Source organism: Tamandua tetradactyla, chromosome 17, assembly GCF_023851605.1.
Source record: "Tamandua tetradactyla isolate mTamTet1 chromosome 17, mTamTet1.pri, whole genome shotgun sequence".
In the NCBI taxonomy this organism is placed as follows: Eukaryota; Metazoa; Chordata; class Mammalia; order Pilosa; family Myrmecophagidae; genus Tamandua; species Tamandua tetradactyla.
Genome location: NC_135343.1, coordinates 18,699,835 through 18,844,013, shown reverse-complemented (window position 1 = coordinate 18,844,013; position 144,179 = coordinate 18,699,835). Strand labels below are relative to the sequence as shown.

General features: G+C 37.6%; 1 protein-coding gene across 2 annotated transcripts; it reads right to left on the bottom strand.

Annotated features, from left to right (window-relative positions):
• Window positions 1-30,009: 30,009 nt before the first annotated feature.
• Window positions 30,010-141,707, bottom strand: SOCS5 (suppressor of cytokine signaling 5). 2 transcript variants are annotated; one of them, XM_077134148.1, is made up of 2 exons: window positions 141,497-141,707; window positions 30,010-49,633 (listed from the first exon to the last, which is right to left on the bottom strand). In XM_077134148.1, the coding sequence occupies exon 2, from the start codon at window positions 49,619-49,621 to the stop codon at window positions 48,014-48,016; it is 1,608 nt and encodes a 535-aa protein (XP_076990263.1). In that variant the 5' UTR covers window positions 49,622-49,633; window positions 141,497-141,707; the 3' UTR covers window positions 30,010-48,013. The 2 variants fall into 2 exon arrangements, with proteins under 2 accessions (XP_076990263.1, XP_076990264.1); XM_077134149.1 differs by lacking the exon at window positions 141,497-141,707 and adding an exon at window positions 58,422-59,314.
• Window positions 141,708-144,179: the final 2,472 nt, after the last annotated feature.

Below are 144,179 nucleotides of genomic sequence, written 5' to 3'. Positions count from 1 at the left end.
GCACCATGTGTTGAATTTTTGCTTGTTAGTTTGTTTTGGGGGAAGTGCATGGACTGGGAATTGAACCTGGGTCTCCTGCATGGTAGGCGAGAATTCTACCACTGAACTACCCTTGCACCTCCTAAAAATGTCTTTTATATTTACCCACATATTTGCCATTCCCTGATCTCTTTAGTTCCTTGTGTTGATCCAAGTTTCCATCTGGCCTCATTTTCTGGTCCTGTGTTGCCTGAAGAACTTATTGTAATGTTTTTTTAAGTCCTGGTCTGTTGGCAATAAATACTCTCATACTTTTTCTGTCTGAAAAAGTTATTTCAGCTTTATTTTTGAATTACATTTTTGCTAGATATAGAATTCTGGGTTGACAGTTTTGTTTTTTTTTTTTTCCTTTCAACACTTTGATGATACATTCCAGTGTCTTCTGGATTGCATTGCTCCTGACAAGATGTCTGTGATAATTTTAATCTTTGTTCCTTTGTATACAATGTGACTTTTTCCCTGGATGCTTTGAAGATTTTCTCTTTATTATTGTTTTTTAGCAGCTTTAACATATTGTGCTTTTAACAGCTTTAACATATATGGCATTTGGATCTTGTAGATTTACAATTCTTGTCAAATTTGTGATAACATTTTGTCCAATATTTCTTCAAACACTTTTTTCCAGTATTTTCTCCTCTCGCCTGTCTTTCTAGAACTCCAATTGCATGGATATCAGACTGCTGGATATTGTCACAAAGGTCACTGAGACTATGTTCCTGGACAAAAAGGCTGTGCATTCTTTTGCTCGATAACCAATTCCTGAGAGACCGGGGTTTCAAAGAGAGAAAGAGTTTATTACTAGGTGCTTAGTAGGAGAGCAGATGGCCTGGCAGCCCAAACTCTGTCTCTCTTTGAAGGAGTTCAAGGTTTCTAAGGATTTTAGCAAGGGGAGATAAGGTCATTTTGAATAGCAAGTTCAAAGCAGAAAAGGAGCCAGCGTTTCATTATCATTTCAATAGGAGAACAGAAGCTGAGAGGAGGGGAGACAGAGCTATCAGTTCAATACTAAAGGTATAAGCCCAAGGAAGGGAGACAAGTTCTCTCTCAGTAGCAGTGCCTAGTTGCTACGATTTACGACTGAAGCTAGCTACAGGCTGACCTCAAATCCTTTATTAGCCTTAGGGCCTTTGCCCTACAAGAAAATGACCAGATACAGGAGGGGCAGCTCTCACAGCCACAGAGGCACAAGACACTCATTTGACACTGTCAAAAATGAGGGCTTTGACACTCATTTCAGGTATCAGGGCAGCTGGATTCTAGTTTAGGGATTTCAGGTATTCCCCTCTGTCTGCTCCAACATCCCAGAAAGCAAAAAGGAATATGATTCACTAATCAAAATCACCCCTTAAATCTTGATTTCTCGGTTACAACTATGTGTTTTTTTCAGTCTTTTTCTTTCTGTCCTTCAATTTGATTTCTACTGCTGTGTCTTCAAGTTCACTCTCTTCTGCAGTGTCAACTCTGCAGTTAATCTCATCTAGTGAATTTTTCATTTGATGTATTTTATTTTTCACCTCTTGAAGTTCTATATCTTCCATTTCTTTCTTATGTTCATGTTTTTCTTCACCTTGAGCATAGTTTTAATCAGTGTTTTAATGTCTATCTTCTCTCATTGCTTGATATATTTTTATTTACTGATTTTCTCCTGGTTATGGGTCATTTTCCTGCTTCTTTGCATGTCTATTAACTTTTTATTGGATGCTTGACGCTGTAGATCTTATTTTGTTCAGAGCTGGATTTTGATATACTATTTTAAAGAACATCGAACTTTATTCTGGCAGGCAGTGACTAGTAGATCAGCTTGATCTTTTTTGAGTTTTTTTGTTTTTTGTTTTAAAGCTTTATAGCCCTTCTACTAAGCCCTTCTGCGGTCTTTACTGATGACTCAGGAGTCCAGTGTGGACTTTCCATCCTGGCTGGAACTCAACTATCTTATGGCCGTATGTGGTCTCTGGAACTGTTTAGTTTATAACTCCATGGTAATTCTTTGCTCATTCTCATGGCATTTCATGTTCAGCACCAGATTCAGGGGGATCCCTGTGGGGATTCTGGAGCTCTTTCTCTACACTCTTTGCAGCCCCTCCTCTCCAATACACCGTCCCACAAATCCCAACCACCTCGGCCTCCCTCAGCTCTGACTACTGCCTCTTCAACTCAATGTGACCATAATGCTCTCCGACGGATCCTTCTCCCTGCCACATCGTCCTAGAAGTTCCTTCCAGGCAGAAATATGGAGCAATCTCTGGTCTTACCTCACTTTTTTGTTTTTCCCTCTTAGGGATGATGGTCCTGTGCTATGCATTTCATCTGAAAAAGGTCATTATATATAGTTTGTCAGTTTTTCTAGTTAGTTATGGTGGAAGGCAAGTTTGGCCTCCATTTCTTCATCCTGGCCCTTTTCACTTTTTACAGAAATAAAACACTACAAATACATAGAAAAATATGGAGAAAAATTCAACTAATAACGATGTTAGAATTTGCCATATATGCTTCAGATTATCTGTTTTTTTGGAAATAAACTATTCCAGATACAGTTTAAGTATTCCAAGTTTCATTTGATCTTTCTAGCAACTCTGCCAGGTGGTAGGTATTACCTGAATTTATTAAAGGAAGAAGAAACTTCCCAAGGATAGCACAGCTGATCACTGGTGGAACTGGGCTTTGAGCCTGTCAGATCATCTTTAAGGTACAGAGAGACTCTAGAGTGTGCGGGAACAAGGAAGGGGTCTGGGATGACTGGGAGGCAGGGGAGGGATCCAGAGAGAACAATGCAAGCAATGACTTTCCAACAGCTGAGTGGGCTCACAGACAGACGATCTTTAAAAAGCATACACAGGAAATAGAATTTCTTTCTATAAGTCAGTGACAAGTAAACCTCTTTAGCATACGTATAAGCTGGGTTTTTCAAATGTACTCCAAAGACTCATGGCTTAGCTGGGAGGATGCGAATAGCCAGTAGGTGCTGATGAGCCCTCTGTCAGCAGAGAGGACTTTTCTAAAGGTCGCTGGTATAGATCAGGTTGGAACAGAGCTCCTGAAACATCCCAGCTGTGGCCTGAAATGCCACATTTGGGGGTTGATTGCTGGAGAAGCTCATGAAGCATAATAACTGAATGGGCAGTGATTGATTTCAATAGGTACGGTGGCTCCTGTATTATTGTTTGTGATTTGATGACTACTTTCTTTCAAATGGCTGTCCCGGGGCCCATGTCACCCACCAACAAACTGCATGGCTTGGGTCCACCTGTGTTTAAATGCACAGATTGTTTCATGATCAAATTTTAGTAGCTGGAAAGGAGATAACATTTTTCATGCAGGAGTACAAAGTTCTAAGGAGAGCACAGGAGTGGGAGGCATCCACTGGAGACCTCCAGGTATGACAGTACAGTTCCTTTTAACCGAGGATGGAGATTAAGCAAACAATAATAATCTTGGACCTTAATTGTTTTGTCTGATGATCCCCCCTCGCTATTTTCTGGGAACCGTCCCCTCTCCTCACTTCACAATTCTTGGGGTGGGGGGAGCGGGGAGAGGGGGGCAGCCACATTCTTACTGGGCTCCTGCCACAGTGGGTTGTCTCAAGCTGACCCTTTTCCCAGGACCTCTGAATATGAGAACCAGAGCAGCACTGATGTCTCTCAAGGAAAAACGTGCTATGGGCTGTAGACTCTGTGGCTGCAATTGCCACATTCGCCACCTTGGAGAAGCAGGGGTTGCTTGTCAGCAGAGAGAAAAAGGGAGCAGGTGCTTTGAGAGGTGCAGGGATAAAAGATGCAGAGACCCACATGCCGTGGTCGAGGGCCTGGTCTGGCTGCTCCAGGAGCCTAGCCAAATTCCTGTCCTCAGGTCCTATGAGACATCCCAGGATTAAAAAAACTAAACCCTCATTTTGTATAAGTTAGTTCAATGTGGGATTATTATTTAATAATAGTAAAATCTGCATAGTATTCCTTATGGTAAAGATTATGTACATAATCTCAGCTAAGCCTCATTGCAATTCTGGCCTCTCAACTAAAGCTATTAATAGAGTTACTGGGCTTGGTCATCCAGTTCCCCTTTGGCCCGGCTGGGGGGGTGAGGGGTGTTCTCTGGAAGAACATGACTTGTTTCAGCTTGAACCGGCCTGGAGGCAGGAGATAAGTGGGTTGATTCCTTGAAACACATCTCACTTTTCGTTTGGAACTAATCAATGTGATTATTAAAATATTTATGGCTGCTCAGTACAAAGGGCATTTTAGTACAAAGCAGGACTGTCCCATAGAAAAATAATGCAGGCCACAGAGGTAATTAAAAATTTTCTAGTAGATACGTTAAAAAAAGTAAAAAGAAGCAGGTGAAATTAATCTTAATAATATATCTCATTTTAAACTACCATAGCCAAAATAGTATCATTTCAACAGATGATCAATATACAAACATTTTTAATGAGGCATTTTACCACCTCTTTTTCATACCAAGTCTTCAGAATTGCGTGTGTCTTTTGCTCCTACACCACATCTCGGTTTGAATGAGCCACTTTTCCAGGGCTCAATGCCACGGTGGCCGGTGGCTGCCATTGTGGACAATGCAGTTTCTAGCACTGTGGCCCTAGACTGGTCAGCAGACCTATCTTAGGTGAGCAGATGGCTTTCGGAAACTCAGACGCCTTGAGCTGGTGTGGGGAAGGATCCAGGTGGAAGAGATGGTGACTCCGAGGGCGGGAGCCATGGCCCCGCTGGCCTTCACCGGAGCTGGGACTGAGGTGGGAGAGCCATCCCACGCGGAGTCCGCACTCCCATCGTTCCCGGCCTCTGTCACTGCTCTCCGAGCGTCTGCTCCATGCTGCTGTCTCTGGTCCTGGCTCCCACGTGCCCTCAGCTGCACACGGCCCTCACGATGACCACGTGCCCCTCTCTGGCCTCTTGTGGTGACACAACCCTTCTGCTTTGGCTCCTCCTTCCAAATATCAACAGTTTCTCGGTTTCCCAAACTGACGTCCTGGAAGAAAGACTCTTAGTGGCCCAGATCATCTTTTTTTTCACCAGGCCAGAGCTCGGTGGCATCAGAGGTACGTCATGATCTGATTAGTTATGCCTGCCTTGGGGGTGGGGACGGTGCTTGTGGGGGTGGCACGGGGGAGGGCAAAACAAGATCGTCCTGTCACTTGACAGCTTTTTCTTAATGGGAAGAGGGACAAAAGCCAGTCTTCCCTGTGGGTTCAAGGATGGCCTTCTCACAATATTCTGTCTACAGAGAAGAGGAATGTCATCCCCTATAAAGGCCAGGCTAATTCAGAGAGAAATTCAGTGAATAGCAGCTTGACTCAGAGCTGACGTTCTGAAAACAAGCTAAGAGAGCATAAGTTCCCATGCTGCCTTTGACCTTTTGGAGAACTAGGCACAAGAGTACGACATTCAGAGTCGGGGCTGTAATTGAAGCGCTGCCTTTTTGACTAATTCCTGCAGAGAAGCGTCTCGTAACTTGCCCTGTTAAATCCTCACTTCTTGTCTCCTGACCTCATAACTTGGGGAGAGGGTGAGAGGGGACTGGGAAGGTTGAGGAAAATGCTGGTTGAAAAGGCTGTAATCCCCTGAAAGCTGGACTTGAGGGAGAGGCAGGTGCTGGCTGGAGAGGGCACCGGTGGAGCCCTTCCTAGGGGGTACCTCAGGCCACCACTTGCCTCGCGTTTTTCCGACCCACCCATTCCAGGTGCGGCCGAGAGCGGAGCCAGGGCCGGAAAGATGTGGGGTCTGCCGAGGATGGGGCAGGGCCCCTGCTTCCAGCTCCACCGCCAGGATGGCCAGGAAGGCTTGGAGCTGTTCCCTGGCTTGTGACCACCCTGGAAGCAGCAGGCTGAAGGCTCCAGGCCAGCACATCTGAGCTGCTGGAAGGGCCACAGGATTCTGCCAGAGCTGGACTTGCCACAGCCACAGAGCAGCCCAAGGTCGGGAAAGCTGGAAGCCCAGCCCTGTTTGTGCAGCCTCAGAGAGGCCACACTTTATTATTATTGCTTTCATCATGTTAATAATGGGAATAACGAGTGTTCTCAACATCCTAAATCACGTATTTGGAAGCTGTAGTAGGTTATAAAAGCACAAGTCCTGCAATGAGTGGGCCACTTGTCTGGGCTTCCTGAGGTGTGGATGGACGGCAGACCCACCTGGTTCTGCCCTTAGCCCCACACCACCAGCCGCCCTGCCGCGGGTCAGACGCATGGTCACTACTGCCAAGGGACCAGCCAAGTTCCAGCGCTCTCTCCAAACGCTGCCATCCCTAGAACTGTTGGAAATAATTAGGACATGGAAATCTCCTCGGTAAAGAGAGCAGAAAATCCAGCCAGCTGCAGAGGGGACCTGGGGGGATCAGAAGGGAGGCCCAGGCCTCGGTCTCTGCAGCCAGGCTCTTGTTTTCTGCCCTTGAGGCCAGTGCAGTCTGCTGTTGTGATGGTGCTGACGTGCCCCAGCCAAAGGGCAGACACAGGGCCCTGCAGAGCTCCCCTGCCTTGCCCTGCCCTGCCCTGCAGACCTGCCCTGCCCTGCCCTGCCCTGCCCTGCCCTGCCCTGCCCTGCGCTGCGCTGCCCTGCGCTGCGCTGCCCTGCGCTGCCCTGCCCTGTCCTGCCCTGCCCTGCCCTGCCCTGCAGACCTGCCCTGCCCTGCCCTGCCCTGCCCTGCCCTGTCCTGCCCTGTCCTGCCCTGCCCTGCAGACCTGCCCTGCCCTGCCCTGCCCTGCAGACCTGCCCTGCCCTGCGCTGTCCTGCGCTGCCCTGCCCTGCTCTGCGCTGCCCTGCGCTGCGCTGCCCTGCGCCGCCCTGTCCTGCCCTGTCCTGCCCTGCCCTGCAGACCTGCCCTGCCCTGCCCTGCCCTGCAGACCTGCCCTGCCCTGCCCTGCAGACCTGCCCTGCCCTGCCCTGCAGACCTGCCCTGCCCTGCCCTGCAGACCTGCCCTGCCCTGCCCTGCAGACCTGCCCTGCCCTGCCCTGCCCTGTCCTGCCCTGCGCTGCGCTGCCTCAGGAGTGAAGCCACCCTGGCGGTGTCCGTGTGCCTCGTGCTCAGGGGGCTGCCCGCCCCCACCCTGTTCCAGCAGGGTGCTTCCCCTTATTAGCTGGGTCACCTCAGGCGTAAGACCCAGTGGGTGGGTTAAGCTGGTGGGTCTCTGAAATGTATGCCCCTGTCCTAACGGCTAGAACCTGTGAATGTGACCTTATTTGGAAAAAGGGTCTTCAGCAACTTTGTAAATGGACAGACACTGAAAAATGTAATAGTGGCACTTGCTGAAATGAAATTTCATCTGGGGAACATATTTTATTACCCACAAAAGTCTGCTCTCTGCTAAGGGGTAAGGACAATTGGAATTCCAGGGGGGAAACGCAAAAGAAACAGAAAACCAGTAAATGACACTTCCAATTCCTCCCCGGAAAGCCTGGACTGGGCTGAGGGCACAGCGGGGCCTCGCAGGACCTGTCCCCACCCAGGTGCCCTCCCCGCACCGCACCCGCACATTTCCACCATCCTCTGCCCTCCCACTTGCCCCCACACTCCCAGGCTCGTGCTGTCCCCCTGCCTGGCAGGCCATCGGCTGACCTCAAAGCCCCTCCTCATGCCCCCTCAAGCCACAGCCCCGGGAGCCCCGGGTGCCCCTCGATGCCTCTGCTGACACCCAGAGGGGCCACTGCAGACGGCGGAGATGTGGATGCCGATGCCTCATAGACTCCCCCCAAAGCGGCCGCTGAGACAAGGATTCGGACACAAGTAGTTTCTCTGGGAGGTGAACCTAGGAGCACAGAGAAGTGAGGAGCGGGGAGGAGGGATCCCCTAAAGGACCCGTGACAGGGCTCTGGGCAGTGAGCTGAGGACACCCGCGGAGACGCACTCCTGCAGGGACTTAAGGAGAGCCAGAGTGGGATGTACCGGGGAAGCTGGGGCGTCTTCCACCAATTCTGGTCCCTCCCTGTCGGAAGGTTGCGCCTGAGACCATTACTGACACTTTCAGCCAGTCCAGCTCAGGGACCGCACAGGAGCCGCAGCTGGCCGGGAAGGGCCCGCCTACGCCTGCAGGAACCATGCTCTCAACCTGCCGGGGGTGCCCCGCGGGCCAGGGCAGCGTGGGCGCGACACGAGGGCGCCCGTAGCATCGGCCGGGGTCGGGAGGAGTGCTGTGGCCGGCACGATGGCTCTCACCACAAGCCCGACACTTCGGGCTGATCGGGAAGTCAGAGGACTGGCGCTGGAATCCCGGCTCTGCCCCTGCCCCCGGTCAACCAGCAAACCCCAGGCAGCCACTTTACCTTTAAGCCTCAACTTCATCTTCTGTTGAAATGGGGGTCTTAATAATTCTCCTATAGGAGAATTGTTGTGAACTCTGAAAGAGAAACTGACTGTAAACAGTGGAGAAGGTTCTAGAAATGTATATGATCATTGAAAATAAGCAAGTCTCCAACACCTGAAGCAAACAGCAGGATGTCTGCAGACTCCAGCTCTGGGCTTCGCTGCCCAAACCAGGAAAATATTCTGAAATGGCATTGCTTTACAGTTTTTTGAGGTGAACTACATTGACCAAAATTGATATTATTTAATTCACTCACCACATATCCCAGTATATTCCTGACTAACCATTAGGCAAGTTTCAATATTAATAAAAACTGGTGCCGGGCCACGGTGGCTCAGCAGGCAAGAATGGTTGCCTGCCATGCCAGAGGACCCGGGTTCGATCCCCGGTGCCTGCCCATGTAAAAAAAAAAAAAGAAAATTAAAAAAAAAACAAAACAAAAAACTGGTACGACTCTACTGGTGCATTCCTGGTGATTAACCATCCTGCCCACCCCTCACATGCCTCGTTCCAAATGTTCTCCCTGCCTCTGGCCCCTTTTAGCCCTTCTCCTTTCCCACCAGCACATCCTGTGCCCTCCTGGCAAGGAGACTTTCCTAACACCTGGCTTTGCTGTATCATTTTCCTGTTGAAAAGTCAAGTTTTCTTCTTTCTCCTCTGACTATATTAGATACCGATTGAGTTGCCTTCCCAGCCCCCACTTTATGGAAACTGCCTCCTCTCTGACTCTCTCCGTAAAAGCAATTAGTCCTGGGAGCTGTTTTTGTGCATTTTAGTGCCTTGCTCCTGGTCACGGTTGATTGTTTCAAGATTGGGCCAATTAGCTAGGAATTTTAAATGTGGATTTAGCAAGAGAGAAGTCAGTTTCTGAGTGACGGGTGGTACAACAAACTCAAGAGCTGAAGAAGCGGCCCCTGGGTAAATCCCCATTCTAAAGTGGGGCATCAGACCACCAAGGAAGGACTTGCAACAGGGCTGGACCAGACTTGCTCCATTAGCATTAACCGACTAGGAGTGAAAGGAGTCACTAGGGTACATCAAGAACCTGCTTCTTAACATGGGACAAGACTCCCGGGATGAGCTGGGACCCGGCATCAGGGGACTGACAAAGCCTTCCTGACCAAAAGGGGAAGAGAGAAACGAGACAAAATAATGTCTCAGTGGTTGAGCGATGTCCAACAGAGTAGAGAGGTTATCCGGGAGGTTATTTTTATGCATTATACAGATATCCCTTTTTAGTTGTGGTATATTGGAGTGGTTGGAGGGAAGTACCTGTGTTAGGATGGCAGTTCATATTGAATCATCTAAAGACTCAGTGAGGATGGGCCATGGTGGCTCAGCAGGCAAGAATGCTTGCCTGCCATGCCAGAGGACCCGGGTTCGATTCCGGATGCCTGCCCATGTTAAAAAAAAAAAATACTCAGTGAACTCTCAGTCAAAATCCTAGTAGTTTTTTTTTTTTAACTGGCAGACAGATTCTAAAATTTATGGGGGAAAACAAAGAATCTAGAACAGGCAAAACTATTTTGAAAAGGAACAAAGTTGGGGCACTGATTTGAAGACTTGCTATAAGGCAATAAAAATCAAGGCACTGTGATATTGCCATAAGGATACATCAGTGGAACAGAACAGAGAGGGCAGAAATTGGCTCGCATTGATAAGTTTGTTTGGTTTTTGATAAAGATGACATCCATGTCAAACTCTCAGAAAACCAGTAATAGAAGGATGCTGAATTTTCTCAAATATTTTTTCTCCTTTATCCTATTAATATGGTGAATTACACTGATTATTTTTTGATGCCGAACCACCCTTGCATTTCTGGGATAATATATTATTATTATTGGATCTGATTTCATAAAATACTGTTAAGGATATTTGCATCTATGTTCATAAGGGGTATTGGCTTGCAGTTTTCTTTTCTTGCACTATCTTAGTCTAGCTTTGGGAATGAGATAATGCTGACCTCATAAAATTAGTTGGGAAGTGTCCCTTTGCTAATTTCTGAAAGAGTTTATGTAGAATTCATATTACTTCTTCCTTAAATATTTGATAGAATTCACCAGTGTAGCCATCTGGGCCTTGAGTTTTCTTTGTTGGGAGGTTTTAAATTACAAATTTAATTTACTTAATTGATAGAGGGTTATTCAATTTTTCTACTGCTTTTTAAGTTAGTTTTGGTATTTTAGAGTTTACAAAAAATTTTTGCACTTAAGTTGCCAATTTTATTGACATAGTTCTTAACAATATTCCCTTGTGGGATGCAAATGAAGCAATGCTTAGATGGAAATTTGTAGCATTAAATATTTTTATTAGCAAAGAAGACAGGCTTAAAATCAATTATTTAAGTTTCCACCTTAAGAAAATTGAAAAAGAAGAGAAAATTAAATGCAAAGTAAATAGAAGGAAAGATAATAAAGAGCAGAAATCAAGGAAATAGAAAATGGACAAACAAAAGATGAAATCAATGAAACTAAAATTATCTTTAGAAAGATGAATAAAATTGCAAACTAATAGCTCAACTGATGGCGAAAAAACAGAGAAGACAAATTACTGATAACATTAATGTAAGTGAGGACATAGCTATAGATCCTGTGACATTTTCTAGTTGTTCTATCAATTACTGAGAGAAGTGTTAAAATCTCTAATAATGACTGTGGCATTGCCTATTTCTTTCTTTAATTTTGTACATACTTACTTCATTATGATTATCATGTCTTTCAGATGCATTGACCCTTTTATCGTTATGGAAAGTTCCTTTTTATTTCTGGTAAATTTACTTTCCTAATATTAATATAGCCTCTCCAGCTGCCTTATGCTTACCATTTGCATGGTATGTATTTTTCCATTCCATTTACTTTCCACCTATATTTGCCGTTATATTTAAAGTGTATCTCTTGCATACACCTTATAGTTGGGTTGTGCTTTTTAAAAAAATCCATTCTGACAATCTGAGCAGTATTTAGTCTATTAACATTTAATGTAATTATGTTTGGATTTAGATCTGTATTTTTGTATTTGTTTTCTATGTATTCTCCCTTGGTTCCTTCTTTCCTACTTTTCTTTCATCTGATTTTTTAAAATGCCATTTTAATTTTCTAATTTGCCTAAACTTCATTGTATTAATTATTGGTTGCTCAAGAGATTACAATATATATCTAACTTGTCATGGTCTACATTCAGATGATATATTTTTTTCTTTCTTTCTTTCTTTTTTTTTTTTAACAATGAGGTCCTCTGGTATGGCAGGCAAGCGTTCTTGCCGCTGAGCCACTGTGGCCCGCCCTATTCAGATGATATCGTACTAATTCACATTAAATGTAAAAACCTTGCAGCTATGTAGGTCCATAATCCCCTATTCCTTTAGGGTATAGTTGTTAAATGCTTTATATCTATATATATTATAAACCCCTACAACAATCTTATTATTTTTATTTTATAGAGTCAAATGAATTATAAAGAAATTAAGAGAAAGAAGAAAGCAATATTTTTTTTATTTACCAAGATATTTACCATTTCCCATGCTCTTCCTTTCTGAGAATTAGAGTGTCTATCTGGAATTATTTTTCTTCTGCCAAAAGAACTTTCTTTAGCATTTCTTTAGTGCAGGTCTGCTGACAACAAATTCTCTTAGTATTGTTTTATTTGAAAATATCTGTATTTTGCCTTTATTCTTAAATGTCTTTTTTTTTCCAGGTAAAGAATTCTGGGTTGATAGATTTTCCTTTTAGCAGTTTAAGAATATTGTTCTCCTCACTATGTGGGCCCTGACTCCCAGGGGTGTAAATCTCCCTCGCTATGTGGAGTATGACTCCTGGGGATGAGCCTGGCCCTGGCAACATAGGAGTGAGAAAGTCTTCTTGATTAAGTAGGGGAAGAGAGATGAAAGAAAATTAAGTTTCAGTGGCTGAGAGATTTCAAAGAGTTGAGAAGTCATTCTGGAGGTTATTCTTATGCATTTTATATAGATATCCCTTTTCAGTCTTGGAGTATTGGAGTAGTTAGAGGGAAGTACTTAAAACTGTTGAACTGTAATCCAATACCCTTGATTCTTGAAGATAGTTGAATAACTATAGTGCTTTTAAGGTATGTCCATGTGATTATGAAAACCTTGTGACTGACATTCCCTTTATCCAATGTGTGGACAGATGAGTAAGAAAAAAAAGATAAAAAATAATGAGAGGTATGGAATGTTTTGGGTATTCTTTTTTTTTTTTTTTTATTAATTAACGGAAAAAAAAGAAATTAACCCAACATTTAGAAATCATACCATTCTACATATGCAATCAGTAATTCTTAACATCATCACATAGAGGCATGATCATTGTTTCTTAGTACATTTGCATCGGTTTAGAGGAACTAGCAACACAACAGAAAAAGATATAAAATGTTAATATAGAGAAAAGAAATAAAAGTAATAATAATAGTAAAACAAAACAAAACAAAACAAAAAAAACCTATAGCTCAGATGCAGCTTCATTCAGTGTTTTAACATGATTACTTTACACTTAGGTATTATTGTGCTGTCCATTTTTGAGTTTTTGTATCTAGTCCTGTTGCACAGTCTGTATCCCTTCATCTCCAATTACCCATTATCTTACCCTGTTTCTAACTCCTACTGGACTCTGTTACCAATGACATATTCCAAGTTTGTTCTTGAATGTCCGTTCACATCAGTGGGACCATACAGTATTTGTCCTTTAGTTTTTGGCTAGTCTCACTCAGCATAATGTTCTCTAGGTCCATCCATGTTATTACATGCTTCATAAGTTTATCTTGTCTTAAAGCTGCATAATATTCCATTGTATGTATATACCACAGTTTGTTTAGCCATTCTTCTGTTGATGGACATTTTGGCTGTTTCCATCTCTTTGCAGTTGTAAATAACGCTGCTATAAACATTGGTGTGCAAATGTCCGTTTGTGTCTTTGCCCTTAAGTCCTTTGAGTAGATACCTAGCAATGGTATTGCTGGGTCGTATGGCAATTCTATATTCAGCTTTTTGAGGAACCGCCAAACTGCCTTCCACAGTGGTTGCACCATTTGACATTCCCACCAACAGTGGATAAGTGTGCCTCTTTCTCCACATCCTCTCCAGCACTTGTCATTTTCTGTTTTGTTGATAATGGCCATTCTGGTGGGTGTGAGATGATATCTCATTGTGGTTTTGATTTGCATTTCTCTAATGGCCAGGGACATTGAGCATCTCTTCATGTGCCTCTTGGCCATTTGTATTTCCTCTCTGGTAGGTGTCTGTTCAAGTCTTTTTCCCATTTTGTAATTGGGTTGGCTGTCTTTTTGTTGAGTTGAACAATCTCTTTATAAATTATGGATACTAGACTTTTATCTGATATGTCATTTCCAAATATTATCTCCCATTGTGTAGGCTGTCTTTCTACTTTCTTGATGAAGTTCTTTGATGCACAAAAGTGTTTAATTTTGAGGAGCTCCCATTTATTTATTTCCTTCTTCAGTGCTCTTGCTTTAGGTTTAAGGTCCATAAAACCGCCTCCAATTGTAAGTTTCATAAGATATCTCCCTACATTTTCCTCTAACTGTTTTATGGTCTTAGACCTAATGTTTAGATCTTTGATCCATTTTGAGTTAACTTTTGTATAAGGTGTGAGATATGGGTCTTCTTTCATTCTTTTGCATATGGATATCCAGTTCTCTAGGCACCATTTATTGAAGAGACTGTTCTGTCCCAGGTGAGTTGGCTTGACTGCCTTATCAAAGATCAAATGTCCATAGATGAGAGGGTCTATATCTGAACACTCTATTCGATTCCATTGGTCGATATATCTATCTTTATGCCAATACCATGCTGTTTTGACCACTGTGGCTTCATAATATGCCTTAAAGTCCAGCAGCGCGAGACCTCCAGCTTCGTTTTTTTCCCTCAAGATGTTTTTAGCAATTCGGGGCACCCTGCCCTTCCAGATAAATTTGCTTATTGGTTTTTCTATTTCTGAAAAATAAGTTGTTGGGATTTTGATTGGTATTGCATTGAATCTGTAAATCAATTTAGGTAGGATTGACATCTTAATTATATTTAGTCTTCCAATCCATGAACACGGTATGCCCTTCCATCTATTTAGGTCTTCTGTGATTTCTTTTAGCAGTTTTTTGTAGTTTTCTTTATATAGGTTTTTTGTCTCTTTAGTTAAATTTATTCCTAGGTATTTTATTCTTTTAGTTGCAATTGTAAATGGGATTCATTTCTTGATTTCCCCCTCAGCTTGTTCATTACTAGTGTATAGAAATGCTACAAATTTTTGAATGTTGATCTTGTAACCTGCTACTTTGCTGTACTCATTTATTAGCTCTAGTAGTTTTGTTGTGGATTTTTCCAGGTTTTCGACGTATAGTATCATATCGTCTGCAAACAGTGATAGTTTTACTTCTTCCTTTCCAGTTTTGATGCCTTGTATTTCTTTTTCTTGTCTAATTGCTTTGGCTAGTACTTTCCTCTACCATTTTGCCTTTTGTATTATATATATCATATCTGGCTTTCCTTCTTTCTATACTCTTCTCCATACCTCTCTCTTCTGTCTTTTCGTATCTGACTCTAGTGCTCCCTTGAGTATTTCTTGCAGAGCTGGTCTCTTGGTCACAAATTCTCTCAGTGACTTTTTGTCTGAGAATGTTTTAATTTCTCCCTCATTTTTGAAGGACAATTTTGCTGGATATAGGAGTCTTGGTTGGCAGTTTTTCTCTTTTAGTAACTTAAATATATCATCCCACTGTCTTCTAGCTTCCATGGTTTCTGCTGAGAAATCTACACATAGTCTTATTGGGTTTCCCTTGTATGTGATGGATTGTTTTTCTCTTGCTGCTTTCAAGATCCTCTCTTTCTCTTTGACCTCTGACATTCTAACTAGTAAGTGTCTTGGAGAATGCCTATTTGGGCCTAATCTCTTTGGGGTGTGCTGCACTACTTGGATCTGTAATTTTAGGTCTTTCATAAGAGTTGGGAAATTTTCAGTGATAATTTCTTCCATTAGTTTTTCTCCTCCTTTTCCCTTCTCTTCTCCTTCTGGGACACCCACAGCACGTATATTTGTGCGGTTCATATTGTCCTTGAGTTCCCTGATACCCTGTTCAAATTTTTCATTCTTTTCCCTATAGTTTCTGTTTCTTTTTGGAATTCAGATGTTCCATCCTCCAAATCACTAATTCTATCTTCTGTCTCTTTAAATCTATCATTGTAGGTATCCATTGTTTTTTCCATCTTTTCTACTTTATCCTTCACTTCCATAAGCTCTGTGATTTGTTTTTTCAGTTTTTCTATTTCTTCTTTTTGTTCAGCCCATGTCTTCTTCATGTCCTCCCTCAATTTATCGATTTCGTTTTTGAAGAGGTTTTCCATTTCTGTTCGTTTATTCAGCAGTAGTTGTTTCAGCTCCTGTATCTCATTTGAACTATTGGTTTGTTCCTTTGACTGGGCCATATTTTCAATTTTCTGAGCGTGATCCGTTATCTTCTGCTGGCATCTGGGCATTTAGTCAGATTTCCCTGGGTGTTGGACCCAGCAGGTTGAAAGATTTTTCTGTGAAATCTCTGGGTTCTGTTTTTCTTATCTTGCCCAGTAGGTGGCGCTCGTGGCACACATTTGTCTGTGGGTTCCACCAGTAAAAGGTGCTGTGGGTCCTTTAACTTTGGAAAACTCTCGCCGTGGGGGAGGTTCGCCAGCCGAAGCGGCTTGGAAGAGTGCCAGCCGGCCCGGGGGTCCGAACGCGGGGCGGGTCACCGGCCGCCGCAGCCCGGGAGAGCGCCCGACCGAATTTCCTAGTCGGCCTGGGGCGCCAAGCATGGCGGGAGGGCGCCAGCTGCCACAGCCCGGGAGAGTGCACCGTTCCCAGCCGGACCGGGGAGTCACGTGTTTGGAAGGGACCCCCCCCGGTCACCGTTCTCTGCAGTCTGGGGATTTCCGACCCAACTCTCTCAGTTGGTCCGGGGGGCCTCGCGTGGTGGGGGCACCAGCCGCCGTGGCCCAAGGTGACCGCCTGCCCAATTCTGCCAGCTGACCTGGGAAGGAGGAAGGGAGGGACTCCGGCCACTTGCTGTCCCGCCCAGGAAAGCCCGCGTCCCTCGGTGTTCTCACCAGAGCTGGTTCTCCCAGACAGTCAGCAATTCCAGGACGGGGTACGCCGTCCCTTTGATCTCCATCGTGGCTCCGGGAGCTGCTCTGTATTGTCTCCACTCCCCCAGTAGCTGTTCTGGAGGAGGAAAGGTGAGGGTGGCAAGGCTGTCGAGGCCGGTGGCGGAGGACCCCGTGAAGGCGGAAGAGGGCACGGTGGTGGTTGGAGAGCCACCGGAGCAAGAAGAGAAAGGGAAGGATAAGATGGTGGATGGAGTGCCGCCGGAGCAGAAGGGGAAAGAGAAGGGCAGAGAAAGAGGAAGAAGAGGGCTAGATGGTGGCGGGAGCGCAGCCGGCGGAGAATGAGGAAGAGGAGGGCTAGATGGCAGCGGGAGCGCTGGCGGAGAAAGAGGAAGAGGAGGGCTAGATGGCAGTGGGAGCGCCGCCGGAGCAGAAGGGGAAAGAGAAGGGCAAGATGGCGGCGGGAGTGCCGCCGGCAGAGAAGGGGGAAGAGGAGGGCTGGCTGGCTGGCGGCGGGAGCGCCGCCGGCGGAGAAAGAGGGAGAGGAGGGCTGGCTGGCTGGCGGCCGGGTATTCTTTTTTACTTCTATTTTTATTTTGGGGGGAAGTAATGAAAATATTAAAAAATCGACTGTGATGATGAATGCACAGCTATGTGAAAATGACACTGTGAACCACTGACTGTACACTGTGGATGATTACATGGTATGTGAATATATAATAAGTCTCAATTTAAAAAGATAAGAATAGTGTTCTACTCTCTTTTGGCCATCTTAATTTCTGATAAGAAGTTAGCCAAGGTGTTCCCTATATGTAATGTAATATGTTGTTTTCCTTGCTGCTTTCAAAGTTTGCCTTTTATTTTTAGCTTTCAATAGTTTGCATTTAATGTGCTTTACCATGGTTTGCTTGGTGTTCTTTGAATACTCTGAATCTATAAATCTATATCTCTCATTAAATTTGGGAAAATTTAAGTTATTATTTCTTCAAGGGTTTTCTTTTTTTTCCTTCCTATTCTCTGTGTCCTCTCTTCTGGAATTCCAATTACCCATATTTTAGACTGTCTGATATCATCTAGCAGATCCCCGAGACTCTGTTTATTTTTTCCAATCCTTTTCATACCTTTTATCATATTGGACAGTTTCTATTAAGCCGTCTCCAAGTTGATTTGAACTTGTCTTCTCTCATTTCCACAGTTTAAAAAATTTTCCAGATGTTTTTCCATTTTAGAATATCTTTTATTGTTGCTGTTTCTATTTATCTGCTGAGATTTCCTATCTTGATTCATAGTATGTATATTTTCTTTTACTTCATTGAGGACAGTTACGGTAATAGCTGCCTTAACATTCCTGTCTGCTAATTATGCATTAGGGTCATCTCAGGTTTGGTCTCAGTTGATATTCTTTCTCTGGAGAATGTGTTCCATTTTCATGGTTCTTTGTATGTCGAGTATTTTTGGATTGTATCCTGGACATTATGAATATAAGTTATGGAGACTTTGGGATTATGTTATTTCCACTTAATAGGTGCTATTTCTTCTTTTTTTTTTAAAGCTGGCAATTATCTTTGTTGGACTCAAACTGCAATCTGTTTTTTGGCCTACATCAAGACTCTCAATTCAAATATTTTTGTCTTTAGCTGATCTGCTTTGAGTCTGTTACACACAAATGTGATTCAGAGGTCAAAAGACAGACAATATTTGGAGATCCCCCCCTCCAGCTCTTTGTTTTCTGAGATTCTCCTTGCTGTGGCTGCAGTTTCCTTGTACTTAGTCTTCTGGTTCTCCAGAAAGATTTTGGTTGTTCCATTGGCACTTTTACTGCCCCAGGTGCCACACTTACTGTGCTTGGCTCCAGTCTAAAAACTGAAAATGGGAACTCAGTCCATATAAGTTTCCTCCAAACATGAACTCCCCACCAGACTCTGCCTGCTGCTGCTCAATCTCCAGGTCTTTCAGAAAGCTGTTTTTTGTTAGTTTAGTTTGATTGTGTTGGTTTTGTTTGTTTTTGTATTCTGTTCAGAGTTTACAGTTATTATCTACAGGAGGGTTGGGCTGGTAGATTCAGGAGCAGTCCTTGAGTTTAAATTTTAGCTTCACCAATTTCTAGCTCTGTGACCCCAGTCTAGCTGGTTAACTTCTCCAAGCCTTATCTGAACACTGGGATAGTAAGAGCACTTATACCATACAGGGTGGTTATGAGTCTTAAAGAGATAATGTGTATCTCTGGTGCAGAGCAACCCATAAAGGGCAGCTCTACTTGGACACTCCATGCTACCACAGGATCCCAATTCAGCTTCATTATTGTTAACATCTTGCAAAGTAATTAGGATATTAATTGAGCACCTACTGTATGCCAGCTGAGTATGACAGTAAAGACCTTGCTCTCATGGAGTCAATGTCCTAGTTGAAACCCACATGCACAGAGCAGCTTGGGGTCTTAGGGGACACAGATAATAAGCGCCAAAGAGTAGACAGGGAACTCACTCAGGAGTTCATACCTTCCCTTCAGAATGACATAAAGTTTCTTCTTCTCAGACACATCTTCCCACACCTCTTTGTTTTCCTAGTCCACGTGAATGGCCTCCACTTGAACCCTCCCTGAAGCTCCTCTTGACAATAGTCAAATATCAGACATACCTGGTGTTTTAGTTTGTTAATACTGCCAGAAATACAATATACTAGAAATGGATTGCTTTTATAAAGAGAATTTATTAAGTTACAAGTTTACAGTTCTAAAGCTATAAAAATGTCCAAACTAAGGCATCCAGATAAAGATACCTTGACTCAAGAACGGCCCATCTGGGAAGGCACATGGCTTGTGTCTGCTGGTCCTTTGGCTCCTGGTTTCAAACAGCTTCCCCAAGGGTGTTTTCTTTCTGCATCTCCAGATGTTTCTGTCTGTGCCAGCTCTCAAGCTTTTTCCAGAATGATTCCCTCTTAAAGGACTCCAGTAAGGGATGTATCTTGAATGGGTGGAGACATAGCTCTATGGAAACCACCTAATCAAAAGGTCCCACCCACAATTGGGTGGGTCACATCTCCATGGGAACAACTTGATAAAAAAGATCCCACTCAACAGTATTAAATCAGGATTAAAGAACATGGCTTTTCTGGGGTACACAACAGTTTCAAACAGGCAGACCTGGGAAACCTGTAGATGAGGGAAATTCTACCAACTTCAGCTTCCTGCTCCCAGGATTTACTAATACCCTTCCTCCCCTCAAACCCAGAACATACTCTGTCCCTGGAAAAGAGCTCTGGTAACGCTTTCTTTACCATCTGGAGTCATACCTGACCAGGACAGGTGCTAAGCCAGTGGACCCCCTTCTACCATGTTCCATGATTTAAGGACCTCAAGGGGCCTACTTCCCCCTCTCCTTCTTATCTCTTCCACTAACCTGAAACTGAATTACCAAAGGGTTAGAAAACAAAGGCCTACCATTGCCTATTAAAAGGCAGTTAGTTCAACATGGTTTTAATACCTGCATATTAGGTATTGGACATTGTGGTGGCATATGGTTTGCCTGGAAATCACTCTTTAGACCTCTTCCATTTGTCAAGAGATGCTTTGGCTGGAAGGAAAGATGTGAAAATAAGTAAAACACACAAAAAAAGACAGAAGGGTTCTTTCCGAAGGGCTTGAGGAAGAGCCAGTCATTCAACTTTTACATTCATATTGAGGTCTATTTTAGCCAGGCTGTGACAACTGCTGGGATGAATAAGAGCTTGTTCTTCTCTTAAGACACCCACAATCCAGGGAAGGGTCCGTAACATAAATATCACATAAATGCCCATAATGCAAAAAAGAAAAAAAGTTAAAATGGAGGGATGTACAGGATACCGAGGGAGACTAGAGGGGTCAGGAGGTGACAGAGGAGGTGACAGGGTCCAGGGCAGTGGTTTCCCAGGCACAAGGTGGTGGGCGAACAGGGGAAAGGGAACAGTCAGTACAAAGGCGGAGAGCTGAGTAAGTGCAGGGCTGGGCGTTCTGGAGCGGCCAGGGCTCAGGGAGGCTGGGGGGAAGACAGCCAGCGGGGAGCTGGAAAGGTGGCCAGTGGTCAGATCCCAGAGGCCCCGAGGGTCAGCCCTGGGAATCTGGATTGCATTTTGTGGGCAGTGAGGTGTCAGGGAAGCAGTGGCCTCTGATCGTCTGGAGCTGTGGTGAGAGGGGCAGCCTGAGTGAAGGGCAGGCCTGAGAGCCGGCCAGGGAAAGGAAGGGAGAAGTGGAGGAAGACTGAAGACGGCCTCTACCTGCTTTACAATTGGATCCAGGGCTGGCCCTGCACCTGGGCCACACGAAAGGGACTTTTATTGCTTGTGGGTAAATGCTAGGGTCTCACACCTGCTACTTCTTGTTGTCTTATTTATATATATAAACCTTGCTTACATTTTTAAAAAATAATTATTTAATCTACTTCTCAGGAAACAAAATAGCCTATGTGCCCAGCACAGCATAGAACCTGAGGATGTTTGTCTCAGGTACAACTAGTCCAACTCTTTATTTGATGGAGGGTCTTTCAAGAAAAGCTTGATCCAGCTTAGGTTCCCAGGGTCCTCTGCAATGCCCTTGAGTAGGGTTGTGTGCTGCTGCACAGACGGCCTCAAACCCCAGTACGTTATCCCAGTTACTGCGCAGAAAGTGACTTTCAAACTTTCAGATAGAGGATTTTTGAAGTTACAAAGAGAATGTCTTCCATTCTTATCAAGAATCACTCAGATTTCTGATTAACATTATTGAGGTCAAAATAGTGATGCTGAGAGCTGAAGTTGGGCATCAGTACTGGAGGTCGAGCCTCAAATAAGCCTTATCTCCACCTCCCGGCTGAGACCCTCAGAAGGCTTTCAGAGCGTGGCCTGTGGCTCACAGCTGCGTGGTATGTAAGTTGCAGTGAATGCCCACAGCTATCAGTAAATGAGTTGACTGCATCTGTTTAAGTCTCACCCTACTTTTCTTTTAACATCATGATATGTGTTTAGCGTCTTAGTTTCTCACAAATTGGCAAAAGTGACAGTGGGATTAGTGGCAAAAATAAATAATTTTGCCATTATAAAATAATTTTGGCACCGAAGATTTTCATTAGAGAAAGATGCTATTGTTTTTAAAACAAATAGGGAATAGGTTGAAAATACAATTTGCTGATAATTGATGGATAGTGTCCTATTGAGTGGAGAATGTAATTTATATATATATAAAAATGTAGAAATATATATATTTTTTATTATATGTATATATATATATATATATGGGGTTTATGTGTGTGTACGTAATCTGGGTGAGAGAATGTAACTGAAGCAGACATTGAGCCAGAATTTGGGGTGCAAGATGTTATTAGGGATCAATATCTGTGAAGGAAAGAGGAAGCAGGATGGGGCAGAATAAGAAATTGAACTATGATGTGGCCTGGCAAAGCCTCAGCCAGTCCAGCAGGGAGCTCTGGAGCAAATGTTGCCTTTCAGAGCTATGTGGAATGGCTGAGCTTTACACCACTCTCTCTGTTCCCAATGCTAGCTGCCGCAGAAAGAGCATGGCTTTGAACCAGGTAATTCATTTCAGGAAGGCGGCTCTTTGCTGCTGAGGCCAAGCCTGCGGGAGCCCACTCGGGAGCCAGACTTCTGACTGGGCAACAGCGCTTGCTTGAAGGGGGTGTAGGTGGCACATTTCACGTCTACCACGACAGTGGTGCTCTAACACTCAAGGTCATTTTATTTCCACACCCTCTTTTGGATGAATACAATTCACCCAGGCATTCCCCACCTACAGCAGGGATTTACTGGCTTACGGTTTTAGAGGCTAGAAGGCTTGTTTCCTCCCAGAGGTGGTATCTTCTGGCTGGCTGACAATCTTTGGGGTTCCTTGGCTTTTCCATCACCTGACAATGTACGTGGTCGTGTCTTCTTTCTCTCTGAGTTCCAGCTCCTGGCCGCTCCCTCTGGCTTCTCTCTGTGTCCTTCTCTATAAGGTCTGCAGCCCAAGGATTAAGGCCCACCCTGCACTAGTGGGGCCTTACCTTAACCGAGGTGACCTCATCAAAACGTCCTGTTTACCACAGGTTCACACTCACAAGAATGGATTAATGTTAATAACCTGCTTTTCTGGGTTACATACGCCAAGCCACCACAGAGTAAAACACCCATTATTAGCTCCTTAACCAAGACTGAATGGGCTTTCAGAGTCACGCTTCAAAGGTGGAAGGAGTGAATGGGTCCAGGTTAAAATCCAGACCACCTGTACCATTAACTTCAGGAGCCACCGAGTCTCTTTTTTCATTCAAAGAATCCTCAACTCTTTCTGAAACCTCATTTAGGTTCCATAATGTACATCAAATAAAGAAAAAGATAGAAAACTCCTTCTTGGCATATGTAAGAGAATTTAAACTCATCCAAAACTGGACTGGTGGTCATCAGGTGGGCCGGGGAGTCCTGGGGGCCCTGGGAACTTTTCAGGAGGTCTGTGAGGACAGAAAGATTTTTGTAATAATGTTAAGACTTAATTTGCTTTTGCCACTCTCATTCTCACTCAGGTAGGCAGTGGAGTTTTCTAGAAACTACATGGCAAGTGATGGGATCTTTACTCTGGCACTTAAGATACAATGGTATTTGAAATGGTCTAAAAATTTTTTCTAAATTTTAAAGTTTTATCTGAAACTGTTATTACTTTAGAATTTGATGTTTTTATTCTAAAATTAAAAGAAATATTTTATAGGTTATTTTCCTAATCATTAAGGATGGATGATTGACTTAAAAAGCAAAAGGTGAGAAGACTCACTTTCTCAACCCAAATCTATAGCATCTGTGTATAAAGAAGCTAAAAAGTGAAACTGAAATATTAGAGACCTCTGATTCATAGAAGGATTAACTTTAAAGAACCTGGATGAAACTGTTAATAAGAAATGAAAATAAAGTGAAAGTTATCTTCCTCTCATCTTTATGAATATTAACAATTTACCTTATTGTGTTTTATGCAATGGAACAATTTTAAATAGTCATTTTTAGACTGGAATTTAAAGAAAGGGGAATAAAATATTTTTAGTGCAGACTGATGAGCTATTTAAAAGCTCAAACTTGTTTGTTTCATGTTTTAAACTAGAAATAAGAAAGACACTGGAGCATTTTGCAAGGTAAATTAGCACACTGCACTGGCTGGAAAGGTGAGGATAATAGCTGAGAGAAATATATAACCTTGTATAGTTGATATTGCTGAATGCCTGATGGATTCAGTAAAAGAACTTCTCAAAGATACAATAAATAACTTGTCAAATGAAATATTTCACAGAAAACATTAAGACTTAAGTTAATATCTCAACTACAGAATTGTACTTGTGACTTACAAATAAACGAAACTACAAATGTGGCTGGATTTGCTGTTTTGCTTATATTCAGTGAAACCTAATCATTGAAGATTTTCTATCATATGGGTGCCTGGGGACAAATACATGTGCTGGAGCTGTCAAAATATTGAATAACTTTTCTGAATTTCATGGTTTATCCTATCACAACTGTCTTGAATTTTGCATTGATGGTACAAAAACAATGGAGGACAAAACTGCTGGTGCCTTAGCATGAATCAAGGCAATAGGATCAAACTGCATTAGTAGTTATTATATTTTTCATCTCCATACACTGTCAGAAACAAAAAAGCAGCTTCACTTAACAATGTTCTTAATGATTGTGCTGGTTTGAAACTTTTATGTACCCCGGAAAAGCCATGTTATTTTTCTTTACATATATTTTTTTAAAAATATGACAAGAAACGCAAACATTATTAACATATGATTATTCCATTCTACATATATAAGCAGTATTTCACAATGTCATCACATAATTGCATATTCATCATCATGATCATTTCTTAGAACATTAGCATCAAATCAGAAAAAGAAATAAAAAGACAACAGAAAAAAATTCATACATACCATACCCTTTACCTGTCCCTTTCGCTGATCACTAGCATTTCAATCTAAGTTTATTTTAACATTTATTCCCCCTATTATTTATTTTTATTCCATATGTTTTATTCATCTGTTGATAAGGTAGATAAAAGAAGCATCAGACACAGGTTTTCACAATCACACAGTTACATTGTGAAAGCTTTATCATTATACAATCATTTTCAAGAAACATGGCTACTAGAACACAGCTCTACATTTTCAGGCAGTTCCCTCCAGCCTCTTCATTACATCTTGACTAACAAGGTGATATCTATTTAATGCGCAAGAACAATCTCCAGGATAACCTCTCAACTCTGTTTGGAACCTCTCAGCCATTGACACTTTATTTTGTCTCATTTCACTCTTCCCTGTTTTGGTCAAGAAGGTTTTCTCAATCCCTTGATGCTGAGTCTCAGCTCATTCTAGGATTTCTATCCCACGTTGCCAGGAAGGTCCACACCCCTGGAAGTCATGTCCCACACAGACAGGGGAGGGGGGTGAGTTTTCCTGTTGCGTTGGCTGGAGAGAGAGGCCACATCTGAGCAACAAGAGAGGTTCACCTAGGGGTGACGCTTAGGCCTAATTTTAAGTAGGCTTGACCTATCCTTTGTGGGGTAAAGTTTCCTATGAACAAACCCCAAGATTGGGGGCTCAGCCTATTGCTTTGGTTGTCCACACTGCTTGTGAGAATATCAAGAATTCAACTTGGGGAAGTTGGATTTTCCCCCTTTTTCACCATTCCCCGAAGGGGACTTTGCAAAACTTTTTTATTCACTGTTCAAATCACTCTGGGATTTATTGGGGCATCACTCTGGACAAACCAACAAAATCTCATGCCCTACTCAAAGTTCCATGTACTTATGGTGTTCAATTAAGCTGTCTACATAAGTTATATTAGAAAACGCACTAGTCAAAATATAAATTTTGTACCAAATAAACATTTTTTGCTTTATCTCACACATAAGTTAAAATCTTAAAATATTAATTACTATCAATTTTAAACACCCTGCAGTAATGACATTCCTATGTTCTTCCTCATGCAAAAACAATTTTTTAAATTTGTACATTTAGTCACCATCATTATACACTCTAGGCATTCCTAGATTACACCATCTCAGTCTTTATCGTCTATCTTTCTTTCTGATTTCATTTGTGCCCCCAGCCCTCCTCCCTCTATCATTCTCACATGCAGCTTCATTCAGTGTTTTAACATAATTCTATTACAGTTAGGTGGCATTGTGCTATCCATTTCTGAGTTTTTACAATCAGTCCTGTTGCACAATCTGTATCCCTTCAGCTCCAATTAATTACCCAATATCTTACCCTATTTCTATCGCCTGATGGTCTCTGTTACCAAGGAAAATTCTCCAAGTTTATTCACTAATGTCAGTTCATATCAGTGAGACCATATAGTATTTGTCCTTTTGTTTCTGGCAAGTGTCACTCAGCATAATGTCCTTAAGGTCCATCCATGATGTTACATACTTCAGAACTTTATTCTGTCTTACGGCTGCATAATATTCCATTGTATGTATATGCCACAGTTTGTTTGGCCACTCGTCTGTTGATGGATGTTTTGGCTGTTTCTAACTCTTCGCAATTGTAAATAATGCTGCTGTAAACACTGGTGTGCAAATGTCCGCTTGTGTCCTTGCCCTCATGTCCTCCAAGTAGATAACTAACAATGGTATTGCTGGGTCATATGGCAATTCTATATTTAGCTTCCTGAGGAACCACCAAATTGCCTTCCACAGCGGTTGTACCATTTGACATTCCCACCAACAATGGATAAGTGTGCCTCTTTCTCCACATCCTCTCCAGCACTTGTCATTTTCTGTTTTATTGATAATGGCCATTCTGGTGGGTGTGATGATATCTCATTGTGGTTTTGATTTGCATTTCCCTAATAGCCAGGGAAGGTGAGCATCTTTTCATGTGCCTTTGGGCCATTTGTATTTCCTCTTCTGAGAAGTGCCTGTTCAAGTCTTTTGCCCATTTTGTAACTGGGTTGTCTGTCTTTTTGTTGTTGAGTTGAACAATTTCTTTATACATTCTGGATTCTAGGCCTTTATCTGATATAATGTTTCCAAATATTGTCTCCCATTGTGTAGGCTGTCTTTTTTACTTTCTTGACGAAGTTCTTTGATGCACAAAAGTGTTTCATTTTGAGGAGTTCCCATTTATTTATTTATTTCTTCAATGCTCTTGCTTTGGGTGTAAGGTCTAGGAAACCGCCTCCTATTATAAGATTTATAAGATATCTCCCTACATAAAACTGTTATCTTCTTCTAACAGTTTTATGGTCTGAGATCTAATGTTTAGGTATTTGATCCATTTTGATTTAATTTTTGTATAGGGTGTGAGATATGGATCCTCTCTCATTCTTTTGCGTATGGATATCCAGTTCTCTAGGCACCATTTATTGAAGAGACTGTTCTGTCCCAGGTGAGTTGGTTTGACTGCCTTATCAAAGATCAATTGTCCATAGATGAGAGGGTCAATATCTGAACACTCTATTTGATTTCATTGGTCAGTATATCTGTCTTTATGTCAGTACCATGCTGTTTTGACCACTGTAGCTTCATAATATGCTTTAAAGTCAGGTAGCATGAGGCCTCCATCTTCATTTCTTTCCCAGGATATTTTTAGCTATTTGGGGCACCCTGCTCCTCCAGATAAATTTGGTTATTGGTTTTTCTATTTCTGGAAATTAAGTTTTTTGGATTTTAATTGGTATTGCATTGAATCTGTAAATCAGTATAGGTAGAATTGACATCTTAATTATATTTAGTCTTCCAATCCATGAACACGGTATGACCTTCCATTTATTTAGATCTTTTGTGATTTCTTTTGACAATTTCTTGTAGTTTTCTTTGTTTAGGTCTTTTGCATCTTTAGTTAAGTTTATTCCTAAATATTTTATTCTTTTGGTTGCAATTGTAAATGGAATTTTCTTCTTGATTTCCCCCTCAGATTGTTCATTACTAGTGTATAGAAACACTACAGATTTTTGAGTGTTGATCTTGTAAACTGCCACTTTGCTGCACTCATTTATTAGCTCTAGTAGTTTTGCTGTGGATTTTTCAGGGTTTTCAACATATAGTATCATATCATCTGCAAACAGTGAGAGTTTTATTTCTTCCTTTCCAATTTTGATGCCCTGTATTTCTTTTTCTTGTCTAATTGCTCTGGCTAGAACTTCCAACACAATGTTGAATAACAATGGAGATAGTGGACATCCTTGTCTTCTTTCTGATCTTAGGTGGAAAGTTTTCAGTTTTTCCCCATTGAGGACGATGTTAGTTGTGGGTTTTTCATATATTCTCTTTATCATTTTGAGGAAGTTCCCTTCTATTCCTATCCTTTGAAGTGTTTTCAACAGGAAAGGATGTTGAATTCTGTCAAATGCCTTTTCTGCATCAATCAAGATGATCATGTGGTTTTTCTGCTTTGATTTGTTGATATGGTGCATTACATTAATTGATTTTCTTATGTTGCACCATCCTTGCATACTAGGATGAATCCTACTTGGTCATGGTGTATAATTATTTTAATGTGCTGCTGGATTCGATTTGCAAGAATTTTGTTGAGGATTTTTGCATCTATATTCAGTAGAGAGATTGGTCTGTAGTTTTATTTTCTTGTAATATCTTTGTCTGGCTTTGGTATGAGGGTGATGTTGGTTTCGTAGAATGAGTTAGGTAGCCTTCCTGCTCTTCAATTTTTTGAAGAGTTTGAGCAGGATTGTTACTAATTTTTTCTTGAATGTTTGGTAGAATTCACATGTGAAGCCATCTGGTCTTGGACTTTTCTTTTTGGGGAGCTTCTTAATGACTAATTCAATTTCTTTACTCGTGATTGGTTTGTTGAGGTCGTCTATTTCTTTCTCAAGTCAATGTTGGCTTTTCATGCCTTTCTAGGAAATTGTCCATTTTATCTACATTGTTGGATTTATTAGCATAAAGTTGTTCATAGTATCCTCTCATTACTTCCTTTATTTCTGTGGGGTTAGTGGTTATGTCTCCTCTTCCATTTCTGACCTTATTTATTTGCATCCTCTCTCTTCTTCTTTTTTGTCAACCTTGCTAAGGGTCCATCAATCTTATTGATTTTCTCATAGAACCAACTTCTGGTTTTGTTTATTTTCTCAATTGTTTTCATGTTCTCAATTTCATTTATTTCTGCTCTAATCTTCATTATTTTTTTCCTTTTGCTTGATTTGGGGTTAATTTGCTGTTCTTTCTCTAGTTCTTTCAAGTGGACAGTTAATTCCTCGACTTTTTCCCTTTCTTCTTTTTTGATACAGGCATTTAAGGCAATAAATTTCCGTCTTAGCACTGCCTTTGCTGCATCCCATAAATTTTGATAGGTTGTGTTTTCAATTTCATTTGCCTCAAGATATTTACTGATTTCTCTTGTAATTTCTTCCTTGACCCACTGGTTGTTTAAGAGTGTCTTGTTGAGCCTCCATATATTTGTGAATTTTCTGGCCCTCTGCCTATTATTGATTTCCAACTTCATTCCTTTATGATCTGAGAAAGTGTTTTGTATGATTTCAATCTTTTTAAATTTATTGAGACTTGATTTGTGACCCAGGATATGGTCTATCCTTGAGAATGATCCCTGAGCACTTGAGAAAAAGGTGTATCCTGCTGTTGTGGGGTGTAATGTTCTATATATGTCTGTTAAGTCTAGCTCATTTATTGTATTATTCAAATTCTCTGTTTCTTTATTGATCCTTTGTCTAGATGTTCTGTCCATTGATGAGAGTGGGGGATTGAAGTCGCCAACTATTATGGTAGATTTGTCTATTTCTCTTTTCAGTGTTTGCCTTATGTATTTTGGAGCATTCTGGCTTGGGGCATAAATATTTATGATTGTTATGTCTTCTTGTTGAATTTTTCCTTTTATTAATACATAGTGTTATCCCTTGTCTCTTTTTACTGTTTTACATTTGAAGTTTAATTTGTTGGATATTAGTATAGCTACTCCTGCTCTTTTCTGATTGTCATTAGCATGGAATAACTTTTCCCAACCTTTCACTTTCACCCTATGTTTATCCTTGGTTCTAAGATGTGTTTCCTGTAGACAGCATATAGATGGGTCCTGTTTTTCAATCCATTCTGCCACTCTATGTCTTTTGATTGGGGAATTTAATCCATTAACATTTAGTGTTATTACCATATGGGCAGTACTTTCTTCTACCATTTTGCCTGTTGGATTTTATATGTCAGATCTCATTTTTTTCTTTTTACCTTTACTGATAGTCTTCATATCAATACTCTTCTCCACACTTCTCTCTTCTGTCTTTTCTTATCTGTCTCTAGTGCTCCCTTTAGTATTTCTTACAGAGCCAGTCTCTTAGTCACAAATTCTCTCCCTGAATTTTTGTCTGCAAATGTTTTAATTTCCCCCTCATTTTTGAAGGACAGTTTAGCTGGATACAGAATTCTTGGTTGGCAGTTTTTCTTGTTTAGTATCTTAAATATATCATCCCACTATCTTCTCATCTCCATGGTTTCTGCTGAGAAATCTATGCATAGTCTTATTGGGCTTCCCTTGTATGAGATGAATTGTTTTTCTCTTGGGGCTTTCAAGATTCTCTCTTTCTCTTTGACATCTGACATTCTGATTAGTAAGTGTCTTGGAGTACATCTATTTGGATCTATTCTGTTTTGGGTATGCTGCACTTCTTGGATCTGTAATTTTAAGTCTTTCATAAGAGTTGGGAAATTTTCAGTGATAATTTCCTCCATTAGTTTTTCTCCTCCTTTCCCCTTCTCTTCACCTTCTGGGACACCCACAACATGTATATTCATGCCCTTCATGTTGTCATTCAATTCCCTGAGTCCCTGCTCATATTTCTCCATTCTTTTCTCTATATTTGGTTTTGCTTGTTGGATTTCAGATGTCCCATCCTCCAGTTCACTAGTCCTATCTTCTGCCTCTTGAAATCTGACATTGTAGATTTCCATTGTTTTCTTCATCTCTTCTACTGTGCCTTTGATTCCCATAAGTTCTGTGATTTGTTTTTTCAGACTTTTGATTTCTTCTATTTGTTCATTCCTTACCTTCTTTATGTCCTCCCTCAATTCATTGATTTATTTTTTTATGAGGTTTTCCATTTCTGTTCCAACAGTCTGAATTAATTGTTTCAACTCCTGTATCTCATTTGAATTGCTGTGTTCCTTTGACTGGGCCATTTCTTCAATTTTCCTAGTGTGATTCGTTATTTTTTGCTGGCACCTGGGCATTTAATTACCTTAATTAGTTTATTCTGGAGATTGTTTTCACTTGTTTTTTTTTCCTAGGATTTTCTTGCTGGGCGACTTTGTTGTCTATCTGTTCTTTGACATTCAGTTCTGCTTATTTTAGTCCTTTAGCTTAGGTTTTGTTTAATGATCAGAATTTTTCAATTCTTGTTTTTTTTGTTTCTTGCCCTGCCTGTATGGTGCCTTTCCCCCACCCCTTAGGAGTGTCTTAGGTATTACAGACCCCAGCCAGATTTTCCCAGACCAAACTGTTCTTCTCTCAGGAGGAAAGAGTCACTTGTGTCAGTTTTCCCAAAGGTGAGACCCAGTAGATTAAAAGGCTTTCCTATGTAGTCTCTGGACTCTGCATTTTTCCTACCCTGCTTGGTATGTGGCGCTTTTCTGCCTGCAGGTCTCACCAGCATAAGATGATGCAGTACCTTTAACTTCAGCAGACTCTCCTGCTGGGGGCGTGGTGGAGACAGAGGAGAGGTTGTAGGCTGGCTTTAATCGCTTCCCCTTTCCAGACCCTGGGGTCTGAATTCCTTGAGGATGGAGTCCACCTGAACTGGGCCCCACCTAGCTCCTGGGGAAGGTACAGGCTTCAGACAAGCTCTCAAACAAGCCTGTTTCTGCCTATGCCTGGGGCAGTGGAGCCTGAGAAGCCTTGCAGTTGTATCCAAAGAGTAATCAGTCCATAGAAACACAGCCACAAAAGAGAAAAAGAAAAAGAAAAATCCTTTTCAGAGCAGGACCTGTTCCTTGGGTTTGCCAATCAAGAGCTTAAGTTGGTACGTTGCTCTGTGTATCACCAGGTCCTGTGTGCCCCCTCCTTTCCTGCAGGGCCCAGACATTTTCAGATCCAAAAAAGCCTGTTTCTTTTACTTTTTTCTTTTTCTATCAGCCCTGCCCCCTCTGTGCTAGGGGGCACAGTGACCTCCACTTTTACCCAAGGTTCAGCTGAGCTGGAGGCCTATTTTTAGTAGTCAGAATTTGTTAATTCCACATTTGGAGCTCGGTTGTGTTCAGCCCCTGCTGCTGGTAAAGTCCCTTTCCTGTCCCCTCTGGGGAGCAGCCTGTCAGGGAGGGGCGCCAGCCACCGTGGCTTAGGGAATTCACCATTCTGGATGGGTTCGCAGCTGGTCCAGCTGGTCCAGACTGGGGTATTCTGTGTATCCGGTCACTGACGTGGCTCCAACAGTTGTTCTGTACTATTTCTGGCTATTTATTAGCTTCTCTGGAGGACGAACTAAATCCCACACCTCACTAAGCTGCCATCTTGGCTCCTCCTCGCCATGTTCTTTTAACCCTAATTCAATTTTTGTGGGGGAAGCCATGTTCTTTTAATCCTGAACCAATATTGTAAAGTGGGACCTCTTGATTAGATTGTTTCCATGGAGACCCAATTGTGGGTGTGACCTTTTGAATAGATGGAGATGTGACTCCACCCATTCCAGGTGGGTCTTGATTAGTTTACTGGTGTTAGCTCAGACACAGACACTTGAAGATGCTTGGAGAACTGACATAGAACACAGACATTTGCAGATGCAGAGAAAAATGCCAAAAAGGCCGACAGTATCTGTAAGAGCCATGTGAAACCAGAAGCTGGTAGAGGAGCCCAGTAGAAGTGCCCATGTGCCTCCCCATGAGATGCTAAGCAGGTCAGAACCCAGAGTTTTTTGCTGGAAAAGCTAAATAAGGACCCATAGACACTTAGAGAGGGAGTCACTGGAATCAGTAGCACAAAGCAAAGAACTGGGAGCAAGGACCTCAGACCCAGCCACATGCCTTCCCAGTTGACAAAGAAATCCCAGACACCATTTGGCCTTTCTTCGGAGTCAAGGTATCTTTTTCCAGATGCCTTAGTTTGGACATTCTAAAGGTCTTAGAACTGTAAAGTTGTAACTTAATAAATCTCCTTTGTAAAAGCCATTCCATTTCTGGTATATTGCATTCTGGTAGCATTAGCAAACTAAAACAATGATGTAGTAAAATTTATTAATTTTATTAAATGTCACGGCTTGAGTATGTGTTTTAAATATTTTATATGACAAAATGAGAAGTATCTCGCAAAGCGCTTGAGTGACTGAACTGCATGCTCAACTAGCTACTTTTTTAAAAGCAGTTTTATTGAGATAAATTCACATACCATACAATCCATCTGAAGTGTACAATCAGTGTCTTCTAATATATTCAGAGTTGTGCATTCATCACCATAATCAACTGTAGAATAATTTTCACCCTGACGAAGGTTCCTTATGTTATACAGTCCCAGGTTTCATCCTCTGGCTTTCCTTTTAGTGACCTCTAGCTTTCCTTTTAGGGATATAAATAACCTTAAACATTCCCTTTCAACCACAATTGCACCCACATATCGCTGTTAATTATACTCACTATAATGTGCCACCATCACCTCCATCCATTTCCAAACATTTACAATCAACTTTATTACATATTCTGCACATATTAAGCATCAACTCCCCATTCTCTGTCCTCATTCTATCTTCTGGTGACTTACTCAACTAGCTACTTTTTAATGGAACACCACATTTCTGTGAAAGAATGACTGACAAACTATGTTTATTCAGCCTTGAGTATCTGGTAGACATCTTGAAAATGCACCAAGTGAGTCTGTCACTTCAAAGAAAACAACCGACAGTATGTGCTGCTAATGATAAAATTTAAGCTTTCAAGAAAAATTAGAATTTTTTTCTTGTGTCCACCATATGAGTTTCCCAATATTTAAAGATGAGTGCTGTTTTCAAATAATGTTTTGATAGTGTGTATTGAAATGTGTCCACACTTGGAAAAGCTGCATAGCTCAATGAACCACAGTTTTTCGAATGACCAATGCATGATGTTAAAAAAATCCATTCAGAGTGCAAGACAGATTGATGGATTTTAATGTAATAGTTTACCGAAGTTCATTAATAGGGTTTCAGGTTCAACTGTGCAATCAACATTTAAGAAACTGTCACTTGCCAAATTTTGCTTTAGTGTCACTGAAGAATAGCCACAATTATTTGAAAAGGCTGTTCAAATACTCTTCTCCTTTTCCAGTTACATATCTGTGTGAGGCTATATCTTCTTCATATTCTTCAACCAAAGTGATAAATAGAATGCTGAAGCAATAAGAAAAGCCAACTGACTTCTAGTAAGCCAGATGGTAAAGAGATTTTCAAAATTTAAAACAACATAAAACCATAAAAATCTTAGAAGAAAACACAGGGGAATATCCTCATGGCCTTGGATTTGGCAATAGATTCTTAGCTGGGACATCAACAGTATGAAAGACAAAAGAAAAAATACATAAATGGGACATCAGCAAAATTAAAAACCATTTTGCATCAAAGGACATTATCAAGACAGTGAAAAGACAACCTAAAGAATGGGAGAAAATATTTGGAAATCATATATCTGAAAGGGTTTAATATAAAGAATATAAAAACAACACTTATAATTCTACCACAAAGAGACAAACAACACAATTTTAAAATGGGCAAACGACTTGAATATATATTTCTCCAAAGAAGATATATGAATGGCCAATAAGTCAGTATCATTAGCAATTAGGGAAATGAAAATTAAATCCACAATGAGATGCCTCTTTTACACACTCACTAGGATGGCTTTTTTTTTTTTTTTTTATGAGGATGGCTTTTATTTAAAAAAGGGAGAGAAAATAAGTGTTAGCAAGGATGTGGAGAAACTGGAACCCTCAAGTATTGCTGGTGGGAATGGAAAATCATGCATGTGAAAAACAGTTTGGAATTTCTCAACAAGTTAAGCATAAAATTACCACGTGACTTGGCAATTTCACTCCTAGGTATATACTCCAAAGAACTGAAAACAGGGATTCAAACAGATCCTTGTACACTAATGTTCTTAGCAGCATTATTCACTGTAGCCAACAGGTGGAAACCACCTGAGTGTCCATCAACATTTGGATAAACAAAATGAGGTATATTGATACAATGGAATATCATTCAGCCATGAAAAGGAATGAAGTTCTGATACTGCAACACAGATGAACCCTGAAAACACTAAGTGAGATAAGCCAGACACAAAAGGACAAACATTGTATGAAATATCTAGAATAAGTAAATTCATAGAAACAGAAAGTAGATAATAAAAGCTTTTGGGGGTCATCAATAATCATATAGCATGTATGGGGTCTTTGAGACAAAAAAAAATATTGAGAACTACTGTTCTAGACTGATGGGAAATGAGCTCAGGTGACTGACGCTTGCATCAGTTAGAGAAGGGAACCGATTCTAACTCATTACGGGAAGAGTCGACGGTACACACAGGTTAAAGGTCATGTAATTGTCACACCTGAGTGTGTCTTTCCTGTTACAACTGGTGGGTACTAGAGCAGAGCTTTTGTAACGGCTGGACCACGTCCTTTCTTGGAGGAGTCATTTATTGGACTCAAAGATTGCTTGGTAAGCAGGGAGATACTCCTTTTCTAAAATGTGGGATTGAGACATCCCAAAGGGTTATTATTATTATTATTTTCAATCATTTAATAGATTTAACAAAAAAAAAATACAAGTTAAGTTTATTTTGGATCTTTAGACTTTATCTTTTCATTCACTAAAAGAATGAAATAATCATGGAATCAAAAATCATGTTTTCAACCCCCCAAAAATTCACCCAACGAGCACACCAAAAGTAAAGGGATTGTGACTACTTATTTCTCTCCTCAAAAATTTTTTTTTGGTTTGATTGTATAAAACAACATGGTTTCAGCTTTTTTGAACTTAAGGAAGAATCAGATAATGTAAGGTAAAATTCAGTCTCAACTCCAAGTATAGGATTAAAGTAGTTTGCTTTGGAATTCCCTTCATTCACCTTGACCTTCCTTCCTAAGATGAAAGATCAGAGAGAAATGTCTGTGCATTGAATAGCATGCGCTTTGTTACACAAACTGGGACCTAAGGTACAACATATGCACTTGAAATCACAAGCTAATCAGAATGCCATTTTCTTTGATTTGGCCTATATAATGGTGTTCAGAAACATTCCTTAAAAATGTAATAAAGTTTTCTGAGCATGGCTTCAGAAACTGCTCCAGTGTGGGTACCAAGGACCAAACTCCAAATGCTTTGCCTTAGAGAAATGTGATGCCATGCTGGCACCCATTGGAAGTTAAGAGAAACATGCAGACATGACAGCTGTGTGGCCTTTTACCTGTTGTCTCACTGTTTGGCTTATTTTGGGAAGAAAAACTTTGTTAGTTACAACACTTCCCTCTTTTTACTAATGCACTACAGATTCCTGAGTGTCACTTCTCATCACATGATGGGCACTTCAGCTTCTAAGCAAAACACACATCTTTTAAACCTCTAGCAGGTCTAGAATCAGATGTGAATCCAGTCTCTTCATGGTTTAAACAAGGTATGTAATCACCAGAACAAGGTAATAAGACCTAAAAGGTTGAGTACCAATTTCAGAATTAACCAGGTCAGAAAATTTTAATTATAATTCAGCTAATTAAGAAAAAGGTTAGAAGAAAAAAGGTTAGAAGAAAGCATAATAACTTTTCATTAAAGTTTTTGAAATAAGGCAATGTTAAAATAGTTAAACAATGCTCTCTTATTCATTAACTCCTTCAAATTGAAGAGACCGTAAATTTTGAGCAAAAGATCATATTTTCTTGACAGTGGATACTCAAATATTTTACTCTGAAAAACTAATTCATTCTTTCAGCAAATATTTTACTGAGTGTTTTCATGAGCCTCGCTCCGGCTGGGTGTGAGGGTCAGAGCAAGGAACAGAAGAGTAAGGACCTGTCCTCTCAAAGCTCTAAATAACAACCAGCAACGACTACATGTAGAGAATGGGGAGGTGACAAACAGAAGCTAGATGAAAAGGGAAACTTGCAAAGGAGCCATCTTGGTTGTCAGCCTTGGGCAGCGGCTGACATGGAGGATTCACGCAGGCTGATGGTTCAGGATGACCATGCCATGGTCTTGCTTCTTTCCTGTCCTACTGTCATAGCCAAAGCTGTAAAATAGAATGGTGCATTTGGAGAAAATTACTGTAAACCTTTCTTTCTTCATATATTGCCTTGTTTCTACCAGGACATAAAAATTAGAACTAAATTTATAGTAACTACATGTCTATTGATTACAAAGACAAATTCTTTTGCTTGATGGAAAACTAAAACAATTTATGAACAATAAAATGAAGATTCAAACAGAATTATGGTTTACTTTATCCTATCTTCTTCCTAGTAAATTTTTTGTGCAGAAAGTTTATAGACCTTTTCCCCATGAAGATTTAGAGATAATGTCTTAATATTTTTACTATGTCCTTCAATAAAACTCCACATTAAACCAGAAGTATACAGGAGGAATATAGGCTGAACTTACATTTTAGTCAAGTTTCTGGCAGAAAAGAAAAATACCTCAATTTTGATCAGGAGATCTAAATTATGGCTCTTCATTTCTACGGATGGAATACACAGAGATGGATGTAAGGACAAAGAACACAGTAACATTTGTTAGATGCTATGTGCTGGGCACTGCACTACGCACGCCACACGGATTGTTCATTTTAATATTTACACACCACAATGAGGCAGGCAGATGAGGCAGACGAAGAGCCCAAGCCTGAGAAGACTTAAGAAACTTACCAGTTAATAGTAAGCTGAGCAGAGGCATGACCCAGGCAATCTGACAATAGTTACCCAGCTTTGAAATAAATTTGACTTCTCCAGAAGTTTTTTCTTTAGCTTAAAAATTAGTTGAAGTAAATTTACTCTGCCTTCTACTAACTCATACACTTACAAAATGCTCATTTTCCCAAGTGCCACACAATTCTGAAAATTAATACTGTAATAGTGCTTTATCTGTCATTTCTTATCTGAGATAATTTTCAAAATACAACTCTGGGAGACAGGCAGGATATTATTTTCTTTATGGCTGAGGAAGAAACAAAGTCCAAGAGAAATTGTGATTGGATCAAGGTGACACTGGTCAATAGTGGTGGCCCCAGAACCTGAACCCAAGTCTCCTAATTCCCCCAGACCCCAATCGCTAAAATCCCCAACAATGATTACTCAAGGCCATTGTTTTTTATTTAAATAATGTAAACAACCTTTGAGTACAAGATAACTTAGGGTATGTAGTTTCATAAATATGGTTACCTTCAACTACATGAGACTATTGTCTCAGCGTTTTCCTGCATTCCTACATTTTATGTACAGTCCATGGGCTTCTCTGTTCAAGGAAGACAATCATCTTAGCAGTCTGCATGTCTCTTTTTTGTGGCTACCTGGATGGACAGCATTGGGACTGCACTGCAAGAGAAAGCAGCCTCCAAAGCACGCCTCACCTATTTGCATATGACCATGTGGGGCCCTTGGATGTCTTCACTCATTTGAAGGACTGGAGCGTGATCCTACAATTGCCCATTAGAGGTTCAAGTCGAAACTGTAATCAGTTGTATCCATATGAAAACTATATATCTGAGTATTTCTCCATTTCCAAAACAACATTTTTTCTTGGCTACGCTGTAGTTTCTAAATAGCTTTAGAGTGCTGGGAAAAAAACAATTGCTTTTTTTTTTGTATTTACAATATATATACCTTCTTTGTGTTGGAACACGCAAGAAGCTACCCAGACTACCTTGGGAAAAAACATGGATGCTTAAAAAAAGCCATAACATATAGAACAGGAAAATGATTTGGACACTAAGTGTGAAAACAAGACTGAAGAAATAGATGCAAGGAAAAAAAAAAAACCCAAAGATGCGATCCTTTGATTTTACCACTCACAGGACCATTGCATTGGGACATTCAGGTAGAAAACACGATTTATATTTTTCAGACGAAATCTACTCTGACAGTTTTAACAGTTTCAGATATGGCCTATCTCTAATTTTCTGATATTAGCAAAGGACTTTACTCTGTATCCTTTTAAATATTTAGTTGTACTTTCAGCATCTACAACAGTGTATTTAATCTTAAAGTACAAGCTCTTTAGGAGGAATCATTTTAGATTCATCTGTTTTTATTAGACTGTTCAGCGTATTTCAAAAGGATAATCCAAATGCATTGCTAAAGATACCAGATTTTACTACCAGGAAAGTATTTCAATTTAAAACACACAAGCTCACACATAACACAGTTTTAGTTGTGTTTGAAATAAGTATGCAATGACTAAAGAAATAACCAATGGCATAATATTAATGACTGATGGGAAAGTTCAGCTATCCAATGACTATTATACTTCTGTTTTCTCTGAAAAAGGAAGAACAAATGCTGGCAAGAAGGAATCACAGGTTAGGATGGGTGAGAAGATTCTAGAAAAGTATGTCCACATACCCTGGCTTAGATACTCTTTTTTCCAAGAAACTTAAGAAGTGTCCAAAAAGGATCTCCGAAGATTGAGTGGCCACCAAGGAATTGAGAGAATAGAAGACATGCAGGACCAGAGAGAGGCGATTCCTGTCTTTAAAAGGGCGAAGCAGGTCGTTCCACAAATTTCGGACCAACCAATTTAAAGCAATCCTGGGCAATATTCTAGGATGGATTATTAAAGTTATGGCTTGGGAGAATTTAGAAAAGAAAGCGTTAATCTCCAGGAACCAATGCAACTCATGTCAGATTAACTACTTTCTTCATAGAGCAAGACAATTAAGTGGGAGTTTGTGGGGATATATAGAGCAATCTAGATTTCAAAGACATGCAGTGAAGCTTTTCAGGATATTTTTCTGGGTAAAATGGAGAAATACATATAATTAAGTGGATTAGTAATTCATTCACTCATTTAACAAATATTAAGTACCTACTCTGTGTTTAACAATGTGCTAGATGCTGAGGACAAAATGGCAAGAGAGTTTCTCATGAGGGAGAGTAAAACCCCAAGACAAAAGTTTTTGTAATCAAGAATATGAAGAAAATGAAGGGCAGAGATAGGGAAATATTCTTTAAATCACACAACGAGGTTTCTCTGAGGAAGGGGAACATAACTTCACGCCTAAAGAATGGGAAGAACTACCTTGCTATACGGAATAGTGGGTAGAAAAGAAATTGAGGGACAGAGAGCAGCATGTGCAAAGGTCCTAAGTGGGAAAGATTTTGGAGTGTTGGGAGAAATTTAAAGAGTGCTGGTGTTCCAGGAGAGTAATAAGCCAGGAGGAGAGAAGTGCTAGATAAGGCTGGAGAAATGGGCAGGGGCACTTGCCAGATAAACTGGATAATATTATTTAGGAAGAGGAATTCTAGCAGGCTATTGTTTCAACATTTTAAATCAATGATTTAGAGTATAAAGTACCAGAAGAAATAATTTGGCCAATAAAATTAGGATCAAAAAAGTACAGTGGCTAAGAGCTAACTTAGGCTCTGTACTCAGACCTGTGTTTGAAATCTAGCTCTGATGTTTGTTCCCTGTTACCTTGTACCAATTACTTACCTCTTCTAAGCTGGCTATCAAAGACAAGCAGAAGAATAGATGTAGGCAGCGCAGGTAAATCTTATGTCTTTCAAAATAATCCACCTGCTGCATTGGGTTGTCTATGGTTTGTTTGCATGGCCAGGAAACTATTCAGCTGTCTTTTTTCCTATGGTTACTTTAGGTACATTACCCAGCCTCTGACACATTGTTTATAGACCAAATATAGTCCCTTAATTTTTTTTTGTTCACATCACAAACTGCCTGCCTAATTAGCTGATTGTTCTAAGGATGAGAAATTTAGCATAGCTACATTTTAGAAATTATTTTTAGCCTTCTAGTTCTACTGTCATCATTAGGAAAAAAATTGCTCAAAGTTAAGACAACATTTTAAAATTAAAAGCTACAGATTTTTATCATTTACAGTGTTGGAACTAATAAACCAAAATATTTCTCTATGCCTGTAACATCACTACAATTCAATACTGTAAGTGTGCCTACAAAATACTTATAAAATTAGGTGATGAAACTTTAAATCATTCTGGCTTAATTTTTAAAAATCTCTTACAGGCTAAAAAAAAACACTATATATTTAAAATAATTGTTCTAGAAATAGAAGCAAATGAAAAGTTGAATAGGATTAAGCACATAACTGTCTATTTTAAGACAGATGAGAAAAGATTAAGCCATTCAGCGTCATGATAGAATTACAGTAAGTTTTACACGAAAATCTTGGGTTTCTAGTTAGAAATGGATCTTCAGCAAATACTAGAGAAAGAAATGTCAGGTAGCAATGCTATTAATTTCTAGATTTAAAACTGACTTCTAAATAATAAAAATTCAATGCAATTTTTACACTAAAATTCAGAGATGAGGAAAACAGTCACGATAGCATTCCTCTCAGCTTTTTTTTTTTTTTTTTGGCATTTCAAGTAAAATTTTTTGATCTTGCAGTAGATTTTATCTAATTTCCCCATTTTCTCTATGAAAGTATGGATGGGAGTGGTGAAGTTTTTAGTTATTTGATCAATTACTAAATTTTTGTGTTAGAAATATGCCTTTGAAAAAAACATAATACTTATGTTTAGTTTTCTTTAAAATGGGTAGGATACATATTGATATTAAATGGGAGATACTAGCTCTGCTTATGATTTGCTTACATTCAGAAAAATTATGACATATTTAGCTAGAAATTTCAAGCAAGAAAACCCTGCTTGCTTTTCCACACACAAAATTGTGCTCATTTTTTCTTTTGCAACTTTTCTTAGCTTCTCTCCTGAATTTAGTTCCAGAGCTATCAATGTGATTCAGGAACTCATGCCTCAGTAAAAGCAACCTTCTCAGGTCTTTTTGAATCAACCTCTCCAATTCTGGCTGCTGGAATAATTTCTAATTCTCTTTTGCTTAAGAGCTTTACTAACTTCACTCTCCAGCCTCGTCTACACGAGAGCTCCGACCCAGGGATTCCTCCACCTCAGCCCCCCCTTCTTCAGTTGCTATTTGCCACTCCACTTCTGCTCTGGGCCTTTCTGCCATCTTCTACAAAATTAAATTCTTAGACATTTCTGTAGAGAAACAAATCTAAGACCCCTCCCCAGATCACCCTGACTCCATTTGGGTCACTTTTCTGTTTTCCCTTATCATTCATGCAACCAGTTTTTACTAAGATGACTTTTTACCTGATCTATTTCCATGTATTTATTCTCATTATTATATATTCACATATTTGTGTTCTCATATCAGTTTGTAAACTTCATGACAGAGGGTCCTCATCTTCTGTAATTGTATTTCAAGAAACCATCGGTGATTGGACCTCCACAATCTCAGTTACTTTTGATTGGCTTCAAAAGACTTAAGTGACATAAACTTTGTCCATGTTTAACTTGGAGCACAACTAAGTATAAACCCTCTAAAAGTGACTTGAGACTTACCATCTACCTACCTACCTATCTATCTATGCTAATTATTTCTTAAGCTCTGATCTTTTAACTGTTAGAAATACATGGAAAACAGCAGAAGTATAAGAAATGTTAGTAGCAGTTACCTCTGGAAGATTACAAAATGGGATTTGCTAGAGGGAGGGTGGGGCTGGTGGTGGTGGTGGAGAAATTGGTACCAATTTTTAAATAACCTTGAGTACTTTCTAAATATTCCATGTGAACTTATTACTTTTATATAAAAATCTATACTAAAAATACACAAGCAAATCTGACTGGAAACTTCAAGATACTTTTTAAATTCAGCATTTTAAAACTTTTTGAAGGCAAGTCCACTCTACTGAATGACTTTTTAAAAATCTGATAGATAATAAGGTATCAGTGGCTGAGAGAGTTCAAATAGAGTCGGGAAGCTACTCTGGAGGCCACTGTTATGCAAGCTTCAATTAGACATTGCTACCTACCATAACTTGCCAAACCCCAACCCAATCCATTCCAGCCAGTCCTAAAGAACACCTAGGGCAATATATAAGATTCTACAAAAGTTCCATCCACTAGGATAACTTTCCAGAAACCTATAACCTCTAGATGTGTCCCTGGACCAGATAAGTCCTAAAAGCTAGAGGGCCAAGTTTCATCTCCTTACCCCATATTACTGACAGCCCCTCCCAACATGAAGAAGTTAGAATGGACATAGCCCAAATACCCCTGAAGAGTGGGATGACAGAAAGATTAAAGATGATGGTAGAGTTATACAGAGAAGGTAGTATTTAACAAACGAATATGATTGCTGAATCATTAAATTGATATTTCTTTTAGTCTCCAGTATATTAGAAAACATAGAAGTAAAAACCTATAATTGTGGAATTATAACCCATACCAAACTCTGAAATCTGTTCTCCAACTAATTGTTGTGCTGTGCTTTGAAATTTATTGCTTTTTTTGTATATGTTATTTTTCACTAAAAAAAAAGCCGATTGTGATTATTAAAAAATATTTCTATTTATTTATTTTTATTTCTATATTCTAGGCTCCTATATTCTGGAGCAGTTAGAAGGAAAAATGTAAGATAATGGTATTGTAGCCCATGACAAACACTGGGATCTGGGTGAAGAGTGCTTTGAAAACAATTACTTTTTTCTTTCTTTGCATATGTTATATTACACACAAAAAAAGTTAAAACAAACCTCGTGGAAAATCATGAATTGATGATAAACTAAGATATTTCTTGCCATAATTATGTCCCCTAAAGAAATACTTAATCCTGTGCAAAATCTCTAGGTGTTGCCATCTTGTCCTATGGTTTTAAATACTATCCATATAGTGACTGCCCACATTTTATCTTTTCCCTTCTACACTCACACATCCAAATGCCTACTCAACATTTCCATTTGGATAACAGGAATCTCAAAACTCAACATGTCTATGGCAAGTTTGATTTGCACCCTCCAATTTACTCCTCCACGCGGCTAGCTGAACTCTCAGCCAGTGGCATCACCATCCTTGCTCGGGCCAAAAATCAAAATCATTTGTTTTCTTCTCTCCTTTCTTCTTCAATTATAATTCACCACTAAATCCTGTTCAACTTTACTGTTAAAATACCTTCTAAGTCTGATTTTTCCCCACAACTACCCTCCCCATCCAGGCCTCCGTATTTCACCTGCACAACTGCAATAGTCTCCCTTATTTTAGCCCACTAGCCTGCCCCACCAGAAAAATATACAGCAGATCAAGTTACTCTTACTTAAACCCCTCTAATGGCTTTCTACCACACTCAGAATAACACCTAAATCCCTTACTTTGAGCAGATAGCCCTAAATGGTCAGGCCTTTGCTGACCTCTCCAACCTCCTTGTCCCCCATTCCCCTTAACACTCACTGGACTCGTCGGACCGGCATTTCCTCTTCCTCAGCACAGGAGCTCATCCCTGACTTGGGACCTCTCCTTTTGTGTTCCCTTCATTTAGAATGCTCTTTTCTTTCATCTTGATGTGATTCTTCCTTCTCACCGTTCCCCAATGACCCTATAAAATAACGTCCTTATTACTCTGTCACTATATCCTGTCTTATTTCAGTTTCTGAAATTTTTTTCCCCATTGCTGCCCCATCTACTAGAATGTAATAAGCTCCAGAAGGCAGTGACCTGACCTTCCATCCCAATGGATCTCCCTCACCTAAAATGGTGATTCACACATGGGTTATACAGTATTTCTTGAATGGTTAAAGAGAATCTAAATATTCAGTCAAGTTTCCCTGATGTTACAGTTCTTCCAACTCATTCATTCTTTAAAATGGCAATCCCCACCGCGCAAAAAAGACACACATATATAAACCCTAACCAACCATCTCCTGCAAAAAATCCACTCCAAACTATATTAGAAAAGTCTGTTCTGTATCAGCTATTGTAAATGAGTATGAAACAATACCTAAGCCTCATATATATGTAGTTTTTATACTTACATACCAAGCAGTATTGTCCCTTTTGGAGACTTCTCACCTTTTAAATCAGCGCTTTGTGTTCATTTTCCTCTAATTTCACCTTGGTAAAATTGTATATGTTGGGGTACAGGATAAGTGAATGAATTGCTGTGATTTGCCCTCTACTAACAGGTTCCCAGAGATGGATATAGGCTCTGTTCTTTCTTAGGAGGCTCTTGACTCCTCTTAGCCTCTTTCCTCTGCCCCAAAAAATAACTTTATAGCTTTTATATAAATAAAAGAGATCTAAGACCAGTCCCAACAAAAGTTTCCAAACTAGAATTTAGTGCCAAGGAGCAAAGGAAGCTTTGGGATGAAAATGAACAGCAACCGGAACAAAATGTCAAATAAGATGCTGCTCACAGACTTTGAATTTTGCTAAAATGAAGTTTAGAATTCAAATATCAATTTTTGGTTTTTTTTTTATGGCTCAAGCCATCATAAACCTTTTATATGACCCATTAAAGACTGCAAAAACAAGAGATCAGTTTGTGGAAAAATCATTATTTGGGTTCAATTTTTATCTATGAAGTATAAATTTAATTTCAACTCTTAATAATTGTTTTTAAAACAAGTTGTTTCTTCTTCAAAAGTTTTTACTGTTTTTAGCCAGGAAAACAAACAAACAAACAGATTAATGATTTATCTTTGTAAGGTGACTGTATTACAAACAAGACCATAGTAGGAAGACTTTAGTGCGAATAATCAGCTGTGAATGGTACAAGAATACTCATCAGGTAAATCTACAGAATAAGGCCTCTAAATGATTTTTTATAGACAGTAATATTCTCTAAAGTAATACTAACAATATGTTGAGAGACAGAGAGAGAGACATACACATACACACAAAAAGAGAGACAGAAGAAGGGAGGGACCGGGTGAGTATATGAATGAAAGAATGAGAATGGATATGAATCAGAGCAACTTCCCTTGGGTTACTTACTTCACTCTGAAGATAAACTTCTAAAGAACTTCCTGGTGTTATTAAAATGTAGTTAGAGAGGGACTACAAAAACACAAATTTAGTTGACAGACTACAATGGGATTCAGGAAAAGACAGTGAATATAGATTTAAGTACAATTTCATGCTGGTGACTTTCTTTTTTAAAATGTAAGCCACTAATATTTTAGGAAAAATTTTTTAACCAAAAGTTGCATATTAATATTACACATAAACATGATTTTTTTGCACAGTGTATACATGCTTACATAACCTCAAATATATATACATTTAAAACAATTTCCATTTAACATACAAAAGTTCTGAAATACATAAAAGCATTAATATTTTCTATAAAACTACATTTAGAACATCAACAATTGCTACAAGCATACAAAATATCAAGTGCTTTCTTGGAGTTTCAAGTTACCTCTTTAAGTGATCTTGCATATTATATAGTCCTTCTTGAATATTCATTAACGGACTTTTATTTTCAAGAGGTTTGTTTTCTAGGTACTTTATAAGCTCAAGAAAACAGACTCAACAATTATGCAATATAATTATGTCATAACAACTTAATTGCACATAATGCTTTAAAGTAGGTTTGGATGAAGTTCTCAAATACTTTGGTATATGTCCCTCAGGACTTTTATTAGATTTAACAGGAATTTTAAGTCCCTTCAATCCGCATTTTGTTTTAAAATGGACATGTCTTTGGTTAAAGTTCTACATTTTGGGCATTCATTATCAATTAAAATGGTCCCCAACCCAACAAATGGTGCTGATCTGTCATTAGTTCACAAGACTTCATTTAATCTGTTTCTGATGCAGTGGGAGCTATAGATATTCATTTACTATAACAAGTTATTGATAGTTTCAATCTTTTACATAAGCAGAGAAATAAGTAGATTTAGTTGATATTTCTCTGTTAATTTTCTGTTAAAATCTAAACTGTACAGTAATTTGCAGTAGCTATACTGTCCCCAGTATATGCAATTATGATTGGAAAGATATAGAGCATTAAATTTAGTTAGATTACTGTGAAAAGTTAATTAGAACTGCATAACAATTCTGCATTAACTATAGCAAGTTTTCAGGTAATACTTACTTAAAAACCCCAAACCATTCCACTTATAAGAAAAATTGTTGCAAATGCATAAAACAGCAGATATACAAGGAGAACACCAAACATACTTTATTAGCACAGAAAAGCAGCCATAACAAGGCACAGCAAGCAGAAACATACATCAGCAGTCAAGGGTTAGTGTTGCATACAAATATAGCTTTTCTTTTTGTAGCGTTGGTAAGAGCCATAGGAGATATAAAATAACATTCTGTAGCAGCAGGTAAGGAAATTAAGGAGCACTCACCAGTGCTACAGAGCACATTAACAAAAGACACAAAAATGGAGTCAACTACTTTAGTGCAAAATGTCTAGGACAGAACTGTAAATTCAGTTCAATACTAAGAAGCAAACACTAGAACTCGGTATTTCTTCCAAAAAGAGCTCACTCAAGTAGTATTGCATACTATTCTAAGTGACAAAAAGGTGCTAAGTAAAATTATTTACAGATACAATGGTTGTACAGTACCTTTAAATCTGTAATTTTGATTCAGATTTTCCATTAAAATTAACTGCACTGAAATTCTACAAATTATACTTCAGTAATTCAGCTACTAGAGTTTACAACAGTGATAAATACCATCATCCAAATTATTAATTACACTTTAACAATCTCGACATCAGCAACCACTGTAGTTATTATTGTCTGGCTCGTTTGGGCATTATCTATTCTCATTTTTTTCATGGTTCACAAACTCATCATGGGCATAGGAAAAGACCCAACTTTAATCAATCAATAATTAGACTGCACATGTCAAATTAAAAAAAAAAATTACACACTGGACTATGTTGCAGGAGCTATTCCAAATGCTTGTTTTAAATTAAAGCATTCATTAAAAAAAATAATACTTATGGCCTTTAAATAAATTTCTACTACTAACTTTAAAATTTTAAGTACTACTATTTAGAAAACCTGGTTTACTTAACAGTACCTTTTGCAGAAGAGAAAGGATATTGACTATAAACTATATCAACATTTAAGTGAACTGCACTATGCCCTTGTGGCCAGAAAACTGCATTTCTTTTAAAAGGAAGGCAGCCTTTTATTTTTTGGACTTCCAAAGCTTGAGTTATAATGACTACAAATATCACTACTTTTGGAAGATTATAGAAAAATTCTTAGAAAAAATAATAATTTCAAACACTAGTCACACTGCTGAAATACTCATCCAATATTAATAATTTGTTCTTCGGTAAGAAATAGAATTCTTCATAGCAAATGCCCCAGAATTGCTTCACTCAGTTACCACAGCCGTTAAAAACCACACCTTTAGCTTAACTGGCAAAATGTTTTTGTAGGCCTTACTGGACACCTGTGGCTCTAGCCTCTGCTGTTTCAATAGGCACCAGGTTTATCTGAGTAAGTTAACAGCCGATCACACCTGACAGATACTAACACTAAGCTCACATACTGTACTGAAAAAACTTAACACTGATATGTGTGCTTGCTATAGGTGTACTGTCTGATGCACATAAAAGCAGATCTAGTTAATGCCATTTGGGGACAGGAGAGTTTACTTTGCCTTGACTGGTTCTCTTTCTAACCAGCGAACCCTAACTTTCTGTTTATAGTGATACTCTTTTAAAAAATCCTGTAACATTGACGGTAAAGGGAGCCCATCAATTCCATCATATGTAGTGCATCTGCAGATTACTGCACGGCAAATATATTGCAGGCTAAAAGGAAAAGTCCTATTCAGTGATATAGTAAGCAATGGTTCAAAAAACATGCAAGAACTGGGATCTTTGTAATGTTCCAAAAGTCCTGTTACAGTGGAGGAGTGAAATACACACGGGTCATGGGCATCGAAACTAAAGTTGTGATTCCACTGTTCAATTCGGGCATGCAGGGATCTGTTGTAGCGACGGAAGCTCACAGAGAAGAGGTAGTCCTCTTGCGCAGAGTCCCTGAGCAAAAACGTGCCTTCAGGTTTCCCTTCAAGAAGGGCTTCTGCTTCGTAACGGTCCATCACTCCCCAGTAACAGGGATTACCTGTAATCTGAAGCAAATCGGGCACGAGGCAGTGTATGTAATCAATCTGTGTATGGACTTTCCAAGCTCCCTGTCTGCTAACGTGGGCATGGCTGTCTCCAGATACCTGGCGTTGCTTCTGCCTACGGGACTGCAAACATAGGGTGGTTGTGTCCTCTTCTGAGTCACAGTTAGTTTGTGGAATTGCAGAACTGTCTCCACTTATTTCAGTCATTCCAGGAGCTAACTTTGGTCCAAGTTTATATAACGGATTAACCTGTGCAGTAGCCTCAAATGTATGTATTTGTGCATTGGGAGGGGGATCAACCCCTTCTTCGATACTAAGCCGTCTTCGCTCTCTAAGTCTATCTTCTTCATCTTCGGTAGAAACCAAGGATGGATCAAATGTGTCAAAAAATGTTGAATGTGGGCTCACAGGAGCTGTATGCTGTTTAATCAAATGCCACTTTTGGGCTAAATCTGAGCCAGCAGGAAAAGGGCATTTTTCAAGCATTAATTCAGAAAGATGTATTTTTCTTTTATTAGAAAAGAGGGGTTTTGACTGCTTGTTGTAAGTTCTCATGGGAAAACACAACCCAACAGTATCCTGCAACCTTTGTCTCAGAGAGCGACTGCCTACGGTTCTGCTGGAAACGCTATCCATATCGTGTACCGAGCTCACACCGTATCGCCTTTCTCTCCTTTGAAGTCCACTTCGAGTTCTACCAAACTTTTTATCAGTATCCAATGAACTTTGAGTCTTTGTAGAATAGGAATGTTTTTTCTTCCCACCCCACGGAGCATGTCGAGAATAAGAGTCTCTTCGTGCAAGTCTTGTTCCTGGGGTGACACATGAATCATTATCCTTTTCAATGCTTATTTCAACAATCTGAGGGATTTCAGCAGCACAGTTTTGGTTTCTCCTTGAATTCTTTGAAGGGCTTAATCCCAGTTGTAAGGCAACATTTTCTCTTAAGGGACTGCTCTGCTGCTGAGGAGCTGAGTCTCCTATGCAGACGTTCTTCTCTTGGACAGCCAAACACCTGTTTGAGTTCATGTCCACATTTTCACTCCGGCTTCCTCCTTCGTGACTGAAGAGATTCTGACACCTATATTTGAAGGTATTCCACATTTTCCCCACTTTATCCATTGATTATAATATCTAAAGACAAAATAGAAAAAAGGACAAAAATAAATTAAAGTGATATGTGAAAACAGAACAGGCAGTATCCTACCACCACCCTTCTCAGTGGGAACGTCAATGATTTTGGACAGGCTTCACTGTATATTGTCCTGCTTTAAGGATGAGGCAAATATTCTGGTTGGTAATAGTGAGGTCACCGGGCCCTTTAGTGACACTACTCCATTTCTTCAGTTAGTCCTCACTTCCCCTTTCCTTTCAGATAGAATACTCAAAACTCAGGCAAAAGGGAACAAACCCTCTTGATTAAACTCTGGTTTCTTTTCCCATTTATCAACCTAATTTGCATGATCACATTGATTTCTGTCTCCCTACTTTGAGTAATTGCACTACTGCCTTAAGCATTATAAAAGTAAAAGATGTCTATAAGAAAAATCTGTATTTGACTTTTCAAAAGTTACACATCAAGGGTGGTACAATGGTGGCTCAGTGGCAGAATTCTCGCCTGCCATGCTGGAGACCCAGGTTCCATTTTTGGAGCCTGCCCATGACCCCTTCCTTCCCCCCCAAAAAATTATACATCAAGACCACATTTGAGCAGTGGGGACAACCAAATCCATAGCCTGAGCCCTCAATCTTGGGGTTCACCCCTATGGAACTTATTTCTGCTAAGGAAAACTAAGCCTACTGATAATTATGCCTTAGTCGCCCCCAGTGAACCTCTTCTGTTGCTCAAACGTGGCTTCTCTGTTTCTAAGCCAACTTGGTAGGTGAACTCACTGCCCTCCCTTCTATAGGGGACATGACTCCCAGAGGTGTAAATCTCCCTGGCAATGTGGAACAATAGGACTCCTGGGATGTGCCAGGACCCAGCATCATAGGATTGAGAAAGCCTTCTTGACCAAAAGGGGGAAGAGAGAAATGAGATGCAAAAAAGTCTCAGTGGTTGAGAGATTTCAGAGTCGAGAGGTTATCCTGGAGGTTATTTTTATGTGTTATATAACTATTCCTTTTTTTATTTTTTTTAATTAAAAATTTATTTTAAACATAATATACAAACACGAACATTCTTACCATACAATTATTCCATTCTTGGTATATAATCATAACTCACAATATCATCACATAGTTGTATATTCATCACCATGATAATTTCTTAGAACATTTGTATCAATTCAGAAAAAGAAATTAAAAGAAAAAAGAAAAAAAAACTCATACATATCATACCCCTTACCCCTCCCTCTCATTGATTGCTAATATTTCCATCTACCCAATATATTTTAGCCTTTGTTTCCCCTATTTTTTTTCTGTATCACTTATTACTCCCTTTCATTGACCACTAGCATTTCAATCTAAATTTATTTTAACATTTGCTCCCCCTATTATTTATTTATTTTAAATTCATATGTTTTACTCATCTGTCTACACCATAGACAAAAAGAGCATCAGACACCAGGTTTTCACAATCACACAGTCACATTACAAAAACTACATCATTATACAGTCAATGTATAATGTTTCATTTTCAAGAAACATGGCTACTGGAGGCACAGCTCTACATTTTCCAGGCACTTCCCTCCAGCCTGTCCAATATACCTTAACTAAAAAGGTGATATCTATATAATGTGTAAGAATAATCTCTAAGATAATCTCTCAACTGTGTTTGAAATCTCTCAGCCACTGACACTTTATTTTGTCTCATTTCTCTCTTCTCCCTTTTGGTCTAGAAGGTTTCCTCAATCCCTTGATGCTGAGTGCCAGCTCATTCTAGGATTTCTGTCCCACATTGCCAGGAAGATTTACACCCCTGAGAATCATGTACCATGTAGAGAGGGGGAGGGTAGTGGGTTTGCTTGTCATGTTGGCTGAGAGAGAGGCTACATCTGAGCAACAAAAGAGGTACTCTGGGATGACTCTTAGGTCTAATTTTAAGTAGGCTTAAGCCTATCCTTCGCGAAGATAAGTTTTATATGAACAACCCCCAAGATTGAGGGCTCAGCCTATTTATTGCTTTGGTTGCCCCCACTGCTTGAGAGAATATCAGGAATTTTCAACATGGGAAGTTCATTTTCCCCTTTCTTGTCATTCTCCCAAGGGGGCTTTGAAAATACTTTTTTATTCACTTTGGGATTTAATGGGGCATCACTCTGGACAAACCTACAAAATGTGATGCCTTACTCAAGACTCCATGTATTTATAGTGTTCAATTAAACTGTTCACGTAAGTTATGTTAGGAAATGCACTAGTCAAATTTTAAATCTTGTACCAAATAAACATTTTTTACTTTAGTCTTACACATAAGTTAAAGTTTTAAAGTATGAATTACCATCTATTTTCAACACCCTGCAATACTGACATTCCTTTGTTCTTCCTCATGTAAAATTTGTACATTTAGTCACTATCCTTGTACACTCCAGGCATTCCTAGATTATACCATCTCAGTCTTTATCGTCTGTTTTTCTTTCTGATTTCATTTGTGCCTCCAGCCCTCCTCCCTCTATCATTCTCACATTCCGCTTCATTCAGGGTACTAACATCATTGTATTACAGTTAGGTAGCATTGTGCTATCCATTTCTGAACTTTTACAATCAGTCCTGTTGCACAATCTGTATCCCTTCAGCCTCAATTACCCAATCTCTACCCTATTTCTATCTCCTGATGGTCTCTGTTCTTAGCTGAAATTCTCCAAGTTCATTCACTAATGTAGTTCATATCAGTGAGACCATACAGTATTTGTCCTTTTGTTTCTGGCTACTTTCACTCAGCATAATGTCCTTAAGGTCCATCCATGTTGTTACATACTTCATAACTTTATTCTGTCTTACAGCTGCATAAGATTCCATCGTATGTATACACCACAGCTTGTTTAGCCACTCTTCTGTTGATGGACATCTGGAATGTTTCCATCTCTTAGCAACTGTAAATAATGCTGCTATAAACATTGGTGTGCAAATGTCCGCTTGTGTCCTTGCCCGTATGTCCTCTGAGTAGATACCTACCTATGGTATTGCCAGGTCATATGGCAATTCTATACTTAGCTTCCTGAGGAACTGCCAAACTGCCTTCCACAGTGGTTGTACCATTTGACATGCCCACCAACAGCGGATAAGTGTGCCTCTTTCTCCATATCCTCTCCAGCACATGCCCTTTTCTGTTTTATTGATAATGGCCATTCTGGTGGGTATGGGATGATATCTCATTGTGGTTTTGATTTGTATTTCCCTAATAGTCAGGGAAGTTGAGCATCTTTTCATGTGCCTATTGGCCATTTGTATTTCCTCTTCTGAGAAGTGTCTTTTCAAATCTTTCGCCCATTTTGTAAGTGGGTTGTCTTTTTTGTTGTTGAGTTCAACAATCTCTTTATATATTCTGAATACTAGATTTTTATCTGACATATCATTGCCAAATATTGTCTCCCATTGTGTAGGCTGTCTTTTTACTTTCTTGACGAAGTTCTTTGATGCACAAAAGTGTTTCATTTTGAGGAATTCCCATTTATTGTTTCTTCAATGCTTGTGCTTTGGGTATAAGATCTAGGAAACCGCCTCCTATTATAAGATTTATAAGATATTTCCCTACATTTTCTTCTAAAAGTTTTATGGTCTTAGATCTAATGTTTAGGTATTTGATCCATTTTGATTTAATTTTTGTATAGGGTGTGAGATATGGATCTTCTTTCATTCTTTTGCATGTGGATATCCAGTTCTCTAGACACCATTTATTGAAGAGACTGTCCCATCCCAAATGAGTTGGTTTGACTGCCTTATCAAAGATCAACTGTCCATAGATGAGAGGGCCTACATCTGAACAATCTATTCTATTCCATTGGTCAGTATATCGTGTCTTTATGGCAGTACCATGCTGTTTTGACCACTGTAGCTTTGTAATATGCTTAAAACTCAGGTAGTGTGAGGCCTCCAACTTCTTTTTTCTTTCTCAGGATATTTTGAGCTATTCGGGGCATTCTGCCCTTCAGATAAATTTGGTTATTGGTTTTTCTTTTTCTGGAAAGTAAGTTTTTGGGATTTTTATTGGTATTGCATTGAATCTGTAAATCAATTTAGGTAGAATTGACATCTTAACTATATTTAGTGTTCCAATCCATGAACATGGTATGCCCTTCCATTTATTTAGGTCTTCTGTGATTTCTTTTAGCAATTTCTTGTAGTTTTCTTTGTATAGGCATTTTGTATTCATAGTTAAATGTATTCCTAAATATTTTATTCTTTTGGTAACCTGCCACTTTGCTGTACTCATTTACTAGCTATAGTAGATTTGCTGTGAATTTTTCGGGGTTTTCAACATATAGTATCATATCATCTGCAAACAGTGAGAGTTTTACTTCTTCCTTTCCAATTTTGATGCCTTGTATTTCTTTTTCTTGTCTAATTGCTCTGGCTAGAACTTCCAACACAATGTTGAATAACAATGGTGGCAGTGAACATCTTTGTCTTGTTCCTGATCTTAGGGGGAAAGTTTACAGTTTTTCACCATTGAGGATGATGTTAGCTGTGGGCTTTTCATATATTCCCTTTATTATGTTGAGAAAGTTCCCTTCTATTCCTATCCTTTGAAGTGTTTTCAACAAGAAAGGATGTTGAATTTTGTCAAATGCCTTTTCTACATCAATCGAGATGCTCATGTGGTTTTTCTACTTTGATTGGTTGATATGGTGTATTATATTAATTGATTTTCTTATGCGGAACCATCCCTGCATACCTGGGATGAATCCTATTTGGTCATGATATATAATTCTTATAATATGCTGCTGGATTCAGTTTGCAAGAATTTTGTTGAGGATTTCTGTACCTATATTCAGTAGAGAGATTGGTCTGTAGTTTTCTTTTCTTGTAATATCTTTCTCTGGCTTTAGTATGAGGGTGATGTCAGCTTCAGAGAAGGAGTTAGGTAGCCTTCCTGCTCTTCAATTTTTCTGAAGAGTTTGAGCAGGATAGTTACTAATTCTTTATGGAATGTTTGGTAGAATTCACATGTGAAGCCATCTGGTCTTGGACTTTTCTTTTTGGGGAACTTCTTAATGACTAATTCAATTTTTTTACTCGCAATTGGTTTGTTGAGGTCATCTATTTCTTTCCTGAGTCAATGTTGGCTTTTCATGCCTTTCTAGGAAGTTGTCCATTTCATCTACATTGTCGAATTTATTAGCATAAAGTTGTTCATAGTATCCTCTCATTACTTCCTTTATTTCTGTGGGGTTAGTGGTTATGTCTCCTCTTCCATTTCTGACCTTATTTATTTGCATCCTCTCTCTTCCTCTTTTTGTCAACCTTGCTAAGGGTCCATCAATCTTATTGATTTTCTCATAGAACCAACTTGTCGTTTTTTTATTTTCTTGATTGTTTCCGTTTTCTCAATTTCATTTATTTCTGCTCTAATTTTCATTATTTCTTTCCTTATGCTTGCTTTGGGGTTAGTTTGCTGTTCTTTCTCTAGTTCTTCCAAGGTGACAGTTATTTCCTCAATTTTTGCCCCTTCTTTTTGATATAGGCATTTAGGGCAATAAATTTTCCTCTTATTACTGCCTTTGCTGCATCCCATAAATTTTGATATGCTGTGCTTTCATTTTCCTTGAGATATTTACTGATTTCTCTTGTAATTTTTTCCTTGACCCACTGGTTGTTTAAGAGTGTCTTGTTGAGCCTCTATATATTTGTGAATTTCCTGGTCCTCTGCCTGTTGATTTCCAACTACATTCCTTTATGATCTGAGAAAGTGTTTTGTAACACTTTTAAGTAAAGTGTTTAAAATTTATTGAGACTTGATTTGTGACCCAGGATATGGTCTATCCTTGAGAATGATACATAAGCACTTGAGAAAAAGGTGTATTCTGCTGTTGTGGGGTATAATGTTCTGTAAATGTTTGTTAAGTCTAGCTCATTTATTGTATTATTCAAATTCTCTATTTATTGATCCTCTGCCTAGATGTTCTGTCCATTGATGAGAATGGGGAATTGAAGTCATCAACTATTATGGTAGATGTGTCTATTTCTCTTTTCAGTGTTTGCCTCATGTATTTTGGAGCACTCTGGACTGATGCATAAATATTTATGATTGTTATGTCCTCTTGTTGAATTGTTCCTTTTATTAATACCTAGTGTCCTTCTTTGTCTCTTTTAATTGCTTTACATTTGAAGTCTAATTTGTTGGATATTAGTATAGCTACTCCTGCTCTTTTCTGATTGTTGTTTGCATGAAATATCTTTTTCCAACCTTTTGCTTTCAAGCCATGTTTATTCCTGGGTCTAAGATGTGTCTCCTGTACACAGCATATAGATGGGTCCTGTTTTTTAATCCATTCCGCGAGTCTATGTCTTTTGATTGGGGAGTTTAATTCGTTAACATTTAGTGTTATTACTGTATGGTCAGTACTTTCTTCTACCATTTTCCTTTTGGATTTAATATGTCATATCTAATTTTTCTTCTTTTTACTTTTTCTACACTCTCCTCCACACCTCTCTCTCCTGTCTTTCCCTATCTGTCTCTAGTGCTCCCTTTAGTATTTCTTGCAGAGCCAGCCTATTGGTCACAAATTCTGATTTTTTTGTCCAAAAATGTTTTAATTTCTCCTCATTTTTGAAGGACAATTTTACCGGATACAGAATTCTTGGTTGGCAGTTTTTCTCTTTAGTATCTTAAATATATATCATCCCACTGTCTTCTCGCCTCCATGGTTTCTGCTGAGAAATCTACACACAGTCTTATTGGGTTTCCCTTGCATGTGATGGATTTTCTTGGTGTTTTCAAGATTCTCTCTTTCTCTTTGACATCTGACATTCTGATTAGTAAGTGTCTTGGAGTACCGTCTATTTGGATCTATTCTGTTTGGGGTATGCTGCACTTCTTGGATCTGTAATTTTAAGTCTTTCATAAGAGTTGGGAAATTTTCAGTGATAATTTCCTTCATTAGTTTTTCCCCTCCTTTTCCCATTTCTTCTCCTTCTGGGACACCCACAACACATATATTTGTGAGCTTCACATTGTCATTCAATTCCCTGAGTCCCTGGCTCATATTTTTCCATTCTTTTCCCTGTATTTTCTTTTGCTTGTTGGATTTCAGATGTCCCATCCTCCAGTTCACTAATCCTATCTTCTGCCTCTTGAATAAATCTACCATTTTAGGTTTCCATTATTTTTTAATCTCTTCTACTGTGCCTTTCATTCCCATAAGTTCTGCGATTTGTTTTTTCAGACATTTGATTTCTTCTTTTTGTTCATTCCTTGCCTTCCTTATATCCTGTCTCAATTCATTGATTTGATTTTTCACAAAGTTTTCCATGTCTGTTCATATATTCTGAATTAATTGTTTCAGCTCCTGTATCTCATTTGAATTGTTGGTTTGTTTCTTTGACTGGGCCATATCTTCAATTTTTTCTAGTATGATTCATTATTTTTTGCTGGTGTCTAGGCATCTAATTACCTTAATTAGTTTATTCTGGAGATTGTTTTCACTTTTTTTACCTAGGATTTTCTTGCTGGATGACTTTGTTGTCTATCTGTTCTTTGACATTCAGTTCAGCTTATTCTGGACCTCTAGCTTAGGTTTTGTTTAACAGATCAGAATTTTTCAGTTCTTGTTTTCTTGTTCTTTGCCCTGCCTGTATGGTCCCTATTATTATTTTTTTCCTCTTAGGTGGGTGTACTTAGGTATTATAGACTCCAGTCAGAATTTCCCAGATCAAACTGGCCTCCTCTCAGGAGGAAAAGTGTCACCTGCATCAGTTTTCCCTGAGGGTGAGACCCAGCAGGTTGAAAGACTTTCCTATGAAGCCTCTGGAATTTGTGTTTTTCCTATCTTGCCCAGTACGTGGCACTTGTCTGCCTGCGGGTCCCAGCAGCATAAGATGTTGTGGTACCTTTAACTTCAGCAGACTCTCCCTGCTGGAGGTGTGGTGGAGACAGAGGAGAGGTTGTAGGCTGGCTTTAATCACTTCAGTTTTCCAGACCCTGGGTTCTAAATTCCTTGAGAGAGTGATTACAGCTTGTCCAGACTGGTGTACACTGTGTGTCCGGTCACTGATGTGGCCCCAGTAGTTGTTCTGTACTGTTCCTCGCTATTTCCTAGCTGCTTTGGAGGATAAGCTAAATCCTACACCTCACTAAGCTGCCACCTTGGCTCCAGAAGGACTCTAGATATTCCTTTTTACCTTATGGTGTATTGGAGTGACCGGAGGGAAGTAACTGAAACTGCTGATCTGTGTTCCAGTAGACTTGATTCTAGAAGACAACTGTACAACAATACAGCTTTTACAGTGGGCTGTGTGATTATGAAAACCTTGTATCTGATGCAGATGAGTAAAAAAAATACGGATAAAAAATAAGTAATGGGGGAAGGGTAAAAAATTGGTAGATTGAAATACTAGTGGCCAATAAGAGGGAGGGATTGGGGGTTATGGGATGTATGAGTTTTTTTTTTTTCTGGAGTGATGCAATGCTCTAAAAATGGGCATGGTGATGAATACACAACTGTGTGATGATATTGTGGGCCACTGATTGTGTGCTGTGGATGAAGTGTATGTGTGCGAAGGCTTCTTAATTAAAATATTTTTTTAAAAAGACCACATTTGTGTAGCACATTAAAATTAATTCAAAAACCTCATCTCCACTGCATGTATACCCTGCCCCCCAAATCTAGTAATCTAAACCTTATAAGTCAATCATTTGTAAAAATCCAATATTCCCACCCCTCCCCACCCTGCATCAGATTGTTTTACGGATTTTTTAAATTTTTATTGAAAAAACCAAGTAACATACAAACATGAACATTATTAACATATGAACATTCCATACCTGGTGTGCAATCAATGGCTCACAATATCATCACATAGTTGTATATTCATCACCATGATCATTCCTCAGAGCATTTGCATCCCTCCAGGAAAAGAAACAAAAAGAAAAAAGAAGAAACTCATACATATCATACCTCTCACCCCTTCCTCAAACTGACAAGCAGTATTTCCCTCTACCCAGTTTATTTTAACATTTGTTTCTCCTATTATTTATTTATTTTTAATCTACATTTTTTACTCACTTGTCCATACCATAGATAAAAGAAATATCAGAACAAGGTTTTCACAATCACAGTCATACTGTAAAAGGTGTATCAATTTGCAATTATCTTAAAGAAACATGGCTACTGGAACACAGCTCTACGACACTTCCCTCTAGCCTTTCCAACACACCTTAAACTAAAAAGGGGATATCTACATCATGCCTAAGAATAACCTCCAGGATAACCTCTCACCTCTGTTCGAAATCTCTCAGCCACTGACACTTCATATTGTCTCACCTCTCTTCCCGCTTTCGGATGAGAAGGTTTTCTCCATTCCTTGATGCTGAGTCCCAGCTCATTCTAGGATTTCTGTCCCACATTGCCAGGGAGGTTTACACCCCTGGGGGTCATGTCCCACACAGAGAGGGGAGGGTGGTAAGTTTGCTTGCTGTGTTGGGTGAGAGAGAGAGAGACAGGCCACATTTGAGCAATCAATAGGGCTCAGCCTATTGATCTGGTTGTCTTCACTGCTTGTGAGAATATCAGGAATTCTCCACATGGGGAAGTTGAATGCATCAGATTTTATCCATAACTTTGAAATGGTTTAAGTAGAAAGGAAAAAGATGAAAGAAAAGAGAATAAACTAAGTTTAAATGGAAAGGTTTCTTTAAGCTTTCCAATTCTTAATCTTGGGAGAGTTTAACAAATAATAAAGTAATTAGAAAAAGCTATGATATAGAAATTAACAAAACAAAAAACAAAAAAATTTCCAACTTTATTCTTGCTCCTTTTTCTTTCTTTTAAATCTAAAGCAGTTTATGGCATTTCAAAAATAAAATCTTTTTTTTTTTTGCATGGGCAGACACCGGGAATCAAACCCAGGTCTCTGGCATGGCAGGTGAGAACTCTGCCTGTTGAGCCATCATGGCCCACCCAATTACAAATAAAATCTTTTAAGACTACACGTTCAATAACCTGAAAGTCAATACTAGAAGAAATGGAAAAATCTAAAGACAAAATTCAATTGTTTTTTTTTTTTAACTTTTTTTATTAATTAAAAAAATTAACAAACAAAACATTCAGATATCTATCCATTTTACATATACAATCAGTAATTCTTAATATCATCACATAGTTGCATATTCATCATTTCTTAGAACATTTGCATCGATTTAGAAAAAGAAATAAAAAGACAACAGAAAAAGAAATAAAACGATAACAGAGAAAAAAAAGATTATACATACCATACCCCTTACCCCTCGCTATCATTTACCACTAGCATTTCAAACTAAATTTATTTTAACATTTGTTCCCCCTATTATTTATTTTTATTCCATATGTTCTACTCTTCTGTTGATATAGTAGCTAAAAGGAGCATCAGACACAAGGTTTTCACATTCACAGAGTCTCATTGTGAAAGCTGTATCATTGTTCAATCATCATCAAGAAACATGGCTACTGGAACACAGCGCCACATTTTCAGGCAGTTCCCTCCAGCCTCTCTGCTACATCTTGAACAACAAGGTGATATCTACTTAATGCATAAGAATAACCTCCAGGATAACCTCTCAACTCTGTTTGGAATCTCTCAGCCATTGACACTTAGTCTGCTTTCACTCTTCCCCCTTTGGTCGAGAAGGTTCTCTCAATCCCTTGATGTTAATTCTCAGCTCATTCTAGGGTTTTTCTCAGTCCCTTGATGCTGAGTCTCAGCTCATTCCAGGATCTCTGTCCCACGTTGCCAGGAAGGTCCACACCCCTGGGAGTCATGTCCCACGCAGAAAAGGGAAGGGTGGTGAGACTGCTCGTCATGTTGGCTGGAGAGAGAGGCCACATCTGAGCAACAAAAGAGGCTCTCTTGGGGGTGACTCTTAGGCCTAAATTTTAAGTAGACTTCACATATCCTTTGTGGGGTTAAGTTTCATATGAACAACCCCCAAGACTGGGGGCTCAGCCTATAGCTTTGGTTGTCCACACTGCTTGTGAGAATATCAGGAATTCAACTTAGGGAAGTTGAATTTCTCCCCACTCTCACCATTCCCCGAAGGGGGCTTGCAAACACTTTTCTAGTCACTGATCAAATCACTCTGGGATTCATCGGGGCATAACTTTGGACAAACTAACAAAATCTCATGTCCTAACTGAGATTCCAAGTACTTATGACATTCAATCAAACTATCTACATGAGTTATATTAGGAAATGCTCTAGTCAAAATATAAATTTTGTAACAAACATTTTTTGCTTTAGTCTCACACATTAGTTGAAATTTTAAACTACTAAGTACCATCTATTTTCAGCACACTGCAGTAATGACATTCCTTTGTTCTTCCTCATGCAAAAACATTTTTAAAATTTGTACATTGTACATTTCACTATTATTATACATGCTAGGCATTCCTAGATTATACCATCTTGATCTTTACCTTCTATCTTTCTTTCTGATTTCATTTATGTCCCCAGCCCTCCTCCCTCTATCATTCTCACATTCAGCTTCATTCAGTGTTTTAACATAATTACATTACAGTTAGGTAGTATTGTGCTGTCCATTTCTGAGTTTTTATATTCAGTCCTGTTGCACAATCTGTATCCCTTCAGCTCCAATTACCCAATATCTCACCCTATTTCTATCTCTTGATGGTCTCTGTTACCAAGGAAATATTCCAAGTTTATTCACTAATGTCAGTTCATATCAGTGAGACCATACAGTATTTGTCCTTTTGTTCCTGGCTAATCACACTCAGCATAATGTCCTTAAGGTCCATTCATGTTGTTACATACTTCATAACTTTATTCTGTCTTACAGCTGCAAAATATTCCATCTTATGTAAATGTCATAGATTGTTTAGTCAGCTGTCTGTTGATGGACATTTTGGCTGTTTCCATCTCTTGGTAATTGTTAATAATGCTGCCTTAAACATTGATGTGTAAAATGTCCATTTGTGTCCTTGGCCTCATGTCCTTTCAGTAGAGACAGCATATAGATGGGTCCTGTTTTTTAATCCATTCTGCCAAACTATGTCTTTTGATTGGAGAGTTTAATCCATTAACATTCAGTGTTGTTACTGCATGGGTAGTACTTTTTTCTGCTATTTTGCCTTCTGGATTTTATAAGTCATATCTAATTTTCCTTCTTTTTACCTTTACTCATAGTCTTCCTTTCTACACGCTTCTCCACATCTCTCTCTTCTGTCTTCTTATCTGTCTCTAGTGTTCCCTTTAGTATTTCTTGCAGAGCTGGTCTCTGGGTCACAAATTCTCTCAGTGATTTTTTGTCTGAAAATGTTTTAATTTCTCCCTCATTTTTGAAGGACAGTTTTGCTGGATATAGAATTCTTGGTTGGCAGTTTTTCTCTTTTAATAATTTAAATATATTATCCCACTGTCTTCTCGCCTCCATGGTTTCTGCTGAGAGATCTGCGCATAGTCTTATTGGGCTTCCCTTGTATGTGATGGATTGCTTTTCTCTTGCCGCTTTCAAGATCCTCTCTTTCTCTTTGACCTCTGACATTCTGATTATTAAATGTCTTGGAGTATGTCTATTTGGATCTATTCTCTTTGGGGTACGCTGCACTTCTTGGATCTGTAATTTTAAGTCTTTCATAAGAGTTGGGAAATTTTCAGTGATAATTTCCTTCATTAGTTTTCCGCCTCCTTTTCCCTTCTCTTCTCCTTCTGGGACACCCACAACACGTATATTCATGCGCTTCATATTGTCTTTCAATTCCCTGAGTCCCTGCTCATATTTTTCCATTGTTTTTCCTATAGTTTCTGTTTCTTGTCGGATTTCAGATGTTCCATCCTCCAGTTTTGAAATCCTATTTTCTGTCTCTCGAAATCTACCATTGTAGGTTTCCATTGTTTTTTTCATCTCTTCTACTGTGTCTTTCATTCCCATAAGTTCTGTGATTTGTTTTTTCAGACTTTCAGTTTCTTCTTTTTGTTCTTTCCTTGCCTTCTTTATATCTTCCCTCAATTCACTGATTTGGTTTTTGATGAGGTTTTCCATGTCTATTCGTACATTCTGAATTAATTGTTTCAGCTCCTGTATGTCATTTGAATTGTTAGTTTGTTCCTTTGACTGGGCCATATCTTCAATTTTCCTAGTGTGATTTATTTTTTGCTTGCGTCTAGGCATTTAATTACCTTAATTAGTTTATTCTGGAGGTTGCTTTCACTTCTTTTATCTAGGGTTTTCTTGCTGGATGAATTTGTTGTCTATCTGTTCTTTGACATTCCGTTCAGCTTTATCTGGACCTTTAGCTTAAGTTTTGTTTAACAGAGGAGAATTTTCCAGTTCTTGTTTTCTTGTTTCTTGCCCTGCTTGTGTGGTGCCTTTCACCCACACACATTTAGGAGGGTCTACTTAGATATTATAGACCCCAGCCAGATTTTCCCAGACCAAACTGGCCTCCTATCAGGAGGAAAGAGTCACCTGTGTCGGTTTTCCCTGAGGGTGAGACCCAGCAGGTTGAAAGACTTCCCTGTGAAGTCTCTGGACTCTGTTTTTCTTATCCTGCCCAGTATGTGGTGCTTGTCTGACTGCAGGTCCCACCAGCATAAGATGATGCGGTACCTTTAACTTTGGCAGACTCACCCTGTGGGGGCATGGTGGAGACAGAGGAGAGGTTGTAGGCTGGTTTTAATGGCTTCAAATTACCAAGCCCTGGTTTCTGAATTCCTTGATGGAGGGATTTCACCTGAGTTGGGCTTCACCCCTCCTCTGGGGAAGGCACAGGCTCCAGACAAGCCCCCAAAAGAGCTCACTTCTGCCTATGTCTGGGGCAGTTGCAGCCTGAAAAGTCCTGCCACTGTATCCAGAGGCAGTCAAGCCTTTATAGATACACAGCCACAAAAACCTCTGTTTCCTTCTTTTTTTTCCCCCCTTTTTCTGTCAGTCCTGCCCCCTTGCCGCCGGGGCAAAAATGAGCAACCTCCGCTTTGATCAGGTTCACCTAAGCTGGGGGCCTATTTTTAGTAGTCAGAATTAGTTAATTAGTTCCACAATTGGTGTTTGATTGTGCCCAGTCTCTGCTGCTGGTAAAGTCCTTTCCTTTCCCCTCTGGAAAGCAGCCTGTGGGGGAGGGGCACTGGCTGCCACAGCTTTGGGAACTCACGGTTGGGGGGGGGGGGTGCTCGCAGCCGGTCCAGCTGGTCCAGACTGGGGTACGCTGTGTGTCTGGTCACTGATGTGGCCCCAGGAGCTGTTCTGTACTGTTTCTGGTTATTTAGTAGTTGTTCTGGAGGACGAACTAAAACACGCACGTTGTTAAGCTGCCATCTTCTCAATTGTTTTTTATCCCAACATGATAACAGAAAACTTTTTTTTTAAGAGTCTCATTTTCTGGGAAAATTCAACTTCTCCAAGTTGAATTCTTGATATTTTCACAAGCAGTGTGGACAACCAAAGCTGTAGGCTGAGCCCCCAGTCTTGGGATTTGTTCATATGAAACTTAGCCCCACAAAGGATAGGTCAAGCCTACTTAAAATTAGGCCTAAGAGTCACCCCCAAGAGGAGCTCTTTTGTTGCTCAGATGTGGCCTCTCTCTCCAGCCAACTCAGCAAGCAGACTCACTACCCTCCCCCTGTCTACGTGGGACATGACTCCCAGGGGTTTGGATCTTCCTGGTAACGTGGGACAGAAATCCCAGAATGAGCTGAGACTCAGCATCAAGGGATTGAGAAAGACCCTAGAATGAGCTGAGACTCAGCATCAAGGGATTGAGAAAACCTTTTTGACCAAAAGGGGGAAGAGTGAAATGAGACGAAGTGCCAATGGCTGAGAGATTCCAAACAGAGTCGAGAGGTTATCCTGGAGGTTATTCTTATGCTTTAAGTAGATATCACCTTGTTATTCAAGATGTAATGGAGAGGCTGAGGGAACTGCCTGAAAATATAGAGCTGTGTTCCAGTAGCCATGTTTCTTGAAGATGATTGAATAATGATACAGCTTTCACAATGTGACTGTGTGATTGTGAAAACCTTGTGTCTGAGGCTCATTTTATCTACCTTGTCAACAGACGAGTAGAACATACGGAATAAAGATAAAAATAGGGGGAACAAATGTTCAAATAAATTTAGTTTGAAATGCTAGTGATCAATGAAAGGGAGGGGTAAGGGGTATGGTATGTATAATTTTTTTTTCTGTTTTCATTTTATTTCTTTTTCTGAATAGATGCAAGCGTTTCAAGAAATGATCATGATGATGAATACACAACTATGTGATGAAATTGTGAATTACTGATTATATATGTGGAACGGAATGATCAAAATAGGAATGTCTGTGTTTATTTGGTATTTAATAAAATAAAAAAATTATTTTAAAATGGGTCCCCTTTTGGTATTTTACCATTTAATAAATATGGCATTTAAATTTTTTTTCATTTTTTTCATGTTGAATAGCTCATTATGCCTCATTCCTCACATTTTAACAGCAGCCTTGAAAAACTATTTGTGCATTGCTGAGCATTATTACAGCTGATTCTTCCATAACTGTGCCAATCGTCTTTGTCATAGATACATTTTTTAAGAAATTGACTAGGGTTGAGAGGACAATAGAGAATAAGTTTCTTAAAAATGAACTGCTATATATATATATATATATTCCCAAAGAGCTCTTGACTAATGACAATATCAATATAGAGAATTTATATCATAAAATGACCTTTCATATTACCTAATCTTTATTAAAAATATAGTGTTAGGTATATAGGAGTTCTCATTGTAGCTGGAGTATGTTCTAATAAAATCTATTAGATGGAACCGTGTTAAATCTCTCATTATACTCTATCTCAGAACATTTCACTTCCTTCCTTTTGCAAAAATCTTTTTTTTGGTAAGCCTTTCATGAAGCTTATGCCATTTGAATTTAACATGTCTTATTGTTATTGCATATTGTTCTTTTCAAATTACAATTTCACTTCCTGGCTCATTGTACTGCTATATATAGCCTAATTCCTGCTACTAATCTTGGTGACTCCAGTAGGCATGTAAATATATTCCTCTAATATCCTCACCCCTTCTATCCTAGTTTCCCTTTTCTTGTTTACTTTAAAAAAGCTTTTTATTTTTACTTAATTCGTATATTTAGAGTTTCAAAGACTTAAAAAATAGCACTATCTGCCACACCCTTCCCATCTGTGTTTCTCACACCCAGGCAGTCAAGGAAATTACTTTAAATCTTTTAGCTCTTTCTACTGGTATTTTTATTGTCATGTCTAACAAATTTGCTCATATTGCTATTACTGGATTTTTCTGTTTTAGACATTATCTACTAACTTCATACTGAGGAAGATGAGGGCTTTAGCTTTTTCTTAATCATAACTTCAGAATACACTTTCTCTTACATCTTCTCCCCAGTTAAAGCATAGCTTTTGGTTAAATTCAGTTTTCATTATGACCATGTGAATATTATAAGCAGTGAGCCATTTTTCTTCTTGTACAACCATCTTTCCCCTGGAATTAATAATTGCATCTTTTTGGTTTGCTTGGTTTTTCCATGAATCAATTGCATTCTTTCTCAAATTCTTTAAGAGAATTGTAAAGCTACTCTCAATAGGGTCAAGTATGGCCTAAATAGTGTTGTCCTATGACTTCCCTTTACCGTTATTCTGGCAATTTCCTTTGCCTCTCTCCTGAAAATGCTGTATATTTTATCCTCACATTTTTTATTCTTTGTCTGATAATAAGATTATATACTAGACATTTTTCTTACTATCAAAATTTTGAGAGTATTGTTCCATGGTCTCCAGCTTCCAGTGTAGCTGTTGAGAAGTCCCAAACTAAACGAACTTCCTGTCTTCTGTATGTGACTTGTTATTTTGTGAAAAATTTTAATGTCAGGCTTTTTTTCTTCATTGTACTGAGTCCCTTCAACATCTTTCCTCTCCCTCTGACAGCTGTTTTCATTAGACACTGAATCTCTGATTGATCTGATTATATTTTCTTGCCTATTTCGCATTTCTTTTCCTTTACTGCTTTCTGATAGGTTTCCTGACTTTTGCTTTCCGCCTCTTCTATTGCAGTTACAATTTTTCCTATTACAATTTTAATTTCCAAGAGCATTTTCTTATTCTCTGAATGTTCCTATTAATAGCATCCTATTCTAGTTTCTTGGATGTAATATCACATTTCTCAATACCTATTTAAAAAATTTTTCTTTTAAATATTTTAATATTTTATCTGTATCTTCTCAGTGTAGCTGTTGAGAATTACAACCTCACACAATTCCTAGTCTTCTGTATGTGCCCGCAAATCCTGGAATCTTCAGGTCTCTGTTTTTCATTTTACAGGCTTTCTATAAGTGCCTGATGGTCCCTGGCTGTCCATCAGCACTAATGGGCTAGACTTGTCAACGGGCTCATTTTACTACAGGGTGATAAAGCAATGAGTTCGTTTTTATATGCGGGATCCCACAAAGTCGGTTTCTATAGATTTTGTTTCCTGCTGGTGAATTATTCAAGAAAGAAATACCCAAATCTCTTGTCCTGCCTGTCCCTGAGAACAGAGGAAGGGGAATGGGGAAGTGTTAATTAACTTCAACATTCAGAACATCCCTGTTTGCAGTCTCTGTTTTTCTAAAGATATCCCAATTTTTGAGATATCCCAACCTCAGCTAAGACTGAACTTCTTATTAAATTTCCCCAAAGTAAAGGAATGATGGTCTCCTGGCTGCTCAGGGTGGCAGAATATGGGAGTCTGGCTCTTACATGGACACTGAACCAATCCTGTTTTCAGCTCCATACTTCACACCCTTACCAACTGAGGTAGCTGGTTCCTCCGATTTCTGAGCCAGGAGCATAAATTAGTTTGTTTCCTTTTAATATCTCACTTTGTAGGTACACAGATCAATTTTTTCAGTTTTGTTAATTTCTCCATCTGCCTCTACTGAAACTTTATTGACCAAGCTCATATGCTTATATCAATTTGCTTTCTACTTGTAGGTTAATACCTGACACCTTTTTATTTCTTCACTTTAGTTTTAATGAGGTTTCAGGATAGAAATAAAATCCCAATGTTTAATCTGACATATTTAACTGGAAAGTCTCCTTGTATTGTTAAAAGAGTATATAATGTTACCACATAGAAACCCCCCCCACCCAGACTCGATTCTTCCCAAATGGAGAAATATCAAATTTTCCTGGGATGAGGGATCCATAGTATAACTCTGGCTGCATTTTACAATCACAAGGAGAGCTTTTAAATATAAAAGATGCATAGGCTCCCTCCCAAGAGGTTCTGATTTAGTCAATCCGGAGTGAGGCCTGGACACAGTTATTTTCATTCTAGGGCACAGTCACAGAGCCACTGACCGAGGGGGCTACCCTAGTCAAGGTTCCAGGGGCAGCTCTGAAAGAGACAAGGAAAAGGACTCTGCTCAGTAGTGGTGGATGAATATGAGTAATACCTACCATGATCTCATTACCGTTTCTCTATTTTTTTTTTTTGCCTGACCATGTAACAAAGAGGCCTACAGAATCTTAGGAGAGCAGTCTCTTAAACTGCCAGCAGTGAAGAGTCAGTTTTTTAAATTTTCACAGAACAATTATTTTATAAGAGATAATAAGAATGAATTACTAGAAAAATGAAATGTAAAAAGAGAAATAGAAGCATCATTTTTTATTAGAGTCAATAGATACAAAATAACTGTCAAATTGCTGTAAAATATTTTAAATGCTTCCTCTCAATGTCTATAACATAAATCGTTGTAGACTGATAACAAACCATGGACCACACTTTGAGTAGCTCTGGTTTAGAGCTGTGGTGTCCAATCATGCAGCTTTTGAACCCTGGAAATGTGGGTAGTGCCACACATTGAAATAATAATAGTGTAGATATATTAAACATATTACTAAAATTAATTTCACCTGCTTCTTTTTACTTTTAAATCTGGCTATTAGAAAATTTTAAGTTATATATACGGCTCAGATTACTTTCTATTGGTCTGTACTGGTCTAAAGCAGGGGGTCCATATAGGGAACTGTTTAAAAAGTTGGAAAAGTGATCAGGCTAGAGATATGAATGACACTGATCTAGACAGGACAAAGGTAAATCAGAATACAGGGTAAAGGATGATATGGTCCATATTTAAAACTTCAACTAATGTGTGAGACCAAAGAAACAGATGTTTATTTGGTGTAAAAATTATATTTTGGATAGTGCCTTACATAATTTAACTAGTATGGTCAGTTTAGTTGAACACAATAAGTACATGGAATCTTGAAAAGGGCATGAGATCTTGCTGCTTTGTCCAGGTTAGTGTGATGCCCCGATACATCCCAGAGTAATTTAGGCACTGAACAAAGAAGTATTTGCAAAGTCCCCTTGGGGGACTGGGGAGGAAGAAGGAAATATTCCACTTCCCAATTTACAGAATTCCCGATATACTCACAAGCAGCAGCTAATCCCTCAATCTTGGAATTCACCCCTATGAAACTTATTTCTGCTAAGGAAAAGCTAAGCCTACATATAATTTTGCCTAAGAGTCACCTAAGAGAACCTCTTTTGTTGTTCAGATGTGGCTTCTCTGTCTCTAAGCCAACTTGGTAGGTGAACTCACTGCCCTCCCCGCTATGCAGGACATGACTTCCAGGGGTGTAAATCTCCCTGGCAACATGGGACAGGACTCCTGGGATGAGCTGGGATCTGGCATCATGGGATTGAGAAAGCATTCTTGGCCAAAAGGGGGAAGAGAGAAATTAGACACAAAAAAGTCTTAGTGGCTGAGAGATTTCAGAGTCGAGAGGTTACCCTGGAGATTATTCTTACACATTATATAGATATTCCGTTTTAGTTTACGATATATTGGAGTGGCTCAACACCTGAAACTGTTGAGCTGTGTTTCAGTAGCCTTGATTTTTGAAAATGACTGTATAATGATATAACTTTTACAATGTTACAGTAATGATTGTGAAAATCGTGTGTCTGATGCTCCTTTCATCCAGGGTATGGACAATGTGTAATAAATAAAGATTTAAAAACATAAATAATAGAAGGGGGGATAAAGCATAAAAAATTGGATAGATTGAAATATTAGGGGTCAATGAGATGGAGGGGGAGGGGCTGTGGGATGTATGAGTTTTTTTTTAATTTCTTTTTCTGGAGTGATGCAAATGTTCTAAAAATGATCATGGTGATTAATACACAACTATGTGATATAGTGAGTCACTGATTGTACACCATATATGGACTGTATGTGTGTAAAGATTTCTCAATAAAAATAAAACATAAAATTAAGCAGGGAATCAGCAAACTATAGTCTAAGGCCAAATCTGACCTGAGGCCTGATTTTTTGTAGGGGGGAGAGGGACAGCTAAGAACGTTTTTACATTTTTAAAGGGATTGAAAAAAAAAAACAAAAACAAAGAACAACATTAACCAGAGAGACTGCATGTGGCTCACAGCCTAAAATATCTTTTAACTGGTCCTTTAAAGAAAAAATTTTCTGACCCCAGCCCAGAGTATGTAAGATTATAAACCATACCATTTCTAAGCATCACAAGAACAGTATACAAGAAGTCCAGAAATCTAACTCTCCTCTGGTTTATAAGATAAAATTTTTAACTATTTAAAGACATTTCTTTGACAAGCAATTTACACCTGGAAAACAACTGTTGGGCTAGCAGCCTGCATTGGGTATCTGGGAGAAGACCTTTTTCTGAGAATGGCTTGTCCAGAAGAAAAAACAACTAATCTGCAGGGGTTTGCCAAGAAAATGGAATACACTCTATAGGGCTCCTAATAAGCAACACCTGGTGATAAAAACAATTTAGGTCCAATAAAGAAAGCTTACCAGAAAAAATGAGCATACCATACTTACATCTGTTCCCCGACTTGTAAGATTCCCCTATGTAAAATGGAAACTTAACGTCAGCCAATCAGAATATTCTCTCACTGGCTTCTGCGCTTACCCTATGTGAGCTTACCCTCTCATTCCCGTGCTGGAGTTCTCTTCTACTTTCTGAATGGAGTGGTGCCTGATTCATGAATCACTCAATAAGGCCATGAGATCCTAAATTCCATGAAAAGTTTTTCATTTATCAAAGAAACTATTTGTACTTGCCAGGTTACACAAGGCACTTTCTAATATTCTTTGGTTCAGTTTCACAGATAAGAGCATGAAATTTAATAATTTCTCTATTCCTAATCTGGAGACTGTTACATGATTACACTGTGAAAAAATATTCTAATTTACAGAAAGACTGTTATGCTTCCACACTCAAGGATAAAAAGTGTAATTTTCCTGATGCGGGTAGCTACAACATTGAGAAGGAAAAAGTATGGATGGTGATTCATAGAACAGTCCAAGTAACAACCAGGAAGGCATTTCAACTATCTTAGTATTTATGATGTTAGGGTTTAAGGTTCTTTTGTTTTGTTGTGAAATTCACTGGAAATTTGTTTAGATGGAGCTGAAGTCCTTTGAGATTTAAATTATAATTCTATTACTTGGGGGTTTTATATAAAGCTACACAGGGCTTTAAGGAGTGTCAAATTTTGAATTGTATGATTCTAGGTTGAAAGTTCTTCATCCATTATTATCTTTCACATTTCTATACATGCATATAGCTTCTAAAAAGTCTTTCCTACCCCCAAGGACAGTCATAATTTAAAGCTGGTTTTATAATGCTGTTTAAGTTAAATGGCTTCTGTTGAAAAATGATATTTAACAGGATAAGCTATAAATCTGAATTATGGAAAATTAGAGGTCAAATTCCATTACTACAAAAATTTACATAATAAAAAATTAGAGACTATAGTCAGTGGCTCACTTAATGCCAAGTTGTATCTATTACAAAAGTTCCCACAAAACAACTGGAATTGTTCCCAGGAGTTCATTATAATGGTATTTAACCTATACTTTATTGGAAATAAATTAAGTTCAACAAGTTTTAAGACTATATTGCATGCCATAGTGGACAAGAGAGGAAGAGTATGACCCAAATTCAAATCTCTCCTCTACTGTTCAAACAATCTAGACTACTCAGCTATGATTATCTTTTTAACATAAAGTCCTTCAGTTACAATAACAAAAATTGGGACACATGGACTGATAAAAGTATTTCTGTGCCAACTTCAGATATAATAGGCAGTTCAGAAGCAAGTTTTGATTGATATTTTGGTGGCACTTCAATGCTTTTTAGAAAACATAATAATTCTATTATTTTATTTTTAAAATAATACTTTACTATGTTTAATATTATGTTTAATATTAAGAGTGATCCAGAAACCCAGGGATGCATGGTTATCATAACAAGAACTCTTAAAAGAACAAGAACCATTTATATTTTTTAGAACTATTTATTTTTAATAATTATTTATACACTTTATTGTGACATGGTCTATATTATCCAGTTGGATGGCTATTTATCCTTCATGCTGCTATTTAATATTTGATTGATGCATATAAAATTGCTGATTGTGGGTAAAAGCAATGGTCAGATATTGGCAACTTCATATAATTTAGCCTCAGAGGTACACTATTATAATATACATAATATATTAATACAGTAGATATAATGTGCACTCAAAAAAATGTGGAGCCAACTTATCTAGTATGCCCAGATATTTCTGTTTTCACCAGGGTTGAGTTATATTTTTACTGAGTCTGTTACATTAGTTTCCAAACCTGTTTATGTCATTCATATTTTCCTATAATGATGTGGTTTAACTAAATGTGCTCAAACTAATGAAATGTAGAGGAATGGGGAGGATTAAACTGAATAACTGAAATACTCAATAAAGGTGAGATAAATTTAAGTTGTCAAATTAGGTATAGGCAAGAAATCAGTTCAAAAATTGAAAAAAATATTGCAAAGATATGTAATGATCCTGAGCTTGGAATGCATCAGAAGAGCTTAAATTCTTATTTTCTCAAAACAACAACAAAAACCCAAACTGAATATCTCAGAGGAGACATTATGGGTATGGTTTCTGCAAGCAGACAAAATTAACAGCAACCAGCAGCCTCATTCTCAAAAGAGGTCTTGGTCCTTTCATTCAAAGATGAACAAATGAACATAACAGTTTTATGTTTCAAGTTAGAGAGTTCAATATTTAAGGTATGTATCCCTTTTCATAATTTCTTCCTTTATTTGATGTTATAGATTACCGGCCCTGATTGAATCAGATAAGATGACTTCCTCAATAATCATTTAATTACAATTTATAGTAGTGACAGGAGGGAGTAGCGCAAAGTCCTAATGATAACAGGAGACATGACTTTGGAGATTGGCATTCAAGGAAGACTTCTCTGAGGAAGTAATAGTTGACGAATTTGTCCTGACTGGAGGGAAGTACCTGAAACTGTAGAGCTGTGTTCCAGTAGCCATGTTTCTTGAAGATGATTATATAATGATATAGCTTTTGTAATGGGACTGTGTGAATGTGAAAACCTTGTGTCTGATGCTACTTTTAGCTATGGTATGGACAGATGAGTAAAACATATGGATTAAAAATAAATAATAGGGGGAGCAAATGTTAAAATAAATTTAGATTGAAATGCTAGTGATCAATGAAAGGGAGTGGTAACGGGTATAGAAAAAAATAGGGAAAATAAAGGCTAAAATACATTGGGTAGATGGAAATATGAGCAATCAATGAGAGGGAGGGGTAAGGAAGGGGTATGATATGCATGAGTTTTTTTCTTTCTTTTTTCTTTCTATTTCTTTTTCTGAATTGATGCAAATGTTCCAAGAAATGATCATGGTGATGATATTGTGAGTTTTTGATTATATATCAAGAATGGAATGATCATATGGTAAGAATGTTTGTGTTTGTATGTTGTTATGTTTAAAAAAAAGAATTGTCCTGAAAGAGGAGTAAGCATGGCATTAACAGTGGCTTATTTTCACTTAGCATGGTGGGTGAAGCAAAGAGTGGCCTTGATGAAATTGGAGAGGTAAGCCTTGTAAACAACAAGAGAACAAGAATAGATGTTGGTACTACACTCAAGTCTACTGGAAAAGTCCAACCAGTGTGGTGATGGTGGAAGTAAATTTGAGATGTTTAGAAGTACAGGACTGATGATTGATTGGAAAGGGGGAAGGAGAGAGGGAGGTACCAAAAATGACTGCCAAAAAGTACCGTGGAAAATGCAAATCAAAACCACAATGAGATATCATCTAACACCCACTAGAATGGCCATTATCAAAAAAACAGAAAACAAGTGCTGGAGAAGATGTGGAGAAAGAGGCACACTTATCCATTGTTGGTGGGGATGTAAAATGGTACAACTGCTCTGCAAAGCAGTTTGGTGATTCCTCAGGAAGCTAAGTATAGAACTGCCATATGATCCAGCAATCCCATTGCTAGGTATCCATACAGAGAACATGAGAGCAAGGACACAAATGGACATTTGCACACCAATTTTTATAGCAGCATTATTTACAATGCCAAGAGACGGAAAAAGGCCAAATGTCTATCAACAGATGAGTGGCTAAACAATCATTCCATATGATGGAATATTACACAGATGTAAAACAGAATAAAGTCATGAAGCATGTAAGAACATAGATGAACTTTGAGGACATTATACTGAGTGAAATTAGCCAGAAACAAAAAACAAATACTGTATGGTCTCACTGATATGAACTAACATTAATGAGTGAACTTGGAGAATTGAGATTGGGCAACTGGTGCTGAAGGAATATAGAATGTGCAACAGGACTGATTGTAAAAATTCAGAAACGGATAGCACAATACTACCTGACTGTAGCACATTAATGTAAGTACACTGAATGAAGCTGAATATGAGTATGGCAGAGGGAGGAGGGCTGGGGAAAGTATGAAACCAGAAGGAAAGACAGAAGATAAAGACTGACATGGTATAACTCAGGAATGCATAGAGTATACAATGATGGCGATTAAATATACAAATTAAAAAAGGTTTTTGCATGAGGGAGAAAAATGAATGTCAGTATTATGGGTGTTGAAAACAGATGGTTTATGGGAAAAAGTATAATCAATGTAAGCTAGGGTCTATAAGAGTCAACAGTAACATTGTAATATGCTTCCACTGACTGTAACAAAGGCATTATGCCAAAGCTAAATATCAACAGGTGGGGGGATTGGGAGAGGGGTATGGATTCTGCATGGAAGAAAAGGAAATGATTTAAGATAGAGTATGATGGTGAAGGCATCTATATAATAAGGCTGGATTGTATGAAGTGTGAATAAAACCGTTTAAAAATGAACAGAGAAAAACAAGCGCTAGAGAAAATGCAGAGAGAGATGTACCTATTCACTGTTGGTAGGGAAATGAGAGGTCTAGTCCCTTGGAGATCAGGGTGGTGATTCCACAGGAGGCTAGAGGTAGGTTTGCCATATGATCCTGAAACCCCTTGCTCAGTATATACCTAGAGGAACTGAGTGTGGTGACACTAATGGACATTTATACACTGGTGTTTCTGGTGGCAGTGTTCGTGATCTACAATGAATGGAGGTGGCCTAAGGGTACAATGACTGAGGAATGGAAGGGGGAACTACGGTGTGTACATACAATGGACCTCTGAGTGGCTACAAGAAGGAATGAAGTTGTGAGGCACACAACTAGATGAATGAACCTTAAAAGCTGTATGTTGAATGAAATGTCAGGAACAAAAAGACAAATATCATCATGTCTCAATCATGTGGACTAACTATAATATAAAAATTTGGTGAACTAAAGTTGAGCATGGGATATCAGGTTGGAGCTTACTGTAAAGGGTCCTAGATTATAAGTCACAGCAGTCACATATATTCAGGAGGTGTACTATTAATTCTAAATTCTCAGATACTGAGCTGTCTGTATATAACACAGTCTTTACCAGAAACTTCGGGTAATTATGTGACACCTGAGACCCAGCGTTAGAGCTCTGAAGCCATGATCAGACATCGAGTAGAGATATGAATGAAGCTAATCTGGACAGGACTAAGGTATATCAGAAGACTGGGTAAAAGATGATACTGTCCATATTTTAAAACTTCAACTTCTGTGTAAGACTAAAGGGAGAGATGTTTATTTGGTGCAAAATAAATATTTTGGGTAGTACATTTACTAATTTAACTTGTATGGTCAGTTTAGCTAAACACCATAAGTACATGGAATCTTGAATAGGGCATGAGATTTTGTTGGTTTGTCCAGATTAGTGTGATGCCCAATAAATCCCAGAATGATTTGGACAGTGAATAAAGAAGTATTTGCAAAGTCCCCTTGAGGGAATGGGGAGAAAGGGGGAAATATTCAACTTCCCATCTGGAGAATATCTGATATTCTCTAAGCAGTGGAACAACCAAATCAATAGGCCAAGCCCATGACCTTGGGGTTTGCCCCTATGAAACTTATTCCTGCAAAGGGCAGGCTAAACCTACTTAAAATTAGGCCAAGAGTAACTCCCCAAAAACCTCTTTTGTTGTTCAGATGTGGCCTCTCTCTTTAAGCCAACATGGCAAGTGAACTTACTGTCCTCCCCCCTCTAGGTGGAACATGATTCCCAGGGTGTATAACTCTCCCTGGCAATATGAGACAAGAAATCCTGGGATGAGATGGGATCTAGCATCAAAGGATTGAGAAAACCTATTTGCCCAAAAGGGGGGAAGAGAAAAATGAGAAAAAATTAAGTGTCAGTGGCTAAGAGGTTTCAAACACAGTCAAGAAGTTATCCTGGAGGTTATTACGCATCAGATAGATATTTTTAGTTCATGATGTATTGGAGTGGCTAGAGGGAAGTACCCAAGCTGTAGAGCTGTGTTCCAGTAGCCTTGTTTCTTGAAGATGATCATATAGTGATATAATTTTTACAATGTGACTGTGTAATTGTGAAAACCTTGTGTCTGATGCTCCTTCTATCTAGGGTATGGACAGATGAGAAAAAAATATGGATAAAAAACAAACAATTAATAGAGGGAACAAAGGTTAAAATAAATTGGATAGGGTGGGCAATGGTGGCTCAGTGGCAGAATTCTTGCCTATCACGCTGGAGACCCGGGTTCGATCCCCAGAGCCTGCCCATGTAAATAAATAAATAAATAAATTGGGTAGATGGAAATACTAGTGTCAATGAGAGGGAGGGGTAAGTGGTATGGTACATATGAGTTTTTTCTTTTTTTTTCTTTCTTTTTCTGGAGTGATGCAAATGTTAAAAAAAAATAATCCTGATGATGAATACAAATGAACTATGTGATGATATTGTGAGCCATTAATAGAATGTTTGTTTGTATGTTAAATTTTATCAATAAAAATATTTTTTTAAAAAAGTTCCCTTGGGGGACTGGGAAAAAAGGAGGAAATATTTGACTTCCCCATCTGGGAAATTCTTGACATTCTTGCAAGCGGTTGGGAAAACCAATTCAGTAGGCCCTTGATCTTGGGGTTTACCCCTATAAAAGGAGTATTCCTGCAAAGGAGAAGCTAAGCCTACTTATAATATGCCTAAGAGTCACCCCCAGAGAATGTCTTTTGTTGCTCAAATGTGGCCTCTCTAAGCCAACTTGGCAGGTAAACTCACTGCCCTCCCGTCTACAGGGGGCATGACTCCCAGGGGTGTAAATCTCCCTGGCATCGTGGGACAGGACTCTCGGGATGAACTGGGACCTGGCATCATGGGATTGAGAAAGACTTCTTGATCAAAAAGGGGAAAAGAGAAATGAAAAAAAGTTCCAGTGGCTGAGAGATTTCAAACAGAGCTGAGAGGTTTTTCTGGAGGTTTTTCTTATGCATTACACAGATATTCCTTTTTAGTTTATGGTGTATTGGAGTGGTTGGAGGGTAGTACCTGAAACAGGTGAACTGTATTCCAGTAGCCTTGATTCTTGAAGATGACTGTATAATTACATAGCTTTTATAATGTGACTGTATGATTGTGAAAACCTTGTGTCTTACACTCCTTTTATCCAGGGTATGGACAGATGAATAAAAAATAAATAATGGGGAGGGGGCATAAAGGGTAAAAAATTGGATAGATGGAAATACTAGTGAGAAGGAGGGGTAAGAATTATGGGAGGTATGTTTTTTCTTTTTCCTTTTTCATTTCTTTTTCTGGAGTGATGCAAATGTTCTAAAAATGATCACAGTGATGAATACATAACTGTGATTATACTGTAAGCCAATGATTGTATACTATGGATGGACTGTATGTGTATAACAAATTCTCAATAAAAATATTTTTTAAGAAAACTCAAATAACATCTATTCTAAAAGAATAAAATAAAAAGGAGGGGGTGGATGGGTAGAATTGTTGTTGAAATGATACTCATGATCTTGAATCCCCAAAACTTGTAAACATGTTTTGACCACAAAATAGAACATAAATTGAGAAAAAAAAAAATGACAGCCAAGTTTCTGGCAATGTTAAATGGGTTGATAGAGATGCCACTTCAGAGATAAGAAATACAAGAGAGAGCAGTTTTGGCAAGCGGTAGGGGGTTGGAGAGAGTTAATATATAGAACATGTTGCAGTTGCAGATGTCATTGAGACATCTAAGTGAAAGTTCACTAGTCCACTAGTGTATAATCATATAATAGAGTACTCACTATACAGCAGAGATAACAAATGAACTATAGCTACTTGTATCAATATGTATGAATCTCAAAAACAAAATTCTTAGAGAAAGAAACAACACGGATTAATACATACATTATGAATAAATTTACCTTTCAAACTGACAACCTCCCCCAAATTACTGCCTAGATTTACATATGTATATAATAAAACTAACAACCAAGGGAATGTAAGCAAAGTCTGGATAAGACATCCAGAGAAAGGATATAGAGTCAGGAAGGCACTTAGGAGGCTTCTAAAACATGGGGAATTTTCTATTTCTTAGTCTGGGTAATGGGTGCATAGGTATTCTTTAGACTATACTTAAAAATCTTATACACTCTTTCCTGTACATGATACACTGCCTAATGGAATTTTAAAAACTGTTCAGGCCACATTTCGACCACAGTGGGAATTAATAACCAATGATTAAACAAACAAACAAAAAGCACTAGGAAAACAAAAATCTTCTTGACTCTAAGGTAAAAAAGTAATTTAAAAACAACAAATTACCAAAAATAAACATTTGGAAAACAACAATTTTGGGGGATTTTTTTTGCATGACAAGTAGGCAATATTCATCAAAGTGTTCTTACTCTTTAAGTTGGCAATTACATCTTCTAGACTAGATATTTATCTTAAAGCAGGCAATATTAAAAAAATTAAAAAACAAAACAATGGACCGTATCAAAAGCAAAAACCCAAAGTTTTATGTGTACATGAACTTATGAAATATTAATCAGGTTTCTTTAATATAGTACAGGGTCAGCAAATACTTCCTGTAAAAGATTATTTAGTAAATATATATGTTAGGCTTTGTGGGCCATAATAGTCTCACCTCTCTGCCACTGCAGACTGAAAGCAGCTATAGGAAATACAGAAATGAATGAGAACAGCTGTGTGTCAATAAAATTTTATTTATAGTCAGGGAAATTTGAATTTCATATTATTTTCATGTGTCGCAAAACATTTATGAGTTCACAGTCTGTTAAAAAACAAAACAAAACAAAAAAACTCGTGGGCCAGATTTGGTCGATAGGTTATAATTTACCAACGCCTAATGCAGTATACTATAAAACCTTTAATATTAACTCTACCAAATCTAATGTTCATTCTATGGAACAGTTTTGGGAAAACTTATTCTAAGATGATAATCTTAAGTGTGTAAAGATAAAGGTTTATGGGTGGTTCCTAGACTGTTATAATAGTGAAAAAAACAAACTATTTTTTTAAATGAAACATACATATTACAGAAAAATTAAAACACTGCGTGCACACACACACACAAACAAAACACTGCACAGGGCAGGCCACGGTGGCTCAGCAGGCAAGGATGCTTGCCTGCCATGCCAGAGGACCCGGGTTCGATTCATGGTGCCTGCCCATGTAAAAAAAAAAAAAAAAACACTGCACAAACATACAAAAAATATCTAAGCCTCACCTGAAATTCCACCACCCAGAGATAACCATATTTTGGTGAACATCTTTCCATATTTTTTCTTTTATGCAAAATAGGATATATATATAATCTTTCCTTATAATTACACAAGTCTCCTTCATGTCTATGGCCAGATTGCATCTCATTTCTCAAAAAGTATAGTTTTCTGATATTACTTAGCTGTCTCAGAGATGGGATAAGACTAGTAAAAGGAAAAAACCTCTGACAACTGTATTTTTTAAATTGATAAATATGCCTAAAAGTCTTTGAAGGAACCAGTAAAACAAAACCCTGGAAAGCATAATTGTGAAAAAAAGAGATAATGATGATGATGGTAGCTGTGATGATAATTTATGTTAGTGAGAGCTAACAATGTGCCAGGCATTGAATATAAGCATTTTACTTTTCCCAACAACCCTGTGAGTAAAACTGATACAAAACTGATACAAATGAAAGATTAACACCCTAGACTTAAATTTCTTTCCATTAGTATTAATCAACTCAGGTTTTAATTACCTCTTCTTAAATCAAATTTGGAAATATGTATTAACAACTCTAAGTCTAGATAGTTTCATTAAGTTATTTAATACCTCAAGGAATACATTATTTCTGTAATTTTTCAACTACTACAGAGCATAAAAAGAACACTCCTCAAATTGGTGCAAAAATTCAGCCTAAGTATAATATTAAAATTTGACAAAGGTAGTATACACACACTCCAAAGAAAACTACTGGCCTGTTCCAATTTAACTGGAATAAAAGAATATTTTAATCAAAAGAATCTAGAGTAGAAGATATATTCAGAGAGTCTACTAAGAAAGTTTTGGTGTCTGTACTCTACCATCAAAGTCATAATTCTATGTAGGCCACTCAGAAATGTTCTAGAATTACTATAACTAATGAGTCTATAAGGCTAAGTTCTACTGCTTACTAGAATACTAGTTGTAATCACACATTCGGTTAAGAATATGTTTGGAAACATGCATAACTTTAAGGGATGAAATTTAATAAGGTCTTTTATTTCTCTCTGCATATTAAGGAAAATATAGTAGTCCTTTAGAAAAAAATCAAATTAAGAATCACAGCATTTTATAGGCATTGCAATAATACATGTCACCCAAAAAAAGATCATTAAAGGGCTATTTTTTTTCCTAATAAAGAGCAATATTTAAATTTTGCATATCCCTTTCTCAAATTCTAACTTCTGGTGGTACTACATAGAGGGATCCAGGCCCAGTCAAAATCCTACTCTTAGGCCCCAATCCTGTGTAGAGTCACCCACGTGTGCTTTACTTAGGGCAGCATAATGAAAAGGGCAGAGTGAAACACTCGGGGCAGTTTAATCCCAGCTCTGTCACCGAAGAATACTGTAAACTTAACGCTCTGAACCTACATTTAGTACCAGGTAAAATGAGGATAACAATATGTAAGGATTAGAAATAACATATGTAAAGCCTCTGGTTCATAGGAAATACTCAAAAGATAGGGGCTTTAGAAATGTTAACTACCATCCAGCTTCTTTAGCTTTGCTTGCCTTTTTAAACATAATTCTTTCTTGCTGTTCTTCTTGGTCAAGACAAAAAAGGTCAATTACTGCTATTATGTATAATATCTACCAGACTAAAAGTCCTATTAATATTTAAACCTCGGTATTATCTCCTAGGGAACAACTATGGAAATTTCAATGTTCCCTGGCATTTGAAGTTACACCTCATCTACAACATAAACTAAGCATAACTAATCTGTATAGTATTGGCCTAGGTCCACGAATATAGACCTTATTATTATTATTTTTGCTTCAAAATTCCTTCTTAGTCTGTAAAACACTGTTACAATTAAAATTTTATCCTACAGATATTGTACACTAGAGAAGCATAAAATCCTAATAAGTTATGCTTCATTTTCCATGAAGAAAGTATCTTATGTAACATACAAACCATAAACCATTCATTGAAACGTTTCTTTATCTGGCCAGCATTATTGGCAGACTGTGGTGTAACACAAAAAGCATTTCCTTTAGATTCAGAGGGTTCTAAAATCAAATTCAAACACTGCCACTCTCTAGCTATATGTGAAACCTAAGTCTCTGTCTTTCAATTTAAAAAGAGGAACGATGATCCCTCTCTCCTACAAGGGCTTTTAAGCATATTACAAGACATAAGTACAGCTGAGCCAATCGGTAGGGGTTCAAAAATAGTAGCTTCTGTTATGGAACCAATCCAAGACAGGAGAAGATATATGTTGGTGACAGTAGCAAAAAGCACTGCTATTTTATGGGTAAGGAGAGATTTTTGGTGAGTTAGTCTTGCCTTATCTACTACCCCCAGGGAACTACCTTCATTTAGGCAAATTATTCAACTTCACTGAGCATTGTAACTGTGATTAGTGCTGTTCGGCCAGTGCCTTTTAGGCTAAATCAGCACTGCCCCTAAAGATCAAGCTTCTTAGAGCACAAGATAACAAAACTTTTCACAAATCTCTCAATTCCCAAAGACAGCTGAAACTAAACAAACAAAACAACCTTAAACTGAGGAACCTGGCTAGTCTTAATCCAAAAAGAGATGGATTTGGGGAATAGTTTAAAAGTAAGTTTATTGTGATCCTGTTATAATTTACAAAGAATACTTCAGTTACCAATGGTAAGTAGGCAATAATAATCTGAACCACGTACTTCTCTGGGAAGGATAACCGTTTTATAACCTTAGTAGCTTAAATAAGTGAAATATCACAAAAAAACACAAAGACTTGGGACTAAAATAGAATGAATTCTTTGATAACTTTTACTTTTCATCTAAGTTGCTTAAAATAAATTTATCATCCTTTTATGAACTTACAATACTACTCCTCGATGCCAAATTTTAGATCTGAAGAAAATTAATGGACTTCAAAAAATCTGACAGCTCGTAATGAATCCAAGAAAGGGGAAAAAATATATTCAAGACAACTAATTGCCCTTTTTTTTGCTTCTATACCACCATAAGAAAATTTAAATATCTTGAAATTAGTCTATTCTTCTGAAAGATTTGGGGAAGGGTACTGGGAGAGGTATAGAGCAAAGAAGGCTATACTTTAACCATTTAGGATAACTACTGTCAAGAGAAGCATATTGCTCCAAATTACAGAATAGGAATTCCAAGTAATACAGCCTAGTTTTGTATTATGCATTATCACAAAATACACAATTTTATTTTTAAAAAAGGACAATCATGTAAATAAACATCTTTAGCCTGTGACAGACCTGAAATAAAACCTTACTTTTCAAAAGCTAAGAAACAAGTAAGTTGAAAAGATAAAGATATATTCATTTTAACATTTTCTGAGTATCCACACATAGAAGACAAGCTCTCAAAAGAGACTACTTAAAGTTCTTCATCTATGCCTATTGGCCTACAATTTGAGCAGACTTTATTCTCTGGACACCAAGTGCAGAGACCAAGTGCAGAGAGCTTAGAAACTGCAAATGAGAAGAGGGGCGGTGAGGTTAAGAAAAGAAGAGCAGTGTTATGTGCAAGGTCCACTGAGCAGAGCAAGAGAAGACCTCAAAACAAAAAACAAACTAAAAATCACAACATCTTGGGGTCACAAACTTCATGGATACATAAGACATAAAAGGGAAGAAATAGAGATATAAAGCAGAAATTGAAAAGGTAAGAGACCATCATAAGCAATTTTAAGCTAATAAATTAAAAACACAGACTAGCTATTTTTTTAGAAAAACGTTTATTTCCAAAACTGACAAAAGAAATTAAAAAATCAAAAGAACCTTTAAAGACTAAAATAAAACTGTCTGTTTGTATATGAGAAGATTGCCCACATAGAAAACCCTAAGCAATCTAAAAGAAATAATAAGTCAGTTCAGCAAGCTCACACAGTACAAGATCCACACACAAAAATCGATAACTCCTGTACATAGTAAAAACACATTATTTAAAAACTGAAATTTAAAAAAGATGCAACAAAGAACATGATCTTTAAGGGCAAGAAGACAGGCAAACAGGATATTTCTTCCAAATTATTCCTTTAGCAAGTTTCAACTTCTATCTCCTCCAGAGGGATGAGATTTAGAGGACAGGAAAAGATATGCTAGATGTCCTTGAGTCACCACAGCCTTCCTACTTACCCTTTGGACTGGTGAGCTCTAGAATGCGGGTAACAGTCAGCTCCTGAGGCTATCAGACCCATCCCCTCCTAGCCATCTCCACTGTCCCACCCCCAAGTTCAGTTTTTCATTGTTTCTTGCCTGGATTAATTTTAACAGCCACCTAAATAGACTTTCTTCTTCTACTCTCTCCCCTCTAAACACCTTCCACATTAATTCAAAGTCTCATGCTTCAAAGGAGAAGTCAAGAAGCTCTGTGTGCCTGAGTACTATACCTGGCTACTTAATGCATACTGTAAGAATTGGGTGCAAAGCAACAAAACCAAGAATGAACAGTAATGTATTTTAGGAATATAAAAATAATATGGCTGAAATTATATCATCTACAGGACAAAAATGACCAAATGGTTACTTTAATGCATTTAAGAGTCTTCTTAAAAAAGGAGAATTCTAACTGGTCGCTTTTCAACATTTCTGAAGACTAAAACAAACTCTCAGACAAAAAAGAATTCAAATGTTTAAAATGTAAATAAACAACCAAAAGATTTGTAAGGAGTCTTTCACGGGAAATGTTAAAGAGGATAAACAACCCTCTGTCTCTAGTCAGCGCAGGCAGTCCTTCCTCTTAAGAGCAACTGAATCAGCTAACCTCAAAGATCTGTGATTTCTTTATATTAGAATTTTTTAAATAAGCATAACATTCTACAAATAGAATCAACTTATTTAGCATCTAGCAGTTAACACAGCAGTTACAACTCTGATTTCCAATCACCAGCCTCCACTTAAACTAAATTCCTAATGTATAACATGCTGTTATCTTCTATAGTTAGTCATGCTTTTTATCAGATGCTAATTTAACGCTGAATTTAAACACTACAAGTTTGGCATCAGCTGCAAACGAAATACCTAATGAAAGCAATACTGTTTGTCAATGCAAACTTTCTTTTGGCTGTCTCCCCAACTCCTGCAAAAAAACTTCCTATACAGCTCACAGTTTAAACTACAGTTACTTCCCATAAACACAGTTAAATAATGGAGGGTTCCTTTAGTAATAAAGACAAACAAGTTCAAATAGTTTCAAAGATGAATCTAGCTATTTAAAGTATAGTTCATTCTCAATATTCTTTGGTAATAAAGGAAGGGATGCTTCATGAAAACTCATAAAAAATTCTTGGACATTTTGTCAGATCTGAAATTAGATAAAATTTATTATCAACTTAAACGGTTCATAGTACAATTGTTTGAAGCAGCAAGTAAAAATAGTTTGTCACTGCTTGCAGGTAGGCCTGCAAACCTACTTATATGGAATAATTCTCCTGTCAAAAAACAAGTAAGACTCTGATTTTCAAACAAAATGTCAAACTTTAAATCTAATGAGGATCAATGACTACATAATTATTATTTTCCAAGTACTAACTAGAAATCATAAAAATACTGTGGTAGTTAGATTCATTTGTCAATTTGGCTAGGTGAAGGTGCCTAGTTCTGTTGCTGGGGGCATGAGCCAATGGCATGTGAACATCATCTGTTGCTCATTACATCTGCAGTAGGCTAGGAGGCGTGCCTGCTGCAATGAACGATGTTTGATTGAATTGGCTAGTGCTTAAATGAGAACGCAATGCAGCACAGCCCAAGCAACTCAGCATACTTCATCTCAGCACTCTGCAGCTCAGCCCAGGCCTTTGGAGATGCAGAAAGAAATCACTGCTGTTGGAACCCAGAGGCCTGGAGGGAAGGCCAGCAGAGATCACCCTGTACCTTCCCACGTAAGAAAGAGCCTCAGTTGAAAGTTAGCTGCCTTTCCTCTGAAGAGCTAACGAAATAAATTCCCTTTTATTAAAAGCCATTCCATCTCTGGTGTGTTGCATTCCAGCAGCTAACAAACTAGAACAAATACATGCATCAAAATCTAGTTAAAAATCCCAATTATTATTTTGAAAGACAGAAAATTTAAATAGTTTAAGAAAGAGCTAACCAACCACAAAAATTTTCTCTGCTCTATCGCTTATCAAGTTACTTCACCAGAAAGATATATATATGGTATATATTATTGTGACTCCCTACAAAAATACATTATCATAATTTCAAATTAATATTATACCCCTAACTACTTTTTGTGTGTGTGTGTGGGGGGGCAGGGCATACATGGTCCGGGAATTGAACCCGGGTCTCCCGCATGGAAGGCAAGCATTCTACCACAGAACCACCTTTACCCTCAACTTTTACTGAGTTGATAGAATAAACGGTATTGTATTATTCCATGTTCTATCAAAATGCTGTCAAAAATATTAACCCTCATATGGACACCCACAGAAAAAATTCCTATTTGACTTGACTGCCAAGCCTTCTTTCTCTCTTAAAAAAACAGAAACCAATATGCCTCTTTTAAGCAGATAATGAAATCCATATTACTCATTGAGTTTCTCCTGTTTCTGCTACTGCAACTGGAAACTCAAATGGAAGGCCTTAGTTGAAATTTCTGATATACATGGGGCCCCCACTTTCTGCCTCCTACAGCTCTTGATCAATCTAAATATCCTACAGTAGGTTTACCATTAATCGTCATTTTTTTTCTTTCTGAAAGTAGCTGGGAATAAAAATAAAGTTATTAGTCAAGTTTTTTGAAACTAGAAAACTCTGTACTTCTGGGTCTAAAATTTAGTGATCTCAAACGGAGAGTGAGCATAAGGAGAAATGGTGGGAAAGGGTGAGAATTTCAATGGAATGTAAAAACAGATAAATCCACTATAAAAAAGTAGTAATTTTAAGAAGTCTTATGATTTCTCAAAGAAGAGATGGAAGACCTACTTAAAAAAATGTTAAAGAACGAAACCAAACAAGTGATCAAAAGACCTGACTTTAAAAGACCATAAAATTTTAAATTTTGCATGTTGAAAAATATGCCATAAACAAAATTAAAGGGCAAATGACAAGCTAAGTAAAACACTTCAATATGTGACAGTATTAATATATAAGGAAAAAAGGTAAACTACGATACCTCAATAGCAAATGGGCCAAGGACATGTCTAGTAAAATTACAAAAGTAGATGTATACTTGGTCAATAAATATATAAAAATACGGTTATTTTTGGAATTTATCAAAAACATACAAATTTAACTGTCAACAAGGCAAAGTTTGCTTTTCTTTCTTTTGCATTTTAATGGTACCATTTAGTATGGATATTAGGAAACTAGCATTTTTACATAATGATGTGAGAACATAAATTGACATGACATTTCACGAGGAAATTTTACTGTATGTTTCAAAGTTCTAAAAATATGCATACCTTATTACCCAGGGTTTCACAATTAGATATTCATCATAACATTAGTTATATTAGTAAAAAAAAATTCATATTTACTGGATTTTTCAGTTCATAGAGACTGGCTTTAAATGAACTGTGACATTTTCATATGGCTGAATACTAGAAAGACTAACAACCATGTTTTCAGAGATGTTCATGATATTAGATGAAAATGACTATAAAACAGTATGTATACTTGCTCAAAGAAAAAACATTATGTATAAATTGATGTCAATATTATACACATATCCACAGGAACATTTCTTTAAAGATTATGGACAGGTATATATCAAAAATACCACTGTTGTTCTTTCTGGATGGTTTTCTGATTAATGTAATTTCATCCTTTATTTTGCACTTGTATGTATTTTTCAAAATGTTACATTATGTATTAATTTCTTAGTTGGAAAAAATGCTATTTACAGAGGAAGCACATCTTGAGAAAGACCAATCTAATTTCTTATTACAAACCCAAAGTTTGTAATTTCAATTAAAAACCCAAAGTTATGTGTAAAATAAAGAAGTAAATAATGACATACTAAAAAAATACTTAAGGAAAAGGTGGGGGGATGGTGAGGAAGGAAAGAAGCACACAAGAAAATGGAGAGTTAGAGGGGCACACCAACATGATCATGGAGAAAATAATAACAAGTAAATAATGAACACATAAAGGTTTCTGCTAAAGCCAGCTTTACTTTCTCAAACAGTATCGGAGATCAGTGGTAAGTAATACTGGATTTAAGAAGTAGGAAATACCCATTCCAAAAGAGTACCAATAATAAGTAATATGCATCCTTTGTATATGGAAATACTATTTATAGGGTAACCAACAAGTATCTGATGCCATATAATATCAACAACTCTAGTAGAGGTCAGCTTGGAAGATAACAGTTTTCAATATAATAAAGAAGGGAAGGAAGAAAACAAAGCAGTGGTAAGAATGGTGGGTATTCTATAGTTATAAAAATGTTTTCAACTTGTTAGCCAAAAAAGCATCACACTGATATGAATGCTTAGTTTTACTTATATATCAGTATCTTCTGGTTGCAGGGGTTTGATACTAACTCACATTAGGCAAATGTATGTAGATATGAGGGGGAGAGGAGTACAAATTTTAAGTATGGATTTGACCTTTCAAATTCTGCTTTCACTGCTTGAACTACCAAATCTCTTTCTTTTTTGTGAGTTTCAACCTCATCATTACATATATCCTTACAATAACCACCATACCACCGTACTTGTCAACCCTAAGAATATTCAGACAAAAAATTAAAAGCAAGAGCTTTATTTCTTTAATTAGCTAATTTTAAGTCCTGTGAGAACCCGGTTGGTTCATCTTGTTCCCATATGGACAGAGCCTTCTGTGCTAGCCTACCTATGTGGCCAGTGGCTGGGTTGATTGCTTTCCTTGATTTGGGTGTACACCCCAGGCCAAACATGTAAGGTCATTCATAATACAGAGTATAGGTGCCTTGCTTTACTCCTTCAGCAACTGTACCCTTAAACATGACTGGAAATAACAGGTGCTCAAGTTACTTCTGTGTGAGACAACATATTATAATATAAAGAGATGTTTAACACGTTTGTTCTATTGTAGCATCCCATAAATCATGTTCCCTAGAATTCTAGCATGCTACAAGATAGATATTAAGAGGTATTCAACAAACAAAGTTTGCATGTTTAAATAAGTTAATGCCTTCTTTTTAAAAAAACTGTTTTAAAATGTTTTTATGCTGGAAATTTCAAACATATACAAATAGAAAAAATAGAACTATAATGACTCTCCATGTGCCCATTATGGAGCTTTAGTAATTAAGAATTCATGACCTTCCCAGTGCCTGCCCATGCAAAAAAAAAAAAAAAAAAAAGAAGAAGAAGAAGAAGAATTCATGACCTATCTTGTTTCTTTTGAGAATTTGAAGCAAATTCTCCAAATCAACTAATTTCATCCTAAGAGACTTCAAACACATCAGTATATTTACATCTAAAAACTAAAGGCTTTTTAAAAAACATAAGCATGATACCATTTGTTCTAGTTTGTTAGCTGCTGGAATGCAACACACCAGAGACAGACTGACTTTCAATAAAAGGGGATTTAATTAGTTAACGTATAGTTCTTCAGAGGAAAGGCAGCTAACTTTCAACTGAGGGTCTTTCTTACGTGGGAAGGCACAGGGTGATCTCTGCTGGCCTTCTCTCCAGGCCTCTGGGTTCCAACAACTTTCTGGGGGGTGGTTCCTTTCTGCATCTCCAAAGGCCTGGACTGAGCTGCAAGTGCTGAGATGAGATATGCTGAGCTGCTTGGACTGTGCTCTCTCATTTAAGCACCAGCCAATTAAATCAAACATCATTCACTGCAGCAGGCACGCCTCCTAGCCAATTGCAGATGTAATCAGCAACAGATGAGTTCACATGCCATTGGCTCATGTCCACAGCAATAGAACTAGGTACCTTCACCTAGCCAAGGTGACACCTGAATCTAACTATCACACCATTACAGCACTTCAAAAACGTAAAATTCCTCAATATTATATCAAGTAGCCACACAATGTTAAAAATTTCCTGATCCATAATTTTAAAAATTTTATATCTCTTTATTGAAATATAATTTACATATAAATTTCACCTATTGTGTGTGTATAGTTAAAACTATACACAAAACTATACACATAACTATACACAAAAACATAACTGGTTTTGTATGACTATCCATTTATTCTAGTACCATTTTGTTTGAAAAGACCATCTGTGCTGGTTTGAAAGGAAGTATGCCCCCTAAGAAAAGCCATGTTTTAATATAAATCCCATTTCATAAAGGTAGAATAATCTCTATTCAATACTGCATGTTTGAAACTGTAATGAGATTATCATCTCCCTATGTGATGTGATTTAGTCAAGAATGATTGTTAAACTGGATTAAGGGATGACATGTCTCCACCCATTTGGGTGGGTCTTGATTAGTTTCTGAAGTCCTATAAAAGAGGAAATACTTTGGAGAATGAGGGATTCAGAGAGATTCAGAGAGAGCAGAATGACATAGCCATGAGAAGCAGAGTCCACCAGCCAGCGACCTTTGGAGATGAAGAAGGAAAATGCCTCCCGGGGAGCTTCACGAAACAGGAAGCCAGGAGAAGACGCTGGCAGATGATGCCGTATTTGCCATGTGCCCTTCCAGATGAGAGAGAAACCCTGAACTTCATCGGCCTTCTTGAACCAAGGTATCTTTCCCTGGATGCCTTAGATTGGACATTTCTGTAGACTTGTTTTAACTGGGACATTTTCTCAGACTTAGAACTGTAATCTAGCAACTCATTAAATTCCCCTTTTAAGGGCCATTCCGTTTCTGGTATATTGCATTCCGGCAGCTAGCAAACTAGAACACTATCCTTTCCCCATTGATTGCCCTGGCACATTTATGAAAAAACAATTTACCATAAACATGAAGGACTATATCTGGACTTTCTTGTCTATTCCACTGGCTTATATGTCAATATTACGCCAATAACATAGTCTTGAATTCTGTAGTTTTATAATAAATTTTCACATCGGGTAGTCTAAGTTTTCCTGCTTTGGCTTTCTTTTATAAAATCGTTTAGAACTTTGCATAAGATTTTAGGATCACTTTGTCTATTTCTACAAATACCTAGGATTTAGTTAGATTGCTTTTTATTTGTAGGTAAATTTAGATCTTCCTTTCTCTCAGCAATGTTTTATAGTTTTCAGCGTACAGAACTTGCACTTTTGTTAAATCTACTCCTAAGTATTTTATTCTTTTTGATGCTATTATAATGGAATTGCTTAGTTTATTTCATTTTAGGATCATGTGTAACTAGTAAACAGAAACACAATAGATTTTTGTATATTGATCTTGTATCTGGAAATATTGCTAAACTCACCTATTAGTTGTAGTAATTTTTTCGGTAGATTACCTAGTATTTTCTACAAACAAGATCATGACAGCTATGAGTAAAGATAGTTTTACTTCTTCCTTTCCAAACTACATGCCTTTAATTTCTTTCTATTGCCTAACTGTGCTGGCAATCTTGAATGGAAAAGGTGAAAATGGACATCATTGACTTGTTCCCTATCTCAGGGGAAAAACATTCAGTCTTTCAACATTAGTAGGATGTTAGCTGTAGATACATGGTAGATGCTTTTATTGGTAATGTTTTTAATCAAACATTTCAATAATTAAAAAATCATGAATGGGTATTGAATTTTATAAAATATTTTTTCTGTATCTACTGGTCATATGTCTTTGTACTTTATTTTATAAATATACTACATTGTACTAGTTTTTGCATGGTAAACCAATCTTGTATTCAAGGATGAATCCCACTTGGTCATATATCTTCTTTACATATTGTTAGATTTGGTTTACCAGTATTTTCTTAAGGGTTCTCTCCTTCTATTCTTAGTTTTCTGAGGGTTTTTATCAGGAAGGGTTGCTGTTTTCTGTCAAATGCCTTTTCTGTGTCATTTAGATGACCATATGTGTTTTTTTCCCAAGATACTTAAAGGTAATACTTTATGAAATTGGCTGGTGTTCTGTTAGCACAGGAACCTAGATGCCCAAATAATTAGCAAACTTTATAAATTAAAATATTCAATATCTGTTTTCATTAATGTTAAAAGACTTCTTGAATTTATATGAAAAATTAAAATTATCATAAAAATATGCCAAGCACTAGGTTAAGTACTTCAGTTAACTAAAATAACATTGGGTAAAGTATTTAGTTTAGTTTGGTTATATAGCTCATGTAAATCTTGCAATATCCCAGACAGAGACATTATACACGTATTTAAAATGAAGAAAATAAAAGATCAGTTTGCCTAAGGTACATTAAGTGGCAGAACTTGAATTTGAATCCAAAACCAAACTCTCAGTATGCCAAACTGCTGCATATGTGTTATCCTCATTTAATTCTCACTACAGAACTACTTCTGAAGCTTTAGAGAGTTAAGCAACAACTTGACAAAGGCTGTTAAGCAAGTGAGTGGCTGTGCAGGGACTCAAATGCAGATCCATCTCTAAATCCAAGGTGTCTTGCAATGGGTTGATGTAAAGGGCTTGAAATTTATTTCTAGTTTTTCATCTTTTTGGAGTGAGCTTGAAAGCTGCACTCTCCGCAATGATTTAGTACTGGTGGCTCCCTGAGAAATGTCACCAAGGTTTTGCACCTCGATGGGGGTTGGGGGTGGTTGGGGGTGAAGGCGAAGGTTTTTCTGGCTTAAGGAACTAAGCGTGGAAATCCTCCCCGGCGGGCCGCCTCATTTCTTCCTGGTGTCCCTCCATGTGCTTCTTCCTGCACGGTCCGTTCGCTTTCTCCGGCGTGATGGTCACCCGTGGGGGTGGGGTGGGGGTGGTCTCACACTCGGAGATTCAAAGGGCAGGGCCACGCTCAGGACCACCTCGGGAGGCATCTGTTAGCCAGGGGTGAGCGGGTATTGGCACTGTCTGCAGGGTCCCCTCCTATGGTCAGCGCCTTAGTCCTCACCCTCACCCTCAGCAGGAATAGCCGACATGTCTTGTTTCCTGCTTAGGAGCCAGGAACTGCATCAGCTAACGCCTCCTTAAAGATTTCCTTACGTGCTCAGGATATTACTGAGCATTGTTACTCTTCTGAAAGAGAATATTCTCCTGGTCAGTATTTTCCAAACTTTTTTGAAATTGACAACCTAATTAAGATTTCATAGGATACTAATACTCTGTGGACAAGTTGCAGTTTTTTCCATAATCCAGAATCCATTACGATGTTAGTTTCTAGAAAGCAGGAACTATGTTTAGTGCCATGCTTGGAGCATATTAGATGCTCAATATATGAATATTTGTGATCCTTCAGATATTATCATGGAGGCTGGAGGAAAATGGGGAAAACACGACTAAGTGGGAAAAATAAAATCAAGACGACAACTGTTTCTGGTAATGAAAGACTGGTATTTTCAGACCTGCTGAAAACAACTAAAAATCTTGGGTAAATTTTTTAAAATGCCTTAAATAAAAAGCTGACAAAAGGGTGGGAAACTCCCAAACCAAATTCTAGGGACAAGTGGGAACCCAGAGCAGTAATGGGAACGCCCCAAAGCCACTGGCCCCGAGTCACTTGTAGACAGACCTCAGCAAATTAGGTCTTTGGTTTCAGTGGCCTCAGAGGATGAGAGCGACAAATGCCAAGGCACAAATGCCAAAGGTAGAAGGAACTCTGACCCCAAAAGGCTACGCCTCAAAGTAACTAAATCTAAACTCCAATTCAACCCCTGGAGACTCCAGGAAAGGTTGTTTTAGCCTCTAAGAAAGGCAAAAGAAAGAAAGCACCCAAGAAATTTGTCCCTAAGACGTTTGTGCAGGGTGTTGACATCTGTGTTTGCATGGACTTGATAATCAGGGAATTTCAAACTTAAAAATTCTCTTAAATTATTTCTGGGTTGGCAGTACCATCAGACAAACTTAAATCCTCCCTGAAGCAAGACACCTTCCCAACACCCACAAGTAATTTTAAGGATATGCAGTCAAATAGAACAAACCATCAAAATAAAAACAAGTCATCATGAACAAAAACAAGAGTCTGTGGGAACAAATCCACAAAGATTCCACATATTAGAATTATTATAGATTATAACACAAGTACGCTAACTATGGATATTTGAAGAAATAAAACACCAACTTGAAAATATCTTCAAGGAACAAGGTACGATAAAAAGTGGTGTTGAGGGGGAAGAGTGAAATGAGACTAAGTGTCAATGGCTGAGAGATTCCAAACAGAGTCGAGAGGTTATCCTGGAGGTTATTCTCATGCATTAAGTAGATATCTCCTTGTTGTTCAAGATGAAGTGGCGAGGCTGGAGGGAACTGCCTGAAAATGTAGCACTGTGTTCCAGTAGCCATGTTTCTGGAAGATGATTGTATAATGATATAGCTTTTGCAATGTGACAGTGTGATTGTGAAAACCTTGTGTCTGATGCTCCTTTTAGCTACCATATCAACAGAAGAGTAGAACATATGGAATAAAAATAAATAATAGGGGGAACAAATGTTAAAATAAATTTAGTTTGAAATGCTAGTGATAAATGAAAGCGAGGGGTAAGGGATATGGTATGTATAATCTTTTTTTCTCAGTTATCGTTTTATTTCTTTTTCTAAACCGATGCAAATGTTCTAAGAAATGATGAATATGCAACTATGTGATGATATTGAGAATTACTGATTATATATGTAGAACAGAGTGATACGTTAATGTTTTTGTTTGTTTGTTGTTAATTTTTTAAAATTAATAAATAAAAAAAAGAAAGTGAAAAAAAGTGGTGTTGAAGATTTGGAAAAGAATCAAATAGAAGTATCAGAAGTCAAATTCTTTTTGAAAAGAAAACCCTAGGTCTAGATGGCTTCATTAGTGAATTCTGTCATTATTCAAGGGGAAAAAAAAAATCCAATCTTACGCAAACTCTTTCAGAGATCAGAAGAAGAAGCATTTTCCAAATTATTTTATTAGGCTAACAAAACCTTGATAACAAATCTTAACAAGGACACTATGAAAAAGAAGAGTACAGACCAATGTCAGTCATGAATATACAAGTTTTTTAAACAAAATGTTAACAACCTGAACCCAAAAGTGTACAAAAGCATAATATATCACAATCAAGTTAGATATAGCTTAGGAATGCAAAGGTGGATTAACATTAAAAGATCAAGTAATGTAATTTATCATATGATAGTAAAAACAAAAAATATATGACCTTGTTAGATTTTTAATAAAATTCACCTTCCATTCATGATGAAAAATGTTAGCCAACTAGGACTGAAAAGTAAACCTTGTTTAACCTGGTGAAGAGTATTTGTTAAGAAAAAAAGCAACAATAGCAAACATCATCCTTGATGAAATGCTGAGACTGGGAATAAGACAAGGACGCCCATTATCATGACTTCTATTCTGTGTTGCAATAGAGGTCCTAGCCACAGTATAATAAGGCAAGTTAAGAAATAAAAGGCACTGATTAACTTGATCCCTATGGTTAGGTAGAAACTAAACTACCATTATTCCCAAATGATATACTTGTGTATTTTAAAAATCCAAAACAATCTATGAATAAATTATTAGAATTAATAAAAATTTGGAAAGATTGGTAGATACAAATCAACATATAAAATATCTTGTGCATTACTATATGCCAGCAACAAACAGAAAATGAAATGTAAAAAAGATACACCATGAAATAGGATTGTATTGTTTATACAATTTAATATCCTGCTTTTTCACTGAATAAAATGGTCTTGAATTGCTTTGCTTTAAAAAAACAAAAAGCAAAAAATAAAACAAACAAACAAAAAAAGATATACCATTTAAGTATTAACCACCTAGGAAAAATCTAAGAAAAAACCTGAAATTTCTACAGGCAAAGAGGGGGGAAAATATTGATCTATATTACATAAAAGTTAAGAACTTCTGTACATTAAAAACAGAATAGGAAACATTTTCAGTACACAGAATTGATAAGACCAAGACTAATATCCAGAAAAATATAAAAAACTCCTAAAGATTAGTAAGAAAAGAACCAGATGGAAAAATGGGTAAAAGACTTTAATAGGCACTTCACAAAAGGAGATCCAAATATAAAAAGGGGCTATGTTCCTTAATAAAACCATTCCTCTGCCCTAAATACTTAAGTTTGCCAATATCAAGTGTTGATGAGTAGGTAGAACTAGAGGAATCCTGCTGGGTGAGTATAATTCACTTTGTAAAAGTTTGGTATTATTCAGTGAATTAAAAAAGATGAATTTCCTATCCGCCAGCAATTCCATTACTGAGTATAAACTCTAGAGATACTACTTCCTACTCTTGTGTATGAGGAAAAATATGGAAGAATGTTCATAGCAGATTGTTTCATTATTATGAAATAGGGCAGAATAAATATATCATGGCATATTCATTCAATGGAAAATACATACAATGGATTAGAGCAATGAAACTGTATATTCACAACATAGATGAATTACACAAAAATAAGTCATACAGAAAAAAATACACATTAACATGTACATACATGCATCTATACATGTACCAAAAAAAGCCAAAATGAAACTACATTATTTAGGGCTGCATACATGGGTGGTAAAATTTTAACGAGAAGGGAGAAAGTGACTATCACTTAAAGCAAGAATATCATTACATCTGGAGGATGAGACAGGTGGGAAAGGCGGGATTTGACTGAGAAAGGGCACAGGGCATGTTTCTGGCATACTGGCAAGGTTCTACTGCTTAATCTAGGTGGTGAATTATGCTTTATAATACTTGTTAACTTGTGCATTTATATTTTAGTGACTGCCCATATATATGTGATATTTCACCATAAAAAAAGAAAAGAAAAAGAAGCATATACGAGAGAGAAGAAAGAAGCCAGTAAGCAGTATTTGTTGCAGGAACTGGCCAAATGCTACTAATAACCACTTCAGGTACCATTCAGTGGAAACCAAATAATAGTCCATTCCTTGGACTCTCATTTTTCTAATCATATTATTACGTTTTTCATTGCTGTAAGATATTATAACGTAAGACAATTTACTAATTCAACTGAAATGAAAATCAATTCTTGGTTTTTTACTCCATATGGTTTTATAAGTTTTGCTATCTACTGAAACAGCCATTCCAATAAAGAAAACCACAAATATCTGGCATGGCAGATTCAACTAAAAGTTCCACTAAAGAAAAACATGAAGCACTTGATTGTGTACTGGTAGGTTACTTGAAGTGTTCTGAAACTAAACTGTATGTTAACTCAATAACTCAACTTTCATGATATAAGAATAGAATTCTCCTTGATATGACATCCCGCCACAATTACCTGTCTATTCTAAGATGCTATTCTTTAATAACGAATCTGTTCGTGCCCCTTTTGTATTTCACGGATCATGTAAAGCAATTTGAATTTCTGCCTTCTTCTTTAACTGTGTATGAGAAGAACTGAAGTTCCTGAATATGATTTATGAATTCCATCTATTTAATCAACTCAGTTCCTTCAGCTGAAATGAAGCTAGTGAGAGAAATTTTTCAATTGATTTTAAGAGTTTTTACACATACATATAGACGCTATGAAACATTTGCTCTCGTCTTTATTTTCCAAGAATCCTTATCTCCTTGAGAACAGCTGGATGTGCACGGGAAACATGCTTCCAGTCAACATATTCCACCTACCCAAGTCCAGCAACAGCCTGGAAGTCTGTCTCAATTTGGCTATTCTCCATCATACCTCAAATTTACTGTATCTAAACTCAATCTACCATTTCTCCCCAAGCTGTGATGTCAACACCAATTTTCTACTGAACTTCCTATATTAAAATTCTTCTACCACTTATCATCCATCACCATATTTAATGTTAAGTTTCTTCTTGGAAAAAATAAAAGTTTCTTTTTTCAAAGTGCCTCTCAAATTTACCTTTCCCCGTCACTTCACTGCCTTGTCCAAATTTCTATTGTCATATTCCTAGATATCTACAACACTATGGTCTCTCCTGTCTTCCCGGTGTAACACTGCCAGTCCCATTTTCTTTCAGGAATCTTCAAAAGTCACATACAGCATCTTGTGCCTGACTTTCAATTAAAGCAATCCATAATTAGGCCCTACTTTATCCAAACTCCTTACTCTGAAACACCTCCAACTACTCAATTCTATTTTTAATGTCTATATCAAGTTCTAATTTCTCCATTTTAATTTTGTTAAAAAGGTTTACAAGTAACACCACAATTTGCTTTTTCCTTCTTAGATCATTTCATTCATGTCAATTTTATCTCTACAACTGTGCTATAAGCTTCAAAGGACAGAGAATATAGTCTTATACTACTTCTAATAGCCCAAATCACCTAGGAGAAGAATGGAAATTTACATACCACCAAATTTCTCAGAAAAAGCAAAAGTTATCAGACCCAAGGTGCTCTATTCTATTCTGGTACTTGAGGTCTTAGCTGAGTAAATCAGCTGTTTGGTGAATTGGCTGGTGGAGTATGGCTCATAACTTTGCCAAACTGACCAAACTATCAGCTTTTCTAAAATTCTGTTTAAACTACTGGATATATATTTTACTCAGATAATTATTTGAGGGCTTGGCCAGAGTTTTAATGCTAATTTAGACTATGTGCCTACTGGGATAGAGGCCAAAAGTCAGAATTTTCTAGGTATCAGGCATATTACTGGTTTTCAAATATCCAACAATAATTATTGTCACTGAATTAACTTGCATCTGGTGACAAAGGAGGTCAGATGGTAGGGATGGAGCAATGTAGTTAAGTTTTCTTACTCTACCCATTCATAATCCTTTTCTCATCAATGTTAGAGATATTTTGTAAAAGAAAACCACCAAACTACAAGTTATAATAGTTTCTCATTGCCCAGTCTTAATAAAACCCCCATATTTCAAAAGAATGGGAATCCACAGGTTGTATTTGCCTGTGTCTTTCACCATATAATCAAGGCACTATTAATTAAAACAAATTCTACTAGTTTCTTGTGAAAATTCACTATCTTTCCCTCTAATTACAAGTTCGTACCTAACTTTCAAATTTGACATGAGTAATGCTTTTCGTAATGTTTTTATTTTTTAATTTAAGCCTCAAGAAACTATGATATAGAGAAGGAGGCCAATTACTTTCTAGAAAATAAGTACCTAATACGGTGACTGGTTTTTTCTTCTCTTTGCACTTTTCTTTAAAAAGGTGTGTAAATATATGGCTTTTGTTTGGGGGTAATAATGGTGAAATTACAACAGAATAAGATTCTATTGGAGTTGAGAATACTTATGGAAAACAAAAACCCTACCAAAAAATGTGTAACACATAAAAGAATTATATGACCTTTTAATAACCCTATTTGTGTTCTAACAGAGGGGTCAAATTTGAGGCATAAAGGAGAAGCCACACCCTATCCTATCAGCACTGACCACTTCTCTCCATGTAATGGAGAAAATAGGAAAAAATTAAGTATAAGAAATATAAATCAATGTATGTCTACATAAGCAACTACCCTTGTTCACATAAATATGTCTGACAGTTTTGCTATCATCTTCCCAAATGTCTTTATCCATTCATTCAACACTTAATGAGCATACACTATGTGCAAAACTTTATGTAATATATTAGAGATATAAAGATTTAAAAAGTCTCTGAGAAGTTCACAGTCTGAAAGAGAAGGCAAACAAATTACAATAACTGCTAATTAATTAGTGTTGTAAGGAACAGAAGCAAGTCTCTCTAGCTGGAGGAATGTGGCAGACTGCTGGCTGTACCGACACCTTTCCTCCACAAAAATGTGATTAGCTGCCACAGAGCCACCCAGAATAAAGACTGCACTTTTCAGCCTGCCTTGTGGCCATGGACTAAGTTCTGGACTCTGAGATGCAAGCAGAAATGTAATGTGGGAGTCTCAGGAAAACTTTAAGACAGCTGGGAGGGATATGACTTTGTCTCTTTTTTGTTTCTTCCTCCATCTTGCTGCCTAAAACAAAGGTATCTCAATTGTGGACCAAGAGAAGGGTCATATGAGAGATTTTGTAACTGTGAACTGGAAATTACTTCCTTAATGACTTCATGGGGCAGAACCATCATTTCAGCCCCCTATTCTGCAAACTCTAAGCTTTTACAGGGAAAAAAAAATTCTTTCTTGCTTTCAGGCCATTTTTTTAAAATTAATTTATTTTTTATTTATGATACATTACCACATACAAACACAAACATTCTTATCATATGATCATTCCGTTCTTGTTATATAATCAATAACTCACACTATCATCACATAGTTGTATATTCATTATCATGATCATTTCTTAGAACATCTGCATCAATTCAGAATAAGCAATAAAAAGAAAACAGAAAAAAATTCATACATACCATACCCCTTACCCATCCCCTTCACTGATCATGAGCATTTCAATCTACTAAATTTATTTTAACTTTTGTTCCCCCTATTATTTATTTATTTTTAATCCATATGTTTTACTTGTCTGTTGATAAGGTAGACAAAAGGAGTATCAGACACAAGGCTCTGGCAAGCACACAGTCACACTGCAACAGCCATGTCATCATATAACTATCTTCAGGAAACACGGTCAACGGAGCACAGCTCCACATCTTCAGGCAGTTCCCTCCGGCCTCTCTGTTACACCTTAACTAAACAGGTGATATCTATTCAATGCGTTAAGAATAACCTCCAGGATAACCTCTCGACTCTGGAATCTCTCACCCATCCACCTTATTTTGTCTCATTTCGCTCTTCCCCCTTTTGGTCGAGATTTTCTCAATCCCTTGATGCTGAGTTCCAGCTCATTCTAGGATTTCTATCCCATTTTGCCAGGAGGGTCCACACCCCTGCGAGTCATGTCCCATGTAGAGAGAGGGAGGGCAGTGAGCCTGCTTTTTCAGGCCATTTTTATTTGGAGTTTCTGTTATTTGTTACTGAACCTAATTCTGATAATGAAAGGAGTCTTTGAGTTGGGTACTGAAGAATAAATTTATCTGCAAAGCAGAGAAAGTCATTCCAGAGATGCTCCAAAGGCACAAACCCAGGGAAAAAAGGGCCTGGGGTAGTTCAGATACTAAAGTGTAGAACAGGGTGGAGTAACAGAAAAAGCGATCTGAAAAGCTGGAAAGAAACAGACTCTAATGGGTATTACACACCATGCTAAAAAGTTTCTTTTATTCCTGGATTTAGTCTTATTAAATGACTATGATTTTATTAGGGTTAAATGTTCATACGTAAACCAGAGGTGATTCTCTGCTTATTCTAGAAGAGCCAAAGGCTCTGTCAGAAAAACAATCAAAGCAACATAGATTAAGGTGTGGTGAAGGCAGAGATTAGGGTGAAAAAGAAAATCTTATTTCCCTATAAGAACATTATTATTTCTATAAATTCTGAGATCTAGAAGAAATACTATTTGATACTAGGAACAGACGGGGACTCCCGAGAGAGTTAGGGAGAGGAAGGTGCATGGTGTGGAAAAGAGTAATCACATGTATAATTTGACTATGTCTGGGTTAAGAACATTGGAATATTGCCTTTTAAAGTAAACGGGGGCAATGAATCACAGTAAAACAATAACCTCTAACCTATAATAGATTTTATTTTTGTTACAGGTATACACCCATGGTTTCCCTTCACAATCTGCTGATAAAGATTCGTAAGTAATGGTGAAATGGCATATTGCTTTCAGTAGGAACTTGATAGATCTCTATTAAAAGAAGAGGTATTCACTATGAGTGAGGAAGAAGAGGAAAATAGTGATTGTTAGGGTTATTAGGAGCTTTACTTTTATTCAAGCAAGGAGGATTCTTTTAGTTCTCTGTACTGGTCATGTACTGTTTATATAAATTTTTAGTTTTATAATTAAAACAACAACAACATGGGGATGGATAAGGGGTATGGGATGTTTTAGGTGTTTTTTAAGTTTTTTTTTCTTTTCTTGGAGTAATGAATATACTCTAAAATCAATTGTGGTGATAAGTCACAACTGTATAATGACACTGTAAGCCATTGATACTTTGGATAGATTATTTCGCGTGTGAATACATACCAATAAAATTGCATTAAACAACAATAACAAACCAGCATAATCTCCCATTTAAGAAAAAAAAAGGAACATTTAAAAAGCTGCAACTATTACCTCATAGAAATATCAAAGAAAAATTACTGAGAGGGTATATGGTCTCTACAAATGCATAATCCATATTCCTCAAAGTTTAAAATCAGAAAATTGTGAAGAACTCTCAATGTTAACATTTTGTCCCTAACCCTCTCAAAACACAGTTATATATATATATACATATATATTTACTCTGATATTCAAGTTTTCAATTAGTTTTAGAGTATCATTGGTATCTTCAGCTAGATTATGAGCTTTATCAGTACCCACTCTGAACAGGCACCAGATGCTGGTTAAGGAATACTGCTAGGTTAGGATAAATGCCTTTTAAAATTTAGATTTACTAGTCAAATAATTTGTATCTTAATGTAACTTTTACTTGAAGGAATATAATTATAATTTCCTCCCTCCTTCCTTTTCTTCCTTACTTGTGCCCAAATTTATCATTTACTGGTATCTGAAAGCAGTTATTCTTTAATATAAAATAATTTGGGCAAAAATTGGAATACAGTGGGCAAAGAGGCCTCTCACCCATGAAATTATTTCCCAATAATTCCACATTAAGGTTAAAAACTTCACACCATTTTTAAACATTGTAAGAATAAAGCTAACAGAGAAATTGTTGTAAGAGCTGGTTATAAATTTCCTGAATCATCACCATAGAGAAGACTAATTCTATGGCTCTGGCCCTTAAAAATCAAGAAAAAGGATGACAGCAGTAGCGACTTCTAGGAACATCGTAAGGGCATGGTTGCTAGTAAGGATCTACAGCTTTTATAATAGCCTCAGAGGGGTCAAGCTATGAAAGAGCCATACCTGTCCTTCTTACCCTCATCAGATTTCTAGACTCCAGTCATATAAATAGTTGTTAGAAAATGTGGTTCTCTGCTCAAAGTTTTTCAATGGGTCGCAACCTTAGGTTTACAAAATGTAAATCCTTTCGAGTAGTATATAGGGCCTTGAGAATTTGATCTAACCATCAAGTTTTATTAAGTTTCCTTTTCCTTCTTTTCTAATTTTGGACTTTCTTTTAACATTGGTCTACACCAGGCTTACATTTGCATATCTTCCCACACACCATTGTTCTCTATGCCTAGAATGCCCTCCCCTAACTTACACACCTGGCAAATAACTACACTGGTTCTTCAAGTTTCAGCTCAGTTGCTATCTGCTCTGCAAAGTCTTCCAGGACCCTCCAAGTACTCATGAGCTCCTTCTCAGATGTGTGCTGGCGCTAGCTTTCAAAGGGAAGAAAAAGCCTTTGTATAGTCAGTTCTGCTATAGCCTTTTGAAAATGTATATTTGTTTCAAGGTGCTTGTTACATTAAGGAACAATCTGAGCAAAACACTAGATGAATGCACAAACCTAGCCACAAAGGAATACAGAGTACATACACCTCAAACATCTCACATCTACCTCAGTGCTTCAAATGGGTTCTGAGCCCCCTTCCCCCACATCTGCTGTACCTCTCTGGCAGATTTTACACAGCCCCCTCCCCCCACCCCATGTACCATTTTACAATAACTCTAAGAGGCAACTTTACTCACATCTACTTCCACAAGCAAACTACAAGTCTTTTTCAAGGTAAAGTGCCATGTTTATTGTAATATTTGTTTTTTCTTAATCATTAAAATCTGCAAAATGTGCTACCTTTGCTATTTGGTCCCCTTATCTTTAAAAAAAAGAAAGTGCTACTAAATTTTTTAGTATTGTGGCCCAACTCCATTTTCCCCTAAGCCCTGTGGCTTTTATTGAGCCATTTTGCATAGAATGGTGATGTTAAGGAATACACATGTTCTATTATAATAGCACTCACTATTATACAGTGACAATTTCGGTGATATACATATTCCTGCCACAGCTGATTTCAAACTACCAACAGCTGAGCTCACAAAATTCCTAATAAACTCTCCAGTCAGAACAGGCTTCAGCATACTACACCCACATATCTTTATCATAGCAATCATTTTATCGTATAATAGCTTTTCCTGTTTATTCTAATAAACAGTAAGCTCTTTGAAGGCAGGGCTCTTTTTTACTTAACTCCGACAGCTCTTAAATGATATCAGTGGAGAGTATGTATGTGTGTGTATTTACATCTACAGGTAGTAACTTCAAATGTTTTGTTTCAATATGAATATTAAAATTCTCATATATAAAACTGTCTTCTCTCTACCGTATGTTTACTTACGTAGACACTTTAAGGTAACAGAATTAAAATCTAATGCAAATAATGAAGACCATAAAACCTAATATTTCACAATGGGGTGTTATTATCTGCTTCTCCCAATCCTGGTATCTACCCTATTCATAAGAGACTAGCTTATTTATGAACACAGGTATTTCTGACTCCATAGACAACAGCTCCATAACTAACCCACATATCTACATATACCTACTAATCTCATTTACTGATCTATATAAATCTCATTAGCATATGTGGATTATAGAATAATTTTAAAATATTCTGGAGTTGTGGTCTGAAAGGTTTTTTTCCTAATTGATGACTTCACATAAAATATATGTAAGGGATACAAATTAAATTACATTCAGATATACATTTATTCTTTTCTGAAGAAAATTAAATAATACAAAGTAATGGATGGATGGTAGCACAATACTGTGAATGCTATTAATAGCAGGGAAATATGTATCTGAATATAATTAAAAAGGGGAATTTTAGAATGTATACATGGTAACAACAAAAATATTTTAAAAATTCGTGGTACTACACTACATAAAAGTGAGCCCTCAGTTAAACCACGGACTTCAAGTTAATAGTACAATTGCAAAAATGTGCTATCGTCAATTATAACAAATGCTCCACACCAATGCAGGGTGTTGGTGGTGGGGTGGTATATGGGAATCCTGTATTTTATGCATGATTTTTCTGTAAACCCACAACTTCTCTAATAAAAAAGAAAAATTTAAATGACAAAAAATAGGACCCATCCTTATCCAATCCAATCTTAAAAGTTATCCTGAAATCTAGGGCAAACAGCATTAATATCCCGAAATTTAAAATACAGCTTATAATGTAACACAGTAGTTACCAGAGGAACAATGATTTTTTAGCTGAAAACCACAATTAAAATTGATTTGGTTACATATATACATATACATACATATATATCTATTTATGCCTTAGTATCTATATTTTAACCACCACTACCTTGAAGAGTATGATGTTAAAGCAACATGCTAGTAACCTCAGTAAAAAAATATGGTTCTTACTCAGTGTGTGAGTCAAAGTTCTCTCCTGAAATAGAAGCAAAAGGAGTTATCTGTAAATATGAGATTTATAAGTGTCTCACACAGCTGTGGAGATGCAAGAGTCCAAAATCCACAGGGCAGGCTGCGAGGCTCGCAGCTCCAGTGAAGGTCCCTGACGAACTCCATAGGAGAGGCTGGTTGGCTGAAGAAGAAGTGAAAATTCTTCTCCCTTAAAAGTCTTTGACTGAATTAAATCCAACTGACTGAAGTCTCTCCGTCGTGGAAGACACATCCTTAGTTGATCATAGATGTCATTATCCACAGATGCAATCAACAGACTGATGATTTAACAAACCAGCTTTCTGGTTTATCACCCTGCCATGAGATATCCTTGCAGCAACAGGCCAGTGCGTGCCTGACCAGACAACTGGGCCCCATCACCTGGCCAAGCTGACACCTGAACCCAACAACCACACTCAGCATGCTACCAAATGCCTCAAGTAATGATGAAAAATGACTTTTGCTTCTGATATGAAAAATTTCCTAAGAAACTAAAATCTGCCTAGTGCCTCTGAAGGTGCACAGCAAAGAGAAGTGGTTCTCAAACAATGGTGTGCACCGAATAACCACGGGCTTGCTCAAACACATTACTGGGCCCTACTCCCAGAATTTGACTCAGTAGCCCTGAGGTGAAGCCAGAGATTTCTGCATTTCTAACAAGTTCCCAGGTAATTTTAAGGCTGGGAGTCCTGAGGCACACTTTAGAACCACTGGCACAGAGGCAAATAGCAAAGCTATTTGTATTCAAATCCCAGCTTGTCATTTAATATTATGTACTCTGGACATAGTTTATCAGTTTTATACCTCAATTTCTTCATGTCTAAAAAAGGACAGTTGGAGTTTAAGCAAATAATATATGTAAAGCGTTCAGCACATGGTAAACATTCAAATGACAGCTAGATATTCTGGGTGAATAAATGAATGACAATATAAAAGTATACAGTACAGAGTATCAGTTAATGCTAACATGGAGTAAAAACATTCTACCCTGTCTGTCCGACTGAGTACAGCTATAAAACCTGAACAGAATGCAGGGATGAGCTCTTTAAAGACTATTAAAGGTAAACAGAAGAAGGTAGATTGGGGAAGAAAACCAGTGGTGGGTTTTTTTTACTTTGTGTTCTCAAGCCTGGACTCTGGGCAAAACTGGAAGTGGGCATCAGTGCAGACAGAGGGAACTCCAGCAGAAGTCTCCTAATTCAGGCTAAGGAGTAGGAAAAGGGATCTCCTGGCAGATACAACAGGGGGTCCAGAGACACTTGAAACTCTAAAGGGGAGAAAACTTCCTCTCCAATTAGAGAAACTATGGATTCAAGAGGGTGGGGCAACCCCCTTCACCCCCCAAGCTGCCTTTTTTTTTCTCCTGTTCTCCCACCACTGGTCCTGAATATAAGTACAATTACAGGGACATGGCAACAGGGTAGAATAAAACAAAACTCTAGCTTTCTAGCTGAAGGACTGAAAAGTGGAGCTTCCCCCTAGGGAAGCAGAATGATAGGAGAAAAAATAGGAAGGAAAAACTAGGAAGAGTGACTCTATAATGTTGATTACAAACTCCTAGGCTCACCCCCGAGCTGACCATGCAGAGCTCACCCTAATAGCATACCAAAGATCTGATAATTGAACTAAGAGATATATGACCACCTGGAGGGATGAGGCAAACTGGCCAAGGGGGTGGCCCCCACACAGGACATACCCAAATAACAAAGCCCTGCAGACCTTGAAAACTGAACTGACTTTGAAATCGTAAAACCACAGAAAGATGGCTGGAACTTGAAAGCTGAACACAACAGGGTTGACTGCATTCTAAAACAAAAATATCAACATTCGTTATAGGACTTAAACAAGACCTAGAGTGCCAAAATATATTATTCAAACTGTCCAGGATGTATCCAAACCTATTTGGCAAAGGAAAAACCAAGAAAACAGATGCCAATACTGAAAAGACACAGATGTTGGAATTATCTGACAAAGACTTGAAAAAGGAGCTCACTCTTGAAGTGAATAGAAAGATAGAAACGCTCAGCAAAGACATAGAAGCTAGAAAATAGAACCAAACAGAAATTTTAGTACTGAAAAATTCAGTTAACTAAAATAAATAACTCCCTGGATGGGCTCAATAAGCAAAATGGAGTTGACAGAAGAAAGCGGTAATACACTTGAAAACAGACTGGCAAAAATTATCCACTCTGAACAAGAAAGAGAAAATAAGGCAAGAAAAAAAAAAACAGTAGAGCCTCAGGGACCTTTGGGATAATACCAAAAGATTAGTATTCATATGACTGGAGTCTTAGAAGGAGAAATGAAAGACTGCAGTGCTGCAAACTTTTCAAATTTGGTGAAAGACATAAGCACACACACAGATTCAAGAAGCTCAGTGAACCCAAACAGGATAAATGCAAAGAAATCTATGCCCAGACACATCCTAGTCAAACTGGTAAATACTAAATACAAAGAAAAACTCTTGAAAGCAGCCAGGGAAACAAACAAAAACCAACGCATTACTGTATAGGGGAACAGCGATGTGAAAGAACACGAATTTCTCATCAGAAACCATGTGTCCAGAAAAAAATGGCATATTTTTAAAGGGCTGAAAGAAAAGAAACGATAACTCTGAGTTCTAGTCTACATACAATGAAAATATCCCTCAAGATCGAAGGTGGAATAAAGACACTTTCAGATAATGAAAAACTAAGAGAATTTATTGCCAGCGGATCTGCTCTTGAAAGAATTGTTAAAGAACATAAAGGAAATGGCACCAAAACAGAAATGGAATATTAGAAATGAAGGAAGAACAAAAGAAGTATAAACATATGGGTAAACATAATAAACTATGCTTCTCTTGAATTCTTTAAAGTATGTTTGGCAGTCTCTCAGCTGACGTAGAAAGTGAATTCACTGCCCTCCTCCTCTACATGGGACACGTAGGGGTGTAAATGTCCCTGGCAATGTGGGACAGAAATCCCGGGATGAGACGGGACCTGGCATCAAGGGATTGAGAAAACCTTCTCGCCCAAAAGGGGGAAGAGAGAAATGGGACGAAATAAAGTGTCAGTGGCTGAGAGATTTCAGAGTCGACAGGTTATCCTGGAGGTTATTCTTATGCATTATACAGATATCTCTTTTTAGTTTATGGTGTATTGGAGTGGCTGGAGGGGAAGTACCTGAACTGTAGAGTTGTGTTCCAATAGCCTTGCTTTTTGAAGATGACTGTATAAGGATATAGCTTTTACAACGTGACTGTAAGATTGTGAAAAACTTGTGTTTGATGCTCCTTTTAACTAGAGTATGGACAGATGAGTAGAAAAAATCATGACACTATCTGATGGGGGTTTCTATGTATGCAGATGTAATATATATACCAACAAAAAAAGGGGGTAAGTTAAGGTAACATATATGAAGTGTATGATAAGCTTTCTACCTTCCACTTAAGTAAAAAGTATTTATTCTAGATAAACGGTGAAAATTTAAATATGCATATTGTAATTCCTAGAGCAACCACACATACATACATACATATAAACTATATAATGATATATAATAAAAAACACAATAGATAAATTATAACAGAATACAAAAAACTGTTCATATAATCCCATAAGAACCAAAAAGGGGGAAAGAGGAATAAAAAAAGGGAACTAATGGAAAACAAGTAATAAAATGGTAGCACTAAACCCAAACATATCAGTAATTACCTTAAAGGCAGTAATCTAAACACACCAATTAAAAGATAACAAAGTATCAGAATAGATTTTTAAAAAAAAGACTCAAGTATATGCTACCTACAAGAAACTCACTTCAAATGTGATATAAGTTGATTAAAAGTAAAAGGATACAAAAAGATATACCATGGAAATACTAATCAAAAGAAAGGTGGCATGGGTGGGCAACGGTGGCTCAGTGGCAGAGTTCTCGCCTGCTGTGCCAAAGACCCGGGTTCGAGTTCCAGTGCCTGCCCAGGTCAAAAAAAAAAAGGAAGCTGGAGTAATGAGTCCTAAGTCCTGAAATGCAGAAGGGTCAGCCCTTCCAGAACATCAACTAGTTTCATCCCCCATCCCATATTAATGACAGCCCCTTCCAACATGAAAAAGTTAGAATGGGCATAGCCCAAATACCCATAAAGAGTATGTGGTACTTAGATTCAGATGTCAACTTGGCCAGGTGAAGGTGCCTAGTTCTACTGCTGTGGACATGAGCCAATGGCATGTGAACCTCATCTGTTGCTGATTACATCTGGAGTTGGCTAGGAGGCTGCCTGCTGCAATGAATGATGTTTGATTTAACTGGCTGGATGCTTAAACGAGAGAGCTCAATGTAGTACAGCCCAAGCAGCTTGGCATACCTCATCTCAGCACTGGCAGCTCAGCCCAGGCCTTTGGAGATGCAAAAGGAATCACCCTGGGGAAAGCTGTTGGAACCCAGAGGACTGGAGAGGCCAGCAGAGATCACCCTGTGCCTTACCATGTAAGAAAGAACCTTAGTTGAAACTTAGCTGCCTTTCCTCTGAAGAACTATACATTTTTAACTAAATAAATCCCCTTTTACTAAAAGCTAATCCATCTCTGGTATGTTGCATTCTGGAAGCTAGCAAACTAGAACAGATTTGGTACTGAGAGTGGGGTGCTGCTGCAGTTTGCAAATACCAGACATGTTGGAACAGTTTTTGGGATGGATAAGGGGAAGATTTTGGAGGAACTGTGAAGAGAATGATGGAGATGTCCTGGAGTGCTTGAAGAGACTGTTGGTGTAAATGGAACCACTGCCAAATTAGACAAAGGGGGACACAAAAGGGTCAAATTGGAGTTTGCAGAATGAGAACCATGGAAGTTCGGGTCTGAAACCAAGAAACCTCGGGCCAAGAGAGTGGACCCATCCATAGCATGGAGAGGGAGAGTTTGTCCTGAAGGCAGAGGATGTCTCCCACCTGGTTGCAATGAAAGAGCGGTGCCGCCTCAGGCCTTGGAGAAGGTATAGCACTCTCCTCGGGGACTGAGGAGAGCCTGGCTGCCACCACACGGAGGGGTTAGGCATGTGCCCCAGAAATGGCAAAGAGCCCAGGTGTGGCCCCAATGCTTGGAGAGGGTGGAGCCGAGAAAAAGGTGGTCCCCTCAATGTCCTCCAAGGTTGATTTGGGAAGAGGTGGGCCACTGCATAGGCCCTTGGAAAGGGTGGGACTGCCCCTTTCTAAAGCTGAAGGAAAAATGACTTTCAGACTTTGAAATCCAATGGAGTTTGCCCTGTAGGTTTTCAGAACTGTTTAGGTCTTGTGACATCTGTGTTCCTTCCAATTTCTCCCTATAGAAATGAAAACATGTATCCTGTGACTGTTCCTCCTTTGCATATTGGCGTGAGATTAACTTGTTTTGAGATTCATAGGTCCACAGCCAGAAAAGAATTTTTGCCACTTCAATATCATTTAAGGTGATGTGTAGAGTGGAAGAAAGAGCAAAGGTGATGGGGGAGTAATACAGAGAAGGTAGGGTTTAACGAATGGGTATAAGTACGGAATCATAATACTGATATTTCTTTTAGCCTCCAGTACCTTAGAGCAGCTAGAAATAAAAACCTAAAATTATGGAATTATAACCTATACCAAACTCTGAAATCTGTTCTACAACTAACTGGATGTGACGTACTTTGAAATTTACTGCTTTTATGTTTATATGTTATTTAAAGAGAAGGAGGAATATAACAGAGAAGACAGGCCTCAACAAAGAGTATGACTGCTGAATCATTATATTGATATTTCTGTTGGCCTCCAGTGTCTTAGAGCAGCTAGAAGAAAAGACAAAAACTTGTGGAACTATAACCCATACCAATTAAAATCTGTTCTATAACTACTTGCTAAAATGTACTTGGAAATTTATTGCTTTTTTTTTGTATATCTATTTCACAATTAAAAAAAAGAAATCTATTAGCCAGAAAGGGGAAAAAAAAAACAGGTAAAGCTAATCTATTGATGTACAAGTCCAGATACTGGTTACCTTTGGGGCAGTAATGATGTAAGAGGGAGCTTCTGGGGTAGAATTCATGTTATGTTTCGTGATGTGGCTGCTGGTTACACATGTGTGTTCACTGAGACTGCTCATGGAGCTGTACACTTATGATGTATATACACTTACCTGTTTGTATGTTTACATCATTTAAAATGCTACTTAAATTAAAAACAAAACAAAACGGGGAAAAAAAAAGAAAGCTGAAGTGGCTATGCTAATATGAGATAAAGTAGATTTCAGAACAAAGAAAATACCAGGCATATGAAGAGGTATTTCATAAATGATACAGCATTCTAATTCACCAAAAAGACATAATGTTAAATGTATGTGCACCTAACAAGAGAATTTCAAAATGTATGAAGCAAAACTAATAGAACTGGAAAGAGTCACAGACAAATTTATATTATAATTGGAGGTCTCAACACTCTTATCTCAGTAATCTATATAACTAGTAGACAAAAAAATCAACAAGGATATAGAACTGAACAATTTCGCCAATCTATTGGATTGAACATTTATAGTATATTTACAGTACAAGAGGAATACACATTCTTTTCAAGTACACAGAGAATACTGACCAAGAAAACCATATCCTGGATCACAAAACAACTCAACAAATTTAAAAGAAATGAGATCATATGAAATATGTTATCTGACTATAATGGACTTAAACTAGAAATTAATAACAGAAATATAACAGAAAAATCTCTAGAAATTTGGAAATTAACACACTTCGAAATAATCTACAAGTCAAAGAGAAAGTCTCAAAACAATAAGAAAATATTTTGAATTTAAAGAAAATTAAAAATACAGCACATGAAAACTTGCAGGATGCAATTAAGAAGTTTCAGAGAAAAAATTATAGCATTAAAAGTCTATATTAGGAAAGAAAAATGTTCTCAAATCAATAATCTAATTGTCCCCCTTCAGAAGCTAGGAAAAAAGAAGAACAAAATAAACCCAAAATAAGTAGAAGGAAGGACATAACCTACAGCTAACATTAAATTCAGTTTGTCCCCTAAGATCGGGAACAAGTGAATGATGTTCACTTGCACCATTCCTATTCAACACGCTACTTGAAAGCTTTAGCCAGTGTGAGTAATAAAGAAATGAAAAAGCAAATAGATTGAAAAGAAATAAGTAAAACTGTCCCTATTTGCAGACATGATTATTTACACACAAATCCCAAAGAATCTACACAAAACTCCCAAAACTTATAAGTAAGATTACAGGGCACAGGATACAAAGTCAACATTTAAAAGTCAATCATATTTCTATATGCAAGCAATGAACAACTGAAACCAAAATGAAAAAAAATATATATATATATATATCATTTATAGTAGCTTCAAAAGAGTGAAATACTGATTTATACATAAATCTGTTTACTGAAAACTAAAAAACAATACTAAAAGGAACACTAAGGAAATAGACATATTGTATCAATGGACAGGAAAACTCAACATTAAGTAAAGATATCAATTCTTTCCATTTGATATATAAATTTAACCCAATATGCCTTCCTCCAGGATATTTTGTAGATACAGACAGACAGATTCTAAAATTTATATGGCAAGGCAATGGAACCAGAAGAGCCAAAACAATTTTAAAGAAGATTAAATTGGAGAAATCACACTACCTGATTTTAAACTTACCATGAAGCTATAGTAATTAAGACTGTCTGGTATCAGTGAAGGGACAAACACATAAGTCAGTTAAGAAATATGACCCACACAAATATGGTCAATCGATTTTTTGACAAAGGTGCAAAGACAATTCCATGGAAAAGGAATAGTCTTTTCAATAAATGATGGTATAACAATTGGATATCCATATGGAAAAAAATGAGCCTCAACCTAAATCTCATACCTTAATCTAAAATTAACTCAGGTCACAATTATAAATGTAAAATATAAAACTATAAAACTTTTAGAGCTTGTAGAAGGAACTCTTTGTGACCTAGTGTTAAGCAAGGAATTTTTAGACAAGACACCAAAAGCATGATCAATAAAAGAAAAAAAAATGTAAATTGGACTTCATCAAAATTTAAAACTTTTATTCTGTGAAAGACACTGTTAAGAAAATGAAAAGCAAAAAAAATTAAAAAATTTTAAAAAATGAAAATGAAAAGCAAACTACAGTATGGAGAAAATATGTGTAAAGCATATATCCAACAGGATTTGCATCTAGAATATTTAAGGAACTCCCAAAATTCAACAGTAAGAGATCACAGAATCCAATTTAAAAATGGCAAAAGACTTGAACAGAGTTCATCAAAGAGACTATATGGAGGCAACTAAGCATGTGAAAAGTTGTTCAAAATTATTAGCCATTAGGGAAATAGAAATTAAAACTACAATGATATTAGAACAGCTGAAACAAAAAATAGTGAAAAGACCAAATGCTGGCGAAGGGTGTGGAGCAACCGGGATTCTCACACATTGTTAGTGGGAATTTAAAATGGGGCAGCCATTCTGGAAAACAGTTTAACGGTTTCTTATAAAGTTAAACATACATTTACTATATGACCCAGCAATCCCACACCTTAATATTTATCCTAGAGATATGAAAACTCGTTCATAAATGTGTATGATAGTTCTATTCATAATTTCCTGAAACTGGAAATAACACAAATGTCCTTCACCAGGTAAATGGATAAACTGTGGTGCATCCATACAATGGAATATACTTAGCAATAAAAAGGAATGAACTGTAGATACACACAACTTGGATGGATTTTAAAGGCATTGCAGGAATAAAAGAAGCCAGTTTCAAAATGTTATATACCTGCATGATTCCATTTATATGACATCAGTGGTTGTTAGAGGTGGGATAGCCAGGAGTTAGGGGGTAGGATACAAAGGAATAGCATGATTTTGGGGATACAACTGTTCTGTATTCTAATTGTGGCAGTGGTTACACAATTCTACACCAAAACAAGTCAATTTTACCATGATAATTTAAAATTCTTCAAACTTTTAAAAATACATTGTATACCTGCCCCATGGACTCAAAAAAAAAAAAAAAGAATTCAGAGAAATAGTGCTGTGATAACGGGATATTCACATGGAAAAAGAAGAAAATGTGACCCCCACCGCATAGCATAAAAAAAAAAAACAGTATAAATTACTTATAATTGTATAATTCTTTATAAATTAAGATTCAAAAGTAAAACTGTTTTGAGTGTGTATGCATCAGTGAAATAGGAGAATGCAGAGAATACTGGGAGGTGACACATTGCAAAATATTATCTATGAACATACGGCATAGGCATGAATTCTAAAGTAAGAAACAACTATATCCCCCAACCAAGCACAGAGGCTATTAATACTTGTTAATATCAACTAAACACAAATATTTAATATCATCCAGTGAAAAAATAATTTGAGACAAAACAGGATATATCAAGTCAAAAGGAAATTTGAATGAAGATTTCACATTCCCCTTGGACGTTCATTTGGTCCTTGGAATAGAATTGACAATACTGAACATTATTAGTATGGTGTGGCTTATCATTGCTAATAGCAGTTATAGATTTATACTATTTATCCATGTTTTCCTCATCTGATTCCCATTAATATAAAAACATGCACTTCAAAAACACTGACTCAGATCAAGGTTACAAGTAGTCACAACTGCACCACTCTAAACCATCCTAAGGGGGCAAGAAATATCTCTTGTCCTTCCAAGAAATAAATCCATAGTAAATCAGTCTACTAAAACACACAAAAGATAGGATTGTAATACAGAGTTATTCATTTTGAATAACTTTATATACTTTGGGGTGGCTGCCCAAAATGTTGGTATTCTTCTTAGTGATTTTTAAAGAGCAAAAATACAACCAAATGACCAAAAGGCATTCATTTAAGTCAGTGACACATCTCATTATTCCTAAGTATTCTTAGTTCTTAAAACATTAAGTGTAAGTTATCTGTGGGAACACTATTAGCTTTCAAATGACAACAGTGCTTTTTTAACTCTTTTCAAAATGTAAAATTTAGTGCAATGAAAAAATGACAACATAAATCTTTACCTACTAATACACAATTAATTCTGAATACTTAAAATATTCCAAGCCCTCAGAGTTATACAAAAGAGAGATAAAAATGATACAGGTCTCAAGGGCTTAGAAGAGTAGACAATACACAACTATAGGATGAGTGGACACTATAACTGTAAATTTTATTAAATACTATGTGGTACATTTAAAGAATAACATATAAATGGATGTCAAAATATTACTTAATAAGTCTCCCACATAGTAAGTCAAATGACAACTCTGAAGAGAAAATTCATCTGATGTAGGATGGTACTGTGATATACTGAAGTCAGTACACTGGAATCTAGAAACCTGTCTCAGCTCTGCCACTAAAATCTGTGTTCTTGGATAGATCCCAAATGCTCTACAGTGCCCATTTAGCAGAAATGAAATCTGAAACAAAAAGACATTTGTTCCACACCTCTGATTTAACTTTGGCTAAGCAAGGAAGGAGAGGCCGGCAGGGGCTTCTTCTGGAAGGGACACACTCAGGACATGTGCACCTTGGGACAGCAGGCTCATTGCTTGAACTCAACACTGCCTTCTCACAACCATGTCAGAGAGAGGAAAAGATGCTGACACCCAAAAGGAGGAGCTGGCTGATCTCCTTGCTCCTCCAGAGGACAAACACTTATATCAAGGGCCTGACTGTCCTGGACCCAGCTGCACTGGCACCTCACAGTCCCACGGACACCCTGTGATGCATTAGCTGCCTGGCTTAGTTTCATACTGGTTCTCTGAAGACTCAGTAAATTCACTTGAAAGAAGAGAGAATTGGACCAGGTCCCTTACAACACTGCCATCAACAAATATAATGAATCAGAAAATACTAACCATAGAACACAAACTTTATAAAGTTGTCAGCTTATGAAAAAACAATTTATTAAATTTGATTTCTGGTCTTCACTTCTTATATCTGTTTTACAAGAAATATCAACCTGTTTTAGAAATGCCAATGTGGAAAAGCAATCAGTACTGAAAACTTCAAATTAAAAACACGATGCAAAAAAGAGAAAACTCTTAAAAGATTCTTACCTTAATATTAAAATGGCTAGTCTCACAGTAAACATGGAAAAAGAAGGAAATGTGACCTCCACTGCACAGCATAAAAAAAAAACACATAGAATAAATTATCTTATAAATATATAGTTCTTTATAAATTAAGACTCAAAAGTAAAACTGTTTTGAGTATGTATGCGAAAATTCATCACAGTTCTTTACTAACCACTCACAGCAATATTCTTGCAAATAAATACTTGCAAATACTGGTATTTCTACAACACCAAGCACAGGAGAGTTCCCGGTGATGTCTGCTGGGAATAAGAAAAGATCAAGTATGCCTTCTTAACTTCAGACATCAAACCCAAAAGTAGGGGGAAACAAAATAATCTTAACAAGTACTGAGCAGAACTATGTGCTAAGAATTGTGCTAGTCACTTTAAATGGATTACCTTATTTATTTCTCATGACAATCCCATGAGGTAGCTAGTTATTAAACCCTATTTTAATGACAAGGAAACTGAGGCTTGAGAAGTTAAGCAACTTGTGCTCAGCTACAAAGCCTCTCCAAAGCCTAGAGAAAGGGTAATCAAAGACATGAACAGTGCCTGGAGTGCTGTCTTCAGGACAGCACATTCTGGTTGGTGGGCCCAATTATTTACATCCCTTTGGCAGATGTAGCCTGTCATAGCTTGATGCCACAAGTTATTAATGTTTCAACCACCATCATTTCTAATTCCATGATAACTAAGCAATTTCTGATTTTAATTCGGTCTCCTATAAGAGATTTTTCTAAAGGGAATAAATGTATTAACACTTACACTAAAAATGACAGTCCCTCTAGCAAATATTTCTTAATAGAAATTAGCTTTGTTTTCTATATTAGTCTCCTATAATTTTGCTCAGCATGAATCAGTTTCCATGACCAAACTAAGTTTCTGGATCTGCAACTACTGAGGAAAAGACTCACAGCATAAAAATTAAGGTCATTCTCTGAAGTCTGGTATGAATAGTGTCTCCCTGGAAAATGTGTCTATTTCTTGGTTCATTAACTACAACATTTCTTTGCCTTTTCTTTCAAATATTAACTTTCTCAACTGGATTTCTAACATGCTTTATATAGCAAAAATATTTGAGACTGAGTTACTAGTGAGTTCCTGAAGAGATCAGGTTCATATGCTTAAGACACAGGGATACAGCAGCAAATATAATACTTTAATGGGAGAACTTAAGACTATGTACTATGTCTTCCATGCATCCCTTAACATAATAATGTCATCCACATCTGGGAAGAGGTGAGCAGTAACAGTGGCTGAAAGCAAGACCAAAAGTTCGTATAAAGCAGCCCTAGAAAAAGAAAAAGATAAAGAAAGCAAGCAATGTTAAATCTCTTCAAGTGCATAAAGAAGTGCTTGACAGAAACCAAGAATTGTAAACTATAAAAAAATGGGAGACTGCCTTAGTTTGAAAAAAGTTTAGGAGATATATTATACAGAGTCTAAGAATACATCTCTTTTATTAAATCTATACCAATAAAGCACATGCAAAGTATCTGCATAAATGGAAAAGAGGCTAATCAAGATGAGAAAAACAAAAATCACTTAAACCTTTTTCCCCCTCACTCTCCCAGTCATTAAATTTTTCAGAATTTTACAAATTAAAGTGTGTTTGTTGGATGAATATGAAGATAATATAAGATTACTGTAGAAAAAGTGAAAAAACATTAAATAGTATGATTTAAAAATCACCCATAATCTAATTACTCAAAGCTAGCATATTTTGTTGTATATCCTATTTTTAAATAAATATTTCTTTTTTAAGAAACTCGAAAGGATTTTCTTTTTTCACTTAATATTATGTGAAATATAATAAATATAATTTTTTATTGCCTGTCTATTTTTATTATAATCAATATTCTAAAAAGAAGTGAAGAATAGCATTTGTAATGGTTTTAGGGTATTGGGTTACATGGTTATATCATAATTTAATCATTTAAGGGACTTCTAATTTTTTATGATTATAATAGCATTGTAATGATTTAGTAACATATATACATACATTTGTGTGCCCTTCCTATTCGCGTATAATAAATTCCTAGAAATGGAATTTTGGGGCCAAGGGAATGAACATTTTTAAGACTCCTGAATATTGCCAGATTGTCATTTAGAAAGATGTACCAATTTATGCTCTTACCATCAGCAGGTATTTAGCAAGACTAGACTCCTCCTAACATGATTTACCTATTGGGAGTATGCAATTAATGACATGATGACTCAAACCTCTTAACTTTCTCCATGATCTTAGTTCTTAAACTTAGAGGAAAATCTTTTGGGAACTAATATCTCACAGTGAATAAACATTTATCTGTGGTTAAGCAATTTTTCTAGTGTTGCTTTTAACAAACTTATTTCAGTAAATTAACTTCAAATTCTTTAAATTAAACATGCATGGATGTTTATTTCTGAATTCTGAGATACTGAGAAATGTGTATATAACCTGATCATTCCCAGAAACTTTGGATATTTATGTGACACCTGAGACTCAGACTTAGAGCTCTGAAGTGAAGAAAGTCAGCAGTACCCTATACAAGAACTGTTTAAGAAGCTGAAAAAGGGATCAGACTTCAAGCACAGATATAAAGGAAGCTGATCTGGATAGGATCAAGATATATCAGAATAGAAGGTAAAGGATGATACTGCCTATATTTTAAAACCTCAACTTCTGTGTGAGACCAAAGGGAGAGATGCTTATTTGGTGCAAAATTTGTATGTATTACCTAATTTAACTTGTATGGTCAGTTTAGTTGAACACCATAAGTACATAGAATCTTGAACAGGGTGTGAGATTTTGTTGGTCTGTCCAGGTTAGTGGGATGCCCCAATATATCCCAGAGTAATTTGGGCAATGAATAAAGAAGTATTTGCAAAGTCCTCTTTGGGAGAGAAAGGAGTAAATATTCAACTTCCCTATTTGGAGAATTTCTGATATTCTCATAAGCAGTGGGGGCATCCAAATCAATAGGCCGAGCCCTCAGTTCTGGGGTTTGCCCCATGAAACTTACTCCTGCAAAGGAGAAGATAAGCCTACTTACAATTATGCCTTAAGAGTACAACCTCTTTGTTGCTTAGATGTGGCCTCTCTCTCTAAGCCAACTTCGCAGGTGAACTCACTACCCTCCCCCCTATGTGGGACATGAACTCCTGGGATGAGCCAGGACCCAGCGTCAAGGGACTGAGAAAGCCTTCTTGACCAAAATGGGGAAGAAAGAAACGAGAGATAATAAAGTTTCAGCGGCTGATAGATTTCAAACAGAGTTGAGAGTTTATCCTGGAGGTTATTCTTACACATTATACAGATATCCCTTTTTAGTTTTATGGTATGCTGGAGTGGCTGGAGGAAGTACCTGAAATTGTTGAGCTGTTTTCCAGTAGCCTTGATTCTTGAAGATGATTGTATAAAAATAGAACTCTTACAATATGACTATGAAAACCCTGTCTGATACTCCTTTTATCCAGGGTTTGGAGAGATGAGTAAAAAAAATACGGATAAAAAATTAATGGGGGGGTAAGGGGTAAAACAAATTGGGTAGATGGAAATAACAATGGTCAGCGAGATGGAGGGTTAAGAGGTATGGTATATAGGAGTTTTTTTCTTTTTTCTGTTTCTATTTCTGGAGTGATGCAGATGTTCCAAAAAATGATCATGGTCATGAATACATAATCATGTAATGATATTGTGAGCAACTTATTGTACACCATGTATGGAATGCATGTATGTGAAAATCTGTCAATACAAGTATTTTTTAAAAATAGCATGAACTGCATAAACCTATTTTAAAAATAAAATTATCCTTCTATTTTATTATTATTTTTTTTTTGCAACAAACGATGCCTGAAATGGTGTTCAGATAACCATGGTAAACTCTGAGTTTGGGGATATAAAGTTATTTTTTTCTTCTTGAAAATTAAAGTATGAGTTGGCATTATAAAAAATAAAAATAAAAATAAAGCCATAATACTAAACAGCATAATATGGGAAAAATTATAAAGAGTATTTAAAAATAAGAAAAACTAAAAGTTCTATACTTACAGGGCAGAGTAACTGGTACTAGAATAGACCTAGACTTCCTGCTTAAATCAGAGGGCAATAAAACTGTGCAATATATATGAAATAGTATTTTTAGATATTGAAAAAAAAACAGATAGCACAGAACTATTATTCCCAAGAGATGAGAAAGAAAGATCCACAAGTGCCCTGGCTTTCATCCACAGGGAGAAGAAGCCCAAGAAGAGATCTCACTGAGTTGAGAAGATGGAGCTTAAAGTTTGAGACTACTGAGGTTGCTGAATTTGAAGAGTGGGATACTACAAAGAAGGAAGCTGTGAGAGAAAGCATTCTGGAAATCTGTAGAGTAGCCCAATGACTCTGCCTAAAGACTAGGCTGTATATGTACTGGGCAAGACTTTGAGAGGCCAATCAAAGAACAATAACTGGGTAAGGTTTGTAAATGTCTGGGAAATGCTCAAATTCCTACTAGCTAGAGTGGAAAAAACTTTTTGAACACCACTCTGTATTCAACAGAGACCCCAGAAAAGCCATGCTTCTTGAGTAAGACTAAACTAGTGTTAGAAAAAAACAAATTGCCGATATAAAGAGAGAATCTTAAGCAGCCAGAGGGGGAAAATCAGCGTAGTACATCAGGTAAACGTAAGATCTACCACTAACTTCTCATCAAAAACAATTTATGCTAGAGGACTGGGAGATAATGGAATGACAGCTGAAATGACTACTGAAAGAAAAAAGCTGTCTACCTAAAATTCTATATCCAGCACAAATATCCTATAAAAAATATAGGCAAAAGGGGGTGCAAAGGTACTTCAGTGGTAGAATTCTTGCCTGCCATGTGGGAGACCCAGGTTCAATTCCCAGCCCATGCACTTCCCCCACCCCACCCCCCAAAACACAAACATACATACAAATAAACAAACAAAACAAAAATTCAACAAATGGTGCTGCAATAATAGGATATTGGAAATTGGATATAATGGAAAAAGAATGAAATGTGACTCCTGTCATAAAGTGTACGAAATAAAAAATGTAGGAAAAAGACTTTGACTTCAGTCATTAGGGAGTAATAGATCCCAAACTGTCCTCCTGCCATAAACAAGTAGAAAATTGGGTGGGGAGAGGTGGTCTAATAGATTTGAGGTGACAGTTTCACTGAGTTGAAGTGACAGAGCTCAGAATTCAGAATCTGAGGCAGTTAGAATTTGCTGGGCCCAGTACCCAGCAAAAGAAGAAGCTACAAGGAGAAAGAGCTCCAGAAATCTGCATAAGGGATGCACTTGAGTTTCTGGCTCAGTGCTGATTTGCACATAACATGTGTGGACAAAGAACCACTTCCAACAAAATAATAAATGCTGGTGACCTCTAAGACAACTCCCAGCTTACACAGGGCCAGGATTGTTCAGTTTCCACCAGCTTTGATTAACCTTGATAAATACATGGGACATACAAGGGAGACATAAGAAGGAGCATTCTCTCAGAAGTAGGCCAAAACTAATGCTAGGCTAAAAACTACTCTAAAACTATAAAAACAAACAAAGAAACAAACAAAAACCTTGAAAATGAGACTCAAAAGATTAATCTAACTCACAATTAAATTAACTGCCTGTCAGAACAAAACTCAGTATTCTACTAAGGAAAAAAAATATTTTGAACCAAGAACGCAACATCATAACATGCAAATTTAAGAACTTTACTACTGGAATTTGTAGATTTTTTTCCTTGTTGCCTTAATTTTAAATTGGTTTATGAAACTTACTTTGCAAACACAGGCTTTACATTGATTATATGGATACTTTATTTAAATATGCTTATGGTTAAGCTAACTAGATATTCATTTTTGGTGGGTCTAAGTATATTGTTTGTTTCCTTTAATTAAAAAAAAAATCATAACATCCATAAAAAATTACCAAGCAAGGAAAAAAGCAATAAATGATTACCCATAATCAAAACCCAGATATAGCAGGGATAAAGGGAATTAGAATGCAAAGATTTAAAAACGCCTATTAGAAAAGAGTTCAAAGATTTAAAGGAAAACAAGAACATAATGAAAGAAAAAAAACAAATAGAAAAATGTCATGGAGAAATGAAAATATATAAAAAAGAACCAAATGGAAATCCTAGAATTGAAAAATAGAATCTGATATTAAAAAATTCATTGGATTAAAAAAAATTCATTGGATGGGCATAACAGCAGATTAAACAACAGAGAAGAAAAAAATCAGTGCACTAAAGAGTGAGCAACAGAAAGTTCAAATCAAAGGAAAAACAGAAAGAGGCTGAGAGCAAGATGAACAGAACATCAGTGATCTTTGAGTTCATATTAAGTGGTCCAACATGTGGAACTGAATCCAAGGAAGAAAAAAAAGAAAGACTTGAGAAGAAAAAATTTGAAGATAAATACCTGAAATTTTTACAAATTTGATGAATGCAATATACCTGCAGATCTAAGAAGCTCAATAAACCCAAGGAGAAACACAAACAAAGCCACACCTAGGGGCATCATAATAAAACTGCTGAAATCTAGGATACTGAGAAAAATCTTAAAATCAGACAAAGGATAAAAGTAAATACAGTAAATACATACAGAAAAATAAAGAAAAAAATTCTCAGACTTCTTGTCAAAAACTATCAATGAAGAGGATAGTGGAATGGCATCTTTAAGATGCTGGGGGGGTGGGGGTGGGGAAGCCTTAAAACCAAGAATTCTATATCTAATAACAGTAAGTTTCAAAATTGAAAGCAAAATAAAGATTTTTTGAAGCAAAAAAAGAGGGAAGGAAGGAATGAGGAAAAGGGAAAGAGGAAATATGAATATGAATATATTGTTAACAGACTTGTACTATAAGAAAGGTGAAATGAGCTTTTCAGGCAACAGGAATATTATGCCAGACACAAACAAGGCTCTAGACAAAGAACCGGTAACCTACAAAACTGGCTGAAAATTATAACCACTTAACCATAAAACATAAATATTAAAGAGATTTTTCTCATTTTTAATTGTTCTAAAAGAAAACAGCCTGGGGGAGGGGCATGGGTAGCACAGTGGTAGAATTCAACCACCATGCAGGTAACTCAGGTTCGATTCCCAGACCCAGCACTTGCCAAAAAAATAAAATAAAATAAACAACAACAACAATAAAAGAAAACAACCCAATTAAACCAAAAGAACAGCAGCGTATGATAGTTTTAAAGCACACACAAAAGCAAAATATATGACAGCAAAAGGAAAAAATGATGAAGGAGGAATATGGAGTATTTAGTTATAAGATTCTTGCATTACACGTGAAGTGGTATAATTTATTTGAAAGCAATAATTAATTAGCAAATAATTAGAACCACCACTAAAAAAAAGTTAAAATGGTATAAATAAAAGGGAGAAAATGGAATTACAAAAAAAAAAAAATTCAAAAGTAGGCAAAAAAAAAGGGAAGAAAGAACACATGGGACAAATTGTGAGATGGTAAATTTTAATCCAACAATATCAATAATTACACTAAGTATAAATGGTCTAAACCAGGGATTGGCAAATTTTTCTGCAAAGAGGGAGAAAATATCTTAGGCTTTGAGGGCATATGGTCTCTGTCACAACTACTTAAACCTGACACTATACATAAGAGCAGACACAGATAATATGTAAATGAACAGGCATGGATATGTTCCTAAAGACCTTTAGTTACAAAAACAGGCAGCAGCCAGAGTTGGCCAGGTTGTCATAGTTTGCTAACCTCTGGTCTAAACACATCAAACCCAAGATAGAGTTTGTTAGATTGGATAAAAAAGCAATACCTGACTACATACTGTCTACAAGAAACTCACTTTAAATATAAAGATTTGAATAACTTAAAAGTAAAAGTTGGAAAACGATATACCATGCAAATATTAACCAAAAGAAATTTTAATATCCAACACAGAGGCTTCAGAACAAGAAAAATTACCAGGGATAGAGAGGGACATTTTATGACAGAGGGATCAAAGCTTAACAATTCTAAATGTATATGTACCTAACAGTGCTATAAGAATGCTTCCAAAGCACTACAAGAACTAAAAGGAAAAAGACAAATCCAAAATTGTGGTAGACTTCAATCCTTCTTTCTCAGTTATAAAACAAGTAGATAGGAAATCAGTGAAGATATAAGATACATAACAACCCCAACTTAATCTAACTAACATTTATAAACCACTGCACCCAACAGGAGAATATACATTCATTTCAAGTACACATGGAATATTCACCAAAATATACCATATGCTGGGCCATAAAACAATCTAGAAATTTATAAGGATTGAAATCCTTAAAGGTATGCTTGCTAACCACAATGGCAATAAATGAAACTACAGTTAAAAAGAATACCTGGAAAATCCCTGAATATTTGGAAATTAAGCAACAGTCTTCAAAATATCCTATCAGTCAAAGAAGACATTAGAAATTTAAAAATAGATTTTGAATGGAATGATAATGAAAACACAGTAAATTAACATATGCAGGAAGCTGCTGAAGCATACTTTCAGGAAAATTTATAGCTTTAAATGTTGATAATTTCTTTCTTAAAGAAGTCTTAAAATCAATAATCTAAGATTTCAAGTTTCACAACTAGAGAAAGAAAAGCAAATTAAGCCCAGAGTTAAAGGAAGGAAAGAATTAAGGAAAAATAAAGTCCAAGTTATGAAAAATAAAACAAATAAACAATAGAGAAAATCAATGAAACTAAAAATTGGTTCTCCATAAAGGATCAATAAAATTGATAATCCTCTAGTTTACACTAATGAAGGCAAGAAAAAAAAAAAGAAAATGGGTTCAGTATCCATTTAATCAGGAATGATAGAGGGAACCATCACTATCTATCCTGCTGACATTAAAAGGGAATACTATTTAATAAAATAGAATTTATTTTCATGCTGAAAAAATTAGATGAAATGGACAAATTCCTTGAAAGTAAAAAAATCACCAAAACAGACATAAAAAGAAACAAAAAATCTGGAGAGTCCTATATCTGTTTTTTTTTAGTTAAATTCATAATTATAAACCCTTCCACAATGAAAACCCAGGTCTAAGTGACTTTAGTGATGAATTCTAGCCAACATGTAAGGCAGAACTGACACAAATTTTACTTTTAAAAAACTAGAAAAAGAAAAGCAAATTAAAGAAAGGGAGAGGGAACACTTCCCAATTCATTTTATAAGATCAGCATAACTGTTAACAAAACATGACAAACAGCCTTATAAGAAAACTACAGATTAATAACCCTCATCAAATACAGCAATGTATCAAATGGATAATACCAACCAAATGGGGTCTATCCCAGGAATGTAATGTTAGTTTAACAATCAAATATCAATCAACATAATTACCAGGTCAATAGAACAAAGGAGAAATACCATATAATCATCCAATAGAGGCAGAAAAACCATTTGACATAAACACTCATTTCTGAAAAGAACTCTATGCAAACTAGAAATAGAACTCCCTCTCTCTGATAAAGCCACATAGAACCCATAGCTAACATTATATTCACTGGTAAAAGAAAGAATGCTTTTTCCCTAACATCACTATCAAGGCAAGGATATCCATTCTCACCACTTCCATTCAATACTGTCCTGAAGATCATGGTAAGCACAACAAGGCAAGAAAAGAAAAGTCATTCAGATGCTTAAAAAAAAAAAAAAAAAGGGAAACTTTTTAAATTCAGACTACATGATTATGTATGCAGAAATCCTTTGGTAGATTTTGGTAGCAAAATCAAAACAAACGTATTACAGCTAACAAATGAATTTAACAAAAACTAATTTGTAAAACAAAAAGACAGAAAAAAATCTTTAATTAATTGTATTTCTACATACTAGTAACACAATTAAAACATGAAGAGTTTAAAACACAATGTAGGGCAGTGCAACAGGGGCTCAGTGGCAGAATTCTCACCTACCATGCCAGAGATCCGGGTTTGATTCCTGATGCCTGCCCATGCAAAAAAAAAAAAAAAAAAAAAAAAAAAGCACAAAAAACCCACAATGTACAGTAGCATAAAAATACTTGGGAATTAAATTTAACAAATATGTGCAAAACCTTTACACTGGAAAGTTACAAAATACTGCTGAGAGAAATTTTTAAAGTTCTAAATAAATAGCTATACCAAGCTCATGGACTGAAAAATCAATTGTTAAGATATCAATTTTCTACAATTCATCAATAGATTCAATACAACTCTAATCATAATTCCAGCAGATTTTCTTGTAGAAATTGAGAAGCTAATTCTAAAATTTACCTAGAAATGGAGAGTACCTAGAAAAGCCAAAACAACCTTGAAAAAGAAAAACCAAACTGAAGGATTTTAATCACCTTATTTCAAGATTTAATAAGGCAACAGTAATCAAGAAAGTCGGACACTGGCATAAAAATAGACAAGTAGATCAACAAAACAGAAAAGAGTTCAGAAACAGACATACACCTATTCAGTTATCTGATCTTTGGTCAAGGCACCTGTTTCACTTTGCTAAAGCTGCCAGATTGCAATAAACCAGAAGATCGGCTTTTATAAAGTAGATTAATTAAGTTACAAGTTTACAGTTCTTAGGTCATAAAAATGTACAAACTAAGGAATCTAGATAAAGACACCTTGACTCTGAAGGAAAGGCTGATGTCATCCAGGATTTCTCTATCACATGGGAAGGAATATGGCCACATCTGCTGTCCCTTTGCTACCTGATGTCATTGCTTTCAACTTCTGATTCCAATGGCTCTAAGTATCTGAGGACCTACACTTAGCTTCTCCAGGGCAAACTCTGGATTTCATCTCTTAGCATCTCCAAACATCTGCGTATTGGTTTCATTTCTCTGCTTTCTGTGTCAGTTCTCTTGGCATTGCCAAATGCCTGTGTCTGTGTCAACTCTCATCTCTTTCTCTCTCTGAGAACTCTTTTAAGGACTCCAGTAAACTAATTAAGACCCACCTTGAATGAGTGGGGTCACATCTCTATCTAATCAAAAGGTGCTACCCACAATTGGGTATGTCACATCTCCATGGGAACAACCTAATCAAAAGGTCACACCCACAGTTGGTTGTGTCACATCTCCATGGAAACAACCCAATCAAAAAAGTCCCATCCTACAGTAGGTCTGCCTCTACACGATTGGATTAGGATTAGAAGAAATGGCTTTTCTGGGTACATAACAGTTTCAAACCAGCATAGCACCACAGCATTTATTCAGGAAAGAGAAGTCTTTTTAACATGTTGTGCAGGAACAACTGGCTATACGAGAAGAAAAAAATAATCTTGACCTTATCCTAATACACAAAAATTAATGTGAGATGGTTTATACTCTTAAAGATAAAAGGTAAAACTATAAAATTTCTGGGGGAAAGCATAGAATATCTTCACAACTGTGGGGTGGCAAAGACTTCATAAGATCCAGAAAACATTAATGATAAAAGAAAAAACTGATACAACAGACTTCATCAAACTAAAAACTTTTGCTCATCAAAAGACACCATTAAGAAATATCAGAAACAAAAAGATATGTATTATGCCTTATTCATATGGATAAATATAATATACAAACTTGTGGGGGTCCACAGTAAAGGGTACTAGATTGTAAGCTCTGATAGCAGTCACAGATACTCAGAAGCTGTAACAGTTACTTATAAATTCTGAGATACTGAGCTATCTGTGTATAACCTGGTTGTTCCCTGAGACTTCAGGTACTTACGTGATGCCTGAGACTCAGAATTAGAGCACTGAAGCTAAGAAAGTCAACATTATGAGGAAGAACAAAGGAATGTCATTACTGCAGGGTGCTGAAAATAGATGGTAATTAATATTTTAAAATTTCAACTTATGTGCAAGACTAAAGCAAAAAATACTTATTTGATACAAAATTTATATTTTGACTAGTGCATCTCCTAATGTAACTTATGTTGATAGCTTGATTGAACATAAGTCCTTGGAATCTTGGGTAGGACATGAGATTTTGTTGGTTTGTCCAGAGTGATGCCCCAATGAATCCCAGAGTGATTTGATCAGTGAGTGGAAGAGTATTTGCAAAGTCCCCTTTGAGGAATGATGAGAACAGGGAAAAATTCAACTTCTGCAAGTTGAATTTTTGATATTCTCACAAGCAGTGTGGACAACCAAAGCTACAGGCTGAGCCCCCAGCCTTGGGGTTTGTTCATATGAAACTTAACCCCACAAAGGATAGGTCAAGTCTACTTAAAATTCAGGCCTAAGAGTCACCCCCAAGAGAGCCTCTTTTGTTGCTCAGATGTGGCCTCTCTCTCCAGCCAACACAACAAGCAAACTCACCACCCTCCCCTTGTCTACGTAGGACATGACTCCAGGGGTGTGGACCTTCCTGGCTACGTGGGACAGAAATCCTGGAATGAGCTGAGACTCAGCATCAAAAGATTGAGAAAACCTTCTCAACCAAAAGGCAGAAGAGTGAAATGAGACAGTGTCAATGGCTGAGAGATTCCAAACAGAGTCGAGAGGTTATCCTGGGGGTTACTCTTACCCATTAAGTAGATATCACCTTGTTATTCAAGATGTAGTGGAGAGGCTGGAGGGAACTGCCTGAAAATGTAGAGCTGTGTTCCAGTAGCCATGTTTCTTGATGATGCTTGAATAATAATATAGCTTTCACAAAGTGACTGTGTGATTGTGAAAGCCTTGTGTCTGATGCTCCTTTTATTTACCATGTCAATAGATGAGTAGAACATATGGAATAAAAATAAGGAACAGGGGGAACAAACGTTAAAATAAATTTAGTGTGAAATGCTAGTGATAAATGAAAGCGAGGGGTAAGGGGTATGGTATGTATAATCTTTTTTTTTTCTGTTATCGTTTTATTTCTTTTTCGGTTGTCTTTTTATTACTTTTCCTGAATTGATGCAGATGTTCTAAGAAATTATGAATATGCAACTATGTGAGGATATTGAGAATTATTGATTATATATATAGAACGGAATGATACGTTAATGTTTTTGTTTGTTTGTTCTTAATTTTTTAAATTAATAAATAAAAAAAAAAGTCAGCATTACCCCAAATAGCAATTGTTTAAAATTAAAGTTGAAAAAGTGATCAGACTTTGAGTAGAGATATGAAGGATGCTGATCTGAATAGGACTAAGGTAAATCAGAATACAGGGTAAAGGATGACACGGTCCATATTTCAAATTTTCAACATCTGTGTGAGATCAAACGGAGAGATGTTTATTTGGTACAAAATTTATATTTTGATTAGTGCATTATCTAATTTAACTTGTATGGTCAATTTAGTTGAACACCATAATTACACAGAATCTTGAATACGGTGTGAGATTTTGTTGGTCTGTCTAGGTTAGTGTGATATCCCAATATATCCCAGAGTAATACGGGCAGAGAATAAAGAGTATTTGCAAACTCCCCTTGGGGAACTGGGAAGAAAGGAGGAAATATTCAACTTTCCCATCTGGGGAATTCCTGATATTCTCACAACCAATAGGGACAACTGATTCAATAGGTAGAGCCTCAATCTTGGGTTTCAACACTATGAAACTTATTCCTGCAAAGGAGATGCTAAGGCTACCTATATTTGCGCCTGAGAGTCACCACCAGGGAACCTCTTTTGTTACTCAGATGTGTCCTCTCTCTCTAAGCTAATTCTGCATGTGCACCCACTGCCCTCTCCCTTATGCAGGACATGACTCCCAGGGGTGTAAATATTCCTGGCAACATGGGACATGACTTCCAGGATGAGTCGGGATCCAACATCATGAGACTTAGAAAACCTTCTTGACCAAAAGGGGGAAGAGAGAAATGAGAGGAAATAAAGTTTCAATGGCTGAGAGATTTCAAATAGAGTCAAGAAGTTATCCTGGGGGTTATTTTTATGCACTATATAGATATCCGTTTTTAATTTATGGTGTATTGAAGTGGCTAGAGGGAAGTGCCTGAAATTGCTGAAGTGTGTTCCAGTAGTCTTGATTCTTGAAGAAGCTTGTATAAGATATAGCTTTTACAATGTGACCATATGATTGTGAAAACCTCGTGTCTGACATTCCTTTTATCCAGGGTACAGACAAATGAGTAAAAAATAAGGAACAATAGGGCGGGCCGCGGTGGCTCAGCGGGCAAAGTGCTTGCCTGCTATGCCGGAGGACCTCGGTTCGATTCCCGGCCCCAGCCCATGTAACAAAAAACGGAGAAACAGAATACAATAAAACAAGAAAATGTTTAAAAATGTTTCCCTTTCTTCCTTCCTTCTATCCTTCCTTCCTTCTCTCTGTCTTTCCTTTAAAAAAAAAAAAAAAAATAAGGAACAATAAACAAATAATGGGGGCTGATAAGGGGTAAAAAAATTGGGTAGATGGAAACATTAGTGGTCAATGAGAGAGAGGGGTAAGGGGTATGGGATGTACGAAATTTTTCTTTTGCTGGGGTGATGCAAATGTTCTAAAAATGATCATGGTGATAAATAAACAACTATGTGATGATACTGTGAGCCACTGACTGTATACTATGGATGGACTGTATGAAGATTTCTCTTTTAATATTTATACTTTTATATAAATATTTTCTCTTTTAATATTAAATAATTTAAATATTTAATAAAAATATTAAAAAACATAAAACAAAAAACACTTTTAACCCTTCCAACACGAATAAATTAGAACAGCCATAGTCCAAATAACTATAAAGAATGGGATAAAAAGATCAAAGGTGATGGTGGGGCCACGGTGGCTCAGCAGGCAGAGTTCTCACCTGCCATGCTAGAGACCCAGGTTCACTTCCCGGTGCTTGCCCATGCCAAAAAAAAAAAAAAAAAAGATGATGGTAGAGTTACCTAGAAAAGATAGGGTTTAACATATGAATACGATTGCTGAATCATTAAATTGATATTTCTTTTGGTCTCCAGTATCTTAGAGCAGCTAGAAGTAAAAACCTAAAATTGTGGAATTGTAACCCCATACCAAACTCTGAAATCTGTTCTACAACTACTTGTTGTGCTGTGCTTTGAAACTTACTGCTTTTTTGTATATATGTTATTTTTCACAAAAAAGAAAAAAGTTGGTTGTCATGATAAAAAATATTTATTCCTTCTAGGCTCCTATATTCTGGAGCAATTAGAAGGAAAAATCTGAGGATGATATGGTAGCCCATGACACACTCTGGGCTCTGTCCTGTAACTACCTGTTGAAGAGTGCTCTGAAAATTACTGCTTTTTTCTTTCTTTGCTTTATATATATGTTATATTACACAATAAAAAAAAAGTTTAAAAAAAATTTTTTAAAACCACCATTAAGACAAACTGAAAGAAAATATCTGCAATACATACACCTGAAAAAGAAGCTGTATCCAATTATATACAACTCCTAAAACGCAACAATAAAAAGATAAACATTCAATTAAAAATGGGTAACCATCTTGAACAAGTGTTTCACAAAGGAAAATACTAACGAATGACCTATAAGCCCATGATAAAGCGCTCAATATGAACAGATATCAGGAAAATGTAAATTAAAACCACAATAAAATACCACTTCAACTCCAGTTGAATGGCTAAAGCAAATATTGGAGAAGACGTAGAGCAACTCTCATACATTGCTGGTGGGAGCACAAAATTGTAAAACCATCTTGGAAATTGTTCTGGCAGTTCCTCATAAAGTTAAATATTAATCTACCCTAAAACCCAGCAATTCTGTTTCTAGATATTCACCCAAGAGAAAAAAAAAAATTACCAAAAGACTTATACAAGACTGTTCATAGAAGCTTCTTTCCTAACAGCTCGAAACTAGAAATAATCCAAATGCTCACCAACAATAATAGATAAACCAGTACATTCATAGAATGGAATATTAGTCAGCAATTAAAAAGGACTAACAACATGGATGAAATGAAAAACATCAAGCTGAGCAAAGGAAGCCAGACACAAAAGAGTACATACTGCATGACTCACTAATGTATAATTTTTAAATGGACAAAATTAATCTTATTTTAGAGAAAAAAATCTGACAGTTGTAGTGGTGGTGGTGGAGACAATGAGAATTGACTGGGGAAGGGCATAAGGGATCTTCCTGGGATGAGGGAAATCTTGAGTTACAAGGATATCAAAAGTCATGGAATTGAACATTTAACATCTATACATTTCACTATATGGAAATTAAAAATTTACTTAAAAAAACAAAGACAACAGAGTGTACCTTTATACTTTCTACCCACCCTCTAGAACAGTATTTCCCAAAGTACAGTCTATGGAAGACTTACCAGAGTCACTTAGGGTCCTTATTAAAATGATTATTCCTGGGTCCTATTCCTAACCTAATTCAGAACTAGAATTCTGGGGAAGGGTGGAGAGAGAGACTAGAAATCCATATTTTTTTTTAAAAAGGTCCATGTAATTCTTACACCCAGGTTAAGTTTGGGAAATACAGCTATAAAAGTACATAAACTAAGAAATCAGTGTTATATACATCATAAGCTGTAAGAGTTATCACATTACACAAGTGCTATTTAAATCCTGTGACAATACTCCTCTGGTCAAATTCAATTTTCTCCTTATCTATTTAAAGGAGTTCTAATCCCAAATCTTAGTCTTCTATCATCTAACTACCCTAATTTATCATCAATCCCAACTCAAATACTGCATTTTAGGTAAGGAATCCTACTGCCAGATCCTCTGCTTTTCTTCCTTCAAGTTCTATTTCTTTGATATTGTTTTCCCCACTTCTTAATAGTGTTATTACTTTTCTCCACACAGCCCTGCCTTCCTACCTCTTTTAAAACCAAACCAAGAACTCATCTTTTCCAAGTGCTAAACCACCTAACGCAAATTCTTTCCGAATTCCCCTCAGTACTTGAAGATCTTGTTCCTAATACTTGTATTTATTTTCCTGAATTTGGACATCTCATCTCAATGACTCACCAACTCCATCTCTTACTTTAGAGAACAGAATCTTTGCAGGAGAAATGAAAAGATTATAGTCTTCTTTATGGTTTCTTCTCTCATGCTTTTTTAAAACTTTACCCGCTTAGAGTGCATTCTATTTGCCAGACCCTTAAGCGCTACAGGGCTGGAGATGTTGTAGGGAAAGAGAGGCAAAGAGTTGGTTGCTTAAGGCTGCTCTGGACTAGATTTTAAAGAAGGTGAAAAAAGTCTTGAGGCTTCAGTATCTCTGTTCAGACTACCTCACCAGTTTAAGGCAAACAGGGATCCCATTTGTCTAAGAATTCCCTGATTGTATTGGACAGCTCGACAGGCTGCAGATTCAGTTAGGGACGTAGGAAGGAAAACCCCAATTGGTATTCTGTTTCAAGAACATTAAAACATTTCTGGTTTTCTGACAGCAAACATTTTAATATCTTCTTTGCAGTGCTAGGTGGTAAGGGTTTGGGTGTAGACAGGCAACAGGGAAATATTTTTAAATGCCTATGCTCTTGAACTAAGCCAGTAGTGGCGATATCTTTTTGTCCTGCATGCATAACTATTAAAAAATTATGATCATTATTCACTTAATTTTATCACTTCCAACCACAAACATATGCCTTCAAAATCTGTGCCTACAAACCAAACCACTCCCGATCTAGTCCCATATTTCCAACTGATATTTTGTTCATGTCATTACTTATCTGAAAAACCTAACTACTTATATCTGAAAGCACACTCAATATCACTCCCACTCCCATCCTCTCTTGCACATATTATTTTATGGCCATTTCCTCGGTGATCCACACTAGGAACTTTAGCCTCATCCTAAACTTCGTTTACACTCACCTCGAAATGCTAAACAAGTCTGAATGACAAACTCTTAACTATCTCAGAAATCAGGGCTCCCATTTCATTCCACTACAACTTCCTTACTTCAATCCACCATGATCTCTCTCCTGAATGTAGGGCAGCCTCACACCGAATCCTTAACTGCGATCTACCAGAGCCCACAGAGAAAACCTCATTCACTCAACTCTGCTATCTCTATTATTTGCTCAATAATTATCTGGTGAATAAGTGTCTCCTATCCCTTCTCTTCCAGACTATTCTTCTCATTACGGCTATGATTAGTTTTCCAAAACACAAAATGTCTTGTGTCTTGCTTCCCCACCTCTAAAACTAAACAAAAATCCACTACGTCCCCATTCTGCCTTGGTCCTAACTGATTTTCTAACACTGTTCTGTGCTAATTTAGACAGATCCCACTTCACCCTTTTCCTTGAACATATTTCATTTTTCATTTTTAATAATATAGAATAAACAGTAATTCAGCCCCCTTATTTTATTTTTATGAACACCTTCATACTATTTCAAGCCACTACCTAAATCTGTACACAAGTCATGAGTAAAGAAACCATCAGAAAATAAAGCCAACTCTCAATTAACTTATTTTCATAGTCTTATTAATTTGGCCAGCTGTAGACTAAATGGAAAAATGAATACATGTTTTAACTACATGAAAAGCTTTTCCTTATAGCAAATTAATGTTAAAACTCTTCATTTATAGACTTATTACCTACTTTTTCATTGAAAGGCATAAAGAATTCTAATTCACTTTCCTTCACATCTGTCCTTTTCCTTTCTTCCATCTTTACCAAGTTCCTTTCCCACTTCTGCTGTTAGTCTGCTCCTACCTTCTTTTCTCCTCTTGCCACCTAGATTTTCATTGTATCTTCTCTATTCTCCCTCACAAGACATCAGTATTCCTTTATTATTCTTAAGAGCACAGCACTTAAAAATTTATAAAGGACTTTCACATACACTGACTCACTTGGTCCATTTTTCAGATTCAAAAATCAACTAACATACATTGAAAAGTTTGCATAAAGCAGATGCTGCCCTTGATACTTCTCCATATTTTATCTCATTTTGTAGGAAAATGCAGTTCAAAGAGGTTTGATGATTCATCTAATATACTGCTATTCCCTCTGCCTGGAAATCCACATCTTTCTTTACCTGCTCACATCTCAAAATACAGTTCAAACCTTCCCCTACTCTGGGAAGAACAATGTTAGACTTATTTCAATGCTATCCTAATATTTCTCATACCACTAGAAAAATTCAGGTCACTGCACTTCTATTTTGATGTCTTTTCTACCAAATAATATTATCTTTTCCTAATTAATGTTACCTTTATTAGTGACATTGTTACCTTTATTAGTGACCATTTTATAAAGGCTATGAGAAAAATATTTTAAAAGTGGCCAGAGTTGATTTGTCAATCTCAAAGGATAAAATTGTACATCAAAATATCCTTGGCTTTCCTTAAAAATCAAGAATTTAAAGAATTCCTTAATTTTTCTTAAAGTATTTAGATACCATCTCTTGCAGTAATGACATCCAAAGCAGACAATGGCAAGGAATAAAACAGCACTCCATAAACTCAAATTAAACTATTAATATTAATATATATTAAGAGATATCTCTTCATATCCTGGGAAGTGTTCAGGACTGACAGTCAAAGGACCAAGGCCTGAGTCCCAACTCCACCACATGCTGGCAGACTTGAGAAAAGTCACTTAAGCTCCCCGAGTCAAGTTTCCTCTTCTATAAAACTGAATAACATCACCTACCTTTCAGATTTTATGAGAAATTATGAGAATTTCATGAAAGAATAATTCTAGATCGCTAAGCCTGGAACATAATAAACAGTCAAAAATGTGGTAACCTCTTTTAAAAATTATTTTTACATGCGACATCATTTTTGTTTTCAGAATCCTGCCCAGAGACCCTCAACATGTTCTTGGACTTCATGGCCAGCAACAACTGCAATAATGCCTTCAAGGAAGTTACCTACCTACACATGACTTCTGGGTCCCCTTCCTGAGTCATAACTCAGGTCCTATAAATATAATTTGGAATATCCTCTTAAATGCATTATCTTGTACTCTGCCACAAAAAAACTCATCAAAGGATGTTCTTGTCAGCTTGGCTTTTAACAGCACATAGAGTCAGCAGTAAAAATGGCAATTTTCACTGACTGTCTTTTAAATAATTTCTAAAGATGACAAATAAAACTGCACCCTGCACTGATCACTTGAAAGGTAATGAGGTTAGACTGCTAGATCATTAACAGCCAAAGACTAAGTAAAAGTGCTACACTAGCTCCCTTTGGTTATAAGTCTATTTTAACCCTTAAGAAAGGCTTTCTACTTCTCTGAGTAAGTTATATTTAAAGTAAGCTTAGATTTAGAATATATTTCAGCAGTCTTTGTGACTTAAAGGTAAGGCACATCAATTTGTAGAACCTAGAATCTGCACCAGGGCTACAAGATCTGGCTTTTCACAATACCTTTCTTTATCCAACCTCCAATCTTTATACTAACTCCTCTTCTCCAGCTACTTACAGTATCTGCAGGCCTGAAGTTCAGTTCCTCTATCATTTTCATTCCATCATTCTTTCTCAATGTTTCATTTTAAGTATATCTATTATTTAAAACAGCTTTTACCCTTTTCAACTGCTTGAAACGTAGCAGATTTATACTTGATTATCATCTCTCTAATTCAAGAATCCTGCTCAGAATAGGAACACTGGACATTATTCCTGACATAATATAGTCTTCAGATAAAGAGAGTCAAATTTTAAAGACAATTCCCAAAGATGACATGCCCATTTCAAAATACATTTCAAATATACATTTTTTAAAAAAATTATCTTCATTACTGCTTTCTCTTATTAGCTTTGATAAAAGATCACTATATGACATCTTATCAAAGTAAAGGTAAATTTAATTTTGGAGTTAAATAGCATGTAAGTAAAATGTTTAAACAGACTATTAAATAACCTGTGGAACTATATTCTTGCTATACTGTATGTGGTAATAGTATCACCATGGTGTCTCTCAAATCATTCCATAGAATATTTCATCTACAAGCAGAGTAAACACAGTTTAATTTTTAGTTAAACTAATCAGATGCAAATTTACCCACTATTAACAAGAGTCAACAGTCCAGCCTAATTACCCTTCAAGATTACTTCTGCTCTAACTAAATTCAATAGCCCTTCTCCCCACTTAAAGTAGGATAGCTGGCTAACTCAGAGAATTTATTAAGTTGGGTAAGGTACATAATTCATATTTTCCGTCATTCTTCAGCATCTTCAGTAAAGCCAAGAAAATAGTTTCATGGTCTATATCTAATCAGTACATGTACCAATGATTTTCAGATATGAACATATGACATCCACAATGCCATAATTTTTTTTAAATATATAAAGAAAACTCTAGCTTAAAAAAAGGAGCAATGGCTAGTTATATTTTTATATACCATCATATTTGTGACGTCTTCTGAAACCATATTTAAAGAAATATTTTAAGTCACATAATTAGATTATGAAATAGGCCTGAGGAGAGCTGCATGTCCAGGTTCTATAAAATTCCTAGAAGCACATCACGAATCCAATAAATGCCCAAAACACTGTGATAATTTTATAATCCTTATAGTAATTAATCAAAAGAAGACTGGGAATTGGTCATGTTTCAAAAATTGAAATTTGTTATCAGTAAAAGAAAAATACGACTCTGGGAATTTGTGATGGCTCCATTTAACTCAGCTTGCTAGAATCACTTTGGACTAAAGAACTGACCTGTATATTTATCATCTAAAGTACCACCAACAGAATACCTGCCAGAGATTGAAAACAGAATAGTAAGAATCTACTACTGGCATAATAAAGATACTTTTGAGCTATACCTTGCTTCTGATTCAAATCTTTCTCCTGTAAAAAGCACTCACTTCAATGAAACTCTAAAAACAAGGGCAATTAAAAGATAGTGTGGGCTTCTCCTCTTTTGGAGAATGCCTGTACTCATCTTCCTTCGAGCTTGTACTTTTGTTATGCATTAAAGTTTTGAGCTGTACGCGCTGGAAAAAAAAGTAAAATTAAATTAAAGATAGTGTGATACATTTAAAAAATAACTGAAATTAATGTTAAAAAGAGTAAAAAAAAAAAGCTCTTGCCTGCCATATGTAATCTAGGACATACTGGTGACAGACTGGTAAGAATGTTGTGACAGGAGGTAAAGAAATTGTGAGAAGGAAAGGCCACATAGATTAACAGAAGCAATGTTAAGAAGACTATAAAGGGGAAGAAAAGCTGCTAGAAAAACAGTAGAAGAACCTAAGGCAGCAGAACCAAAGTATACCGAGAAGAACGAATCCACTATTCTTAAGTGATACATCATTAACAAGGACTCTGAGATGGCAAACTGTCACCATCAAAAACATTTACTAAACCACATATTCATGATACCACTTAGACCAAGGTTACAGAAAATTAGAGAAGTATATGTTACAAAATTACAACTGTAATTTTTAAGGTAAAATGTAACCATTTAATGAATAGTCATCAAAATAGTCACTAATAGAAGAAAAGAAGGTTCAGGATTCCCTCATGACAACATTAGCAGAAAGGATTGCAGTTAATAAGAGACCTTACAAATTCCTGATGTCTTCCCATAAGCTTAGCCAAGTAGTCTTCTAGAACTTTACTGTGTATTTTCACTTGAGTTTCTACACAATTATTACCATTTTGACTGCAGAATAATGAAACAATAAGGCTCTCCCAAATAACACCTTTATTCTAACTTGCTATACAGACCTAATTAAGAGTCCAAGATAGGTAGAGTAAGGAGGAAAAAAAATTACAAAAGTATCATTTGGAGTACTAACTGCTCCTTGGCAACTATTAGATCATCTATTTCAGGGTTTTTTGTAGCCTAGAAGTGGCTGCCTTGAGTCAAAAGCAAAGAAGCAAATGGGTACACAAGTACTTAGATACATAACAAACCACAGAAAATGTCTACTATTTAATATGCTCTTAATATTTGCTAGGTGTGTTTAACCCTTACCACTCCCCTATGACTACTACCTTAATGAGGTAAGCACTTTTTCCTCACTTTACAGATGAAGAAACCAGGTACGCAGGGGTTAAATCACTTACCCAAGATCACAATGTTAAGTGGCTGATATCCAATGCAGTCTTTCACTATTACCATGATAGAAATTTCGCTTTCATAATTGTCATGTAATTTTACTAATGCCCTTTCCAAAAAGAAAAAAAATCCATTTTAACATTTACTGAAAATAAGTTTCATATAATTTGCTTTGAAAACATGAGCCTTCTGAATTCTGAAAACAGCAATTTTAGCATACAAACTAGACCTATTCTAAGAGTTGGTCTAATATTTTAATCCAGTTAACAGTGTCTCTTAATTGAGATGGAAATATCAGCACTCCTACTAACAATGCAGCATATTGTTTTAAACATTTCAATAAAAGCTCACTCAGTTTTACATCATTTCATGTAGAAAAGCAGTCAGCTCAAACTTCCCCTATCCCTAAAGTGGAACATGATTACAAGTAATCCAAACCCATTTAAAGTTGGCACTAGAATGCATCAGAAATAAGCAATGCCAGTGTGATAAAAAAAAATAAAACTCTAGTCCCAAAATTTGCATGACCTGCACACCAACCCTGGTCTGCCACTAACTAGCAAATTAGTCCCTCAACTGCTTTGGGGCCCTCCCTGGCTTCCTCATCTGCAAAATAATCATCTCCATGTACTACTCCTCCAGCTCCAAAAGAAATGTGACTCATATACATCTTTTTTCCAAGCTTCCCATTCAAATTCTGTTTAGTTCTTACCATTACTTTCTAGTATTAAATGTGTATTTCCTTAGTTCTACAAAAGGAGAAAACAACCTCATATAAACAAAGGTGATAGGAGAAAGGCCTTCCTGACCACTGGTTTGCTGTGGATGAGTCTCAAGGTGAATAATGTAGAAGCTATTATAATGTTAAAAGGTGTTAGGTTTCAATATTTTAGGCGACTGTTTTGTGTGCCAGTACATTCTCCCTAAGGACAAACAGTAAAATTCAAGGACAATAGGGAGAAAAAATAGAATTATCCATTAGCTATTCAAGAACTAAAGAAGATGCTGACCGAAAATCTTATCATCTTTATGCAGACATGTTTTCTCTGACTATATTAAAGGGGAAAATAAGATTTACAAGTTTTCCTAAAATATGTTTAAGTATACTCCCAAAAAGCAAGTTTTCATTTCTTCAAGTGTCAAGTATTCTATGAATAAAAGAAACGAGTAAGATAATACATAAACGGTTAAGATAATATTTAAAAGACTAAAGGTCTAACTGTGCAGACTTATCTTATTCTTATGAGTGAAATGAAGAACCTCCGTGGACTGCCAGTAATCCTGGTGTGCATTTTCTATGTTCCTAACCCATCCTCCAAAGACTGTTATGCAAACGCAAGATTATTAAAATTAAATAAGCCCCTGATATTGAGATTCCAAACTGTCAGAAAATAACTTGATTTTGATATTGCTTTCTAGAGCAATACCAACTTACTAACATTCCTTCCCAATTTAAAACTTTCAAGTTAAAAAATTGTAAAATTTCCATAAAATTTGTAGTTCAATTTTGTATGACCTTGCAAAAAAAAAAAAAGAAAGAAAAACAAACAACCAACCAATTATAAGCAAGGGACATAAAGCATGTGAACTACTTACTAATCTTTAAAAATAAAAATACAAAGCACTATAGTCCAGTCTAAATATTAAATTGGGAAGAACTAAGCCACCATTGTACATGGACAGGATACAAATTTTCAAAGTGTAGTTATGATAATTTCCAGCAAAGCTAATCACTGGCAAAGCACTATCAAACACATCCTTTATATATGTATGTATTACTGATAGGGTCCATCAGGAAGCCACCTCTTGATTAGAACGCCAAAAGAAAATGTCAAAAATCATCTCGTGACTCCGATCTTCCAGCCTTTAAAAGTTGAGAACCAAATCAAGATATGTCCTTAGACAGTTTCTTAGCATCTTTCTTTAAATGTAACTCCCACTCCAGAAAGCCACTTGCTTCAGCTACTTGAATGCCCAAACCTCAGCACCCAAGAATCTTCGGAGCCCGAGTAGTTGCAAAGGGGTCTTTCCAGCACCCGCCTCCGCATCTTTTTACCTCGAGTTAAATCCCCTTAAACGCTCCAGTAGCTCCCCCCATTCATGTTCCCCAGTTCCCTCCCTCATCCCCGAGACCTCTTCTCCTCGACCTTGAGGACCCCCAGATGGGAGTCTTAAGAGTCCCAAATGACTTGCCTGGTGCCTCCTTCCCTGCAGCGCCCGCAACTGTGCCCACGGCCTCCGGTGACCGCCCCCCGACCCACCACGACCCGGCTCACAAACGCCCTCCTACCAGCCAGACGCGACCCCTTTCCCCTTAGGTGCCCCACTTTCCTCCAGCAGGAAAACTGTTCCGCAGAAATGCATCGAGCGCCTACTAAGTACGAGGTCCCACTACGCGCGGCGCGTTCTGCAGGAGGTTGGCGGCCCAGGCTCGCCGTCCCCCGCCCGCCGTCCTCGTCCGGGCCGGCCCATCCCCGCCCGAGGGCTGGCGCTGTCTCCCGGGTGTGGAGGCGCCGGCCGGAGGCGGACAGCGCCGGGCGCGGACACTGAGGGACCGAAAGGCGGCGGCTAACGGCGGCGCGGAGGCCGAGGAAGAGGTGCCCGGGCCCGGCGCACACCGCTGGGACACTCACCGGACGCGGCGCGCGGGGCGGCCTCATTCAGGGGCACCTGCGGCCAGGCAGGACCGGCCCGGACGGCGCAGTCACCGAGATGGCGAGTCCGCCCGCCTGCCCGCCGGCCCCGTCCCGGCCCCTCCGACTGCCCGAGCGAGCACAGTCCCGTTTCCTCCGGACGGAGCCCGGGGACCCCAGCTCCGCCGGATGCCCCCACCAGGCCCCCACCCCCTTCCCCGGCCGCCTCCCCCTCTTCACCCTTTTCCCCTCCCCTCCCCTCCCCTCCCCTCTACCCCCAACCCCCACCGGAATGGAAAATACCTCCCGGGGTGGGGGGGGGCGGGGGCACGTCTCTGAAGGGCAGCCTACCGTGACCAATAGCAGGAGGGACTTTGGAGGGGCGGGATTCCTGGCGGCCAATCCGGAGGCGAGTAGGTGAAGGCCGAAGGAGGGAGGCAAGGAGCGAGAGAGGGGCGGCCCGGGAGTCCGGGAGGTCCAGCCGCTTGGGTGCGCGCTGTACGCGGCTGCCATTTTGGAGTCGGGCAGCTGCGACGGCGGCCGGGTCCGGCCCGAGGGAAAGGGAGGAGCCAGTCAGGTGGGAGAAAGGCGGTCACGTGGGTTTGGGAGGCGGGGGGGAAAGCGGGCTGCGGGCCGAGGGGAGGGGTCGACAGCGACGAGTCGCGGGAGCTGAGGAGGGTCACGTGGTGGGAGAAGGGCCATCTGTGGGCTTGAGGGTGGGAGGTCAACCTGAGGTGGGAGAAAGAGAAAGCTTTGTCCATGGTTTCGAGGGAGGAAAAGTGGTGAATAAAGGGCGGGAGTGCAAGGGTAGGAAAATGTGAATGAGTCTCTTTAGCTCCCCCCAGCATGGAGCCACCCGGTTACTCAATTCCAAGATCCTCGGGAAACGGGCACCTCGTTTGAATCAAGTATTCCCATTCACACTCCCAGCTGTCACAAAAATGACTCATAAGTCGGATGGAAGGAGTGTTCTCTCACACTTTTTGCCCGCATTTTATATGGTTTCTCCCCCACCCCCGCCCCACCCCCGAAATGGCTGAAAGGGTAGAAGAGAAGAAATGAGGGATTGTGACACCTGCAGGACTCTTCTTATCTAGCCATTTAGAAATGTCATTCACAAACTTACTGATCCCTTCTGGTGTGTTAGACATACCCATGATGGTGTTCCAGCGCTTCCAAACTTGAAAGAGAAAGAAGGGAGGGAGGAAGAAGGGGGGAAGAAAGACAGGGGAAGGACGAAGAGAAAGAGAGAAAGAACCTTCCCCGGAGGGTTCTTTCGGAGATCGAACTTCCTCGGAGATCGAGTCTAGTTCCCATCCTCGTTTCAATTCATGCTCAGGTACAGGCGAATTTATTCTTCCCACTAGTCCGCTGAAAGTGCTCCGCTTCGGGCTACCAGTAACCTCCATATAACCAACTTCAAAGGTCACATTTTAGTCTTTCTCTTACTTGAACTCGGCTGCCTTTGGTTCTGTGGACTCCATTCTTGAAGCTGCTTCTTCCCAAGCCACCTCATACTCCGGTTTCCTAAGGCCATGCACACATCTCAGTTAACTTGAATCTGTTCTCTGTTGATTTATTGGATGTAGTCCAATAAATAAAGAATCTCAAAGTCTGATTCTCAGTCCTGGTCTCAGTGGGCACGTCGTCATTCTACTGGGCACTAGATGATCTAACCACTTTGATGGCTTCACCTGCCAAGTGTACAGTTGATGAGGTTCACATGTGCATATGTAGGTGCTTTCTGGACATCTCTACCCACTTGAACATGTCGTAGCACAATCAGAACTCATATTCCCTCTGCGGTCTACCAGACCTATTCTTCAGAGAAAGGTGTGTTTGATAACACCAGCAAGCCAGGAACTAAGACCTGGAAGTAACCCTCCATGCCACTCCCTCACAGCTGTAACACTCCTGACCCCTTCTAAATCTTGATTATATTTACTAAATGACCTTTCCTTTCCATCTCCACTGGCACTACCTCACCTAGTCGTTTATGCATTAGGTCAATATTTATTGAGCACTTTCTATGTTCCAGGCATTGTTTAAGATGCTCAGAACACAGTGGTGAACAAAACTGACCAGGTTCCTGAAAAGGGTGAGATGAGCAATCAATGAGTAAATTAGTAAAGATAATTTATGGTGATAAGTGCTGTGAAGAAAATAAAACAGAATAACCTAAAGAACCTCCTCAAATTACCCAGCTCTTCACCTCAGTCCTCCCACCACCTTTCTCTCATCAGAATAGATGCTCAGAAAATGATTATTGAATGAACTGGTGAATTCCCTAACACCTGAAACAGGCTACCGCAAAAGCATCTCCAGTGTAAATCAGAACGGGAAGTCCAATGAGTGTAGGGGCAGTGATGCCTCTAGGCAGGGGGCAGGGTTATGAACAAGGTCATCTATTTTGGTCCCTGACAGGCTTGGGATTCCATGATGGTGTGCGCATGTGCAGCAGTAGTTGCTTCATAAATAGTATTTTCCTTGATGTGCAGAGTACATGTGGGCAATTTAAAGGTTCCCTTTGTTTCTGATGACCAGCCTCAAACCCAGAGAACTCTGGGTGAATTGCTAGGCTCTAGACCCTGCAGGAGAAGATTCTAGTTGCCACTTCACTTTGTATTTCCAGGCCCTTGGCTATTGCACCCCAACAGAGAGTGAGATGTTGCCAGTTCCATCA

What these genes read in the sequence shown, in the direction of transcription:
- SOCS5 (XM_077134148.1), bottom strand. Translation starts at nt 49,621, where the DNA reads ATGGATAAAGTGGGGAAAATGTGGAATACCTTCAAATATAGGTGTCAG.